At 52.4% G+C, this 121640-nt stretch overlaps 1 protein-coding gene across 2 annotated transcripts; it reads left to right on the plus strand.

The window, feature by feature from the left end:
- Positions 1 to 533: 533 nt before the first annotated feature.
- Positions 534 to 113791, plus strand: PRKCB (protein kinase C beta). Of its 2 annotated transcripts, none has more exons than XM_082772683.1 (17): positions 534 to 849; positions 1168 to 1199; positions 47169 to 47251; positions 60230 to 60341; positions 61209 to 61337; positions 72290 to 72446; positions 72828 to 72962; positions 74615 to 74711; positions 80741 to 80887; positions 86564 to 86737; positions 90316 to 90407; positions 91381 to 91443; positions 93118 to 93256; positions 95380 to 95460; positions 95681 to 95788; positions 100709 to 100849; positions 113607 to 113791. In XM_082772683.1, exons 1-17 carry the CDS (start codon positions 680 to 682, stop codon positions 113757 to 113759), a joined length of 2013 nt encoding a protein of 670 aa, XP_082628809.1. In that variant the 5' UTR covers positions 534 to 679; the 3' UTR covers positions 113760 to 113791. The 2 variants fall into 2 exon arrangements, with proteins under 2 accessions (XP_082628809.1, XP_082628808.1); XM_082772682.1 differs by lacking the exon at positions 113607 to 113791 and adding an exon at positions 108631 to 110052.
- The last annotated feature ends 7849 nt before the right edge of the window (positions 113792 to 121640 follow it).

Raw genomic sequence — 121640 nt, forward strand, 5'->3', positions numbered from 1 at the left:
ACAGGAGCCACCCTGCCCAGGCTGCTGCTCCCCCGGCTCATGCGGTGCAGAAAGTCGGGGCAGCCCGAGGTAATTCTGGCCTTAACACTGCAAAGCAGCGGAGTTTGGGAGAACAGCATCCTTGTCACTGCCGGTCCTGCAGCAGGCACCCTCCAGGCGGTGTCGGTGCCTCCTGCGGCCGGGATTTCCCCGCGGCTGCTCCTGGCTGGGGGCCGCACACCCGCGCCCGGCCCCTGCCCGCGCCCCCCGCCCGCAGCGGTGCCGAGCGGGGCTGGGGGCGCGGCGCACCGGGATGCAGGTGCGGTATGCAAATGAGGCCGTGGGCGGAGCCCCCTCCAGGCCACGCCCCCTGCACCCGCGGCGCGGCGCGATGCAAATCAGCATGCAAAGCAGGGGGGCGGGGCTCCAGCCGCGCGGCGCCCGCGGAGGGCGGCGCCTGTCCCGCAGAGGAGGAGCGCTGTATGCAGATGAGGTGGGCGTGGTCTCGGCGTTATGTAGATGAGGGGGCGGGGCCGCGCCGGGCGTGTGTCGGCGCCTGCCGCCAGCTGCAGCCAGCGGTGCCGAGCGGCGCCAGCCCCGGCCCCAGCTGCAGCGCCCGGGCCGGGCCGGACCCGGCCGAGCCGAGCCGGCCTCCCGCAGCCCCCAGCCCACCGCCCGCAGCCCCCAGCCCGCTCCCAGCATGGCCGAGCCGCCGGCGGCGCCGGGCCCCGAGGGCGAGGAGGGCCCGGTGCGCTTCGCCCGTAAGGGTGCCCTGCGGCAGAAGAACGTGCACGAGGTGAAGAACCACAAGTTCACGGCGCGCTTCTTCAAGCAGCCCACCTTCTGCAGCCACTGCACCGACTTCATCTGGTGAGCGCCCGCACCGCGCCCCCCTCCCCGCCTGCATCCCCCTATCCCCCTCCTGGCACCCTCCGACCGCCCCGGGCCGCTCCCGTCCCCCCCCCCGCTGCGCCCCCTCCTCAGCCGGGACCGGGACGCCCCCTCGCAGCCCCCCGGACCCCGCTCTCTCCCCGTCCCGGTGCCGCTCCCCTCGGCCAGCCCCGGGCACCCCCTGCCGGCGCCGCTCCCCCCCCCGTCCTCCCCGGGGTCCCCTCGGCCCGGCCGCCCGGGGGGTGGTCGCGGTGCGGGGCCGGTGCCGGGGGTGCTCACCCGCCTCTCTCCCCGCAGGGGCTTCGGGAAGCAGGGCTTCCAGTGTCAAGGTGAGTGTCGCGCACCGGCGGGGACGCGGGGCAGGGGCCGGGGCATCGCTGCGGGGGCTGCCGGGGGGGCGCCGGGCAGGGCCGTGCGGGCAGCGCCGTGCCCGGGGCGCGGAAGCAGCTTCGTCATTTTCTTACCCCCCCCGAGCGAGTGCTTGGTGCTCTGGAGCTGCTCGCCGGTCAGGTTTCGTTACCGGAGACGGGTGCCCAAGGCTTCAGAGGAGTCCCCCCCAAAAAAAAAGGCAGAGGGAAGTTTGTTTTTAATGCACTTAACGTGAAAATGTGTTATAGTGGCAAGCGGGCTGTGTGCCGGCTTGGTGGCAGTCTGCTGCTGTAGCTATGCAGTCGGGAAGAACTTGAATGGCTTAGTTGTGTTGCTGGGGAAAAAAATGAGGCTTTATAACGATGTATGTTGCAATGGCTTCTAGGTTACTACAACTGGAGATCTTTGTTCTGATGGTGCTGGTATTCTGGAAGGGCTCTTTAGGGGTTTATGGTGAGCCCTCATGAAATTAATATGAATTAACTCGGTTTTATTGCTTTTGTTGCTTGGTGCTCCTCTAGGTAGCCTGGCTGGGGGGGTCATGCATGCTTGCGGACAGCCTAGTGAATCCTGGCTGTGATGGTGCTGGTCACACCTGTGTGAGGTTAAAGTCAGGGCTTGTGATTCAATCAGGGTCGATGCTTGCAGTTGCTGGCACTGAGATCTTGCTCTAGTGAATATTTACAGCAAAGCTTTATTTTGCCGGGTGGCTGAATCCCAAGATAAGGTATTTTGCATGAGAATATAACCACCGTACAACTCAAGCTGTTGTTGTGGCACTGTCTTGGCATACTTCGCTTGTATCTGGACCAGAAAACAGCCCCCCTGATGATGATGTGGCACAGGATCGAAACTCAAGGTGTGAGGTGCCACAGGGGATCCAAGCCTCAGATGCTAACTCTGTACTGCACCTGGGAGCTGGGGTGGCTGCAGGTGGGAAGGTTTTGTCTTGGGTGCTCTGGGGAGCATCTCTGCAGGTGATCTTACCAGCTCTAGGCCAAGCTTAATGGTGCTGCTGCTTATCCATAGCACCTGCTGCTTACCTTAAAGTACCAGGTGTCTCCCTGCCACCTGCCTCAAGCCCCCTCCAAATGCCTGGGCTGGTGCTGACAAGCAGAGGAAATCAGGTGTGGAGGCTAAAGCATGTCCTGGTGGTGATCTTCATGGTCATGCTTTCCCCTGGTACCTGAGGTTTCATATATGGGCAGCTGTGTTACTCAGAGGAGTTCAGTGTAGCTTGTATCCCTTTATGGGGCTTCTGAGGCTTACCCAGCCATTAATTCTCTGACTCTCCTTGTGGTGCATACAGCATCACGGCAGGCGTATTGGTACAAACACAGCATCTCTGAAATTTGAAGTTCCCTAGAGAAGGCTGGGGGGGTCATCTACCGGTGGGGCAGGAGTTTTTATTTCTTCCTCCGTAATTTCTAGTGCTTTGCTGGGTTTTACCTGTAGTATTCAATATCAGATAATTTGAGCCTTTTCAAGTCTCTCTTCCAGCCACTGAGAACCATTGTCCGAACCTGTAATTGTGCACTTGCTCCAAGGTTTAACCTTAAATGTTTTAACTAATATTAAATCAGTCTCCAGTGTGAGGTCGGTAAATGGGACCCATAACGGTAGTCTCAGATGTGCTAATGCACAGCAATTGCCCAGCAATTGACCCTGCCCCCCAGATATTAAACAGAGCAATCCTCCCTGTGGTTTCTTGAAGCAGGAGGCTTTACAAGCTGCGCTAACACCAGTAGGATTCCCATTAGCGTGCTGTGCTCAATGACATTTCCAAAGGTGTGTGACTGGTCTCTAACATATCTTTCTGTCTTAAGAAACCATTTTCCAGGTTATTCTGGTATTATAGACATGAAAACCACATTTCTCTATTGCAGTAAATTTTGCAGACTGTGGTATGTAAAACAGACCAATTTTTTTATTTCAAACACCTTCAAAAAAAAAAAAAATCAGTGCTCTCTCGACTTCTATCTCTGCCCCTCTGCGGGGTTCTGAGATCCTGTGGCACAAGTGCTGTGATCGGTGCAAGCTGTAGCTCAGCCTGTGGGTGTGATCCTCATTAGAGTGAAAGCATCTTGCAGCTGGTGCCCTGTGATGGAGGCACACGGTGTCCCTGTGTACAGTGCTCACAGGTCAGGAGGGCGAGCTCGAGCCCTGTGCTGCTGCCACGCACCATCTGCATGGGCACTGTGTAGATGGCTGCTCACTGCAGTGGGGTGCCAGGCCCGGCATGGGGTCTCGCTCCATCCCCCGAAGTCACCAGGCTGCTCACCAGGGATCTGTCGTAGCGGCTGCTCGGGCTGTGCGTGACTCCCCCTTCAGTGGGCTGCTGGGGCTGTGCCCCGTCCGTGTCCTGCAGCTGCTGCTGAATTTGGTAAATGAATCAAATCTGCACGGAAGGAAGACCTCAGGACCAGCTTTTACTCAGGGGTTTTCCTCCTTCAGCTGCATGAGGCTTACCGTAAGGTTTTTAGCTCTTATAGAATACAGCTTCGATTCCACTTGGACAACTTCCCCAACTATTTTATCCTATTGCTCAGTGACGATGGTTGGAAATGTAGCTAGAGCACATGGCTGTCTTGTTTCTGAGCTGTTTCCTATTGCCATGCTTGCTTAAGTAGGTTTTCACCTGTGCCCTGATTTCTTTCTAGGGCATTTGCAATAATTAGATTGTTAATTAGCTCATTACTTGTGACTTTTGGCAGGAAGTTTGCAGAAACTGACTCTTTGTAGCTTGAAATACTAATGCCACTGTTAATGCCACTGTTATGTTCCCTATTTACCACAAATGCCACTTAATTGCTTGCTAATCTCCTTATCCTTGTGTGCAATCTCCTTCTTATCCTTGCATACATCTTAAAACTCCTGGGGCTAACGTCTTTCCTCAGTCCAGCAGCAGGTCTGTGTGCCGGCTGCCCGGAGGCGTGGGGCTGCTCCCCGCGGTCAGGGCTTGGTGCCAGGGCACTGGCAGTGCTGGCAGGCACGGGTCTCGGTGCCGTGCTGTGGATGTACCCGGGGCTGCCAGTAACAGCCTCTTGCTAGGGGAAAGCTCGGTGTGCTGGCCTCGTGTCAGCAGGAGATGCAGATGGGGCTTCTAGCGATGCCGTAACGATCTGCCAGAGCTGCAAGGTACGCGGGCTTTCGTGTGACCTCGGAAATGACAAAGAGAAAAGGGTGCGTGTGTTCTCCCCTCCACCTCCTCCTTCCTGGATTTTGAAATCCATCTGTCCGATACCATTACCAGGAAACGTATGAAGAGGGCAGAGAAGCGTCTTATCTGCAGGCTGTCTGGGTGAAAGAACGGCGTGTGGCTAAGTTACGACTGATGGCTTTGCTGTCCCTGTTCCCCTAACTTCAGAAGGGTTTTGAGGATGCCATAGGAAAGGGAACTCATTTGAAAGCTGTAGAAAATGCTGTTCTTGGTCTTGTTCTCAGAATGTGCTGATTTAGTGAACTGCCAGCTTTCTCTTCATCTTTTTTGCTTATGTTCCCTATTTACCATCCTTGGGGTGTATTTCTCTGTTGTCCAAACAGCTCTTGGTCTCTCTGTGGTTCAGGGTGCTGGCTGTGTTGGAGGCACTGTGAGGAGGGCACCTGCCCTGATAACTGCATTTGTTCAACCTGCAGTGACTATCACAGCTGTTGGGCTGTGCTTTCACCTTGGGAACTTGGGAAGAAGTGCTCGTGTAGAGGTGAAGAGCCATGTAATGTGATTCTCACTTACAAGCAAAAAATAACCTGCATCTGTTACTGCTTTCACGTGTACAGAGTAAGTAGAAAAGATCTTGGAAAGAAGAATCTTGATTCCTTAAGAGGAGAAGGGAGGAAAAAAAAAAAAGGCAGCATCATTTGATAATGGATGTTTGGATCTCATGCAGAAACTTTTCTGGGTAAAATGTTTACTTCTTATCCCTAGCTACAGCTCAGTAAGCAAAGATACTCTTCAAATTTGTTCTCTTTCCAAACTTCATGCCAAATATACTTCCACATTTTCTTCTCCCTGTCTTCCGAAGCTAGTGCTCTCGTTTGCCTTACGTTTTCAATTCAACACTTGATGCAAAAACAAAGTAGCTGGAGAATGTCAGCACCTACCTCTTAAACGAGTATTTCTCTCTTGCTATCTGCCTTCAAAACCCACCCTTCCTTCCCCCACCTCTGCGCTGCCCTCCAGACGGAAGTGAAACCCATCAGCTCGAGCCTCTTGAGCTGCAGCTCGTGGTGGTGGTTGTCGCCATTAACTCCATGCAGGCATTCAGCGTGCACTTTTATTGACTGTATTAAGCAAGTGAGAAACAAAAGCAAAACAAACTCCAATCATTCAGAGTTGCCTCAAAACCAGTAATTTCGTGTCAACATATTATGCACAGTGGAGAAATGTTAGTGTTCAAATAGACTAATTAAAAATGTTACTGCAATTACTTTTGCAACACAAATGATGCTAATTATATAATGCTGCAGAAATTGGAAACATAATTTTGGAGGATTTTTGTGTGCCTTGCAGTGGTAATACAATTCTCAGTGCTGTAGCAGTGAAGCCTCTGGGCACAGGGAGCCCCGCTCTTGGGCTGCTGGGGCAGTGCATTGGAGCAGGTAGAAATAGAAAGGGGAAGTCAGTCTGGTCCCCTGCTCGCTGTGCCAGATGGTCTGTGGTTCTGCAGAATTGTGAATAAAAACAGAGGTGACAGGGAAAATGGGAAGATGTGCCCCTGGACATTTTGGCTGAATGGTCAGGTCTCCCTTAAAGATGAGCGTTAAAGCCTGTGGCCTGATCTGGTTTCCCTAATCCTGCTCTTTTCTGAGCTAGGTGCTTGCAATTCTGAAGAGCACCTGAGGAAGGAGATATGTTTTGGAAGGAAATCTGGACTTGCAGAAGCCTCTTGCAGTGCCGGGTCCATGGCTATCAGGTTCAGCAGGGATCACTTGATATGTTAAGCCCTGTCAGTGTCTCTTTACAGCGCAGAAGGTTCGTTTTAGTTTCTCAGTGGAAGTGGTTTCTCTTTGCCCTCCCCCTGTGTAATTAGCATAGTAGATTTTTTTTCTTATCTCCCGAGATAACTGTCATCCTAAAATGATCGTCAAACTTCGATAACGAAGCGGTCTGTTTCCTTCCCAGGGTATCTGCCACTGACCAGTGTCAGAAACAGGCTGGGTGTGGGGGGGTCTCAGCTGGCTCTAGGCTGCTGTGGGTTTGTGGTGAGCTGCTCTGTCACTTGGGGCTCCAGCACAGAGCTTAAGCCGCCCTGGTACACAGGGCTCCATGATGATGATTCTCCAGCTGTTGAGCCTTCCAGGGGAGTTTAATGCCTTGGCGGTCCCTAAGGAGACTTTTCAGCAGATGGTGCAGGCTTTTCCATATATCTGCTAGCTCGTTTGCATGCGGTCCTAACAATCTCCTGGGCTCCTGGGGTGTGTGCAGGGCATCCCCACGCAGCACTGAGGGTGCTCTGCCCTCCCTGGCTCCCTGCTCCGGGCTCTGCTGCTGGCCTGGGACACCCGGTGGGGTGTGCGGTGGGTCTGGCTCCTGCAGACTGACCTGTGGGTGCGAGGCATTGGGGCCACAAACTGGCAAGACTGCCCATGTTTGATTTCTGGTATGGGATGGGTTGGGTTGAATCTCCTTCCAAAGTTTGGTATGGATTCTGTTAATGCAGGGGTTTATCCAGGCACTCATGCTAGAAGAGCTCCACGAGCCCTTCTGCTGTGTTACTGCTCTCCCAGCCAGCCAGCACGGCTCCTCAGCCCTCTGAATGCACTTGAGAAGACCGAAATCTAATAAAACTTGATACACTCATCAATGCTATCCAGTCCCCCCTTTGGATTTATCAGCAAATAAGTCGCATGATCACCGTGACTAAGAAATTAACTTCTAACTGTGCCCGTTATTTAGTTCAGGGCAGAACTGCTTGGAACACGTAATTAAGAAGTGCACAAAAAGAAGGGAAATGTTAAAGTGCTGTCTCCTGTTCTGCCTCGAACGTGTGTGGTAATGAGAAGGGATGCTTGTAATGGTGGGTGGGATGGGATTTTGCCCAAGAGAAATGTTTGGGTGGGTTATTCCTGCAGAAACCAGCTGTGCAAAGGATTGGTGCTGTATATTAACACAAACAGAGCCCTGGACCTGCCAGAGGCCAACTGTGGGTTGCCTTCTTATGCGTGTGGTGCAAGGCTCCAAGATGAAGGACAACACAGAACAGCAGTGGAGGGTGTTTGCAATGTTGTGCGATTAATTCCTCTTAAACGGCTTCATGAATCATTATTCCAGAAGTCCAGAAATTAGAGCCATTTAGAAAAGGTGAGTAACAAGCTCCCTGTAGGAGAGGAGTAACTGTGGGTTTTCTGGGCAGCGTGCTCCTTGTTTTCGTCAAGGCTTGCCACGTAAGGCAGGTTGCTAAGAACAAACTTCCTGGAAAAGGCACAGAAACACAACTGTAAAGGCAGGGCTCCTTGCACACTGATCCTGGGCACAGCCTTGGGTCTGCTGTTTCACAGGCATTGGCATGTCATCGGCAATGGCCAGGCAGAGGAAGGAGGGAGACAAGAGCATGAACAGACCCTCCTAACTCTCCAAGCGAGGCAGGTGACTTGCTCATCCAGGAGCCCCCTGAGGCAAAGCAAACAAGAGGTGAGGTTACTGGTAGAGAGGTAAAATGGATGGGCAAATGCTGTAGTCCTCTGGAAAAAAATCTCCCTGAAGCGTTTCAGTCCCATCAGAGCTTACACTGAGGGCTGCTCCCTGGTACAGGACTGCTGCTGATGCGCCCAGCAAGGAGGAGCGCTGCTCACCAGGAGCGACCTGGCCCTGCTCAGTGCCGGCTGCCCTAGCCTGCCGGGGAAGCCAACTTTTCCACAAAAGCTGCAGGAGAGGTGGGGGAGATGGGAGGAAAGCTCCAGCCGTGCGGCGCTCAGTAGCAGCCAAGCGCTTTGCATTAGGCAGGAGTGGTTCCTGCAAGTCGTAGCTCTGGCTGTGACTTCCCAGCGAGGCAGTGTTCCTGGCTGCCCAGCTGTTTGGTGAGCCTCGCACCGGTGCTGTGCAAGGGCAGAGGCAGCCCAGCACCAGCGCTCCTCCCACGTGTCTGCCTGTGCTCAGGGACTGGGGCTTGCTCCAAAGAGCCGGAGGTATGACCCTGTGCAAGCAGCTCCCCTGGTGAGGGGTCGCTTGTTTGGCTTCTCCATCTGACCCATCCCGGTGGCGGTCACAGTGCTGCATGCAGTGGGACAGCCACGAGCTGCAGCCCCAAAACAGCAGCTGCCGTGTGAGAGATGCTTCTGCAGGTTTACAGCCTGCAGAGCCAAGGAGGAGGAGGGAGAGCAGAAGCCTTCCCTCTCCAGGAGCAGCCGGTGGTGGGCACGCAGCCCGGGGTTTGCAGGGGTCTGCATGGTGTGTGGCTGCTTGGTGTTAGCGCTGCCCTGCCCTCCTCTGATCACCTCGATGCAGGCTGTGGGTGATTTATTGCTCCTGTTCTTAGATCAGCCTGCGTTGGAGAAGTGAAATAAACTCAAACATTCCCTGCGTATCCTTGAAATAAACTCAAACATTCCCATTCCAGGCTACCTGAATCCTGTATAACCAAACAAACCAACAACTTGCAAGCAGCTATACTTTATTTTTTTATTTGTTTTCCTTTGGGGGGTTACTTCAGTGTTTATTGACACAAGAGAAAGCAAGACCAGCACTTACGGGAGCACACTTCATACAGTAGCTCAGCTCTCACCATTGCTTCTGATAGCTGATCCTGTTTCCCTCTGAAGGGAAATGCATTTCATGAAACCGTGACAGATGTATTCCTGCAGGTTCAGCTGCCTGCTGCCAGCGTGCTTCAGCTCTGTATTCGCTGGCAGCGGTGGGCACTGTCTGCTGGCCACGTGCTGATCTGCAGTGCATAAATTGCCTTAGGACTGTTCCCCTGCAGCTGCCTCATCTGCAATGCCATGTTCGTTGTGAACTGCAATAGGACTGGTCCTCTTCTTCCTGGGAAGAGGTTCCTGGAAGCCGGTTAACTCCTCTTCTTGCTTACCAAGTGCCTCTTTTTCTGGAAGCTGCCCAAGGCTGGGCAGATGCAGGGTCAGCAATAGCTACCCTCCTGTTAGGTGCTGATAAATGCTGTTAACAAAGACCTGACTCTTCCCCTTGTTGCTGCTCAGGCACACTTGAGCTGCCCGCGTGGTGCATCTACCTGCTGCCACATGCCAGCTGAGGGAAGGATGCGTGCGGGCTGTGCCTGGCGTGTGCCCTCAGAAGCCCGGTGCTGTCTGGGCAGCGCTTCGTGGCGTGTAGTTAACCTGAGGCAGAGCTGTGCTCTGCTCAGCTGGGTGCTTTTCACGGCTTTGGGCTGACTTCCTCAGCTGGTCATAGCTGTTCCCATAGCTCTTCCCATTGTGTAGGGGGAAAAATAGTTCTAGCATGGTACTTGAGTCAGCAAGTGTTTGGTGAATTGCTGTAGCCTGGTTAGCCTCTTGTGCTCAGAGTTTAACTTTGGTAGCACAGGAGGACGAGTCCCACCGTGGCCAAGTCTTCCTGCCACAGCTGAAGCGTGGTGCCTGATGTACGTCGAGTGCACTTCGGTTGCATCTCCTCCATTAATTCACTTCCATATTTGGCCTTGTTTTTGTGCCAGGCTTATACATCTTGGTTAGACGTGCCAAGCAGAACGTACTCGCAGCTGATCCTAGCTGTGCAGGCAATGCCTGCCAAAAGACCCAGGAGTAGTGGGTTACAGCACCTGCAAGCTCCTGGGCTTGCTCACCTGAGGTGCATTGCAGTACCACTCCTATTACATTGGCTCTTTCATCCAGCTAAATCTGGTCTTCTGGAGAATCAGTCTACTTGCAAACTTTCCTCTTTGTGTAGAAGTGCTATTTCCTCTGAGCAAGAAAATCTTTCTTGTTCCAAGCAGGTGATTCTGGGGGGCTGGTTGGGGAAATAGAGGCAAAATCAGTGGCTCTGCAAGAGTTCTGTTTGAGCAGCTGGGTTTGAGCAGGGCTCGTGGTCGCTGGTGCGAGTTCCCTGGTGATGTGTGCAGAGGGCAGGTGGGTTAGGCAAGCATGTGTGCTCTCCTCAGAGCAATGGAAACTGCCGGCTGCTCGGGATGGCTCTGCCTCACTCTGTTGGGTGGGAATCGCATTTCAGAGCTTCAGTCATCCTTAGCTCTGATCTGGTCTTCCTACATTTGATATTTAGTCAGCAACACTCAAGCTAAAAAAGACCGTAATGCCTCAATCGCAGCCTTCAGGCGCTCCTTGTCTCCTGCTTGGTGACGCCGGCCGGTTCCTCCCGTCACCTGTTGCCACGTGGAGTGCTGCGCCAGTAATAGCTTCACCTTTAGAGGGAACAGCTAAATACCTCCGTTCTGACGGTCTGAACAGCAAGCACATTCAATAGCTGACACTCCTAGTGCATGAACAAATGCATTTTCATGATTTCCAATTATAGCAGAAGAATGAGAAAGTGCGGCTGTAAAGAGGAGGGAAAGTCGTCCTGGCTCTTGTGAATGGCTTAATGCAACTCTGCTCAGTGACATCGCTGTGAAGTCAGGAGTCAGTACGAAGGCTGTTCTATAATATCAGTGAGAAGCTGGAGTGAGGGGGAAGTGGCCCACGAATTTAATTTGCATCACTGAGTGGATTAGCTCCTGACGCAGTGCAAAGTCATTATTTACCACCAGATCTGCCGCCTTTATCAGTGCAATGATTTGGGGAGAGGCTGATTCAGAGATCATTACATCTTGGTGTTGCACTTGGCGGGGACCGTTAACACTTGCCTTGTAAGCAAAATGATGGCGCTTGTCAAGGTTGTTAATATTGTGCCTACCCAAAGAGGCTGAGTAATTTGTTTTTAGGTTTTTCTTTCTTTCCATTTATTACTGTCCATGCTTTGCCTTAGTTCAGGAATACTTGGAGGTACTCCATAGCTCGCCAGTACCCTGGGATAGCCAAGAAGAGAAGGCTGAAGGTTGCCTAGGTGGTAGGAGCAGTGCAGCCCCTGTCTCCACTCCAGTGGGTGCTTCTCCCACCAAACAGCACATGCTGGGGTCGTGGTGGTGCCAGCAAGCTTTGGGAGCACGGCTTGGTCTCAGCTGCTCTCGTCTCCACCACGATGCTGGAGCTGCTTGGGCACCTTCAGGCACAGCCAGCACATTGTCACCTCCCCGTACTGATGGAAGATTCATGCATAGCTTGAAATAACCCTCTGGGCCATTATTTATAGGCTGGTGTCAGGCTCTGGAAGCTGCTTTTGCTGTGGAGCAACCTCTACATTGTCACGTGGAGGTTAGCTCTGCTGGAGGCTTGGTGTTCCATTGCCTGCTTCAGCCTTCGTGTGGGCCTCCTCAGGAGAGCAGCCGTTAAGGGAGGCATTGTCAGCTTCTCCAGGCTCGTTCGGTATCTGGAGAGTTCATGGAATAACTGGCTTTTGGGAGCTGGTTGGAGATCAGGGCCCTCTCGTGTGGCAGCTGGAATTGCAAGTGGAGAGAGCTGCGGAGAGCCCAGCGCTGCCCAGAGGGGATGTCTGTGCACAGGGGGAGTCGGGGCTGGAGCAGGAGACCTCTGCTCCCTATTTCCCTCATCTGCCATGGGAGATTGCTGCTTTTCTGCTTGCTGCCCTAGGAATGGTTGTAAAACCAAACTAATTCACATTTGTTTGATCATGCAGCTAAGGACCATCTCCAATAGCTCAGTCCATTAACTTCCAAATTTATCTTACTCATTCGTCTTTGATGGAGAGGTGCCTCAGGGCCAGCGTCTTCTGGAAATGAGGCTTGTAGGTCTGTAGCAGTAGCAAGTTATTCTCCAGAGTGAAACAAAGTGACCTTCATGGCAGCTGAGAAGCTGATTTCAGAGATTGCTTCTGGGGCTTTCCCTGCCTCAGACATCAGCATCTGCACTCTCACGGCCTGGCAGCTCGTCCTGCAAGCCGTCCCCTTCTGAGCATGGTAGATATTTGTCCCAGAAGCCTTCTACCTTTGTGTCACCTCCTTGATGCCATCTCCTCCCAGTGGGAGGGAGGCAGCCCTGCCCCTCACCACAGCCGTGGCATTCTGCAGGTGGCTGTGTGGTGGAAGCAGAGCTTTGTGCTGAAGCAGAGGAGGTCTTGCTTCACCCTCAAGTTTTCTCTCTCATCCTTGGACCTCTCCAGGCACCTGGAGCTTCTCCGTGCCACCCTGCTTGAGGTGGGCTGAAGGATGCTCCTTGCCCTGGGGAGCGTGCATCTCGAGGGCTGACCCCAGTGGCTGCAGCTGTGGGGCCAGCAGGGGAAGGGGAAGCAGGAAGGGCTCCCGACACGGCTTCCTCTGCCCGTGGAGGAAGGAAGGGGCTCCCCGGCCACACGGCACATGGGCAGCCCGCAGGCATGCAGGGGGGGTGGCTGGGCTGGGCACCAAAGCCCCTGGCTGGGCAGGGAGCAGGGGTTTGGGCAGGGTGGGCTCTGGGGAGCACCGTTCCTGAGGGCACCCTGCAGGGCTCACAGCTGCTGTGCATTCACTGCTGGGACTCGGGGCAAGGTCTGTGCTGGTGGTGTGAGCCCTGCACTGGGATGGGGTGTCCCCTCTGTCCTCAGCCTCCATGGGGGGCTGCGGAAGGTGGGAGGCTGGTGGGAGAGGTGTCCTTGAGCCTGCCCCTGTGCCACGTAGCCAAGGGCAGGGTGAGATGTGCCAGGACATCGGCCCGTGTTACCTCTCGGCGGGCAGGGTGTGGGCAGATGTGCGGATGTGGCAGTGGTCAGAGCAGAGCTGACCTGGTGTCCCCTGGGGCTTCTGAGGTGGAAAAAGTCTCACTTATTGGGTCATTTAGAGACTCTGGATCTGGGCTTTTGGCAGGAGGAAAGGCTTTAATTAGCTGCTGCTCGGTAGGGCTGCTATTAGATCTTCTGAGCAAGATGCTGCTGGACTGGAAAAATGTAACAATAGCTCATTTGCTTAGGAAACCATTACGGTGATTTGCATTTTTGTTGAGTACTAAACCCTTGTAGAGAATCTCTTCTAAAGTAACTTCAAACAGTGCAGCTCAAATTTCTTCCTTCCCCAAAACTCTATGAATATCTATTTTAATGCCAACCAATATAGAGTTTCAACTCCTTTGTTTTGTTGTTCTTACCCAGATGTAAAAGAAGAAAAATACTTGTCTGGGCTGTGGACAAATGCTGTCATCAAAAAACTGCATGAAAAATGGCTTGTTTGTCTCAACCTTGAAGCAGAATTAAATTCTCCCTCATCATATACGTAAAACCATTTTTTCTTTAACAGCAGTCCCTCTATTGACCCGAATACTCAGGAGATGCGTACAGGCATAGGAAGCTTTGCAGCGTGTTTTCTGAATCTCATCTCTGCTGCCGATTGAAAATAAAGTGCTTTGAAATGCTTTCTGTGAACTTTGTGTTTCTGCCTGTGTCGTCAGCTAGCCCAAGGTGACGCTGAGCGTTGCCAGCACAAGAAAACGAGCTCGTGGCCTCGAGCTGGCAGTGAGAGGCTCCAGGCTCCCCGCACCCATCTGGCTGGTGGGCAAGGGCAGACAGCTGCCTGTGGTGGGTCGGGGATCGGGAGGTGATGGCTCCATCCCGAGGGTTTGCAGGGGGCAGAGGTGGCTGTGTCCCAGGAGCAGGAGGCTTGCGGGCTGTCCTGCCTGGGCTGCTGGGCTCTGGAGAGCACGAGGCTGGCTTTCCTCAGGAGCCCCTCCTCAGCTTGCTCAGGAAGCTTTCTGCATGGATCTTTTTAATTGATAACATTGCTTTTTTATCCTTTTTATTTTTCATTTGTTTTGCTGGGGCTTTGCTGCACGTGGTTGCTGTTCCTGTCCCAAATACAAGTTAGAAATCTCCATGCGTTTTGGCCTCCGCAGGGCTCACTTCAGAAGAGAGAAGTCCTTTGCCCTCACTTGGGCTGCAGCTTGGCACAAACAACGAGTGACTGGGCAAGGGGCTTGTTTTGTCGATCTGGTTTAGCCATTTCCTCAGACAGGTGAGAGCTGCTTCCTGCGTGGGCAGGAAAAATGGGATAACAGCGCTGTGCCAACGTGCTGATGCTGCCTCCCTGACACCGGTGGGGATGGCGTCTGGCATGGGGGGGTCCGTGGGATGCTCCCCCTGCCTCCCTGCCTGCAAGAGCCGCACGCAGCATCCCCGGGCAGCACTGCCGACAGCTCAGCGGCGTGGCAGAGCCTCCTGCAGAACCCCCTCCTCTCTTCTAGGCATTGGAAATCTTGAAGAAACTTAATTTCTTTAGTGTTACTATTATCTGAATCCAAGAGGATGAAAATAAATGACTGTTGCGAAGGGTAGACTGACTCACTTTCTAGTTCTCCTGTAAATTTCCATTTAAGTTTCAGTTTAAGCTCAGGTATGAGGGGAGTGAAAGCTAGTAATTTGTGACAAAAACTTCTATTTTAGATCACTGTAGAAGAACTCCCTTTCTAATTGCAGAAATTATAAGGCTGTGATTCTTGTAAAGGAATACTGAATCCAGTAGTTACCTGTGAATTGCCTTTCAGATGCTTCTCTGTAAAGCCAGCAAAACAAGCTTTATGCATGATAACTTGTGCTTTGGTACCTTGGTGCTGCTCATGCTGGGGCTGTGCAGGGCAGCCCTGGTAAGTGGCACAAGCCAGGAGCGCTGCTCACCGCCTGTTTGCTTTGGGATGTGCTGTTGCTGTCTGTCTGATGGCCTCGAGCTCTTGTTCTGGAAACCACTCAGTCCCTGCCCACCTCTCTTGTGCTGCCTGTGATTTGTGGGCTTTGCCTTCCCTCATTTGTCCCTCCTTCAGGTTGCGGAGTTCCAGCCTGCTTCCTAATTCCCCATGTTAGCGATTTGGTAATTCCAATCACTTTTCCCTTTTCCTGGCCCCCAGCCATGGGAGTTTGAAGGGTGTACCCTCTTCCCAGGGGGGGTGGAAGTGCGTCCCTCTATCCCCCCGTGTCCGTGGGTGCAGCCCCACGTGGGGCTGTCTGGCAGCAGCATCCTAGCTGCGGGCACGCCGCTTTATCTTATTCCTGAATCTGCTGCCTCGGCGGCTGTGCGCTTCAGCCTGCAGCTCTGCTGCAAGTTCTTCCCTTATCGCAGGCTGCTTGGCTATAATTTCTCTTCCACCATGTCAGAGCGAAACAAAAATACTTCTTTAAAAAGCAAGAGGAAAATCATGTGAGTACCAAGTGTTATGTCAGCGTTTAGAGAGGGTTCAAAACAACGTGGCTGATCTGGTAACTTCCCACGGGGGGGAGCAGAGGCTGCAGGCACAGGGGTCTCCTGCCTTCCTCCCCGTGTGTGGGGATGCTTGGATGAGTGCTGCGGGGCTCTGACTGTGGCCAGCCCTCGCTCGGAGTAGGACTGCGGGTGTGAGCCTGTGCTGAGTGACCCCAGCACGGCCTCCCCATGGCCGTGAGAGCTGTGGCTGTCCCCACGCCTGCGTGCGCGAATGGGAAAGCTGCTCTGGGCTTTGGGGATGCGGCACGCTTGGAGCTCTTGGCATGCCCAGCGCTGCCGGTCCCTATTCAGCCAGCCTCTGCACCTGCTTCCGCTGTAGACAAGTGCTTGTGTGGTGCCAGTGCCCTTTCTCTTGTGCTTCTCCCTTTTGGCATGGGCGATGCCTGTACCCAGCTGCATCATGCTTCAGACCAAGAAGCGCCTTCTCCTTCTTGTTGCTGAAGGCAGGCTCCCTGCGATGCCCCATGCCATGCTCCTCAGCAGCACAAAGAAGTATTTCCCACCCCTCTTTAAAGCAACTAATTCCCCATATATATTTCTGGGATATATGCCCTTAGGCAGCATTTTTCTTTCCACCCTCCCGCAGCCACTTGCGTGCAGTAGCTGCAGCCCTGCGGAGCCGGCTGGGAAGTGCTCTGTTGTTCGGTGGGGCTGTGGGATGGAAGCACAACCATCCCCTCCGTGTCCTTCTGTGCCCTAAATTAGAGCTGCAAGATGCTGCAGTGGGTCCATATGGAGACTCCTAAAATAATAGCTGTCAGCTCTCTGCTGAGTTGTATGGGGTGCTAAAGCTTTGGGCTTTAGGAATGACAGCAAATGAAAAATGCCGATCGGCTCTAGCCAGACCCGCTGCCCATGTGTCCTTATCCCACAGGACACGTGTGTACTTTGAGGTGGTTGCTCTCGGGATCACAGTCTCCTAGCTGTTATCCCATGATTTCTGAGGAGCTGCTATTACCCATCCATTTATTACAAGGCCCAAGCTGACCTTTCAGGAGAGCTAGGGTCAAATGGTTTCTTTTAACGCTGATTGTTCACAAAACTTCTAGGGCAAGTAAATGGCCCTGCAATGGAGAGTTCATGAGCGTGTGCCTGAGTGCTGGGGCAGTTGCTGCATAATTGCCTGGGTTTTTTAGTTAAGGAGGTGTCTGGAACCTTGCTGCTTGTATTTAAATTCATCTTCTTTGCCTGTTGGGTTTGATGTGCTTTTCCCCTAATAAGCCAGGGCTGATGGATGCCTCATAAAGAACTCATCTTCCCATCGCAGCGGAGACCATTGGGCTCCTAATTGCTCTGCGGTGGCCTTCTAGAGGTTGCTGCCTGTCAGGACAGCTGTTCCCGTTTGATTGAGTTATTGCACATTCAGGTCTTGTCCTGCTTAGGTTTTATTTGCTGTCCAGGCCCTGCTGTACAGGAACTGCCAAGCCATTACATGGAAGTGAGTGGTTTAATTGAGGAGACTCGTGGCTCGGCATTTCTGATGCCGTCGGTGGGAGCAGGAGCTGCAGGTGTCCTCCACAGAGCCAGCGGGGAGCAGCGCTGCTAAACCAGGGAGAGATGCCTGTGCCCAGCCAGGGGCTGTAATGAACTCGTGCTGAAACAGCAGGGGAAGTGATGGTCTGCGAGCACTGCTTTCCCTTTGCCTGGTAATGAAGCCGTTTCCCTTCACTTGGGGTGCAGCTGGTGGCCCCCTCTCCGCAGTGGTGGGGAGAAGCAGCTTGCTGCTGGGGCTGCACGTCATGGGGATGGCTGCGTGCATCAGGCAGCGGCAGTGGGCTGCTAAAATCCGTGTGTTTGCTTTGAATTCAGTTCTGCTGGGGCTTGACTGGAACCTTTGGCTTCTGTGGAGCAGAACCGGGGTTTTGCTGCCACTGCTGCTTGGTGCCATGCACCTGCAGCGCTGCTCCCCTGACACCCTCCTTCCAAGGTGCAGATCTCAGCTGTGCTGACAAATAACATCCCACAACTGCCTTATTGCTGGCTTTGGAGGGAGCAGGAAGGACATGTTAATTACCCTGTTTTGTGTGGAAGAGCTGAGGGAGAAGTACGGGATGCTGCTTGTTTCTCCTGTGACATCTGTGGCTCCTGCGCCGTGATAATACACGCCTGTCCTGGTGCTGCTGTGGGCCCCACTTGTCACCAGTCTTCCTCTGCCTTTGGGTGGGATGGGGGGCTTTCTGTCTTCACCCTGGCAGTTCAGGGTCTTCCCATCACACCAGCTAATGGGGCTGCTCTTCGACATGTCCCCTGGTCGCAGTGGCTGGGGCTTGGCTGTGTTGCTGTTGTACCCCCACAGTATTGCTGTGTTCCGAGTCCGATCCAGAACCTGAGTTTTCACTTTCGCTGTCTGCCCGTTAGGCTGTAGAGCAGACTTCAAAACAAGCCAGAAGCTTAAATGAGGATCTAACCACACACACTGCAGATGTTTGTGTGTAGGGTGTAGTCACAGACTTTTTTTTTTAAACTTGTTGGCATCTATGTGACTGGTGCAGGGGTGCACCCTGGGGGGCCAGCTGGGGAGTGAAGCACCTCTCCTGCCTTTCAAGGGGAGATGCTGCTTGGTCCGGGGGTGTCACTGTACGTGGAGGAAACCTTTCCATGTAGTTCAGCTTGTTTCCTTGGATTATGGCACTGTGCTGCAGGTCTGTGTGTTTGTATCAGCCTGCTCCAAAGCAGCGTGATAGCTTACCTGCTGCATGCAGTGCTCCCTTGGTCCTTCACAACTAGGAGCATACGTGCAGCTTCAGGCTCAGAGCTGACCTTCGTTTCTGTAAAAGCTCCAGGAGCAGTGTCGCTGTGCGTGGCCTCCTGGCTGAAGTAACACAGCACGCAAATTGCAAAACCCGAGGTAACGGCACCCAGCACGTGGGATCACAAAGCTGGTCTGTCTTCTCGACATCCTGATGAGAGCAACGAAACCCGTCCACGTGAAGTACAGCGCTCCTGCTCCTTCAAGACAGCTCAATGCGAGTGGGTGCCCGGCACAGCCCATGTGGGCAGGAGTCCCTGGCTGGGGCTGTGCTGGGCTCTGCTTGCCTGCGTTGGCTGGCTGGAAAAAGTCAATGGAAGGCACCAGCAGCCTGGCTTCAAGGCTTCCAGCTCCTCACTTCTTTGCAGATTCTCCTGAGGGCAGCTGAATTCATCAGCCACCGGTGTTGGTGCGAGTGCTGCCTGCTCCTTCCTGGCTGCCGGCTTCTCAAACAGGGCTGGGGCAAATGCATCTTGTGTGAAGTCTCTGGCTGGCTACAGCCCCATTTGTTTTGCAGCTTTTCCTATCGCTTATGTTGTTACTGCAGTCAATATCCATCTATCTCTGAGCTTCTGGCCTGCTGCGTAGTGATTTCTCTTTCTGTGAAGGCTTCTGAGTGAGCTGGATTGAGGAAGGGGTGGATCCCTTGCAGAATCTGCACTGCTTCAGCTGCAAGAAGAAATATTTTGAGGTTTGACACAACGTTAACAGCTTCTCTGCAGGGAAAGCTGGGGTGATAGAAGCGGTAGCAGGTCAGGTTGTCTATTTTTAGAAGTCCCGTTTAATTGTCTGATGTTATTCTTGCAGCACTTGTAGCTGGATGGTTAGTTATTTACAGCCAAAGTTTATTAGCATGACCCAGCTCCTACTGTATGCTTGTATGTATTAAACAACAGATCTGATAGAGTCCTGGATCTTCATGCTGTATCTTGGCGGGGAGAGGGATGAATGTTGTGAGAAAGCACTCCACATCCGTGAATTTTAATGGCAAAGAAACGTTACAGTTCTTGTAAGTCAGTTGTCTGCACCTCTTCCCAGTTACCGTGTGTGGTGAGTTCAGCAAGCATCTCCGGCCTGGGGGGGCTGTGCTGAAGGCTTCTCGCAGCCCGTGCCTGCTGGTGAGCTCTGCCACCATCCCTGAGCTGCTGCAGCTCCGTTGCACTCGCTGGATTTGGCTTCATGCTCTCATACTTCATCTCAATTGCGTAAAGGAAGCGTTCTCTGCAGTAGAGAGGACTTTAACTAAATGCTTTTTATTCATGTTAGTTAGTGATAAAAAACTGTCGCTTTTGCCTGTTCCCGTACTCCATAACGGGTAGATTTGGTGAGTAAGGAGCCTTGATTTGAGTCACCAGACAGCTGCCTGCGCGGACAGAAGGTGCCATCTGCACGCAGCCTGTGATGTTCGGGGTGTGGGGCTCTCCCAGGGCTTTGGGGTTGTGCCTCTGCGGGGAGAGGGCTTGAGGCAGCCTCGTTCCCATGAACACCTACAGCAATGTGCTCTGCTCCTGCCAGATCCTGAGATCTGATCCTCTGGGCACCACTTTACAAGCAGGTGTCCCAGCATTTAGTTGCACAGCACTTCCCTGCACCCCAGCAGCACTGCGTGGTGGCAGAGGAGCATTCAGGTCCTCCCTGGTCCCCAGGCATTGCTGCTGCTGGGTTTTGGGAATGCTGTAGCTCAGTTCCCCGTTCTGCCGCAATCTGCCTCTGTAACCTTGGGGTCCCTTAGCCTCGGTGAGCAAATTATACTCCAGCCTCTTAAAAAGAGAGTGGGAGGATAAATACAGTAAAGGTAGCAAGGTGTTTGCCTGACCTACTCCACCGTGTTTGTTGTGCACAGGCTGGGGATGGGAGTACAGCTCATTTGTGCTGCTGCTCTGACTCCTGCATCGAAGTCACTGGCTTGTTCAGTCTCGTACAAACACTGCTCTTTGCCCTCCACTCCTTCAGCTGTTGGTAATGGCTTCAAGTGTTCCCACAACTAAAACACGACTTCTGCAGTCACCAAGGCTGAAGTAAAACTCTCAGAAGTCAATGCCTGATGTCTGTTGAGGAGCGCGGTGCCCTGACACCGGAGCCCTGTTGCATTGCCATGTGGCTGGTTCTTGGAAAAAGCTGCTGCAGAAGACAGGAGCCAGCGTAGCGGCGTTACTTGCTGCGTCCCGCTGATGCAATTGGCTTTGTTTAGGGTCTGGAATATTTTGGAGCATGCTGGTTTGAGTGAATAGTTTTAATTAGTTACATTCTTAGGCTGTGGTTTACTGTGCTGACTCACTTCCAGCTCTCTGATAACTTGAACACATGACTTCATATCAAGGCAGAAGAACAGAAAATAAAATGAAGGAAGATGGCAGTGCACAGCCTGGGTGCAGCGTGTTCCTGTAGTCTCTGCGTTCAGCTTTACAGTAACAGCTTTGGGAAGGCCAGAGCCAGGCTGGGCCTGGGGCAGTGGGGAAGTGGGACCAGACTGAAAGCGAAGGGAACTCAAGGACGGCAGGCTTCTGCTCCCAGACTTGCAAAATGGTAGAGAAAAAACTCCGGTGTCCATCTAGTGCAGAACTGCAGTGTCTATTTTCTCTGTTTTCCCACTTTCCTCAGGCAAACACAGCTCGGTGGCTTGGCCACACCAGCACTTTGAGGCTTAGTTCTCCTCTGAACATGTACATGTGCTGCTCGGGCAGCTCAGCTCGATGCCGTCCTCCCGACTCATGGGAGAGCAGGAAGCTGCAGCGCGGTGCCAGCCGTGAAGTCCCCTTGTGCACCCTGAGGTGCAATCTGTGGTATTGCTTCCCCAAAGCTATTTCTGGAGCCTGGAGGTTCTTGCTAACAACTGTGAACTTCAGTCGTGCTTGGTGCCTGGCACAGCGTGAGCATCGATGCTGGGTGTGACTGTGCGCCCTTCTCAGGGTCCTGCTCGTCCCTGTGCCGAGGTTTTGGGGCAGGGGCTGTGATGGGAGCTGCAGGCGAGGTGTTGAGCTGCTGCAGACGGGCAGTGTGTGAGAGCATGGACACCCTGGGCTCCCTGCTGCTGGAAATCCTGCAGTAAAAGGGAAGCCTGGCATATGCTCAGTCTTCGTTGGTTTTGTCTAAGGCTTTGTCCCTAGTTTTTCCCTTGCAAAGCAGCCCGGATTCTTCCCTTGGCAGAGGACCTGGTGCCATGCGCAACCTCTCCTTGCTGCCACGTGGGGATTCTGGCTCTAGTTGCACTTTCAGTGCTGGAACATCGCTATTCTGGGCTCCACCTGGCTGGCACCATGGGTTTGGCTTCCCTTCCATCCTGCACTGGGACATCAGGGCCGAAGCAGGTGTAGCCTGTTGCAATAAAGCTCACTGCAAGAGCAGCTCAGGGTCTGTAAGCTGGCTGCTGCTCAGGCAGCGCGGGGCTCCCTGTGTCCCCTGGGCAGCGTTCCTCTCCTGCCACCTCCTTGCCCGCCACCCAGCATATTGCATGCGCTCTGTGGAAACAAAATGTGGCTTGCAGCGCTGACCCCCCACTTTGCAGCTAGGGCTGGCGAGCTGGCAGCTCTGCATCGTGCCTCCATGGGCAGCATCAGGTTGCCAATCGCGTGTCCCAGCCCACCGGCAGGGCCAGCAGCCCCCAGCCCCCCTAGGGCCTCGTGCAGCCCTGGGCAGGGGCTGCGAGCGGCTGCTGGTGCAGAGGAAGGTGCTCGTGAGTGGGAAGGCTGGAGGGGGAGAAGCTCGCTGCTGTTCCTCCTAATTGCTCTCCCACTTCTGTACCCGTGCTTGCGACGAGCTGTCTTGAGTTGTGTCCCTGGGGACGCTGCCTGCCTGTCAGTACCCGGGATGCTCCCCTAATGGGGCAACTTCAAGCCCATCCTTCGCTCTGCTTTGACTCAGTCCGTCTTCCCTTTGACGTGAGTGATCCATCCTCCTCTTGCCACAGCACAGGGCGCACCCCTGGGCCAGCGTGGGGGAGCTGCGGGGACTGTTCCCCCCAGCATGGACAACAGCAAAGGAGCAGGATGCTGCTCCCCAGGCATCAGGGCCCTTCGCCTGCCCGGGGCTGTTTCTGTAAGCTGTCTGTAGTCCCGAACTTGCTGTCTGTCCCTGCCTCAGCCACGGCCAGGTTTGCTGAGCTGCTCCATGCAAGGCCTCAGTCCTGCTTGTCCTGTTGCTGCTGAGCAAACGCTGCAGATGCAGCCCCGAGGTGCTGAGGAACTGGTGCCCCTGACCACAGCCTGCCCACACAGGGAGGCTGGGGCCCCCATCTGCTGCCCAAGCCAGTTTTGGTCTTTGCTGCCTTCCATTTTCTTCACTTGTGTCCTTTTTCCTCATCTGCCCTGAGTTTGTTGCTGCTCCCCCAAGGCTGCACCATTCAAATGACGATCTGATGCAGCAGTGAAGCCTCGAGTGCTGGGGATGAATTGTAGCTGTCTGCACCTGATGGGAGAAGTTAGATTTCTGGAGCTTCTGTGCATCAGCTGAGCAATGGTTCCTGATGAACCCTTTTTAGGCAAGGAAGGTCGAAACGCTGTCATTGAGGGGAAGTTTCTGCTGCAGCCTGCAGAAAGATGGCAGCTTTCACTCCTGCTTGCTCTTTCGAGTATTTTTTTCTCGCTTAAAGAAATCCTTGCTCCAGACTTGCTACTAGAAACTGGTAATAAAATTTGCAGGTTTTTCTTGTAGATGTGGTGAGGGTGTGCAGGAAGAGCTTCCTTGATCTGCGTGGGTGGTTTTACTTGGTCTGGGGTTGTATAAAGCCTCTTGCTCTGTAGTCCTGCAGGCTTTGAGATGGAAACTCTGATTTCAGCGAGGTGATGGTGTGAGGCTGCCATGTAACACAGCTGAGTAGCAGCACCCAAACCAGGCTGCACTTTGCTCGTGCTGAGGTGTTGGTGGGCCTCAGGCGGGTGTGATGCAGCGAGGCTTTCCATGGGGCACATCTCCTGAAATGCACAAGGGCTCCTGCAGGACAAGCATTTCTGTTGAGGGAGATGAAGGCTCTGCTAATGCTAACGTGCCGCAGTTATATGGAGAAGCTGGGTCAGTCCTTCCAAAATCAGCATTTGCTGACCTGCTTGTAGCCCCTAAACCCATCACAGTCCCTGCGCAGTGTGCTGGGTGCTTGGAGCTCCCTTGCTGGTGTGAACTTGGAGTCCCGATATGCTGAGGCTGGCCCTCCAAGCAGGGTTTTGGTGTTTTTTCAGGCAGCTGCAGCTGGATGGTGAGGGGTTGTCTCCAGAGGTCCTGTCTTCGCTGCAGCTCCACCTGCCCTGGTAGCACCACAGGACCAGGCACTCATCTTTTCACCAACACATGTGCCAAAAACCAGACTTCTGTGGCACAGACTTCTGTTGAGTGTAATGCAGTAAACTTGCTCTAAGCTTGTGCAGAAAAGAAAGCCTCCAGAGAACACGGGTGCTGTGGGAGGCAAAGCTTCCGAGTCCTTTGAGATCAGTTCATCCGTGACGTGCAACTCCTCCCGCGTGGGTGCTGGGTCCCGCGGATTCCCATGGGGTGCGTGGCACATCAGTGTGGGCACCGGCTCGATGCGGCCAAGGGGCAGCGTGGGCCCTGTTGAAAGAGCAAGTGGGACGGAGCATATTTGTTGTTCCCGGGCTTGTTCTGTGCTGGGTCACTCTCAGGGTTGAGCCAGCTGAAAAATACCTAAGTCTACCAGGAGGAGTGAAACCAAAGGGCTGCGTTGCATTATCATGATTACTTTTGGGTAAAAAGGGGCTTTCCTCTCTGTAGTCACCCGGCAGTTCTGACCTGAGGGGTGACTTCAGGCTGATCCTGCAGAAGATTAAGGTTGTGTTTTTCCTGGTCTTTGTATCAGTAGAAATACTGATGCCTGGATGCTGCACCACTGGCTGGTCAGGAATTCACAGGAGGGCTGCTGATGATTCCCAAGGGAAATGTTCACGCACTGGTAACTTTTGCTTCTCGTATGCCCATCTGAAAGCTTTTTCCCTAGAGAAAATTACCAGATCAGTGGTGTTTAAACACTTGCTCTTTGCAGATGGCACTGGTCCCTCTGTTTATTCCCTGCTATCAGAACAAAGCTTCAAAAACCAGCTTGTTTCTGCAGTGGCACCCCTGGAGCTCCTGCCGGATCAGACCGCTTTCTCTTGGAAACTTCCCTTAATTCCTGGCTCCCCTCGCAGCCTGGCTGTGCGCTCCTCCAGCATACACGGCGTGGGGCAGTCTGCCCGTGCTTCCCCTTGCCATATCCTCCAGGTGATGGATATCAGCAGGAATCTGTGTGCGGAATACCTCTACACCCATGGCATCTGAGAGCCATCCGCAAACTCTGCCGTTGCTACGGGAACGGGTTTTCTCCTGTTTGAATGTGGATTTAATTCTTTCTTCCCCTCCCCGCTCCCTACTAGTTAAGACACTCAGATGGATTTTAAGTTGCAAATATAATAGTCTTTCAGATTGTGCAGGGAGTTCAAGAATATCTTTTGCTAATGAAAGAGCTGCCTGAACTCTCAAGGGATTGAATGAGATTTTTTTTTTCTCAATACCTACTATGAAAAGCCAAGTTTACCCATGCTGTGTGCCTTGGGGCTGCTCCCTGTGCCACCTGCATGGATAATTAAGACCTTTCAGGTTGCCATAGAGAGTGGTTTTGCTTCCAATATCGTATCAATTGATATTTGGGATGTTTTTCTTTAAAACCACGGGAGTCGGGAATGTTGTCTTTACAGCACGCACAGGTGGCAGATACAGAAGTGGAGGATTTTCTGAGTGCTGTGCTATCACAAGCCCTGTAATTTGCAGGAGGGCTCACCTTGGCTGTGTGGGCTGGTACACCGGTGGCTGAAGGCCTGGGGGGGCGGTGGCAGCGGTGCCCCCCCTGCAGCCCTGTGATGGGGTGTGTGTGCTGCGGTGCTCCCAGTGCTGGGGGTGTGTCGGGCACGGCAAGCAGTTATTTCAGCATCTCTTGTTATTTCAGCATCTGGGACAGTGCCTTGGTTCTGCGTGACAGCACAGCATCTCCTAAGAAAGTGAAATGATTCACTGTTAGGTCTAAGGCTGAATGAAAGTGGAGATGATGATCAAAACTGTAGCTGTTGCTTTTCATTTAAGGTTTTAACAAAAATTGTCCAGAATGTTCCTTTCCCCCACGAGTGTCTGTCAGCAGCCTGTTCAAGGTGTAATGGGATTTTATGTATGCCAAATCTGGATCTCACAATGGAGCAAGCAGCTTCAGAGGAATTGTTCCTCAGTCATGTCAGCCAAACTGAAAATAATTTGGCTTCTTCTTGAAGTTAGCACACTTGAGTGGGTATTGCAACTTCTGAAGAATAATATTGAAAGAGGAAATCATCTTCAGTGCTGAGAACTTGTCGTTCTGCTCCTGGGAGTTTGTGCTCTCTTGCTTTCTAAAGCGTGCTGTTGGTGGTGGTGGCTTGTTCAGGCGGTGATGAAACCCGTGTGTGTGTTGAAATCAGAGCCCTGGAGCCCTCCACGGAGCCCTGCTTCACTTGACAGCCAGGCCTCTTGCCCTGGCTGGGTTGGGAGCTCAGCAGCACTGGAAAGACAAGCAGCACGAAGCTTTTCTGTTGAGTTATAACTTCAGAGAGAAGAGCTCCTCCTAAGTGTCAGGCCCTGTGTGCTGAGGGTCTGGGGTCTGCATGGGAGCGTCCTGCCTGCAGGAGCTCACTGCAGAGTGTGCTGGGCTCCTGGAGCGCATTTTGGGGAGAAAAAAATCTCGCTCCACTGCTGGGAGTGAGCCAATGCTCGTGGGAATAGAGCACTGCTGGCTCAGTGAGGACGTTGTCTCCAAAGCCTGTGGCCCCTCCTTGCCCACAGCTCATGACAGTGGAGATCCCACAGGGTAAAGCAGGAGGGGGCTCAGGCACCCGAGGTGCCCTTGGTTCCCACCCGCCTGCCCGTGTGCTCCCAGAGCTCTGGAGATGCAGAGGGAGAAATAATCCCATTAGTAATGAATATGCTGTGTTCAGCCTTTGTCATCCAAAATAATGTTGTAATGAAATAGAATTATAATGTAATTATTATTAATGTCGCCGAAGTTGGAATCGGGCTGACGCAGGCAGGGAAGTGTCATGTTGGGCCGCTGCTGAGCAGCACTGCCCCGGTGGTGATGGAAGAGGAGGAAGATCCTGGAACATCTGAAGAGGAATGGTGATGTAACGCAGAAAAATATGCAATGAAGAAGGGGATTTAGCAATCTAAATACTCTCTGCTAGAGAACTGCACTTGTAGTGAATTAGAATCCTGGCAGGGTGTCGAACAGACGCATTTTTTGGGAAACACCTTTTAGTGGGTGTGTGTTTCATGCTCCCGGAGTCTGAAGGGCAGAGAAGTGCTTCCCTGGGGGCGGCTGGCAAATGAATTTGCTGTCCTAGTCTGAACCTGTTTCCTTTTCTGTAGCTTCAGTCTGCATCAGTTCCAAGATAAATAGCCTGTGTGGTGCGCAGCATTTCACTGAGGGACCGCATTTATTCTAGCTTGGAAAGCTGTGTGCGGGGGTCTCCGTTACGAATCGGGCAGGATCTGCAGTGCTGAGAGCTGGGAGCACCCTGGGTGCAGGGAGATGCAGGAGAGGGATGGGTGCAGCCTCAGGGGGGAGGAGAGGCTGTGGTGTCCTGTGTAGAAGGGCGGCCACGATGAGCTCCCCCTCGCCGTGCTGAGCCTGGGCTGCAGAGGTGAAGGGAGCTGAGCTATTGTGCCGTGCTCTGGCCAAACTTTGGGGGCTTCAGAGATGCTTTTTTATAGCTGGCAGACCCAGAGCGAGGAACCAGGAGCCTCCACAGCCTCGGGTGAATGAATGTCACATCTGGCATCCCTGGCAGCCCCTCTGCGTGCGGGGATGTCAGGCACACGGGTGGGGGCTGTGGCTCCTGCCCCTGGCAGGGTTGGGGCAGGCTCCTGGGGAGCTCCGCAGCAAGGAGCTGAGCCTCTGCAATGTGTTGTTGCTGTTTATACAAAAATAACAAATCTTTCCAAATATTTATTACTATATCATGCGCTGAGGAGCGGGTGCTGTGCATTCTGAAATGGAAAGCCGCCCCCAGGCAGCTGCCAATCTCTGCTGAGGCTAAGCCCGAAATGCAGGAGCAGGGCAGGAGCCAGCAGCTGGGAGCAGCCGTGTGCGGGGCTGGGGGTGGCGGGGGGCACGGGGCTCCCCCTGCCCAGCAGGCAGCACGCAGGGCTGAGGACCCTCAGGAAGGCCCAGCACAGCTCGGTGCTCTGAGGGGCAGCTGGGGGGGGGGGTCTGTATGGAGATGGGGTGGCTTTGGGTGCTGTGAGCTCTCGTGGGGTGCTGGCAGGTGTCAGCAAGCACAGCACAGCAGCTTCCCGTGGCTCAGCACAGAAGTTTTTCTTTACCCTGCACACGAAGGGAAAATGGGAAGAGCCCTGTGTGAAAGGGGGAGACCTGCCATGGGTGTAAAAACAAAGCAAAGCTCAGTATTTCTGAAATCTGCCCTATTTCATTTATATGAAGTACCATGTAGCAGCTGGAAGAAATTTTAGGCAAGTTTAAATATTTTTATGGTTCCCTTTAGGTTCTTATGTATGGCTTTTTTTTCCCATCATTGCTTTATTTTAATAAAATAAAGTGAATGTAAAACCGCCTTTGGGCTAGCTGGGGATGGCCCGCATTTCCTGTGCTGAGGATGGTGCAGGTGCTACAGCAGTGCAAACATTTATATAAATCTGCTTCCCTCGGTGACAGCGGCTGCCCCGTAAATCACCTGGGTTAGTAGCAGGCTGGCCGTGGCCGTCTGCGTGGTGCTGCTGCCCCAGTGAGGCTTTGTGCAAGGGTTAGAGGGGCCCTGTGCTGAGGGACAGGCTAAATGGCTTATCCAAATTCTATTAAAAATGCAAATGGATTCTTTCACTGGGACGGAGTTGCATTAAAAAGTAGGCCATATCGTAAACATTAATAAAGTCATATTGGCCAGCAGGGACGTGGATGGGGAAAGTGAGCCAAGAAGGCTCTTTGCAGAGCTCCGTGTAAATAAAATGACTCTTCTCTTTTCTCTTCTCTTCCCCTCCGAATGCTGGCAGCCCAGATAACGCTCTAATTGAACACAGTGCCATGTAATCATACAGGACTGCTGCCCAAGAAGAGCGAATCCAATTCATAGTTTGGTGGTTTTGTTTGTGAAGCAGAAGCTGAACACACTGGTCATTTGGAGCTAAAGCAAAATTCAACTAAACAGTAGTTTAATTTAAAGAAAACAAAGCCCAAAGGTCTGGCTTCCCTCCCCCATCCCACTGTGTTTTGAGACGCGTCCCTTAGCGTGATGCTGCAGGCAAGGTCTGATTCCTGCTGCTACCCTGACCTTGATCAGGTGTTCGTGCCCCTCTGCACCGCCGGCTTTCCCCAGCCCTTGTGTCTAGCAGGGTTCTGCCTGGATTTTACCCAGGGCTGAGTCCCGGAGCTCCCCGTGCAGGAGGGAGCTGCCCCAGCAGCAAGGTGACCCCCCCACCCACCCCGCTCTGTGCACCGCCTGTCTTGCAGCATCAATAAAACCTTGTTCCGAGCGGCTTTCGCTGGAGGGAGAGCAGCGAGCAGACGCAGTAAACCTACATGTTGGAAATGTTATTTTAATATCTTAGTCGTATAGCATCAAAAGGAGTGCCAAGCACACTAGAGATCTTGCCAGCTGCAGCCCTTTGAATGTCTTAAAGGCAGTAATGTTGCTGTATAATAACATATAGTGCTCCAAACTGTCATGAGATAATGGCCTGTTTTCAAGGGAAGAAAAACAACAAAAAAAAAACGTAATCTACATCCTTTCCTGCAGCAATGTTGTTGTGGCGTGTGGGGGCTGGAGTGTGGTAGCACTCGCCTCATGAGGGTCAGCTCTGAGGGATTTTGCTGCCTGCAAGCCTCCCTCCTGCCAAGTGAACATTCACATCCTGGCTGCAGCCAAGCCGGGGGCAGTGGGGTGAGGGCGAGCCGGGCTGCTGGGTGCCTGCCCTGGCCTGGGCGCAGCACTGGGTGCCCCGGCAGGAGCCACAGGGTGAGCACAGGGGCACAAGGAGGGACCAGGAGGAGCGATGGCCTTGGTGGTGTGGATGGGTTGGGCTGAGCATACCCAGGGCGAGAGACATTGCTCCTAGCCACAGCACAGAGCTGCTGTGCTGCCCTGCTCAGTTCACCAAAGCTGCCTTTTTTTCCCTTTTTTTTTTTTTTTATTCCTGCAGAGGAAGTGGCTGGATTTCTTATCAGCACGTCCCCATCTGCAGTGCGCTCAGCAGGAAACCTGCGAGACCTCCCGAAATTCCCCTGTGGAGTTTGGGACTGAGCAGACGTAGAACAAGGCAGAGCAGCTAGAGATGCTCCAGGCATCGCTGCTGGGCGCTGCCGGGCTCCCCTGTGGGCTCTGCTGCGGGTGCTGGGGCAGAGTCGAGGCTTGGCAGGAGCGAGCATGTGCTGGCTGCTGATGCAAAACTGGGATTTTGCAGCGCTGTGCCCGGATTTATGCCAGAGCTGGGCAAGTCATTGTGCTCCGTGGTGGTCTCTGACGTGCCATCGGGTCCTTGTAAGCCTCAGGCTTGCCTGGAGGAGGCTGCCTGGTGCTGGGGGAGCCCAGCCTGTGCCCCCAGGCTACCCGGGGTCCCACTGCTCCCAGTTCAATGTCACCATGTGTGGGGCCTGCCCAGGCTGCCCTTGACCCCCAGCATGGGAGGCCCATGTTTGATAAATGGCTTTTTGCCATGATTGGAAAATTTGCAAATCATTAGGGTTTTTTTTTGCCTGCCCTCCTCACCAGCTTTCCTCTTGCTGCCTGGTGGGAGGAAAGGGTTTAATGTCAGCAGCGTGCTGTGAGAATTTCCAAGGAAATCAGCTGTCCAAGTACAAAACGTGTGGGAGTTTCTTCATTTAACAATGCAAAATTAGGCTAGAACTGTGTGAGGAGAAGGGCAGCAGGCCCCAGGGATGGGGAGAGCCATGCGGAGAGGCTGAGACTTCAGAAGGGTTTGGGATTGTCTCATTCTCATTTTTTATGAGTGAAGTAGCAAAATGTGGTTTGGGCAAGTCAGTGCTTCTGGTGGGATTTGCCATGATGATGGGGGAGTGGGTGAGGGACTGGATGCCCATCTAGCAGAGAGGCCTTGGGGAAGCTGCTCGTGGCTTGGAGCCCTTCCCTTGCTCCTTGGCCCTGGCAGCTTGGTACGTGTGCAGGCACTGCACTGGGATTAACAGATGGGCAACAGGTTTCCAAAGCAGCAAATTGCCTCTGCAAATGGCCTGAATGCAGCTCACTGTGCTTGTTCAGTGTAGGTGTCCCAGTGCTGCCATGGAGCCTGCAGCACCCCACGCCCTGGGTGGCTTTGTGTGAGCATCCAGCTGGTGTTAGGTGAAACTGGAGGTGCTCAAGGGATGAGGTGTGCAGGGCCCTGGGGTGCTGGTATCTGGAGAAGCACAGGCAGCAGCTCCTGGCCCACCAGCCCCAAACCCCCCATGGCAGGCAGGGCTGTTTCTGTGCCCCCCTGCTGGGGCACGAGGGAGGGATTGAAAACTGCCTTGGAGAATTAAGCTCATCACATTAGCAGTGTCTGCTGGGGAACACAAGTGATGTGTGAAGGCAAGCGACAGTGAACTGAAGCTGCAGAGCCTGGCTTTCTCTTCCCGTTGGTGTCCCCTCGCAGCACACTCTGTGGCTTTGCTCCCTGCTGCAGGTGCCCTCAGCAGGGCGAGGGCTGGCCAGGAACTGCAGCCACCCCTGCTGCGCTGTGCTGCTCTGTGCCCTCCTTCACAGCCAGAAACCTTGGTGCTGGCACGTGGCAGAGGCACGCCTCGGCCGGGTTCTGGGTGGCCCTGTGCACTCTTGCAGCAGCCTGGTGCATCCGCAGAGAAATGCTTCGAGCGGGCACCCTGCTGTTAGCACAGGGAGAGCTGCCTTAATGCTGAGCCCCCTCCTGAGAGGTGCAGCTGGGAGTGAGCCCCATGGTGGGCAAACAGCCGGCTGCTGCTGTCCCCACGGAGCAAACGGCTCCTGGAGCTGCTGGCTCTCGAGGATGGGCATTTGTTCTTTGTGGCTGCTTGCCATAGTTGGAGGAATTGCTTCTCAATAATGGTTTTGGAAAGCTGCTTGGTGGGAGCTGCTGGCAGAGCTGCGCCCTGCCACACGGGGATGCCCTGTGCCTGCCTGCAAATTGTTGGGGCATTTGGTGCTGCAGATGCACAGGGAAGTGGTGACCTTTTTAAAGGGAGTTGGTGAGAAACCAGTAACACTTTACTCTTCCCTTTACAAATGCACTTAGTGAACTTTTTGGAAAGTGTGTTGCTGGCTGACGTGGCCTCTGATCCCCATGCAGCCCCCGTGAGCCCACTCCCTGCTTGCCTGGGGGCTCGTGGTGGCGTGGGCAGGTGCTGAGCATGGTGGGGGGACTGTGAAGCGTGGGGGGAAGCATGGGTCAGCAGCAGCCCCTGCAGATGGGAGCTGCTGCCTCCATACCACGGCTGGCAGCTCTGTGGGACTGCCCTGGCCCTGGTGCCCTCCTGGCCACCAGCAGTGGAGGTTTGGGGCCGTGCTCCCTGGTGGGAGAGCACCGTGTTATCGGGGCAGGGGAGTCACAAGCTAGAGGAAGCACCTGCTCTGCTTCAGAGCTGCTGAAGATGAACCTGCTTTCTGCCGGAGCATTGCGGGAGGAAGTGGTTGAAATAACAAGATAAAGTCCAGCGCGCCGCTCCCCCGGGTGGGGAGGGGGCAGCAGCTCGGTCCCGCACCCTCCTGGGGGCTGCAGGAGTGGGCACAGGCAGCATCACCCTGCCATGGGCAGGCTGCAGCCAGTGCCACACACCAGGGTGGTGGTAGAGGCTTTTGCTGTCCCACCTCATGGGAACCTTGTGGGAATGGGCGCGCAGCAGGTGGAGCTTCATCTCCTGCCATCTGGCGGGTCCTGCACTGTCTCCTGGGCTTGGAAGCTCCAAAATGTGCTGGCAACGGGGGTCGCTAGTCTGGCTGAGGTGGTGGGGAGAGCTGCCTGCGGGGTAGGTATGAGTGGAAGTGCTGGGGGCAGCATTCGGGTTCAGCACATGCAGCAATTGTCTTCTGCCCTCCTCATGCCCTGCTCTGACCCCCTCTGGCTGCAGGCACGTGAAGGGTGCCCAGCGGCGTGATGCTGGCCTGCAGGGCTGGGCAGGCACTTGTGGCATGGGTCTGAAGGAGAGAGAGGGCAGAGATTAAATGAAAAGCATCTTGAAATTGTCTTGAACGCTCCGGTTAGCTTCTTGATAGGCTGCGAGCATGGGAGGTATGTTAATGTCGGGAGTCATTTGTGCCTGCCTTTAATGGTGCTGTCAGGGCAAATTAGTGCCTTGGGTTCTTGTCTTCTGAGCCAGGCTGATGCTGGTGAGCGTTGGGTTATTTGGGGAAACGCTTTGCTGGTGGTGAACCAGCAGGGAGCTGAGGTCAGAGCTGAGAAACACTCAGTTTTGTTGTAGGAAGCCTAGGACCGTGGCACAATCACACGACACGATTGCAGCATAAATCCTACGTAGGAAGCTTCGTGTTCAGAGGACCCTGGCTAACTGCTGCGTTCAGTTGTACTTAAATTGAGCTGTTGCCATATCTGGGTGTTCAAGAAACCATTCAAACATCGCTTTGTATGTAGAGAACAAAACCTCCCAAGATGCTGCATGCTCAAAATAAGCCAGAGGCAGCAGCAGGGAAGTCGTTAGTCTTTATATTGGCCGAAAAAATATTTTGCTGTTGTATTCAGGATGTTTTTTTCCCTGCACTTCCTGAAAAGCAAAAGGACTATGCAGCAACCCCGACACTTCAGAGCAAGTCGCAGGGGTCATGCTGGTGCCTCACCAGGTTATCAAAGCTGCTTGGGAAAGCTTAGAAAGCTTCTCTAGGAAGGACTCTCAGGCCTGCAGGAGGTGCAGCGCCTGGAGGACACGGCACAATTGCCTTAAGAGATGCTCAGGGAAAACTTGTCCTGATGGGTCAAGGTTGGGCTTTGCCTGGGGTCTGGCAGTTGAAGCAGGAACTCGCTGGCATGGCAGTACTGCTGCATTGTGATCACAGTATGTTAAGGGCTGTGCAGGTGTAAAACAGAGCCCATCCAGCGTAACTTGCTCTTCAAACGCAGCATGGGACAGCAGGACTGGGGTCCGACCGAGGCACGGCTGCACAGGGGGTGGCTGTGACTGCTGGAGCCAACAGTGCTGTCTGCCGTGTAAACACATGGGGTCTGGGTGCTACCTGGGGCGTGTTGTTAAATAGAGAAAATAATGCTAAAGTGAGGTGAGAAATAAACACACCTGTGCTGTTCTGTTGGTTTAGGTAAGTTTACTTCAGTTTCCACACATTTGGATTAGTCTGAATTATAAAAATATGTGTTTATATGTAGTCTGAGAACAAGATTAGACCTCTCAGTCTTTTGAGCAGTCTGTAAATGCCTTCCAAGTTTTGCTGTACAGTAGCTCTGTGTTTATGATCCAGTCTTGGTTGAATATCCTAAATCCGTTACATTTATTTGTATGGCCAACTTTAAACTCCAGCCCTTGCCCCCCTGCTTGCAAGTTACTGGAGGTAACCCAAGAACTCCTGGAAGGTGACCGGGAGTAAAGCAAGGACGATTCTGGCCAAGGGTGCTTGGGAAACTTCTCGTCCATGTATGAGCTTAGCTCCGTACCCTAAATAGAATATCTAAAGGAAATGACTGCTTTATCTTGCAACATGTGTTCAGCATAAATGCCTCTTGCTTTAGTGTTCAGTAACAAAAAGTAGCTCAGCCTCTCTTGATCTCCAGTGCTATGGAAAATAAATTTTAGTATTGGAACCGTGACGCCTGTTGACCAGCATCTACAGGCATGATGAAATTCTCTCCACTTGGCTTCCATCTATAGGTTTCAAATGTACGCCAGGTTCAGGGAAGATGCAGTCTATATGGAACGTGCCTGCACACCAAGATGCCGTGGTGCTTTGGTGTAGCTAGTGTGATGGGGACATGCTGGGAGAGGAAGGTTACAAGTCAGCTACTTAAATTTCTTCAGTGTAGGCACGTGGCTGACCCCTGATCCCATCATCCTGAGATACATGAAGTATGCACAATCCATAGTTTGTACAGGAAACTGATTTAATGTTGGTCATTTGTAGAACAGGTTCCTTAATCCACTCGCTTTGGTTAGATGTCCTTGTCACAAGCTGGAGTCACCCGCATGGTTGTTCTGTGGGTTCTGGTGCACCACTGAGGCTTACATGACAGCAGCTCCTCTAGGCCGATAAGCCCATAATATTCCTGAAACAGATCTGCACAGATACGTGCACAGATACATCTGTGCCTTCGTGGGACTTTGAGTAGCAGCTGCCCCTGCAGATCCTCCTCGGGTTCATGAAGGGAGCTTGCAGAAACCAGCCCACATCTCCCTCCCGGAGCTGTGGGAGTCTCTTCATCCTCTATTTACAGTCTGACACCCTGTTACTCGTAACAGGCTAATCCTGGGTCTGCAGAGTTTGAAAGACATCTTTTGAGAAACTGTCATTAATTTTAAATCCCATCTGTGAAAGCATCACTGGAGGTTACCCTGGTTATGTCAGGCAAGCCTGACGAATCTGCTGCTGGAGCGAGTGTTTTGAAACGCTGGGAGACAAAATCACGTTGCGGTCAGATGCGGGGATTTTAAAATAGCCACCAAATTAACCTGGAGCAGCCGGATGGTGCAAACACAGTAAAGCCTGCAGCAGGTATGGGGGTTAGCGTGGCTTCTCCTGGTAGCTGCAGGGGCCGGGGCGACACTGGCTGCTGGTGAGATGAGCACTCCCAGGGCCCAGTGCCTGGCAGAGGGGAGTCACGTTGGGGGTGCCTGGCACAGGAGAACCACACGTGGGGATGCCCGGCTGGAAGCTGAGTTGCTCCTGGCCGGGATGGAGCAGGCAGCTGGGGCTGCTCCCAGCCCTGGTCCTTGAACCACCGAGAGGTCCAGAACCAGCCCGGTGCCTCTGAAGCCTCCCTGCCTGCCTGGAGGTGGTGGCAGTGTTATCTGGGTGTTGCTCCTCAATAACAGCCCTGATCTCCAGCTTTGGATGTGAGACAATGTTCAGAGTACCTGATTTTAATGGGGGGGGATGAGAGGAAGAAAAAGGGGAGTGAAGTTCCCCTCTCTGCTTTGGAGATAAGTGACAAAATTCAGCTTTAACTGAGCTACATCGTTAGCACTTTGGGGACTGGGTTTTTATCTTCCTTGAACAGGATTAATATGCTCATATGGAAAAAAAAAAAAAAAACCACACACGTCTTCAAAGCAAGCTAGCAGCCATCTTCCAGGGCTCTGAGATGCAAATACAATAATTGGGATGGTGGTGGGTTATCTGCGTCTGGGTTTGCCCTCTTAATGTCTGACTTGCTCTCTGGGTAGGATTGATCCTGCAGGGATACCTTTCCATATTTCTACCTCCTCTCAAGAGGCTGACCCGGAGTTTCAATTACAATATTAAATTACCAGGTCACCAGAGTTAAAGTAGGCTGCCAAGTTTTTAACGATCTTCTCTCGTCGTGTGCGTTTTTTTCCAAGCCTCCTTTCCATCTATGCACTTTTAATTGAGACCATCTGTAATCTAACACATCGCAGCAGCGAGCCCAAGAAGCGAGCGAGCAGCGAGTTGTGTAACTGGTGCACTTGAGTCAGGATTTTAAGAGGACTTGGTGTTAATTCTCTGGGGACTGCTGCAGCTTTCCACTGCCTTCCAGCGCCTTTGTAAGAAATCCAGAACTAATTTCTAAGACTGTTTAATCTAGTCCCTCAGGGCCTTGATTAATCATACAGTACTTATTTTTCATCTCTCGCTGGTGGAGGTGCTGAAGGTGCAGCTGGGGGCTGGGACAGGTCCTGGAGCTGTGGCGCGGGTGTTTGTGAGCAGAGCTGGCCTCGTGGCCCCTGGAATGCCCAGGGGACCCTGACCTGGTTCCCTGGCAAAGGGACCTGGCTGCAGTGTGTTGCTGGGTGTTTCCTCGATGTTCCCTGTTGCTGAATTAAAGTAAATAGCCTTTGCCTGTCAGTCCCTCATGGAGAAGCCTCTCATCTGCTAAACCCTATCCAGCCCCTGGGTGCTTTTTTGCTGTTGCCTGTGACCCAGACCCCAGGCAGCAGTGGGGCCGTTGCTGTCCCTGATGGCTCTGCAGTCCTGCCCCGTGCTCGTGGGCTGAGGCTGTGCCCGACCCCTGCATGCTGTGCCAGGAGGCTCACGGGCTGGGCTCTTAAGAATCAGGTAGGGAGATGTTAACACCGAAATAAACAAATTCGAGCTTGAAAAATTACCTGTTAGTGTTGCTGCAACATGTCACCTGGCTATAATTAAAGATTAGAGAATAGCATGTTTTCCTCTGGTTCATTCAGGGCATCTGTCAGGGCCCGCGCGTGGGCAGCTCCGCTGCGGGTTCGGTTCCCCTTGTTCCGTGCGTGGGTCTCTGAAACGGCACCTGGCACGGTGAGCGGAGAGGGGGGAGCAGTGCCTGCGAGCCGTGCCAGGAAACGTACGGGCAGCCTCGTCCTCGCTGCTCTGAACTCCTCGGCTGGCTCTGGGATGGGGTAACGTGTCCCCAGCACCCCGTACCCGCGGGCACTGCGCTGTGCGAGGAGCCCACCCCAGCTGGAGCTGGCCCCCAAGCAGCCCCCTGCCCATCCCCGGCAGCCAGAGCCTGGCTCGGGGTGTTTCTGTCGCTAGCGGTGGGAGAAGAAAGATCTCTCCCCGATCTGAGCTCTACTGCAGTCATCGTCCCCTTCCCCGCCCACACCTATTATATTGCCGTGGATGATTGATGCTCCTCATCCCGCCTGGCTTCATTACATTCATTGTCATGCAGAGTGTGTTGTCAATTCATTACTGGTATTTCATATAAAAGCTGCAGACTTTTTTTGAATGTTTTGTTCGTACGTACTCAAATCCTTCTCATAGTGCATGGCTGGGCTCAAAATATTTAACCCCTTTAAAAAAAAAAGATGAATATTAAAGATGCCTCTTTTGGAAAGGAGCAGCGCAATGGCCTTCCTCCGCCTTGCTCTTCAGCACGGCTGCTGTGGGTGCTTGTGCACCCTGAGCCCTACGGGTGCTGGACTCGCTCCGTTTTGCTGATGAGCCGTTACCCCTGGGAGCAAGAAGTGCTCCCTGTAACCACAGCCGCAGCACCTGAAGGCTGCTGCTTGCTGCTGGGCACTGACTTTCACACTGTCCTGTGCTCCCTGAGGGCTCGTTGACTTTTGCTGTGGTTGTTGCAGGAACGTGCATGGCCGGGGGCTTGGAGCTGAGGTCAGGGGCTTTAAGTCCTTCAGGGAAGGGTGTGCTCTGAACACTGCCTCCCCTGTGGCACCTCTCCTCCGGGTGCCCTCCTGAGGACCTTGGGCGGATGCCACCAGTTCAGCTCGTGGCCCAACTTGTGTTGGGAAGTGCTGCTTTCAGCCAGCCCTCGTGTGTCAGAAACACCTGAAGGAACTGCTGGAGCCCAAAGAGCGAGCGGAGTCACAGCCAGCTCCCAAGGGAAGATGAAGCAATGAATGCCTGCAGAGGGGGGGGCTTTGGGCAGCTGCTCCATGGAGCCCAGGGCGAGCCAGGAGCTTGTGGCCAGCCCCTGCGCTGCCAGCGGCTGCTGTGCGTGCCGTGCTGGCCAGGCGCTCGTACGGGCTAAATTATTCAGTCTGCAAGTGAATCTCTGTTACAGCTTGGTACGTGAGAAATGCTGATGAAGTATTTAAATTCTGAGCCATTTTTCTCTGAGCTTGGCAGAGGCTCTCTGATGTAAAATTAATGCCGTTGTGTCTCTGGAAGTGTCTCTCGGCCCTGGCCTTGCGGTGCTGCTGGCCACCTGCGGGAGGTGGGTGCTGGGGCTGGGCTCTTCCTGCAGCTCCTGCATCCTCCCTGGCCCAGGCGAGTGCTGCCCACCTTCCCCTGCCAAGCAGCAAGTGACAGAAATTACATGGGCCCTGCTCCCTGTCTGCTGGAGAGCAAAACGAAGCCGTGCCCATTGCTTTCATAATGGCTGGAAGATTGTGTGGCTTAAAAAAAAAAAAAAAGTATCATATTGCTTTTACTTCAGAAATACCAGGAAATGCAGTTTTATCTTCCTGGCACTGAATGACAGCTTTCACAGCACTAATTTGAAAGGCTGGGCCTCTTCAAATCTGTAGTGAAGGTTTCTTTGTGCCATTAGTGCAGAATTAACTGGTCTGAATAAGAATTGCTTTCTTGGATTGAAAATCGTTGTAGCTGTTCAGGCAATCACAGTCTTCCAGGGAAATAAAGCCGGTGAGACCTCTCAGAAGAGATGCCTGCTGTCTTGCTCTTTTCTTCACCCATTTCTTAAGAAAAAAACAACCCCTTCTTTTCTGTAAGAAACTGAAACCACATAAATGCTTTTTGCCACTCCTAATCTCCTTCACCCCCTTCATCTTTTGCTTGCAGTTGGTGGCATCTCCTCCCCTCTCCCCCTGCCTTCTGCCCACCCATCAGCTCCCCCCTTCGTGCCAAATGGCACAAATGAGCAACAGCCCTCGTGTCTGTCAGGGGACAGGAGTTGTTCATCGTGCCTTGGGACTGCTTTGCCATGGTGAAGGCAGACATAAGCCTAGTGAGTGAGAGCCCCCTGCTCTTTGCACTGAATTCACTGCCCTTAATTCACTGCTCTTCCTTCCAGGGGCAGGGTGGGAGCGTGCCATGGGGAGGGTTTGGCTTGTGAAGTGCCTCCTGCAAACCAGGGGAGTGTTGGAGCAAAGAAACAAAAATGTGCCATGGGTTTAGACACAAAATCAAGTAATTGGAACGTGACAGTAATCGCTCAAAATACAAAATGCTCAGGCACAGCCACCAGCTTGGCAGCCTTGCCCTGCAGTTCGCGCGGATCTCACCGTGGGCACAAGGGGTGGCTGCAAACCAGCTCCGTGTGAGCAAAGGGATGAGCAGCTGGGGCAACCTCCCCCCGGCAGGGCACGGCTCTGACCCCGGGCGGCATCCCCAGCCCCGGGGAGCTGCTCCAGCAGTGCCCACTCTGACCCCTCAGTGCCCAAACCTCCCACCATGGCGCTGCTCCAGTGGGCACCCCAGGGCCCAGCCTTTTGTAGCCGTGTCTTGGCAGCGCTTCGTAGAAAGGAGCCGTAGTCCAAAAACCCCAGGGCACGTCCGTTTTTACTGGGTAAAACGGAAAAACTGCTGAAGTCTGATGAGGAATTAAAGATATTTGTTGCATTGTGAGGACTCCGGGAAGCTTTTAACCAAAGCTGGGGATTAAATCCAAATAGCGCAAATTTTAGCTCAGCTTCTCTTTATGTGCTGTAAGTGATTAAAAGCTGTAAAGCGCTGTCAGAAATTTAGGACTTCCCCTCCTGGAAACCTTCTTTCCCTCTATTTTACAATTATCATGCTTCGCTGACTGTTTGATGTACCAAGTCTTAGTTTTTAACGTGGCAACAGCAAATGGAGGGCTGCTGCTGGCTCCGGTGTGTTTCCATGCATCATGGAGGCAAAGCCGGGCTAATGCGTCTGACCTCGTGGTTCGCCCAGCGTAGGTGGATAAAGGCAAAGCTCCTTTAAAAATATCTTTTTTGTTATTTTGTTTCCTCCAGTTCGGATGATCAGAATTCCAGCCCATTTCCTGGATCTCCTGTTATTTATTTTAATGGAAACATTATCCAAATGAGAGTTTCCATGGGGTTGTAGGGGAGCAGCTACGCACGGAGATGCGCTCAAAATAATCTTTGAGTTTCATGATATTAGAACCATCTGCTAAATTATGGATGTCAGCTCTCTGGGGAGGTTTTTTAACTCCTCACTGAGCTTGATTTTTAGATGAATCTTGGGTGATCCTTATTCTCCCTCTGTTAACTCTCCATCTGTCTGCCTTATTTGACATACTGTATCTGATAGGGTTCTTGATGCCTTCAGAACTTTCCTCTGCCCAACAGAGGATGACAAAGGGCTTCTCTTTGGTGGGAATGCATATTCCTGGGAAAATGTACTCGGAGGGAAGCAAGCATTGGAGGTGACTTCCCTGAATTATGCATTTCATGAAGGGCTTGGGGAAAATTGATTAGCCCCTTCTCCACGACGTCAGAACAAGGAGTTCATACAATGAAATTAGAGCAACAAATGGAGATCAAATAAAAGGCAGCGGTGCTTTATGTGGCATCCAGTTGCTAGGCAGGGTTCATTCTTGCAGGAAGTCATTTGTCACAGTGTCTGGGTTTTTGAGGAGGGCTGGATACCTTCCTGCCAGCTAACTGCATTTCGTATGGGAGATGAGGCTAATCAAATCTCATGTGGCAGGCTCCAAGCTGATAGCGTGCAGGGGTCAGGAAATGATTTATCATCGCGAGCCAGCCGCGCTTGGCGTGCCAGGTGCGCCGCAGGTTTGTGTGCTCTCCTGGCATCCTGCAGCCCTCGGCTGCGGGCTGGTGCCAAGGCCCCTTGCAGACGGCCGGGGGCCCACGGCGGAGCTGCAGCTGCCTGGAGGCAGCTCTGGGGCTCTCCTGGCTTTCCTGAGCCACGTGGAGATGCGGCACGCCACCGCTGCCGCCCCTCCAGCTGCGGTCACCCAGCTCCTGCAGCATGCCCGGGGGTGGTGCAAGGCAGCCTTCCCATGGAGCACACTTCCAGCACCCCAAAAAGCTGATCCAGAGCCAGGCCAGAGAAGGCTGGAGAAACAGGGCCCCAAAGTAGCTCTCCAAAGGTCATAAAGGGGCTGAGGATGGAAGCCTGAAGTCTCTTGGATACGCCAGTACCTTCAGAAACAGAAGCACTTGGCCAGAAACTGAAAAAAGCTCCTCATCGTGGTCCTGGCAGCGTCCCTCCCTAGGGACAGCTCTCGCTGTGACAGCCGTGGTGGCACAGACAGGAGCTTGCAGCGCTTGGACGTGTCCCAGACCTGCTGCCACCTCGGACCCACGGCTGGGCTGGGAGCAGCGCCGTGGTTGGGGACCCAGCTCTGGAGCCTGGGCCTGCTGCTGCCGTGCTGCCCGCCAGGATGGGCTCAGCCAGCTCCAGCGCTGGGAGTTGCAACTAAAACACAAACCCAGAGACTGCTCCAGGCTTTGGTATTCCTGGGAACATGCATCTGGGCTGGCTCCCTCGGTAGCCTGAGTGCCAGTATGAAGAGCTTAGTGCTCTGGTGAAGGGCTTGTCCTGGGCAGAAGGCGTTGGACTGGGAAGGATTTTGTATTCTAAGAGCAAATCTTTCAGCATTGTGTCTTTGGGCAAGCTGCCCAACTGTCTGCTTTCGGAAACTCATGTGAGTGGAGACAGAGCATGTGAGGTGAGGTATCTTGCATATGGTGGGGAAATTCTTTGCATTTGTTTACATTTGGTAAACAGAAGCAAATACTCTGAATGAGAAAGAAGGTGTGCGTGCAGGCGACACAGAGCAAACAAGCTCTCTGTTCTCTGTAAATAAATCTGGCAAGCCAGAGGCGGGGATACCTGCCTCGCTCATTAACGGGGCGGAATTAGCGGTTGCCAGGGCTGCATCCGGTCTGCCCTGGCTGCGGGGCCGCGGTGGTGACAGTGACCATGGGTGGGCTCTGGCCTCGTGTGCTGGGGCTGCTCCCCATGCCGGGGGACCAGGAGGGATCTCAGCAAGGAAATGCTGTGTGGTGGCTGCGTGCCTGGTTCCTCGCTAGCACAGGTGCCTGTGAGCAGCCCCCTCGCATCGAGCAGCCCCCATGGTTGTGATTTCACATGCCGGAGTGCTCCCTGCGTGCCTCCTGTTGGGGCTGGTTGTTCCCAGCAGCTCTCCCACGCGTCGAGGTTACTGTACCTGAACGCAGGACTGTCTGCTCCTGGAGCTGCTGCGAGGCTGTGGAAGCATCCGCTCTCCTCTAATTGCACTTCGTTTAGTGTCGAGGTTTGTCGCCTCTTTTTTAATCATTATTTTTTAATTTTTTACTTTCACTGGAGGTTTCCTTTTTAGCTCTGTCCTGCTGACCCCAGAGGACCACTGCTGTGATCCAGGTGCAGAGGTGAGACCTGGCACCACAGCAAAGGCAGTGCTGAAGTCAGCTCCAAGATTAGCGTTCAGTTTGTAGCTCAGCTTGGTCACCAGCCTTGTGTCTGTGATGCTGAAAGTCCTCAGCAATTAGGGGCTTCCACCCGGCAGCTTGTGGCAGTTTTTCTGCATAGTGCAATCAAATGCTGGGTTTGTCCCTCCCGCCATCGCTGAGGACTTACCAGGGGGCTTCTGTCTGCTGCAATAATTTGCAGCATTGTTGCAAAACACGCAAACCTACAACTGCTCCCAACCGCACGCTGTTGTATAAAGCTTTAATTTGCTGGCCTGTCTCCCTGTGTTCAGCCTCCCGGTTTGGCTGGCTGTCAGCATCCTGGAGCTGATGGATGTTCTGCCTCCTGCTGAGCTGCGCTAGCAGCCCTCTCTTCCCCCAGGAGGTCCCTTCCCATGCTGGAAGTGCAGCTGGACATGTGCTGTGCAATGCTCGTGCTCTTGGAACGCTGCTTAATTCGTTTTTTTCTGGCTCTCAGTTTCTGCAATCAGTTTAGGAAACAGCTTTATAGTTTTCTTGGGGATTTTTGAGCAGTGTATTAGGCAAAGAAGCTTATAAGTATCTTTGTTCTGGTTTTGTCCTTTTTCGTGCCCACCTCCCCTCAACACCGTTAGTATTTTCTCTCTTTCCATCCTTCAAAATAAGGCTCTTTCCAAGGGTCTGGAAATATCCCAATGATTCTGTGAGTTCTTAGCTCTGGAAACCAACCTTCTTGGAAACCTTTCTTCTTCAGCCAAATGCACGGCTCGGCTGCGAGCTGCCTTGTCCTGCAGCTGTTTGCTGGTGCTGCTGAGCCCCGGCACACAGCTCTGGTGGAGCTGCAGCTGGTTTGCTCGGGCTCCGGCAGCCCCTGCCTGAGCAGCGCCGCAGGTTTCTGCTTGCTAGAGCCAGAGCTGCTTCAGGTAGAAATTCTCCTCCCAAACTGTATCCAGGATAACAAGGAAAGGAGAAACTTGATCTTGCTGGGATGCGTTGGTGCAAGTTGCCCCAGATCTGAGAGCTGTGCTGCAGCTGCCGTTAAAAGTGTGCGTTCCAGCAGGTCTGCGGGGAGTATCAGAGCTGCAGGACTCTGCCTCTCGTCGTTTGTAGGGTTTTCAATTCTTCACTTCCCCCATGACAGTGATGTTTCCCCAGACGCCTGTAATAGAGATAGCACTAAAGAAGAATTTAGGGCCAGTAAGCAGTCTTGCATTATGCAACAACAAATGGTAAAGGTTAATGTTTCATTTTGTTGGATATAAATGACTCAGGACGTTTGTAGCTCACCAGTGGGATTTGGTAACTTTATTATCATATAATAAGATTTACAAATTAACTGTCTAATTAGCGACCTGGGAAAGCTGCTGCTTGTACTGTAGTTTCTACGCTGACAAAGATGCAAAAACTCTGATGTGATGAAACCAAGCACGGCGTGGGAGTGCCCGCCCCAGCGGTGCTCCGTGGGGCTGCCGGTCCTGCTGCCGCGCTCGCAGGGGGGAAGCGCCTGCTCTCTTTACACTATCATGCACGAGTCACGGGAGGAAAGATCTGTCACATCTTGTGTCTGCCGGGTGAGATGCACGCCCATGAGTCGAGGCAGGATTACCTGCATAAGCTCCTGTACCTGATTAATTCTCTTGGATGGTTTTCTGCAGAGACTTAAATTCACCTAAGCATGCATGAACTGTTTGCATGGATTTTTTCAAGGCTTGCAGAGCTTCGTTTGAAGCGTTGGGTGCAAAGCCCACACCACTGCAGTCAGCAGAGAGCCACTTGCTTTGGATGCGTAGGCAAGCATTGCACTTCATCATCCTCAAATGGATTTTCCTTGCAATCTGTATTAATATTGATTGCTGAAGAACCTGCTACTCTTGCTAAATATTCGGTCGCCACAAAGGTGGCCTGCAGTGACTTTGAATATCATTTACTTAATTGAACTGTAGTATGGAATGTTTTCAGGACGCTGCAATCATTTTTCCACTTGGAGAGAAAATACTGCATTTCTAATACATTCTTTAGGTCCCTGCTCAAAGGGCAGGAGGTGTTAACTGGGTGTGTATATTTAATGCCTTCTTTAATAATTAAAACTCCTCAATAAAACCTTGAAAAAATAAGGGGAGGTTGTAATGAGAATCTGGCATGCTTCTGAGCTTCTCAGGCATTGGCTTCCTAGTCTCTTACCGCTAGAAATGGGTATTTCACCTCTTCTGCTCATGCACGTGGAAAGGTGAAATGAATGTGTTCTGTTTTCACGGTTTCTGTCGAGGCAGGAGCGAATAGGTAGAGCAGGGCTTGTGTGTGCTTCACTCTTGCTTCAGCCATCCTCCCGGCTGTCTGTAAGGATCAGTCACTCAGTGTTCTCCTTTCCCTTACTTCTTTGGTATTCCCTCCTTGTTTCCCCTTATCACCTAACTTCTGCCTGACAAACGAAACGTGTCATGAGCAGAGCGTGAGAAGCCACTGCAGATCCTCCATGCACAGCAGTACTTAAGGCTTGAATTTTTTAATGCTTTGTTTTTAAACCAACTGCAATCAAACCCCACAGTTCCACCGACGTGCTGAACCTCCTGGCTGTGCGATGCAGGCTCCAGGGCCCGATGCATCTCTGTTACGGTGCTGGCGCAGCGGGGCCCTGGTCTCGTCTGCCTGACGCAGGGGCTCCGGGAGCGTTGCTTCGAAACCAAAGCACCACGGGTTTCTGCCAGAGCAAAAATAGAAAGGTCAGATTTCTGACTTTCCATGAACTGAAGTCAAAGCCACAGCCTGCCCTCTCCCTGTTCAGGGGAGGTGTGTGTGAAAAGTAAAACAGAGAATACACAGAAATAGCTGATTTGGAGAAGTTCTCCTCTAGCCTGCCCTTGCAAGGGGCAGAAGCCAACCTTGCTTTAGTCTCCGTGTACCTCGGGTGCTCGGGGCTGCTGGTGGCAGCGTCAGGGGAGCGCACTTGCTTCAGCATGGTACTGAATTGCAGGAAATTTGTCACTGCGTGCAGTGCTGGGTTAGGTGGGGTGAGCTTTGTGCTCGGGGTGGTGCTCCTGTTACTCAGGAGGGCTTTCCACAGAGCTGCCCTGGGGTTAGCTCAGCAAACTGACCGTACACCGCGTTACGTGGGGCAGTTGAGAAAAGGAAGGAGTGGTTAGCCGGTGGAAGGAGTGTGGCAAGAAAACCTGTTGCAATGCCCAGCAGCTTGCCGTGGTGGAAGAGGTGCAAGGTTGCTTCTCCCTGGGGCAGAGCGGGGCTGGCAGGGTGCACAGCAGTGTTGCTGAGAGCCCTGAAGGTAGGGCGAGCACACACACAACTGCTTTTTTTCTCCTCCAGCCACAGCCACCCCCGAAGGCAGGAAGGTTATTTTCCCTAGGCAGGAGCAAATGTCGCTGTCCCCAAAGTGCAAAAGCTGCTTAGGGGCTGGGGAAGGTGGAGCTCTGAAGGGCTTGCTTTTCTTTTTTTTACCTACTCGTCAGGGTCAGGTTTGCATTCACCAGCCTATTTTATATGGCACAGAGGAAAGGCATTTGGCAGGCCAGCCTGGTAAGCTTGCTTCTTCAGCCCAACCAAACCACCCCATCTCTGCTGGGAACCTCCTGCAGCATCAGTGTGCAACTCCCGACAGTGCCCGCGCTCCAGCGTATCAGGGAGGCTTATTGAGTTTATACGCACACTTCAGGACAAATCTTTGCTAATAGAGTTCTAATTTCTTCCTTCCTGCTTCCCAGATGCTTCTGTCTGCGTATACAAATGACAGAAATGGTGAACAATGTTTTCAAGAAATGTTTATTTGCTCAGAAAAGCAAGCGAGAGGTCCTGTGAGGAAAGAGATCCTGGCAGCTGCTCTGCCTCTCCAACCTTCTGTGTTTGTTCTTTTCATAATGAAAAATGTGAAAAGGAAAATGAATTTAAAACTCTGTGTAGCAGGACACGTTAAGGGGATTGTGGGTTTAATGGGAAACGTCACTTGGTTTCTCCTTGTTCCTTAAGAACAATCCTGTGTGGATGCAGTTGAGACCTGTTTCGTTGAGGTGTGCCTCAATTTGCTTTTCGTGCTCAATTTCTCAGAACCCCCTCAGCCAGCGCAGCTCGTCTGTTGTTGCTCTTGATTTTGGCACAACTACAGCCCTTGAAAAGGATGTAGCAGCAAGAGAGCCCTGAGACACAGCTGAGCTCGGTGCCCAGGCTTTTCTCACACAAAGCACAGCCCGGCATGGCTCGGCTCTGCTAGGAAAACCAGCAGTCCTCGGGGCAGGGACCGACTCCTGTGAGCGGTGCTGCCCGTGGCAGTGGCTGGTGCGGGTGGCCCCTGGGTGCCTGTTGCTGCAAATGAGGTGTGCACGTGGCTTGGGGGGAAAATTAGCCTTTAAGTACAGAGCGTTGGCTGCACAGACTGCAAAACAGTGCTGGCAGCTTCAGATTAGCGTGCGCTGTCAGGGTTTGCTGGTTTAAGGGATGTGGATTTAGCTCCGGATACTCATGCTTGAAAGTCTGGGTGATGGCACGTTGGGATTAATTTACTGTGCTGCTCCCAGAAGATTGACTTTGTCATCTACGTGCGTGTGTGAAGAGGGAGAAGTACGTGTCTTCTGGTCTGGCAAATGGAGGCTGTGGAGTTACTAAAGAAAAGCAGAGCTGTGGGAGGAAAATTGCCCACCTGTTCTCGTCGGTACAGGCTTCCATTTTTGGACACATGAACTTTTCAGCTCAGATATCCACGTATGCCAGTTACTCCCTCTTCTCATACATGGGGGTGACCTCAGAGCGTTTTCAGCAAGTGACAAGGAGCTCAAAGTGAATGTAAGGGTCCCCAGCCCTTCTCTGATGTTGGTTCAACATTTTGCTTCTGCTTAGTTTTACTGAAATGCCTGATCCATTTTGACAGTAGTCGATAAGGAAATCTGTAGCAGAATTTTAAATCTTAAAAAACAAACAAAAACAAAAAAAACCACTGCCTAGAGTCCTAGATGTCTCTTCTCATAAATCTACCTAATTGCTTTTTATTTTTTCAGTTCTGGATTCATGTGGTGCAAAATCTCAACGTGCCACTGATGCTGTCCCTGTCTTCTCTCTACAGTTTGCTGCTTCGTCGTGCACAAGCGGTGCCATGAGTTCGTCACCTTCTCGTGCCCTGGCGCTGATAAAGGCCCTGCCTCCGATGTAAGTAACGGCCCAGTGCCACGAGTGGTGTTTGGGTCGTTTTGTTTCACAGCACTTTGGAGAAGGCATTCCTCCGGCTTTCTGGGCTGACGACACTTCAGTGACGCTATTTCACGTGCGCCTCTAATTCACTGTTATCATACCTGTGTGGGCTCCCGGATATTTTGAAACACTCAAAATATTTTCAAATCCCCCAGTAACTTGCTCTCAGCAGCTCAGGGAGAATGTGCAGGAATCCAGAGACGTTTCAGTCTGGGACAACAGCCGACAGCCTTACCCCATCTCCCCTGAGTCACAGCCTCAGCTTTCCCATCGAGGGGCTGCCAGGAGAAGTGATGTTTTATGTTTCGGGTTAATTAACAAGCACAAAGCACTGACCACTAAAAAGATGTATTTATCTTCCCGTGGATGACTTTAGCCAATGTGCCCGGAGCTGAAGAATGCTCTCTCTTCTGGCAAGGCTTGGCTCAATGTGTTGATCAATTCCTTTTGTCATAAGTGGTATACCTGGAAGAATTGGCTGTCATTTAAAAGGTGCTTACTGTGCTGGAGTTAAAAGATGCTTACTAGACTGGAGTCAGCCTCAGGAAATATGCCTGTCCTTGTTCCTCCTCAGCTCATTACTTTTTTTGAAGGCATCACTGCCCCGCATTGTTGTTTAGGTGTTGGTTCTTTGCTGCCCTGTGTTTGTTCAGCGTTAGCGTTCCCCGTGGCTGCAGCTCTCAGCTGCTCGTGTGCAGGTTCCCCGGTGCCAACCTGGGGCCCTTATCAGGAAGAGCAGGCGTCGCTTTTTCAAGACTGTTCCGTATCATCTTGCAGGTTTAATTAAGCCGATACATATGTTTGTTGGTCTTCTCAGGAAAAAACCTGAAGACACATGTCGTGCTTGCTTGTGATTTGCATGGTGGGTGTTGCCTCCCAGGCTCTGACTCCCTCAGACAGAAAACACAAAACTCACAAGGCAGCATCATCAAGGACAAAAAAAAAAAATACTGGAAAATACCAGTTTAGATGTGACTTTCAGAAAGCAATAGTGGTGTTCCTTTAAACCAAATACATAAAGCAAACACAACCAAAAATGCAGAACGCCCCCCCTCCCCTCGCCCCCTCCCAAGCCAGCTGACTTTAAGTCCCCATCCTTATTTTCACAAGGGTGTAATTTTCTGGTGGATCCCAGTGCTTTCGGGGGCGAGTGACAGAGCTGGAGTAGCAAAGCAGAGCTCACTCAAACCTCTCTGCATGGCTCTGCCAGCGCGTTTCAGGTCTGTCTGGCAGTTTGTGTGTTTTACCGTGGAAACTGGCTAATTTGGGGAACTGCTAGGAGAAAAGAGATTGAATTGGGGAAACTACAGTGCACCAGAACTCTCACCCTTAAAAATAGAACCAGTGGGAGCAGGAAGTGCAGCACACAGCTGAAGGTGGGGGCTACACACACGTTGTCAGTCGCCTTGCCCGGAATGGGGCTGGTGCTGGGATCTGGGGAAGTGCCACTCGCCCGGCTGGCAGAGAGGGGCAGACCGGGGCAGGGCGCAGGACAAGTGCTGTGGGTCTGAGGGTGTTTGAAGCTGGGACATGTCCTGCCCGGCCCTGGACTTGAGGCTCTTCCCTGGTCCACAGGAGATGTCTGCAGGGGAGACAGAGTCTGTTCGTGCTGGTGGGACAGAGTCTGGGGGGGCACGGAGAAGGCTGAGTGTCAGTCAAGGTGTTCTGGGATGCTTTGCCAGAGCTGCCTTGCTTTTCTGCCAAACCAGAATCCAGGCTTGCTGTCTCCCCCTTCTGCCTGACTTCTCCTTCTGTATGAGTCTTCTGGGTTTGGAGCAATCCTGGCTGGGCTTTGGTCCCAAAGAACCAGCAGGGCAGCTCCATCACAGAGCCGGCATCAGGGACCCTGGCAAGCAGTGATGGGTGGGCTGCTGCCTGACACCCCCCGACCCCAAAACTGCTCTGGAGGCTGCTCACTGTGCCTCCAGCAGAGCAGTGACTTTGTCCCAGTGCCCAGCCTGCTCTACGTGTACAGTCTTTCAGGTCAGACTGCATTTCTGCATCAGCACATGGGGGTCAGGAGCTGGACTGGAAGCAGACCTCTGAGTGCTTCACAAGGGCTCACCTGTACGGGCAGCTGGCTCCGTGGCAGCAAGGAGCACACAGCTGGGTGACAGTAAGGGAGTCCGTGCTTTCTTGCAGTGCATCTCGCTTTAATATCTCTTGAGGCTCATAGTCAAGTCCCAGCTTGAATTTCACAGATTTCTTGGGGCGTGTTTGCTCGCAGCTCCTCAGCCTCAGGCTGCACAGCACAGTGCCCTCCAGTGTGCTGAAGTCTTCCTGACAGCGCACCTCGCTTCCAGGGAGGATGCTCGGCAGAGCAGTGTCAGTGTGCTGTCGGTGAAGGAAGAGGCAAATGCAGCTCCTGGGTGTTCCCAGGGCTGAGGGCAGAGAAGCTGCCCTGCTTGGTGCCCCCCAGTTCTCTGGGCTGGGAGCTGGGTGCTGGGAGCACTGCTCTGAGGCTTCTTGGTTAAGGGTGGTCAGGAGCATGCTTTGAAGCATGCAGGGCATTAAGCCCGTGAGTAGCAAGCCCTTCTTTTACAACATCTCTTGCAGTGGCTGTTAGCTCGGCTCTCCTCATGCAGAAACTCTGCCAGAGGCTGCGCTGCCCTGCTGGGACGTGGTGCTCGTTGCTCTCCTGGGCTGCACGGTGGGACTCGTGTGAGCTTTGATAAGCCCACTTTTATTTCCACTTCCCAACAGACAATTAGTAAAGGTACTCAGTGTTGTTTTTTTAAATCCCCCCCAGCACTTTGCATACGGCTATTGCTTTTCTCACGGAAGGCTCTCAGCTCCCCAGGGACTGCTGCTAATTGCAGCCTATTGGTAGCTAGTGAACCTTACAAATCAGTTAGTGGAGGGGAAAAGGAGATGCGGTAGAGATGCTAACCTAAGGGAGACTGGTGAGTCCCCAAATGCTCTGGTCCTGAGGACTGCTGCTCCGTGGCACTTCTGTATGAGGAGGAGGGTCTGGAGGGGCTGTCGTGCCCATCTGACCGCGCTGGCCTCGGGGCAGCCCGCAGCATTATTCCCAGCCCCAGTGGCAGACGTGCCCCCGGCCCGAGCCCTGGCAGTGCTGTGACAGGCTTTGCAGCGTGCAATTTCTCTGCAGCACGCTGCAATTAAGCCCGTGGTGACGAAGAGGGGGCGAGGTCTTCCTCCCTTGCACGGGGAGGTCTCTGCTCACCCACTGGGCTTCCTGTGCCGCTGGGAGGATGCCGAGGAGGCTGGGGGGGGCTGGGGGTGTGTGAGTGCAGGAGGCCCCGGGGGCTCTGAGTCACCCCCGGAGGCACCCGCTGCCTCTGGAGCCTGGGCTCTGATGCTTGTCGTTGAAATAGCACTGAATTTATGTGGCTAAAAAACAGTGCAAATGGTTCCCCTCTGCTTCGCCTGCCCGAAGGTCTTGGTGTCAGGGCCAAGGGGCACTGGGAAGCTTCTCTGCCTGCTCTGACAGTGTCGGGTGGCCCAGCCCAGGGGTCCCCCAGGGGAACCTGCCTGTCCTGGCGCTCTGTGCTTGGGTAGGGGAGCAGGAACATCCCCCGGCTGCTGGGAGAAGCATAGCCCAGCCTTCTGCCCTTGACACCCAGCTCATTTTTACATTGTGGTCTTTATCTTCTTAAAAGTCTGTTAATAAATGAGGGAAAACCTTTTCATCCCAGCACAGGAATGTGCTCTTCTGTATGCGCTCTCCTGTGCCAGAATTCAGCAGGCAGGTAAAGCAGCAGAGCTGCTGCCACCAGCGGTCCCCCTGCTGCCACCCTGTGCTTGCCCAGGGCCACTTGTGAGCAGCCAGCACAGTGGAGGCTTTGCAGGGCCCTTTGCTGCTCAGTAGTGTCACGCCGTGAGATTCCTTCCAGCTGTCGGCTGAGCTCCAACGCGGGCACTTTCTCTCCTCTGTTCTGTCATCTACAACTCATAAAGAAAATGGCAGCAAGACCCACTTGTACCCTGCAGACCCAGCTCAGGCTACGAGATGTATGTCATATATCTAAAAATATATACGTTTAGGTATATATTTAGATATTTGTGTGTGCAGAGATGAAATCTATGAGGCTGCTGTAGCTGGAGGAGGAGATGCTGCTTGAGCAGAGCCTGGAGGCTCCCGTCCCGTCTGCCTGCAGCAGCAGGTGCTGGCTGCTCTGGCTGCAGTAGCTGAGGCTGGGCGCTGAACACGACATGGAGTTGGCCAGGGGTCAGGGCAGGACCCCAGCACTTTGTTCCCCCTGGCCTGGACATGCCCGGAGCACTGATGCAGAGCATGGTCCTGTGTTCTGGCTGGTGCCAGAGGGGGTCTGCTTGCTTTTCTCCAGCTAAGCATAAAGCTAAAGCCCATCTGGCTCTGGGTGCTGACTTGAGGTCTGTTTGCTTGAGGTCTGGGGGCTGCAAATAAGTGCCAGGCGGCACGAACGAGTGGCTAAGGCCGCTGGGAGCCACAAACTGTCCCCCAGGTGCTGGCCTCTTGCCCCTGCTGCAGCCCCGACCCCGGGGCACTGTGTGGGGCTCACAGGTGGCAGAGCTGAAAACTGCCCGACGTGGTGCCAAAGTGGCAGAAAGGTGCCAGCAAATGCAACTGCAGCCGAGGGAGATGGAACGAAGGATCCTGAAATGCTGAAACCACTTAACCTTGTTCAAGGAAAATGGGCTTTGGCAGTGGGAGAGCTGCGAGCCAGATGCCACCTCCTGAGCCGCGCGCGGGAGCTGGGCAGCCTGCCCACGCAGGCACCGCTTCCTCGTCCTCGCTCATCATCTGGACAGCAGCTCGCAGCAGGCAGCAAAGGCAGCAGGAGCCAGGGAGATGTTTTGCCCATTTCTGTGCGGTTTTGGCTGGGGGTCGATGTCCTGCTTTCTCCCCACCAGCCCTGCCCAAGCTGGCGGGAGCAAGGGGAAACGAGGAGCATCTGCCAGCCTGGTCCCGGCCCCAGCGTGCAGCCCCCTTGGCCGGTTGATTACCAGCAGTTTGCCTCCACGTCCGACTGTGGGTTAACTATGGGCAGCCTCTGCCTGGAAAGGGAAGGGTGTAACTTAAATCTGAACTGTCACATTTTTAGAGGTGCCACTTGGCACCAGGACATGCCTAAAGGCCCCGGATCACATTATCTGTTGCTTGCTGTTATTGCTCAGTAAGTGTTGCCACTGTGGCTCCTCAAACAGACATGTAAAGGCTGCCCAGCTGGTGTTTGTTCATTTTAATCCATTATTTCCAAAAATGGAGAGAGGAATGCAGATGCTTGAGACTTAAAATAAGGAGCAAAACTGGCCCTTTTGTACCTGGATGTTATTCTGTGAATCTCTGGGCGATCCTCTGTTTTGTACTCCTGGATGGCTGTCAGGCAGGATTTAACAGGGAGATGCATGCAGGGCAAACTTTATTCCTTCTGCACTGGCAATCAAGCTTCTTGCAGCAATCTAATCCCTAAGAAGCTTTGAATCAGGAGACAGAAAACTGCTTTGGCAAACAACAATGCCCTGTCTACATTGGGAATCATCTGGGGACAGGGCTTCCTTCTGAACTAATGCAAAGCTTGAGTTTTCCTCTGCTGTGTTGTTGCTAATAACCATGGCATGAGTCTAGAGCGACCTGTAATTATGTTAAACACTGATAGAATCTAGGTTGTAACAATTTTAGCTATGTTTTTTTTTTTTTTTTTTTTTTTTTGTCTGTGGAGCAATCTGGTAACTGTCATTCCTTTCACAAATACTAATATCCAATTAAATCTTGCAGAAAGAATGAGTTTAATTTATCACATTTGTTTAAACCTTACAGTATGTTCTTCATTACAGTGGGACACGTGATTTTGCTGAGCTGGCGAGGGAAGAGCTCCTTTCCCCGAGATGGCATCCCCATGCTCAGCATCCGCAGGGGTGGCACGGAGCAGCAGCTGACAGGGGCTGTGCTGTCGGGGGCTGCAGACACGGAGTGCAGCAGTTTCAGCCAGGTCCTGGGTTGGTCTGGGACTTGTAAGCCCAGCTGGCTGCTGGTTCTCATCCCCAGAGCTGCTGTATGCTGGTATGCTGGCCACAGAGCCCATGGAAAAATATATTTTAAAACATCCTGACTTTTCTCTGTATCTTTTAGTACTTCGTAGTTACTTCAGGATCAATGAAAAAAAACATTTTGCATCCTGTGAAGTGCTTGTGGTACATGTGGATGCTTAGTTCTAAGCAGCTGGGTGATATTAGTTACTTAAAACTATTGTCTGTTCAAAGCCAAGTATGTGCTGAAGTGTTTTATGGGACGGTGGCTTGTGCATGTCTCAGGCATATGGCCCTGGGAGGAGGCTGACATTTTCCACTTTTCAGAGCGTAACAAAACTGGAGAGCAGTGAAATGTCAAAGTCTTTCTGTTATCATTGACTAGTTCTGCTTTGGAGCAGTTTTCTGTTTGATCTGGTTGTGTTTGAACCTCCTGGAGGAACGTGCATGTGTTTAACCTTGCAAAGCCTACAGAGTATGAGTCTTCCACCCAGGAGAGGAGGACTAATTATACAGAGATGATAGCGCTTTTAAGTAAAAAAAAAAAAAAAAAAAAAAAAGGCTTCTCACAATGGAGCCTGAAGCTCTGGATACAAATGCTGGTACTGAAGCTGCTGGGGCTGCTTTCATGCTAGGTTGGTCCTAAGTCACGGCAGGATTTTTTTGCTTTTGATGTCTGGAGATGTTCCAGTGGGTCTGTGTTTTGACCATCAACATTGCTGAGGACAGTACGTTTGTTATGCAGCTGAGTAGCTGAAGACAGTGGCGTTTTTGCCATTTACTTCTGTAATTCAGCCCAACTGTGCCCCGTGTTGGGCTTTGGGGTACTGATGCTTACAGCCACACGTTGTGCCCGTGCTGCACTGTGCTCAAACTGCTGCCTGCTTGCGTTCCTGCTGAAGGTTTTAGCTTTGCCATAGTTTTCATGTTAATGTAGTTGAAACCCTTATTAACGCAAACGAATTAAGCTGCGCTGTTCTTTATTACAAGCTCTGACACTCCTGTGTTCTCCTGTTTGCAGGAGGCAGAGTTAGCATGCCCATTCAAGCTGAAGTTTTCTGAAATATGGCAAGGTCTTCAGGAGCTGAAATCAGGCATGTATAATGTAATGCAGTTGGCAAACCTAATTATAGTCAGAGCTATTAGTAGAATGCATAATTATTTAAATTGTAGACAAAATAATCATGAAAATGACCTTCTTTGCATTATCCTGTTAAAGGTCATCTAATCAAGATGCATTAATAAATATCCAAGTTGCTCCAGGAAGATAACAGGCCACTGTAGCTTCGTTTTGATTTTGCTTTTAATTTTTCCAGCACTTGCAGCTTTAGGATAGGATAGGATATCTGCAGTGCTGCCGGTGCAGCACCCATGGCCTGTCCACACTCTCTGCTTGCTGGAGGCAGAACCATTTCATCTTTGCCTTGGACTCCTTTTGTGAAAAGACCCAAAATTGGGTGTGCGTACTGAAAAATGTGTTGTCATTTACTTTTAGAAGAAGATAGAAGCCTCATAGGGAATGCTAGAGCTGTGGCCCTCCTGGTGCTTCCAGCGTCAGTGTCAGTGGGTGCTCCTTGTCCTGCATATGCCTGTTGCTTTGTGCTTTCTATCAGCAGCTGCCACGCCAGCACTTGTAGCAGGGGCAGGGGATGTTCCTCCACTTGCCAAAGCTTGCATTATTCTTTGGAGCATCTGGGTAAACGTGTGATGGCAACAATTAGCAGTGAGCAATCAGCGGCAGCAGAAGCAGACGCCGCCTGTGCTGCCCGAGAACCAGCAGCTCCTTCAGGTTTCTGCTCTCCGGGCTGCGTCCAGGCAGTGGGGGCTGCAGCCAGCCCCTCCGTGCAGGACGACAGAGCCTCGCCACAACTTGCTGCTCGCTTTCATTGTGCTAATTAACTTCTCCAGCTCTCGGCGGGTGCCATCTGCCCCTCGTGCGAGGGCACATGCTGGCTCCTCCTGCAGGCGCTGCGGGCGCAGACGGCCGGTGACAGTTCCTGTGGGATGAAGATGTATCGGCGCTGCTCCCTCCCAGCACCTTCTGCTGCTTCCCTGGCTCCGCCAGAGCCGAGTTCGTTCGCCTGCCAGTTTGCACTTGTCTTCAGCCCTGCAGTTTGAAAAGCTCTTCTCTCGTTTCCTCGGGGAGCTGTGTGTGTGTCTCATTATGTCTGTTAAGATTGCAGCCTCCTGTTAAATGACTGGGTGGGAGACTGAGGTTGGGTCTGCGCCCTGCCTGCAGCCCCAGAGACCTCCTGGCTTGGTTTGTGCAGAGAAAAACAATCTGGGGGGCAGAAGGGGATGGTGGCATATGTGCCCACCTGAGCAGCATTGGTGAGGGGCATCCAGAAGCCCCGTGTCCAGCAGGCTGGGGTGGTTCGGAGGCCTCCCAGTGCCATCGGGCAGCCTCCAAGCTGCAGCCTGTGCAGACAGGGCTGGGGGAGCCTGCTCCGTGCAGCTAGCTTAAATAGGAACAGTGGCTCTCACACCATGCGAACGATAATAAACATTTTTAAATAATGCTGAGATGCTCGTGCTGCTTGGGGAAAAAAACAGAGCTTGTCTTTTTGCTGCTCGGTAAGCGGAGTGTATTTTATTCAGTGTTGGCAGCAGCAAGAGAAGAATAACTGTCATCTGCGTCCCTTTGTGGTTGTCTGACTAGCAGATGAGATCTTTTGTCAATAAAAATGTATTAAGTTGCTGCAAGCTGCCAAGGAAAGCTGCCAAGGGCAGGTTCTACCTGCGGCCGTGTGTTTGATGCCGAAGCAGCACCAGCTGCGATGCTCGCGGCCGTGCCTGCTCAGCCAAGCCGCCGGCCCTCCAGTGCCAAGGCCTGGTCTGGCTGCAGTGCTGCGAAGGACAGAAGAGCAAGAGAGCTGGAGGCTGGGGATGAGCAGCTCAGGGCTGGGATGGAGCCTGGGTGCAGGCAGGCGCGGAGCTGCACCGTGCACAGCCCGTCCTCAGCAGAAGCGCCAGTCCCCACTGGGGTGGTCGCAGTTGTCTTCAGTCTGTTGCCCCCCGGCTGCATCTGGGTTTCTCCAGCAAGATCGTGTGCAGGAGGAGGATGCTCCTGGAGCTTTCTCGTTAGTGTTCCCGATGCCTCACACACAGTTATCCTCCCTGGAGGGAGCGCAGGCTTTGCTTTCCAGTGTCACCTTCAGAGTCGCTGCTAGGTCGCTCCTGTGCCTCTGCTGTGAGCTGCTCGTTATGTACCACGGGGGACTTTCCCCGGGGGAAATGCGGGACCAAAATGCAAGGTTTTTGATTTCATGTCCGCGGGTTGGGATTCATTAGGTGCAGACAGCAAGCTGTCACCGTGTTGTACGCGCTCTGCTATTAAGCTGCCTAAATTGCTATGAAATTCACTTGAAAATAGTCTCTTCACATGAGCTGCGTTAATTCTTCTTCAGCAGCGATAATTTATGGCTTTCTCTGCAATGAGATATGGAAAGCAGGGGCACATAATTTTGGAGCAAACCTGAGTGGCTGTTCTGTAGAGTCCAGCAGATTTTGTCAGTACAAAGGATTAAAATAGCATCACCATCCTCAGCCTGGATGCCTGCATCCCCGAGGAGAGGAGATGGCTGCGCGCTGCTGAAGGACAAACGGTGCCGTGGTGTGGGAGAAAGCCACGCGAGCTGGGCCTGGGATTTTTATTATTTTATTTTTTTTATCGTCATGAGGAAAACAAAGAAACCTAAGTGCCCTTCATGTGTGACTTATTTTAAAGATGAACCCAAGTGAGCTGGATATGTTTTTAAAGTATTTTATGGCTCAGGCTTCTGGGCCCAAGAAAGGCTTTGGTCCCCCCCAACCTCTCACCTTCTCCCTGTTGAAGCCAAAGGCATTTCCTGATCTATGTCTCCTCTTAGCCAGGCAAAGCTGAATTTACTGCAGAAGTAAATAAAAGCCCCAACAGCATCCAGTGCAGTGTTTGCAGTTCTGGGTGCGACAAAAGTGCTCTGCTCACACCCTGTTCGTGCCCTGGTGCTGTGGTGCTGGGTCTCTGCTGCGGTGCTGTCCTGGCAGAGCCCCCGGTACCTGCCAGGAGCTGCGGGTGAGTTGTCAGAAGTTGTCAGATGGTCACACTCCCAGCTGCCAGCCGCACGCCCGTGGAGAGCAGCGGCTCCTGCAGCAGCCCCCATGGGAAGGCACGTCCCGCAGCGAGGCAGTCATCCAGCGGGCTCGGTGATGGGTACAACCCTGACGAGAGGCAGAGGTGACGACTGAGATCTCTGCAAGTCGGAGATGCAGTTCTGCAGTAGCTCATCGCACACCAGAAGCCTGCTGTCAAGCCGAGAAGCAGGAGCCTCTCTGATGGGTAGGGACCTGCCGGTACCGCTCAGAGCCAGCAGCTGCTCCTCTTGTTCCCTGGCGCACGTGCTGACCTGCTCGTTTCAGCTCCCATCCTCGGGACATGCAGGCATCTCTCCGCGTGGAGGATGACAGATCTGTGGCAGTGCTGATGAGAAAGGTCAGAGCTTCTCAGTGCAGTAAAACACTCTTAATGGCATTTTCTAATTCTGCTCCAAAGAAAGCTTTTTCTGTCCTGTTCTTTGGGGACCGTGCTGCTCTGGTAGGAGTGAAGGAGGAGCAGATTTTCTTTTCTTGGCAAACTTCGTTTTAACTGTTCTTGTTTTAAGTCTCTCAGCATCTGCATACGCAATGATCTCGTCATCTCTGTCTCTGCGGTACAAAAATAGGCTCTTTGTGTAAAGACTTCAGCCTTGATGGAAAATGATACCCAGAATTTCCAGGTTCTGGCACGTTCCACCACACCAGTGAGGGTGAGGCAGGTCCCTCCCGCTCCCTTGTGCTCAGGGAGCAGCCGTACATTCCCCGAGCCCGTTCCTCCGTCACCCTCGTGCCCTGCTGGGCTCCAGCCCTTGGCTGCCTCCAGCTGCCAGGTCTCTGCAAACCAGCCCCTCGGGTGTGGGCAGCAGTGGGTGAAGCCCCAAATGCCCCAGTGATGGATCTGTCATCCTCTAAGCAGAGGATCCCTGCCCCGCAGCCTCGGGATGCTGGGGGCTGTTTGGAGATGCTGTGGCTGTTCCACGGCAGCACGTCTTGCCGCTGAAGCGCTGCTCGCTGCGTGCCTGGATTGCCTCTCTCTGACTTCTTTGAAACTCCCAGTTCCAGGGGGAATTTAAAATCGTTTGCATGAGGTGGAAACTGCCTCACTTTGCATTAAGCTTGTGTTTTTTATGAATGACTAAAGCTTTCATTTGCCTAAACAGGAATATCTCTATCTAGAAGGGAACGCAGCAATTGGAGTGCTTGGGGGCGATTCCTCCCCGTGCCACGCGCTGCGGTTTGGCAGGCCTGTGGCTCGTGCTCGAGGTGCCCAGGTGCTGCTGGCATCGCCCCGGTGCCATGAGGGCAGGGATGGGCGGCCAATGCCCCCCAGCTGGGGCTGCTCGGACCCAGGGGTAGCCCTAACATCAAGGCTTAGGTTTTCTGTGCTCACTTGCGTCTCCGGGGAATGTAAAAGGCTCTTGAAGGTACACTGTTACTTACCAAACTGTCTTTTTGGTAGCTGGAGGTTGTCAGGAGATGGGTGAATTGTGAACCCTCTTCTCAGGCCTCCTGTCACACAGCTGACAGGTGAGCTGCTGGGAAGAGGCATCCTGCATTCGGTATCAACAAGAGGTTTGCTTTGGGTAAAACGTGAGAGATTTCCAGCTTCAAGTGCCATAAATTTGCTGCAGCTTGTACCTAATCCCTTGCACTTAGCAGGTTGAATTAAATGAAGTTCAATTGCTTGTCCGTCTTTCTGGTATCGCTCAAGTTATCTGTGACGTTGAGAAATAATAGAGAATATTAGTGATTAATGCAGCTGAAAGCTTCGGTGCAAGAGTGGTAGGAAAATTAATTTAAGGGGAAGGTACTGTACTGGCAGCTATGTCATGCTAGGCTCTGACTCTGCTCTTTATTTATTTACTTAGCCTATAGTGTCCCGAAGAGGTGACTTTCCTAATGCCTGGGCACCTTTCCAGGCCATTAGAAAGCCAGTCAGCTCAAATGACTGAGCCAGGAGCTGTGCCTCATCCCTAACCTCTAAACAATTAACCTGAGATGAAATTAAGCCAGCCGGCACTTGCCGTGGTCTCGCCCTTGCTTCAGCTCTGCTCCCAGAGTCTGAGGAGAGAGGTTTTTAAATGTGACCCCCCTCAGGTTGGGGGCGTTTTGCTGAGAGCCTCTTGGCTGCCAGGGACCCTTTTTGGCAGGGCAGCGGGAGGCAGGGGGGGCCTTGGGGCCGGACCCCCACTGTGGCACCAGGGTCACCGTGGGAGCTGGTGCTGGCAGGGCGAGGACGTGCTGCTCGCAGAGCCCAGGAAAGGCAGGGGCTGGGGCGTCCTGGTGCTCAGGGCTCCCTGAAAGCAGGGTCCTGCTTGCGAGGCTGCACAAAACTGTAAAGGGGCTGCAGTAAACCATTGGCTTGGCATGCAGTGCTGCAGGAGCATCAGCAGTTGGCTTTAAGGAAACTCCAGATATTGGAGGTGCTCCTTACGCTGCTCAACTCCCCCAAAACGTGCTGGGGAGGGCGGGGTACCAGGGCACAAAGAAGTTTACTGGGTAGTCTTAGTACAGATGGACATCACGGGTGCTTTTTCTTGCTTTACCCACTGGGTTGACGTGCATTTTGGGCGGTGTCCAGGCCTCCTCTTGGTTCTCTACATACCAATTTCACCTGGTGTTTGCTGTGCTGAGACCAAGTTATTCAAAAACAATAAATCCCTAAACAAGCCAATGCCTTGCTTTTTCATTGTTATAGCAACACAGAGAGAGAGTAATAACGCTGGATCTTGGTGGCTGCTGGAAAAGGTCCACATCAGTCGGTGGCTGCTGACTGAAGTCCATTAACGGCACCTCTGAAGCCAGCTGGCATGCAGAACGCAGAGAACAGAGGTTCCCTGCCAGTATTTGATGCGAGTTTATAATCTTTTTCTTCTGTTTTCCTCCTAGGATCCCCGGAGCAAACACAAGTTTAAAATCCACACGTATTCCAGCCCCACCTTCTGTGACCACTGCGGGTCGTTGCTGTACGGGCTCATTCACCAGGGGATGAAATGTGACAGTAAGTGCTGGAACCGGCGGCTGCAGTTGCAGCAGAGGAGGCAGAGCAAGGGGTGGGGGGGCCTCACCTGGCGGCAGGGTCTGGGGGTGCCACTGGTACCCAGAGAGCAGGGGTGGAGGTACCCAGTCCGCTCCAGCACTTGGGTCTGCAGAAGCCCTACCTCAGGCACGGGAGCAGCTGGGGAGTTACACGGAGAGAAGATGGGGGATGGAGGAAGAGGGGGGGATAGGGAGAGAGATGAGTTATTTTCCAAGTCAATCTTGTACATTCCTATTTAAAATGACTGTGACTATGCAGCGTCTGCTTACATGCTTACGCCGTCTGCGGGGAACAGCATACTCTGGTGCTCACCATGTGCTGGTTTTCTCATAAATATAGAAGCTTGCTGACTGTTATGGGAACAGTGTATTCATTATCACCTTAAAATGTTACCAAGTAGAACTGAGTTAGTTGAACATATACATATATATATATTATATATATATACAGGTAAAGGCATGGGGTATTTGATGCCCTTTATCAAGTCCTGGTGAACCCAGCTGAATCCCCAGCATTTAACCATGGGTGGGATGGAAGAGAAGTCTGATAAATCTGTAAAATTATTGAGTAATTAGAGCGAGGGCTACAAGCCCTGCAGTCGAGATCCAGGGATGCTGGTGGGGCCCCGTCTCTGTGCAGCGCTCTGCTGCAGCCCCAGGTCTCTGGCTGGGTTTGGAGGTCCGTTTGCTGCGTGTTTGTCCCCAGGTCCCTCGCAAACATCCCCACTTAAAGGGAGAGGGGTTCTTCCACCCAGCCCACCTCAAACTCCCCTTTGAGCTGTGGCAGGATGGCAGGAGGTGCTGAGCAACCCTTTCCTTCTCTCCGCAGCCTGCATGATGAACGTGCACAAGCGCTGCGTGATGAACGTCCCGAGCTTGTGTGGGACGGACCACACCGAGCGCCGGGGCCGGATATACATCAGGGCCGACATCGAGAAGGATGTTCTAACTGTCGTAGGTGGGTGTGTGGCACGGGGGCGAGCCCTGGCCACGGGCTTTTCAGGTCCCAGGAGGGAGGGCTGGGAGCTTCTCCATTCAGCTCTGCCCCGTGGAGAAGCGCGGTGTTTGTTTTGTGCTGTCCGTGCGAGAGCCAACGTCCATTTCCCATTATCTGTCCATGTCTTTAACAGTGTCTGGGCCTCTCGGTGGGGATTTGGGATGGTGTTTTTGCCTGGCTAAAGCTCTGCAGCCTGCACCCAGGGCTCTGGAAGCCGCAGCGTGCGCCCCATGCCCAAGGTGTTTGCTGTCCTCCTGGCTGCTGCTGAGCCACCTGCCCCGCACCGTCCTCCTGGGGGGCACAGCGGCCACCACCCCGCTGGTACCTGCTGCCATCACCCTGGCTGTGCCCGGCGAGCAGTGCCAAGTGTTGCTGCTCTATCGCAGGCTTTGCCCTCAGAAGTGTGGGGCTGGAGCCACAGGCAGGTGGCTGGGGACCACAGGCAGGAGTGGGGTGCGCAGCAGTTCCCTCGGAGGTGCCTGAGAATGACTAGGGAGGGGCACAAGCAACCTCAGCCTTGCATATGAAAATTATTTTTTCCCTTAAAGGAGAGTTTCACTGGAACACAAGACTTTATTTCGCGGCAATACTGCTCTCTCAGCACCTTGCTCCAGGAGACAGGCAGGACTTGTACCCAGCCTCTCGTGGCATCCCGGAGTGGATGGGCACACAGAGCTCCCAGTCCCACGAGCACAGAAGGCTCCCAGACACCGAGGTGGTGTTCCCGTGGCTCAGGAGGCAGGGCAGAAACTCCCTCAGCCCTTTCTGTGCAGCTGGAATTTCTTTTCTTCAGCTGGGTTTGAAAGACTGTTTTATTTCTGGCCCTTTATGGAGGTGTTGGTGAAAACATGTCATCTGTTGGCTTTTCCAGAAAGGCAAGGAAAATGTACTGTGCTCCCCAGCTCTGCTGCATAGCTAATGAAGGAGTGGGAGCACTTCGAGAGTGGAGAGACTTTGTGCACTCACTGCTGAGTTTCCTCCTACCTGACCAGGCAGGTGAGGGCCTTGGGCTTTCATTGCAGAATTCGGAAGGAGGTGGAAATGTCCCCCCAGACCCAAGCAGACGTGGCCCTGGCATTTGGGAGCCACGCGTGTGCAGCCCGCAGCTGGGCACCACAGCCTGTGCTGCCGGCGTCTGCTTTGGCTCACATCCAGTAGGGCGACAGATTTCCGTTCCCTCGGTGGCTGCTTGCTTCAAAAAGGCAGAGCCTGCAATAATTACCGGGTTTGTGGCAGTGTTTTTTTGGCAAGGAGAGGCCAGAACCTGTAAAACTGGGGCACGGTTGCGGCACAGCTCCTCCAGTGATGCAGCCTGGCACGGGGCGCTGGGGAGATGGGGCTGAGCCAGCCGGGGGCTTTCTGTTGGGGCTGATTCCTGGTGGGTGATGCCCTTTACATGTTTCCTGCAGAAATCCTGGTTCGGGGCAGGCAGGGAGCGACAGCACAGCATCACCAGCTGCAGTCCCATGGCAGTGGCTGCTGGGGATGAAGCCTCATCCCCAGGGCACCTGCGTCCCCCTTGGTCCCGCACGGGCGCATCCGCAGCTCACCGGCACCCGGCTGGCGGAGCCCAGAGGGCTGAACCCCGACCCAGACAAGCAGCAGCCTCTTTGAAGCCAGTGCTTTCCTGAAACAATAAAACTAAAGCCCCCCCTGCTGCCAGCCTCACAAATTTGTCTGCATTTCCAAGCCCTGCACACGGTCTCTCTGCTGCCAGCTCCTCTTATCCCGGCCAATTTCCTTCTGCTGCTTCACGAGGCAGTGCTGGACGCCGTAACGTGCTGAGCTGCTGGGGGGGTGCAGGGCCAGGGTCTGTTTTTGGGGGGCTTTCAGTGATGCCTAAGCACCAGTGTACCTGGCTGCATGGCAAAATGCAGATTTGGTGCTGGGGCAAGATCTTTTCTCCATCCTGTCGGGTGTGCAGGGCCCTTGTCCGAAAATCTATTAAGCTTTCCCATGGCCCAGAGCATCGCAACTGGAGCATGAGGTGTGAAAGGTGCCTCGGTGCTTGGCAGCAGCGAGCAGGCAGCGTGAGCCGGGCAGGAGCAAGTGCCTGCAGGTGGCAGCATGGGCATGGCGTTGGAGCTGAGGAAGTAAAGGCTTTTATTTTTTCCTTGATTTGAATTTGACAGGGATTTGCGAAACGCTTTTTGGTAGCGTGCTTTTCTTTTCTCCCTCTTTCTCTGATTCTTTTTCTTCTAATGATAACCTTTTCCTCTCGATGGAAAATGCAGCTCTTTGGTTAAACAAAATGTGGTGTTTGATCTGAAATGACTTGTTTGGTCAGCCAGCAATATGCAGAACTGCATCTGCTCGTACCCCCTTTTTGAAGACCATGGTTTGCCCCAGGCAGTGTTTCTCCCTCCCTCTGAGACCTCCTCTGCACGCTGGCAGCAGACAGGACGCTGCTGCTCTTATCAGCACAGTGGGTGCTCGTGATCCTAATCTCACAAAATGAAAATCAATAAGAAAGGAAACATGTTGAAACATGACACAAACACGCGCTGTGAAACTCGCTGCCGCAAGGTGCAATTTTAACCACAAACCTCAACACGACATGGGAAAGGAGTGGATGTTTTGCAGGGACTCAAGTTCCAGGCTCGTACGTAGGCTGTGGTTTCCTTGAGCTGTGCTCACGTTTTGCTGCTGTACAGCACTCGACATGGTACAGTCCTGTCTACAGCATGGTCTGTAGATACTAAAATTGTAAATAAATATGGTAATACAAGAAAAATCCAAGTTACAATATTCTTAGCTCTAAAGAACTGGGATGAACCTCAAAGCTATGGGGTGGACAACTGAAGAGAGCGGCTTTGTTGGTTCCCGTGAGGCTTGGGTGGTGGCTGTTGTGCGAGGCAGGAGATCAGAACACAGCAGCTGAAACCACAGATTTCTCCAGGTCCACGAAATGTGCACAGAATGGTCCTGGCTGGCTCTCAATGGAGTTGACTTGTGCCAGCTGCAGTGATGTGATCGGGAGCAGCGCTGGCCCTGGCTGATGCTAGCTCTGAGGGCATGGGTGAGAGGCTGGTGGCAAGGACCCAGCCTCGTACTCCTAGGGGACAGGCACTGGGCTGGGGCTGCTGTGCTGGGCCCGGAGCTGCCCCTCCTTGGAGCTCCAGGTTGTGTGAATCACTCCTTGGTGTTGGGGGAGCCCCCTTACAGCTCTGGTCACGCTGTGCACTGAGTGCAGTTGTATAATGGTGCACCCAAGAGTGCAGCTTTGCTCACTGCAATCAAAGCCCTGTGAGTGCAATTGTCTGTGGCTGCAAGGGTGTTTCTGAAGCACTGGGATTCATTGGTGTTCCCAGTGTCTAAAAATGCATGGCGTTGTCTAATAATAAGGTACCTGGACAAATAAATGTCACCTTCCTAAGGCCGTGGCTCTGCACCATTGCCACAGGCTTGGTGTGTGTCTGCCCAGCCGGTGCTGGGACAGGTGTCTGGGGGCATTATTATTAGGACTCAAACCAGCCGGCATCCCATCCAGCTACACAGTTCTGTAATGTTCTTAGAAAGTGCTGTCTTCTCTCCTGAAGCACCAGGGGTTGTGGGAGCACCATCCATGCCCACAGGCGGTGACTGCAAGCCCAGGGGCACACGTGGGGCCAAGAAGGAGCAGAGAGGGCCGGTGCCAAGCTGGCTGGGTCACGCTGAGCATTGCTTTGGGCTGTGCACGGCACAGGGGGTGCCAGGCCCAGCTGGCTCCCCACGCTCAGCTCGCTCGTTTGGCATGCTTGGTGCTCGGCACAGAGCAGCATCAGTTGTGCGAGGCATCCTACGTGGTGCCTTAGCAGGAGGCAGGCTTTGGCTCCAGGCCTAATTAGACAAGACGGATTTGAGCAGAAGGAGAAACGTGTTTGGACGTCCAGCACTCCTGTGCAGTTAGACGGGCTGGAGCTGAAACTTACCTTCAGCACTGGCAGATTGGGACGCAGCGAGTGGATGCGTGAGGCTGGGACACCACAAGCAAGTGGCTAGGAATGGCTAATTGTGCTAGCAGCTCTGCTTGCCAGCTGCGTGACTTTAAGTGGGGACAAAGCCTCCTTGCAGCCGGTGCTGGCCACGCTGCCGCAGGAGCATGCCCTGCTGAGCTGAGCACCCCCCTGAAGCACCCAACCTGTGCCAGCCACCACGTGCCCAGCCCTGTGCAGAGCTGTAGTGGTGAGCTGCTGGAGATAAACCTCAGCACCTTGGCTTCCTGACATCAGCTCCGCTAACTTGGCAATAGTCTTTGGAGGCTCTCGCCCTTTCAGAAGGGCAGTCACACGTTGGGTGGGATTTTCCAGCTGGAGGCTTGGGAGTCTGCAGGAGCTGAGTGGTGGCTGCTGAGGAGCAGAGGGGGCCAGGAGGTGGCGGGGATGACAGCAGCTGCTCTGCTGCACAGCCCCAGGAGGGCTCTGTTCGGTTGCTTCTCCTTTAATGGCAAAAAGATCTCTGTTTGTCTCACCCACCACGTAAACCACAGCAAACTCACACTTATGGCTTTGTCATACTAAGTAGGTAGTGTGGGCCGGGTTATTTAGCTTGAGCTGCCTGATGAAATAAAAGTGATTTTTTGGGCCTGGTAAACAAAGTGTTTGGGTACCTAAAAGTCCTTCAAGACTTGTGAGACTGCCAAAACAAATTAAGTCCCTTCAAAAGCCACCTAAAGATGCTTCACTGACTTGGGCAGATTTTACCCCAGCCACTTCAGGACCCTGGTCTGTTATGCTCAGCAAGCCTACAGACACTTGCCAGCATTATTCCCTGCTCTCAGGGGTTGCCGGCACTCGTTGTTTCACCTGAAATGCAAAGAGGATCCCCTGGGGCCGGTCACTGCTGCTCTGTGCCCACAGGTGGGGGCTGGCCAGCTCGGAGGGCAGCAGCGCAGCCAGGTTACACAGTTCTCTGCCCCCACGTGTGGTGTGAACCAGCAGCCAGGTCTGCAGGCGATGAGACCCGCGAGCGCGGCGCTGATCCCAGCGCACCGGCTGCCGTGCGCACCCGCGGGCATGCGCGAGCTGCAGCGATGCAGCGGCAGGACGCTGGCGGGTAGGAGCGATGTGCTGCGTGTCTGCGGCGTGCCTAATGTGGAAGGCAGAGTGATGGAGTGTGACAGGGCATAATTTGGCTAATGTTGGACAAGAGCAAATGTATATTCGCCGTCTGTGTTCTGTTCTGGGCTTTGATCAAGTATCTTATTAGCAGGAAAAGACTGCTGGAGAAAGTGGGAAATTGTAGCAAATTAAAATGTCATCAAGGCGTTGCACATTTTTGCTTCCATAATAGAAAAGCTTCCCAATGCAGATTATTTTGAGACTGTCGTATTAAGAAACATGAATATTTGAGTTTGGGAAACAGAGAAGCAAGAGCATACGAAGCTAAGTCATTGCGTGGCTCAGAGTCCATTAAATCTGGCGCTTCGCAGCTCAGGCTTCTCAGAGGCGGCAAGGCAGTGAGGTGCACAGAGCTTTGTCATGGAAATTGTTTGATATTAGCGGCAGGAAGGACTCTGCTTGTACATCGCTGCTGCCTTGCCTGTCTCCAGTGGGAGATGGGGATTGTTCAGTGCTCTGTGACTGCGGCCTGGGTGCGTGCTAAGGCAGAGCACCGTCCTAGTGCAAGGGCTGGTGGTCGTGTGCCCTGCATGTGGGGCTGGGAGCACCACATCCACTTGCTATGGTCAATGGACCCTGCCCCAGGGAAGGGAACTTCTTTTCCTGCCCATGCTGGGGCTCCCAAGCTGCCCTAAGCCCTGCCAGCGCCCGCAGGGTTGGCACGGGCTGCTCGGACTGAGCCTTGCTATTTACTGAGCTGATGAAGTAAAACATTGACCAAAACTGAAACCAATTATGCTACGATTAGATAAAAGAGCTGGAAGTGCATTAATTAATAATCACCAGCCCAGGAAGATGCGGCCGTAATGAGTCCTGTGCCTTTTCTATTGTATAAGCATGTGCAAATATATTCTTCTGCAGAGCATTAATTAAATGTTCTAATGCACGAGGGTGCTAATCTGAGCGCCAGGTGTGCGCTGTGGTGTGGCTGCTCCCAGACGAGGATGGTGCCTGCTGCTGGAGGGAGGAAGGTGCAGTGCTGCAGGAAGGCTGCCCGAGAGCCTTCCCCTGCCCGAAATCCTGCTCAAAGGGTGTGAGAGGGGGGCACCGCTGGCAGTTCTCTGCACATTGCTGGCCAAGGCCACGGTGAGGTGTTGGGGCGGCCAAACTCGGGCCTCTCCTTGCACCGAGAGGGCTTTCAGAAGTTTTTTTCCATGGTGTGCAGTGGGAAGCAGAATGATCTGCACTAAAATTGTTCCAATGGCCCTGCTTACTCAGAGATGAAGGTAAAGGATTTGGCAGCCAGTAGAAGTTGTCTTTAAGAGCTGGGTAGGAGTGGGTTTTGTTGTAGGCTTTTTTTTTTTTCTCCTTTTCACATAGAAGTGAACCCCCATATGGCACTGCATATTTAGCAAAGAACTTTCTGGTCTTTCTTTACCCAGCATATTAATTTTGCCTTCCCATGGAAACCTGGGTGCTATCGGTGGGCAGGCAGGCGGCAGGGCCAGCAGCAGCCCTTTGCTGCCAGCAGCTGGGGTGCCCCCACCCTGCGGTGCGAGCCTGGAGCCACCCTCCTGTGCCTGCCACCGATCCGGCTGGCAGCAGAACCCAGCACGAGGCAATGCAGGGATCTCTCATCCCAGGGCAGCCGAGTGCTCCTCTGCCAGGACTTCCCCGTGCTGCAGTGCCCACTGGGCAGGAGAGGCCACTCTCAGAGCAGCCTCGTGTGATGTGCCTGGGGAATCGGTGAAAAATCAGTCTTGTCTACCTGTGCCATTGGAGGCACAGCGATGTGACACTGCGGGGCGAGCAGCGTGCGCACAGCATCAGCAGGGCTGCAGCCCAGGCACACCCCCACCATCCCCGTGTGCCTGCACAGATGTGTGCGGAGGTGGCCGTGGGCACCGCTGACGCTGCTGGTCCCCCTGCCGTGGGCAGCTGGGGGCACCATGGGCTGCCCCTGCACACCCCATCCCTTCCGCAGCCCACGGTGCTTTCCCCAGGCAGCCGGTGCCTGCGCCCACATCGCCCCCAGTGCTGGTGAGGCCCTGCCATGCACCTCCCGTGATGTTTGCCCAAGGCCGCAGCAGCTTTTTCTCAGCAGGTTTGGTACCCAGAGTGGTTTAAGATCACTTACTTGAAATGAGACCATAATTTTCTTCTCCTCGCTGTTAATAATGATGTTACTACTTTGCAGTGATGCACAAAACTGTCAGCACATAAGAGATGTCAAACTATTTTACATCAAATTTAACTGTCAGAGAAATGCCATAAACTGAGAGAATCATGTTTACTTTAACACAAGGTATCACTACAAGGCTTTTAAAACTATCTTGCACTTCATTGTTGTTTTCTGCTTGGAAAACAAACAAACAAATAAAAAAAAACAGAAAGTTACTTAAGGTCAAGCAGAAGCATTATTTGTTTTAATGAATAGATATTATTATTCCCATTAATGAAATTTCTAGGTCTGCACGCTGAGATAATAACATGAGGTAATCAAATCTCATGCTTCAGGGCATAAACTGATTGACTCTGAGGGTCAGGAATTATTTTTCCTGTTCTATAAAGAACTGAACAATGGCCTGATAAATTACACAGACCTATTCATTTGTCTCTAGAGTATGTTACCCTGGCCGTTTGGACGGTGAAAAATGAGGTGAAGTCAGAGCCTTTGCATGACTCAGTGTGGCACGGTGACACGTCCCCGCGGCCGGGCGCTGGGTCCCGCGGGCAGCCGAGGTCCCAGCCGCTCCCCCAGGCACCAAGGGCAGGGCACCGAGTGCTGCAGGCTGCAGGAGCTGCTCCTCTGCTTGGGTACCAACGCTCAGGGGCTGCTTCCTATATGGCCTTGCTGCTACTCGGGTAGTGGTTTTGCAGGACCCGCTGTGGGACTTCTCTCCAATACATTTTCATGTTTTATAATTCAAAAATGGGTTGCAAAGATTGTTTGTTTGTTTGTTTGTTTCCTATCTAAAAGACACAAAAGCCTGTAAATGTGATGAGAAACTGTGTTCTGCTTCTCCAGTAAGGGGTGAGGGAGAGGAAAGTACTCTGGCTGGATCAGTGCAGAGCCCTGGCAGGGTCCTTGGAAATTAAACTCATTACTTAGAGATTTCACACAGCAGATTGTGAGCCTTTCTGCTTGGACGGTACAAAGCTTTCCACAGAAGATTTTGACTGAGAGTCCAAATTAAGCTGCAGAATAACTACTGTGTATCCTCTGAAGTGCAGAGCTGGTATTTATGTCCAAACTTTATAAAAAATGATTCATTTGTCAAATGGCACATGAAAATAATTGTCAAGACATTACAGAAACGAAGTCATGCTGCTTGTGTCACAGCAAGGAGCTATAAATGGGGGGAGGCACGACTGCTCAGGCTGCTCTCACAAGCCCTGGCTGTGCGCGTCTGTTGTGCGGGTGAGGCTGGGCAGAGCTGTTCCGCCCGCGGTCACCAGCCCGGCACTGCTGCGGGTTCCCATCTGTGCAGGGGCAGCCCGGGGCTTCTGCAAAACTGCCTATTGCCTGGGCTCTGCAGAGCACGGCAGCAGTAACTGGAGAGCCCCAGAGTGGTGGAGGTGGGAAGGAGCCTCCGGAGATCCCCCAGGGCAGCCCCTGCCCAGCAGGGTCACCCAGAGCACGGAGCGCAGGGTGGTGTCCAGGGGGTCCTGACCATCTCCGGAGAAGGAGATCCCGCAGCCTCCCTGGCAGCCTGTGCCAGAGCTGTCAGCCTCACAGTAAAGAATCGTTTTCTCACATTTGGCTGGAACTTCGTGTGCTTCACTTTGTGCCCACTGCCTTCTGGCCTGTCTCTGGGCACCACTGAAGCTTAAAAAAGCTCGAGAAGCTTGAAAGCCGTGCGGCCCTATGCTCTGCTGCCCCAGGGATGCCCCGTGTCTGCGACTTGGTGCTCTCTGGGGCAGGAAGGGTGCATCCTCCTCTCTGGGCATCTCCAAACAGGCACTTTGAGGATGTCCTGGTGTCCTCAGTTCCTCAGGAAGACCCCTCAGCATCCTCCCTGTGGGTGACTTCTGATTTCAGAGCAAAGCCGAGTGCAGGTCGGTGGATGCTGGCAGCACCGTGGGCGTTGGGTCCTCCTGGGGAAGCCATGGCTAGGTAGGGGAGCCGAGCTGGTGCCCCCATCCCCGACCTGACTGACCACTGGTGAGCCTTAACCTCACAGCGAGGGCATGGGGCCTGTCCTGGGCACGACAGCATCCACTGCGAGGTCTCTGGGCGTTTTGTTTCAGGGTTTCCAAGGCTGCCAGTAAGGCAGTCGTTCCCTCCCCTTCTGTTACAGGTGCTGGGGAGGTGCTGGCTCCCGCACTGGTCACTGTGGGAGAAATACGTGGGGCTGGAGAATCGATAGGGCTGCCCAGGCACCTTAATTGGGCTGCCTAGGCACCTTAATTGGGCAGCAGGCGATTCCCGGCAGGCTTGCCTCTCTCTGTCTTGCGAGCTGCTGTCAGGCTGTCGTGTTTGATAAATGAGCTAGTTTATACATGCAGATTTGATTTTTGGCTACAAGTTTTATTCCATGGAGCTGGAAATTGGGCAATGCTTCAGGAGGACAGCAGGAGATTGCAGATTTTGGAGCATTAATTCCTTTTTTAAAACTATCTGGCTCCCAACCTTGCATCAGAAACTCCTTGCTGGTGATTTGGGAGCGGAACAATTGTTTCTACTCTCACTGACTCTCTGAAAGCATCTTTTAGTTCCTGCAGCACTTCACAACAAGCTGAGTCCTCTCCTCTGGAATAGGGCATGGGGCAAAATCCATGACCCGGTGGGACTTGCTGCATTGCTGCTGGGGGCAGCTGGGCCTGCCTGCAAGCCCCCAAAGGAGCCGTGTCCCCCCTGCAGCACAGGGGCAGGGAACCTCTGCTTCAGTTATTTCCAAGCAGCCTTTCCCCTGCTTAGGGCTGTGCTCTACCCTGTCCCACGGGGCGTTTCATCTGTGGTATCGGGTGGTATCTCTGCTCAGGCTGAGGGGGAGATAAGCTCCTTCTCCCAGAAGACAGGCCCTTTTTGACTTAGTCCACGGCAAGAGACTTAGATCATCCCTGTCGTATTTTACTTGTCAGGGCCACAATCCAATTACAAGCCACCTCAATAGCCCGCAGGTTTGCCTTTGCCCTCTTGTGCTCGCTGCCCTTTGATCCCTCCTCATCGAGAGGCTGCTTTCTGCTCGCCTCCAAACGTGGGCACCCCTTGCTGCAGCCTCACTGCCTCTGCTCTTAGGATGTCAGGGGAGAGCAGAGCCCACGTTCAGCCCAGCCTCTCCCCGAGCTCTTGTCCTCAGCTGGAACTGGGGAGCACAGGAGGAGCTGTCCCGCTGCCCGGCCCTTCACCCACACCCCCAGCCCCTCACACTGGCCTTGGAGAAAGGCAGGTGATGCAGGATGCTGGAGCGCAAGGAGGTGCCTGAGATGAGGACCTGCTCTGTGCACCAAGCCCTGCAAAGCCCCTGAGGGTTCTGGCCAGGATTTGGGAGGGGGCTTTTGGGAGAGGCTGAGCCCTGGGGCGAGCTGGAGCTGCGTGCTGCCACTCCTGGGAGCGCTGCTCTGCTAGAGGGAAAGCAGCAGCTTTAAACTGCTGCAGGGAAAAGAAAGCAAACAACAAATCATCCTGTCAGAAGATGAAAACAGCCTGTTGAGTCGATCCTTCAGCCTCCGTTGTCCGCTCGAGCTCGATGCTTGGTGTTGCTAACTCTGCTGCTTCTTATGTAATGCCCCTGTCTGCTCACATCCAGCTTCCATTCTGTTTTTAATCGCTATTTTCATACTCCTCCTTGGCACACGGGGATGTTGTCTAGGTTTTTGGATATTTTTTGCAGTTTGAATATTGAATTTAATCCTTTTTCTCCTCCTCAGTAAGAGATGCTAAAAACCTAGTTCCTATGGATCCTAATGGCTTGTCAGATCCCTACGTGAAGCTTAAATTAATCCCTGACCCCAAAAATGAAAGCAAACAGAAGACCAAAACTATAAAGTGCTCCCTGAATCCTGAGTGGAATGAGACATTTAAATTGTAAGTACAAGAAAAATGTTTGAACTTGTAAACTAATTTTTCTCACCCCCTAGGAATTAATGTCATTGTATTTCCTCTGATTTAATTATTCGGAGAGATTAAGCTGATTCAGCTGAGAAATGATTCTTTTCAGTCCTGTCAACGTGGCTCAGAAATGCTCAAATTTCTACTCTGTCCCCTGACCAAAGCCGAGTGTTTTGGGAAGGAGCTTCACGTTCTCCATTTGAAGCGACTGCTGTCAAGAAATTAATGTTAAAGGGCTGCCTTGTTACTGGAGGCCATCCCTTCGTTTTGCACCCACGTGCTAATGGCATTTGAAGGGTGTGGTGGCGTAGCAGTGGCTTCCAAAACCAAACATCCCTTTTCTTTCCTCCCTTCCAGCCAACTGAAGGAGGCAGACAAAGACAGAAGGTTGTCTGTGGAGATTTGGGACTGGGATCTGACCAGCAGAAATGACTTCATGGGCTCCTTGTCCTTCGGGATTTCCGAGCTGCAGAAGTCTGGAGTTGATGGATGGTAAGAATGCAATTGGTTTAAAAGTGCAGAGCTGTGGGCAAAACGGTCTTTTTGTACCCGATGGGAGAAGACACGGCAGCCCCTTGTTCTCTTGGCAGCCTCCTTCCCTTCAGGGACCTTCTTTCGTGGCTTCTTGTTGCCACAGGCACACTGGGACCGCTTCAGGGACGTGGCCCATCAGCCTGATGTTCGTGGCCACAAGGGCCAGTGCTCCCTCCGGGGTCTCGGTACAGAGGCTTCAGAAGGAGAATGTGTCAGCTGCCAGGAGAACAAGCATTTTCCTGCAGCTTTGGGTTGAATTCCTTTAACTTCTGTCCTGGGCTGGCAGCGTGGCCTCACCAGCCTGAGCGGAGCAGCAGGAGCGATGAGGGGGGGGCTTCAATAAAAGGAGGAGCACTGCCCGAAGTGTGTAATTACTGTTACTTGTTACCATATGAAAGATGAACACAGTGGGTCTGCAAAATCACCCTGAATGGGTCTGTTCATTTCCATTTTATCTTCCCCAGCAGGATACATGCCTTGTTCCCTTGCTTTTTTTTTTCCCCAGCCACTGATGCCTGAGAGCTGTGTTACTTTTCCATGCTTGCCATGTGAAGTGTAGTAATTGAAAATAGATATTGTGTGTCTTTTGGAAACCAAAATCGGCGTGGCATTAACTTGTGTTAGGTGAGGCGAGCAGACCCCCCGGAGGGAGCGTGGGGCTGGGCGCTGCTCAGGGGGCACAGCACACCTCAGACCCTCATGCCCCACTTAGTGTAGAACAGACCGTGATTGAGGCACAAATTCTGTTCTGGGCGAAAAAAATTGTCACTTCCTCCTAAATTTGCAATCGTCTGTGAAGCTGTGTGTGTCTCAGCTGGGGTTGGTGCACCGCCTGTTTCTAATGCGGTGCAAAGTGTGATGGTTTTCCCAGCCTTTTAAAAATCATGTAAGTGGAGATCTAAGTAATTTTCCTTGTCACAGTATTTGGCTGGAATAAACTCTAGAAGGAGCTCTGATGTATATTTCATATCTAAACTACTGCAGTTAATGGAGGAAACGAGCTCAGAGGAAGAGTCTGTCCCTATATTATGCAAATAGCGCTTTGTTCATTCAGTGCAGACGCAGGCTCTATAGATAACACCCGGCTGATAACTGCTCCTCTCTGGCTGCCGGGAGAGGATGCACTGATGGAGCCAAAGCTTTGCCTGCGGCTGTGTAAAACGCCTCAGATCTGAATGGCATTTCCATGATTTCTGATAATTGCTGGCTAAACTCTTCCCCTTCCTGTGAGAGCCCCGGCTGTGTGCTCAGGGCTGTCAGTGCCCGCCTGGCTCCCAGCGGGGTGCGCGCTGTCCCCAGGGAGCTGGAGCCAGGATCTGCCCTGGCCAGGGCAGTGTCAGGGGGAAGGAACCCATGCCCTGCCTTGTCTGTGGGTTTGGGGCAGGCTGGGGTGTTGGAGGAGGCAGCAGTGCTCTGGTGTGCTGGCCAGCCCCAAGCCCGCCGGGGGTCCCAGCAACAGCCCCGTGCCCGGGTGCATGTCTGGAAGCGTGGTGGAGGTCTGGGGGTGCAAAGTTTGGGGTGGTCCTCACCTTGGGGAAGAGTCACCTGGACACGGGCACAGCTGGGGAGAGCCAGTGCCCTGCCCTGACCGTCTCACTGTCTCCCTCCAGGTTTAAGCTGCTGAGCCAGGAGGAGGGAGAGTACTTCAACGTGCCCGTGCCTCCCGAGGGAGAAGAAGGAAACGAGGAACTGAGGCAGAAATTTGAGGTGAATTGGCTTTTCTTGGGAACTTGTTGGGGCCACAGGGCAGGGTAGGGCTCAGCACCCCCTCCTGCTTTGTGCTGGTGCCCGCAGCCAGTGCAGCACAGCCGTCTGCTCCGCACCAGGCCTGGGTGCTGTCCCCAGAAGGCACGCTGTTGGCTACGTTAGCTAAAAAAGTCACTGAAGAGCTGAAGCTTTCCAGCAAAGGCTGGGCTCCATGAGGTAACAAACAGGGACCTCGCTGCTCCATTTGGGAATGGCAAAGCCCCGGTGCAGCCGCAGTGCCTTCTGCCCTGCTGCAGCGCTGGGGGACGTGAGCACTGCAGGTGATCGGCTTGTCCTTCACTGCGGTCTGTTTGTATTCCAGAAGGACAGCAGCTAGGTCAGTTTTCCTGTCCTTACACTGCTGTTTCCTTAGGAGAAATCATCGCGTTTTGCCTTTTGAACAGGTCCCAGTCTCAGCTCACAGCTCCCAGTGTTGAGGTGGGTGAGACCTAAGTGGCTGACCGCCAGCAGGACGCGTTAGCGGGTCAGGAGCTGTGCTCTGGGCATGTGTGCCCCATGGGCACTGAGCCCTGGCGAGTGCTTAGCTCTGCAGCATTCAAGCGTGTGGTGGCCAAGCATGTTTATATTTCTTTCCATATCCACAGAGATGCCTGCAGCTGGTTTGGATCTCAACGAGGGGTGAGCAACACTTGATGTAGTGGTCACGCTTTAATTCAGGTCTGAAGGCAGCCACCTGAAGACAGGGTGAGGGCAAGCTGGGAGAGATGAGCCAAAGGTGGTCATTTCTTAAACATTGTTGAACAGCATGTTAAAACACAAGGGTTCAGATGAACCAGGGGATGCAATGAAGGGTTCATTCACATACAATTTTCTGCTGGGATTGACAGGATGTTTTCTAATTGTTGCACGCTGCTCAAGCCATCCTTCAGGAGTACTTCGTTCCAATTTGAACATGGAGTGACCTCCCTGTGCATGTCTCTGGCTTTGCATGCGGTGGCAGCAGACAGTGGCTTAGCTGGGAAAGGGAACAGTTGTTTCTGGTGGATGAGAGGAGAGATGAAAATAATTCTTTGGCACTTATGTCAGGCTGAAAATACAACAGAGAATATTGCACAATGCACAGTTTTGTGTAATGTTTGCTTTGTGCCTTGTGCACTGCTAAGACTGCTTGATCCCATGTCTGCTATGTGCAGGTAGGAGTCTCAAATCCCATAATTTTTAAGAAGTCATTTCTTCGTACTGCGAGGAAAGCAGCACAACAAACATCACCCTTTCATTTGCATTGTTTCAGACGATTACTCTCTATTAGGATTACATAACTCACTGCTTGTGTTTGCCAGAGTGAGTACAGCAGCTCGAAGAGGAGACACTTCGGTTAATGTACTGCCAACACTATTTTCCAATTAAAGAGGGATGAAGACCCTGCGTGTGCCGGGGTGGCCTGATGTCACTGTGCTCCCGGTGTCAGCATGTGCAAACGTTGATACAGCAGCTGTGCCCTGGCTCTGAGGTGCAATAAAATAGCATTTTTTGGTCTGTGTTTTTTTTTTTTTTTCTGTCATGCTGCTGGTTATGAATTATTACCCCTAAGATAAGTTAAGATACTGATATAATTGGATTTGCAGGTAATCTCAGAAAGAAACCCTTTCTTGCCCTGCTGTATGTTCTGGCGTGGCAGCCTCTGTGCCCTGCCTGGTGTGCCGGGGCTGCTCTGGGTTTCTGAGAGCCGATGGCTATGTCGGCTGGACACGGCAGCCGTGATCCCAAACAGGCTCTTTGCACCAAGCTGCTACCTGCCAGGAGTGCTGATGGGGTTAGTGGAGGTGTAAGCCAGGAGCAAGAAGGCAAGACACACAAGCCAGTGATTTAGTTTTTGATAACGCAGGTAACCATCCTTCCCCTGGCGTGTAGCACTGCTCTCACAGTCCAAATAACTCCCCAAAAATGCTTCAGGGAGAAATGTCTGTTCACTACTCAGTAAGCCATAGAAGATTTTGCTGCAGTGATTGATCCAGACAGCACTGAATTAATAGATCTTTGCCATTTTTTCAGTACAGCTAAAATCTTCCCAGAACCCTGAGGATGAATGTAGTACATCTGGAGACTTACCTGAAATGAGCCATACACAAAATAAAATATTTGCCCTTACGGATGTCGGTGTGAACTCCCTAACTGTAGCATGGGACTGGCGAATTGGTTTCTTTCTCTCGATGCCCTTTCTTTTTTTAAATCTCGCTTACATATCTCATTTATATATAACTTGCCTGAATATCCAAGAAAATAAGACAGTTCTAATGCAACAGTTGACATACAACCATATGCCATGGTTGTCAGCTCGGCAGAGAATTAGCTACCCGCTTTTCTTACATTTCTTGATGTTCCAGTGGTGTTAAAACGGTATGTATGGTGGAAGTCACAGATGGCGAGCTGCCTGCGTATCAGAAAACATACCGTCCAGAAGTGTCCCTTCGTGCTGCCAGGCTCTGTCTGTATCCCCACCCTACTGCGTCTTCCCCTGCTCGCACCCTCCCTTGTGACCAAGTCATCAATGGAGAGAAAGAAATCCCTGAGCAGCTTGGCCATGGCTCGTGCCAGCTGCCCCAGAGGTGAGAAGAATGCAGTGGGGCCTGCCCGCAGAGCAGCAGCCAGGGGCCATTCCAGAGGATAAGGGCTAAAAGGAATCCTTCAATCGACCTGTGTTAGCGCTGCTTGATCCTGCCTGTTCCTGGGCAGCACAATCAATAGGAGCAAGCTGAGGTGTGCATGAGGTTTATATTCTGAGTGGAGTCGGCATTGCAGAAGCACCGGCTGAAAGGACAGAGGTGTCAGCCTGCACGGTGCCGCGCTGCCTGCCTGCGAGCTGCCTCTGCAGGAGCACTGCCCCGCTCTGGCAGCCTGCAGCGTGCTTCCTGGCTGCAGTCCTGCCCGTGCGCTTCCTGCAGCCCTGTGTCTGCAGCGGGCACGTCCTGGGCTCCAGCAGAAAGCCTCCTGAGGCAGCAGCTCCGCGAGAAGCCTGGCAGCACACCCGCTGCCAATTCTGCTCGGTCTTTATCAGCCGGTTGTTGGGACAGCTTGATAGATGTGAACATCAGCTGCTATTGCATAAATTCAGATGTAGGGAATTAACTCTGACAAATGGAGTTGGATAACGAAGGTCAAGTGCTTTCTTAATTATTTTTTTTGGTGAGCAGTATTTGACATGCTTCAGTTGTAAACTTTAAAGAGGTCTCAAAATTGTGTCAACATTAGGAGTGCATTAAAGAACAGGTTAAAGGACTTTTTTTACTCACTTAGAAGTAGGCATTAAAGGCACTCCATAGCAAAAACAAGACACCTCCGCAGGGTGCTGATCTTGACCTCTCCCTGACTGTTATCTCGAGCTCTGTACTCAAAAGACCTTTTTCACTCCTGGCCTAGCTGCATGCTGAGCCTGTTTGTTCAAGGGAGCCGTGTTGTGTCTGTATCCTCGCCTCCTATGAACACACTACGATGCTGCAATTCAGGTCAAGCACAGGACTGAGTCCAACTGCAGCAGCAGCTCTTCAGCCACGGACTTGGTGGCAGCAGAGACCTGGAGTCACTTCCACGCTCGGGTGCTCACCTGGGCACCTACCGGTGCTGCTGGCAGTGCTGGGGCTGCAGCTGGCGAATTTGCTGGAGTGAAGCAAATTAAAATCTTCCTCCTTCCCCTCTCTTCATGCTCACCTTTCCCACTTTGCTCAGGAGCAACAGCATCGTCCTCCCTGGGTCCAGCTTCACTCAGATTCCCGTGACCAGTGCCGGTGCTGGGGCTGCAGGCGTGCAGGAGATAGGTGTTTGTCTGAAATGCAGAGGTGTGCTTTTGGGTGTAATTTAATGGAAACACGATGATTGCCCTTGAATCTTGTTAAAGCTTGTTTTCGCAGAGGTTAATTTAGTGTCAAATTTGATCTGACAAGATTGTTTTTTAACTGTGATAGAGTAGTTAGGGAAGCTTTCACAGAACATGACTGTTTTGCCTGCTGATAAGTACACGTTTCTTTTACAGATAGCTTTGGAATACAATAGGGTAAGGATTGCTGAAGGCAAAGTCACACAACACGGGGCTGGCTCTGTGACGACGCAAAGGCTGGGCTTGTTTAGTTGCACACATCTGAATCCATCTTCAGCCAAATTAAATGAGCAGCTTTCAGCCAGTGCCACGGCTGCACACTTAGAGGTTTTTCCTTCAAAAGTGGAGATGGATAAGGTGGGGAGTGTCCGAGGCTTTGTGCTCTTCGATCATAACTGTGATTGCTGTTTTACTTGGGCAAGATTTCAGAGATCACTGTGCCACACCACAGGTACAGCAGTTTCTCACTTGGTGTGGCACATGCCAGGAGCTCCGGGTGCTGGGGTGGGCAGCAGGACCCCCAGGGCAGTGCCATGGGGCACACGAACTGACCTTGACTAAAATGCTCTGGCAGATAGCCCCTTGTGCTGGGGAGGTTGCAACAGCGTAAAAATTGCAGCTAGGGAGAAACTTTGGACTTTCAGTGGGTGGCATCCCTGCCCATGGCAGGGGGGTTGGGACTAGATGATCCTTAAGGTCCCTTCCAACCCCAGAAGTCCTATGATACTTTCAGAGAGGTGACTTTGTTTCCTTTTCTATGCACAAACTCTTTATTTTTGTTGTTGTTGTCATTGTTGTTTTCCATCTGAAAGCAAGCATCCTGTGCACGTTGCTCCATTTGCAGCAGTAGCAGGTCTCAGGCTGTTGAATGATTTCAGCCTCTTCCCTGGGGCACTTGTTCAGAGCTGTATTAGCAATTATGATGTTTGCAAATCCTTGAAACTGTACCTTTATTTTTCAGTGCAGCAGTCTTTCAGATGTTTGTAGGTGCTGCAGGTGACCTTGAATGGGGAATTTTACAGCAAGGAGAACCTTGCAATAACCAATTAGCAGCTGCAAAGGCTTGGAGATTACTTGTGAGGCTCCTATCTGGAGGAGCTGCAAGCAGCAGTCAAATTGAACTGCTGGAATCGGGTTAATGGAATTTCATGCTAGACTGAGCTCAATGCAAGCCCTACAGTGTGGCATATTTCTAAAAATTAAAACCGAATAAATTGTGAGATAGTTTTTACAAATTGTGGTTCAGCAAATTAGATAGCCCCTGGACCAATGAGAAGGTGCCAAGCAACTGATGAGATTTTGTGTTTAAAAAATGTGGGGGTTTTGTGAGGGCTTCTTAATAAGCAATTGTGATTGAACCAGCTCGTGTGATTGCTTGGGGATGCAGAAGTGCTTTCTATTCTGCTTTTTTTTCAAAATGAATTTGTAGCTTCCTACGTTCAGCCTGAACTGGCACAGGAGTGCAATTCTCTTTGATATCAGATAGTAACAAAGTTGGAGCTTGATAACAATTCCCGTATTTCACAACAATATATTTATATTCACCTGTCATTTTCTCATAAGGTGAGAGACAGAAGTCAGCTTTGTGAAGGCAAAGCTCATTTAAGGCTCTGTTTTATACTTGGATGGCCTCGAGCACATTATGGGTTGGCATTTCTGAGGCAGGGCTCAAGGTTTAAAACATTGAACACTCCTGGCCACAGTGCGGTTTTCCCATCTGATGTTGGTGGTCTGTAAGGATGATCTCCAGAGCTGCCACTTGCCAGCACTGCAGGAGGTCGATGCTACCTGCAGCTCGGGTGTGCTTCTGGGACCCCAGCTCTAGCTCTGTGCCTGCCCAGGGGTGTTGTGGAGGTCCCGTGGGTGGCCGTTCAACATGGGAGAAGCCCCCCTGGCTGTGAGCGGAGGATGGATGGATGCATCCTGTAAGCTGCAGGAGGAGCTGGCGGCTGGAGCGCCTGGGGATGAGCTGGGCAGAGCCATGTGCTGTGTCTGACCCGCACCCAGGGCACATGGGAGGCTTCCATAGCTTGGTGTAGCTTTCAGATAGCAAAGAGCTGATTAACATGGGATTCAGGAGCATTCTCTGTTTTCATCATGACATTTCTGCATGTTGTTTTCAGTAATTTTTCTCTTTTCTCCATCTCTGTCCCTGCAGAGAGCCAAGATTGGCACAGGGTCCAAGGCTGCGGATGAGAAGACAACAAATGCCATTTCTAAGTTCGATAACAACGGGAGCAGAGATCGGATGAAACTTTCAGATTTCAATTTCCTGATGGTGCTGGGAAAAGGAAGCTTTGGAAAGGTGTGGTAGGACATATGCATTTGCACGCTCTGAATTAAAAATGTTTCTAACAATGCTGAGCAGTGGCTGCGTGGCTGCTCCAGCCCAGGAGTCCAAAGCCCTGCTCTGCCCTTGCTCTGCTTTGTGTCTGGTAATTGGGGTCCGGTCGTTGGCTGCCTTTGGGGCTCTGGTCCTGCTGCATCACAGTGACGAAGACTTGAGGTGTCAGGTTAAACCAGCACCAAAAGAGACGCTCTCTTTGGGAAGCAGGGTGTGTACTGTGTCTTTAAAGCTCTTTTATTTGGGCTTTTTTTTTTTTCCTTTAATAATTACAAATATACATGAACATTTTAATTAACTTTCCAGGCTGGTTATGAGTGGTAACAGAATTTCATTCTTCTAGTAATTATGTGACTCGGAGCCTTCATTTTTCTTGGGGAGTTGCCAACTTTGTCATGATTTCCATTAGAAATTCCAGTCCCCGGACTGCTGCTGTGACTTCAAAGCCCAGGCCAGGAGAAAGGTGGCTGGCTGCATGCACCAGCGCTGCGTTCACGGCTGTGACAGATGGCCTGACGCTGCTCTGATTAGCGAACTGCCTTAATTGCAGGGAACATTGCTCTGCCTCCAGGCAGATCTCTGGGGCGGAGGCAGGACAGAAACAGGAGGGGAGTGCTGCCGACACACACGCAGCGTGCACAGGGGTGAGCCTGCCTGTCCCGGCTGGCACCAGTCCCTCTCAGCCTCCTGCTGCTGGCACCTGAGCTCTGGGAGCTCCCAGCCTCTGCCCGGTGCTTGCTGCCTCCCTGGAGGGGCCCGTGGAGAGCTCAGAGAGGCACTGGCACAGCTTTAGCAGAAGACAGGGGCAGCTCATGGTGGTGCCCAGCATTCAGAGCACCCCCGTCGCCCCTGAGGGCGATGCTGCTGTTGCTCTGTTTTACACGTCTGCTGCAGGCTGGCAGACAACCTGGGCGAGCAAGCAAGCGCTGCGCTAGCACCCCTGCTGCTGCAGCCTTGTTCAGCTGTGCAGGTGATGGTGCTGGACCAGCTCAGCTGCTAGCAGGTCACAGCAGGGGCAGCGCACAGCTCAGCTCTCCTCCCGCAGCTGCTGGGTGCCGGAGGCAGCCGCGGAGGTACACGGAGTGTGGGGGTGCCTGCCTCATCCCAGCAGAGCCGAAACCCCGGCTCTGAACACCACTAACTGCTTTTACCCTCCCTCCCTCCCTCCCTCCCTCCCTCCCTCCCAACAAATAATCTCTTTTAAAGTCTGCTGCTTGGCATCTGGAAGCTGTAGTTGTTTTTTCCCCCCCCCTCTTCCTTCTTTTAATTTGAGAAACATTAGCAAACCCTTCAGTCGGCTTCATGGCTTATATAAGGGAATGTGTGACAGAAACTGTTCCCTGGAACAGAATGTTATAAATATGCTAATTAGCGCTTATTAAAACAGCACGTTGGTTCGTACGGGGAGATGCAGCCTCACCCTCACGTGTGCCTGCGCCTCGCCAGGAGCCTTGCCCCGCGTTTCCGCTCCCGCGGCCAGAGCGGGCACTGCAGCGTGCGCGGTGCTCTGCTGCGAGCTGCTGCCACCCAGCCTCTGCTGCGTGGGTCCCCGCAGCCCCTGAGAGCTCCCCGAGTGCAACCAGCGGGGTGTCAGTGAGCCCGCCGCAGGCGCCAGCTCGTTAACCTGGTGGCACTGTCAGCTCGGATTTACTGCCGCGCGTTTTCCTTCCTCCTCTGCTGCGGCTGTGCAGGACGAGGAGCACCCACGTGTTGGCCTTGCTTTCTCTGCGTCCAGCATCAGAGTATCTCCAGTTGTTAAGCTGGAGCATTCCCAAACAAATACTGTATATTGCAGGAATAAATCAAGTTAAATATTAGCTTTTTGTGCACAAAAAAAAAAAAAAGCAGTTTACTTTCCAGAGAGTGAGCTGGCAGATGAAAGTCCCCACTGAGCCAAGCAGCGAGGTTTAGGGGGGTGGAGGTTCAGCTCTGGTTTTGCACTCTGGAAGACCAGAAAACCACGGGATCGTACACCTCGTACAGGCGTGCATGGCTGCTGTAGGGGTGCTGAGCAGCGGGATGCGGGGCAGCCCTCGGTGTCCCTGCCCTGGCTGCTCTGGGGCTGCCCCCAGCTGCCCCCTGCCCAGGCTGGGCTCACTCTGCGGGTGGCCCCGGAGCTGCAGGCGGGGGCAGTCCTGTCCCCCCCCCGGCTTGGCAAGGGGACGGGAGATGTTCCCGACGGAGGAACACAGCGCTTGGCACAGCCCGCCCCGGGTTTGCTTTGCTGTAATATAAATAGAGAGAAGTTAAATTCTGGGGCTTGCTCATATTTTTGTAGCTAATCAATCTGTTATGCTATCGAGCTGTCAGTCGTTTTGGGGGGTTTTAAGGTGTTTTTTTGGAGTAGTGCTGATACTTTTGCCTCTGTTGTTATGGATTAGAGTGCAATGGGAGACAATTTGACAATTTTCATGTCCCATGAAAATCTTCACACTGCGAAGCGCTCTCCTGCCCCATCCTGGTGTGAAATGTGCCAGAGGACTGGTAGCAGGCACACATGGGCAGAGCAGTGGCCAGGGCCCAGGCTTGGACTCACAGAGAGGTGCTCCAGCCCCGGGCACCTGCTGCACGGTGCTTGCACACCACCTCCTCGCAAACACGCGTGTCCTGCGCAGCGTGGTGCGAGGCGTTAGCAAACTGCTCTGGGCGAATTCACTTGTCCTAATCTTATTGTGTTTACAAAGCAAAGGGTACAAATCTTCCTCGCTGTCATTAGCAGGCGTTGCCGAAGCCGGCTCATCACTGGCTGTCCTTCCCCTGAGACTTCGGCTGTATCCATGCTGCAGTCACCATAGGAACCGCGATGCCAGCGAGCTGGAGCCAGCCCCGCCGGTGCACTGAGAGCGCGGAGCTCAGCACCGGGACAGGCTGTGGGTGCCAAACCTGCACCGTGCTGGCACCGCGCTGCCAAGCAGCCACAGGCAGAGCCAGGGGTGCTTGCCCCAGCCCCGCAGGCTGCGAGCTGCCCTGCCTGCTGCTCGGGGAGCAGGCTGAGTCTGCTAATGCTCACAGACTTCATGCTTGTCGGGCAGGGTGCAGGAGGTATTTTTGTGAGTGCTGTAAAGCAGAGCCTGCAATCCCATCTGCATATGCAAATTCAGAGTGATTACAACATCCTGAACAGCATTAGTCTCGATTTACACTTCTGTAGCTGCTCGCTCTGCCAGCCCAGACGTGAAAGAGCAATGCAGTAACACAGTTTTCTGCATCCCCCTTGCACACACACAGACGTGCACTTGCCCTTGTCCACCGAATGCCTCCCCGTGATGTGTGCAGTACCGCTCATCTGTAGGCAGCTGCAGAGAAGCCCTTTTGCATTTTACATGTCAGTAATGCAGGGCTGGTTGGCTCAGCTGTGGCTCAGGACTGCTATGTCATTGGAAAGCTACCGCATGAAACATTTACAGTCCATGTAAGCCCTGGAGCAGTTTTTTGCATTAATTCAGTGCACCAGCAAACCTCTGCCACTGACCCTGCTGCAGAGACCGAGCGCTCTGGGTGCTGGGAGCTGTTCCCTGCTCGGTGGGGATGACTCGGTGTCACCCCCCCACTCTGCCTGGGATTTTCTCCCTTACAGGCCTCCAGTCGGCAGAGTTCAGTCCCCACTGCGCTATTTACTGCTACCGAACCCCATTCTTCAGCAGCCGATTTTATCTTTACATTTTGATCTTTTCGTACCTCCAGGGAAATTTCCTGGTGTGTTCATCTCCAAACACACTCTGTTACCAACAACAACGCTCTCTCCCCTGAGAGTCTCCAAGCAAAATATCTTGAAAAGCACCAGGATGCTTTCCAAGCTCTGCTCCGCGCTGCGATTTCTCTGCTTCCCAAGTGGACTCCTCCTGCTGTTCCCCCCGGAGCAGTCCATCCCTGGCAGTAACAGATGCTAGGTTCAGAGATTCTCTCTTTTACTTGCTTTTTCTCTGAAAGTGTTATGGGTAGCAAGGTACGTCCACACACTGGTGACTCTGCATGTGAGCCACTGACTTCCACAGAAGTCTTCATTTTCTCTCAGCCTGTCCTTGGAGTGGCTGCTTCTCTTTTCCACCAACTTGGAACTGCTAGAGCCCACCTGCCTTTAAAAAATCAGCCCCGTATTTTAGCACCTGTGCACAGCAGCATTGCTCGAGTGCTCGTGCCCCATGCTGCAGAATCTCAACTTCCTTTAAACATCAGCAAGTAAATAAATCCATTACTGAAGTCGCTGCTCTGCTGTCAGTCTGCTTTTTAACACTGCCAATGGATGAGGACGGCGTGTGTTCGCTGCAATCCTGTGCCCCGCTGATGAAAATGTAAATGTCAGTGGCTTTTCCAAAGCACTTGGCGCTCGGAAGCCCTGACGCCTTCCTCGGCTAATCCTGACAAGCAGAGTGTCAAGGACAGCCAGCCTGTCACCAAGCCAGAGCCAAGCGCATGAAATGAGCCAAAGAGCCACATGCTTTTAAAAAGTACTCCCTGAATGTGACTGTTATTTTTGCTCTAACAAGTGGGCGGGCAGCAGAGACCTCAGCCTGGCGGCTCGTTGCTGCGGCCCCTGCCTTGCTGCCTGGCGGTGGCAGCCGCCGTCCTGTCCCCACGCCTGCTCTGCCCCAACAGGACGGGGAGGGCTGGGGGTGGCCGCTGGCCCTGCCACCAGGCAGCTCCGTGCCCAGCTCCTGCTGCCCTGTGGGGGCAGCTGGGGGCTGTGGTGGGGGCAGCACGGTGTGGGTCAGCTCTCCATAGCCCCACATGGGACCCGCCAGCACTCTCGCTGCAAACCCGCTCTAGAGAGAAACGCCTTGCAGTTCCTTGCAGTTCCACCCTTTTGATGTCGAGTTCTCGTAATTTATTTTCAAAACATCCTGACTGCTGCTCCTGATGTGACTGGAGGATCTCAACAGACTCTTCCAAATGTAGAGCAATTCATTTCCACTGAGCTCTCGAATCTAACATGATGCGAGGCTGAGGGAGAGGAGCTGGGATGCAGCTCCCCAGCCCCCTTTGCTTTGCTGGCAGCAGGAGGAGCAGCTCATGCTGATGGAGCGTGGTGGAACGGCTGGGGGGATCCTGGCTGGGGGGATCCTCGCTGGGGCGCGTGATTAATGAGAGAAATGTGCACCAGCAGAAGCAGTGCATCCCATCTATTGCAGTAAATAAATCTGCAAATGGGTGAAAACGGTTTAAAAAGTGAGGTTGAACGGATTCTTCTGCATGAGGGGGGATTTGGCTGGGCGATGGGCTGGCATGTAATGAGGTTTTGGGCTGGCACATAATAGGTTTTGGTTACTGTGCGCTTTGTGGAGGGTGTGTGCGAGGCACAGAAAATCTTGCTGCTTTCGTGTACTATTAGCTTTGTACTAACTTTTCCATTGCAAGTTTTCACCATTAAAAAATGGTAAAATGTGAATGGTTTGGAACTGTGGCACGGGCAAAGCGCCTCGGGCTGGGTTCACCAAGGGGACTGGGCCATAAGGACGTAAATGTGTTACCTGTTACAGTAAGAGCTTCCAAATACTTTTGGAAACATCCCCGTTAGCTTTCTGTACCATTTGGCACTCTTCTGAAGGTTGTAACGAGAACTGCACAATACTAAGCAGGCTATAGATGTGGCAGATGTGTGTTTACCAACATCCTGCACGTGTTCTCTCCCTGGCGCAGGTCATGCTGGCGGAGAGGAAGGGCACCGACGAGCTCTATGCTGTTAAGATCCTGAAGAAGGATGTTGTTATCCAGGACGATGACGTAGAGTGCACCATGGTTGAGAAAAGGGTGCTGGCTCTCTCCGGGAAGCCTCCGTTCCTGACACAGCTTCACTCCTGCTTCCAGACGATGGTGAGTGCCAGGCACCTGCACGCCCTGCGTGCCCTGGGCAGGTGGGGAACCCCTGCACCGGACACATTGTGAGCCTGGTGCTTTGCAAATCAGGTGCTATTCTCTTGGCTTCGCTCATGAGCCAGTGGGCAGAAACCCTCTTTGAGACTCCTGGCACTGCCAGCATCCCAGGGCTGATGCTTTCCTGGGCTACTGCTTGTTTATGCATTTTAGCTTTTCTAAAACGTGCCATTGCTTTTATTCCTGTTCCTTTTCCTGGATATACATCATCGTACTTCCAGAAGTGGCTGTGTAATTTCCCCCTCAACAAACTTATAGCTTGCCCGATTTGTTTGCAGAAATGCCTCCATGAACAAAGTGTTTGTGCTTGCATGTTAGGCTGGAGACTGTAATGGAGAAGATCTGCACCCTCGAGATTTTTTCATTAGGCAACTTCTGATTGCGTTGATGTGATTTCGCAGCCCTTCAGAAGGCCCCCTGCCTGTGATTGGAGTTATGATTCAATAGCAAAGTGCTGTGCTTTATCTCTGAATTCATTCTTGTGATCAAAAATCAGAGTAGGCAGTGAAAACTAATACAAAGCGCAGGAAATTCAGTTTGAAATGGGTGTGCTATTGAGTTTGTACAAATCAGAAACGGGGATAGGGAATGGGGAAGGGGAAGGGGGACTTTTAAAGCAATCTCTGGGCTGCCGTTGGGCAACCTGTAAATGAAAATGTCCAGGTACGTGTCAGCAGGAGCGGGGAGAGGTAATCAGTGCAGCCCTTTGGAACGACGACAATGCTATCCAGGAGGATTACATTTTAATATTATCCCAGAAATTTCATTTACCAAACACATTCAGTGTATTTAAAGAGTGTGGACGGGCTTTGCGGCACAGTAATCAAAATGTGGCAGGAGAACCTATTTCACACAGCATCTCTGTGGCATCTGAAGTGAGTCAGTGCGGGATTATTCCTGGCAGACCTATAGTAGCTTAATAGTAATCGTATTTGTAATGTAATCAAAATGTATAGCAGGGTGTATTATCAAATGCTGGCACAAAGCACTTTGATTTCTGGGAGCACAGTCCAGAGCTTCCTTCTCAGCCTGGGCTGTTAGCTCAGCTGACAGCTGGGGGAGAGAAAAGCCTGAAATCTGCGTTTTAGAGAAGTGAAGATAAGCGAGGAGAGAGCTGCGTGGGCCTGGAAGGAGAGGGAAACTGTAGGGCCATGGGGACTGACTGCGGGGGCCCTGGGGCTGTGCCCGAAAAGGTGCAGGGTCTGCATGTGGGCTGTGGGGAGGTGCTGGTGTAGCTGGGTGTACCCAGCCCTCCCCTTCCCTTTCCCCTTTCCCTGGGGCTTAGCCCCAGCAGTGGCACTGGGAATGATAAATTCCATCTGGAAGGGGGCTTGGTGGTTGTCCCGGCACCGACTCCTATTCACAGTACGGAGTCAGGCAGGAGGTGGACAAACCAAATGGTTGATCAGAAGAAGGATTTGGCAGGAGCCCCAGGAGTCGTGTGCTGGCTGCTCCGGAAAGGGGCCCCGTGCCGCCAGCTCCACGCGGGCGCTGCCGCAGTATCTGCACCTTGCTGCTGCTCCGCGAGCTCGAGAGCTCCAGACTTGGAGAGACCCTGTCCTTCCTCCCACGGCAGGAGCAGGACAGATCCGTCTGCGTCCCCTTGTTCCAGCCTGTGGGCTGGCCAGCCATCTGGCTGCTTTATTCGTGATTTTTATTTTTTTTTTCCCTGAGGCAGCATCATTCTCTCCTCCACCCAAATGAGGAAAGCTCGAATCCTGCTTTTAGAGCTCAGCTGGCTGTTTCAAGAGACCGTCTTTTTAATATTCTTCCTCCTTGAAGTTGATCGATATATTTAGGAAGCAGCTGCAAACAAGCACCGTGTGGCTTGGCCTTCCCGTTCCCATCAGCAGACAGTGCTGTGGCAGTGGCAGCTGAAGGTGACCTTTCCCCCATGCATGGCTGCTGCGCCGCGAGGCTTGGCAGAGGCAGGCAGGTGCAGGGGGCTACGTGCGGCATTCCTGGTCTGCTGGTGAGCTGAAACCCCTCTTCTACCCCATCAGTGCCACATTTTATGTAGCCTGACTGCCCCTCGGGTGCTGTCCTTCACTATCATTAAGGCTGCAGTGGTCACGGTGCCCGTGCAGGGCCAAGGTGCTGCGCCTGGCCGAGGAGCTGATTACCCCAATTACCCAAGTGACTCCATAGCCGTGATTATAGGAGTGCTCCCATTTGCATTTCTTCTGGGCTCCTTGTCCTCAGTGTCCTAAAAGCTTGGCTTTTTTAAGGAGGAAATTAAGTGAAAAATGAGGATTATTATGTAACACCACGAACCTGGAGCTCTCCCAGCGCTTCAGCCTCTGTGTCCCTGCTTTGGGGTGTCTGCAAGGAGAGCATGGGGCTGGGGCTGGGGCTAAGGTGAGCCTCGAGCCTCGCTGTCCAGGGCTGTCTGCGGGGTCCTGCACACTGGGGCCCCGTGGGCAGGTGTGTGAAGGCTGTAGGGAGCTGGTTGTTGTAGGAAGGGTGACTCAGGCCTGATGTGACAGCGCTTCGCTGTTCCCATCCGCAGCTGACGTGCGCCCATGCTGGAGCACAGATGCCTGCTGGTAGCAGGGAAGATGCATTTGGGCGCCCGTCTGTGCCCCACTTCTGCAGGCACTCAGGCGGTCCGAAGACGTCGCTTTTCCCTCCCCCAGAAAAGCTCTGTGCTTGTGGCAGGGGGAAGCTGACATGTTTAGGTTGGTGGTTTTGGCAGTCCTGCATGATTTTCTTCGGAGACATTTCCCATTTGAAAAAAAGAGCTGTGAAACATCAGAGGGAAGTGGCGTTTCAAGGGCATGGCTCCTCCAGGGTAGAGGTGTCCCTGGCGTTGAGTTCCCATCTGCCCAAGGCTCCCCTGCCTCCCAGGACTGGCAGGGCTCATGCCAGAGCTCTGCTGGGGATGCTGCATGGCAGAACACAGCTGCTTCTGGTTTATTAACCCACGGTTCTGGGCTTTGTGGAAACACTCAGGTCTTGTTTCTCACCTTGCTGATCTTCTGGGGCTTGGGGCAGGGCACAGTGCGAGCCCAGGGTGCCCCAGCACCGCAGGCTTGGCTTCCACTGGCACAGCAGGCTGCAGAGGAAACCACGGCTTTTAAGAGCTTACCTGGAAATTTCTCAGGTCTGTGGCTGTGTGGCTGCCTCAGTGTGGAAGCAGGGGAATGCTTTAATACCAGCTAGGTGCTGGCTCATCAAACGCCCTGCAAAATGGGTTCAGTGAAGAATGAAAACTAATTCGTTAATGGGAATGAAAAACCTCTGTTGTGGGAATTCTTCCACTTGCTATCAAATCTATCTGCAGAACTGCATGAGGTTCAAGTCCAGAGCACAGGAAAGGAATTACCACATCTGTCTCACGGGCTCCGTATGAACACAAACTCCACCTGCACCCCTTGGGGAGGGCAGTAATGGTAACTGTATTGCCGTGAAAAATACAGACCGGAGCTGTCAATTGCTTTGGCTGTTATTTGTGACCTCTGCAAATTCCCTGCTCTAATAACTCTGCTGCTAATTGTTTGCTTTTTTTGTTTTTTTAGGATCGCTTGTATTTTGTGATGGAATACGTGAATGGTGGGGACTTAATGTACCAGATCCAGCAGGTTGGGAGGTTTAAAGAGCCACATGCTGTGTAAGTTCAACAGACCTAGTTTGATACCTTCAGGGTAGGTATTTGATGTATTTGTGTCAGTCTCTGGAAAAATAATCCAAGGCACGGGCTTTTGTGGTGCAAGTCCTGAGCGAAAAGAGAGGGGAAAGGAAGGACAGCAGCAGTGGGAAGACGCGAGACAATTCTTTGGTGCTGTGGATGCTGGTGCCTCCGGCTCCTCCTTGGGGCACATTGCACTTGTCAGTGGGCAGATACCTGACCTCCATGCATGTACCAGACAGGGAGGTCAGGGGGAGGCGCAGATGTAGGAGGCAGCTGAGGGCTCCTGCCCACGGCACTGCCCCCACACCTGGGTTCTGCCCCCGCACGCCCCTGGGATGTACGAGGGATGTTTGGGCTTTTGCTGCCCTGCGGGGGTTGCCAACCAGGGTGCTCACTGGTGGCTCTTGGCTCCTGCTCCCTGTGGTCTGGACAGAGCAGAATGTGTTTGTGAAAGCCTTCATATGCTTAATTAAATAACTGAAACAGTGAACGGGGCCCGGATGGGTTTGAACCAGCATCAGGCACACAGGGCACTCTGTAGCTCTGGCACAGCCCTCCGAGACCCAGAATATTCATCAAAGAAAGCAGTGGCAGTGCGTGCTATCCCCTCCGCCTCCCCAAGATGACAGATAAGTTTTCAAGCTGCATTGCCGGCACACAGTAACAAACAGCTATAGATCCCAGCTCTCTCTTAATGAGAATTTGTGTAACGAGAAGTGACAGCCCCCTTCTAGCCCACAGCAACCTGATCACATCTGTGCCCGATCCGGAGCGGAGGGTGGGTTGTGTCCTTCTCGTGTGATGCTTGTCTGGTATTTTTATGTTGTGGCTGTCTTTATCCTTTGGTCATGTATGCCCAGCGTGTTTCTTCTAGTGCAATTGGATCTGAAAGGTTTTCATTTTGATTTATCTCCTTTAATTATCAGTCCTCCTTTTAAATCTTTCATTTCAGATTCTACGCTGCAGAAATAGCCATTGGCCTCTTCTTCCTGCAAAGCAAAGGCATCATTTATCGGTAGGTGAGCAAGTTCCTCCACCCTCTGTTCCCCAGAGAACTGCAGGCAGAGCAGGTTACAAGGACAGCGGTGCCACGGGCTGCCCTGGCTGCCCCAGGGCCCTCTTCTGTGCCAGTGCCACAGGCGGAGGTTGGCAGCCGTGCACCGGGTGTGCGTGCCCAAAACAGGGCTGGGAGCCTTGTGGTGACACTGCTTTTTCAGAGGGTGCTTGTTTTTGTCCTTGTTTTATAGGAAAGAGAGCTCATAAAAGCAGCTTTGATTCTTCTTTTGCCTCTGCTCCATGCGTTTCTCTCCATTCAGCGCATGCCACTGGTAGCAGGGATTGTCTGAGCCACGTGTTTTGCTGCAGGGCACTGTTTTCTTATCATTAAATTAGAGTAAGTGCTTATGGAGGGGTTATTCGGAGAGCTCAGTGCAAGTCTGTCACTTAGAGTCAGATACTAAAACTTCTTTTCCATTTGCAATATGATTTACAGCATCCGAGGTTAGCTGGATGAGTGCTGAGCGCGGGGCCATGCTCTGAGGCTGCTGGTTAAGCACTGAAACTCGTGAGCTGCTGCCCTTCCCTGCTCGGGAGTATTCCCAGCGCCCAGGGTAGAGCAGAGCATCCTAATGAGTGTCAGACAGCATTAAGCGCTTGCAAAAAGGAAACGCCAGCTGCACTACTGAGTTGCGAGTTGCTGGAGACTGTTCTGAAGATGAAAGGAGCGGAGCAAGCCTGATGTGAGGGATGATTTTTGCCATCAGCTGCCGCAGAGAGAGATTCTGGGTCTGCAGTCCCCAGTGCTCCTTTCTTCCTCCAAGTCTGATCAGGGCTGTAAGCACTGGCTAGAAAAAAACTATATTAGAAAACAGCAAGAAGTCGTAAATTTTGCTGTTCCTTCTATTATGCTCTTACCTAACCAAAGTTGAAACCTGCCAAGCAGAAGTATCTAAAGTGTATTTTTGCCTGTCAAACATTCTTGACTCCAAGAGCAGCCCAGTATACTTTGTGCACGTTGTGATAGTGACACTGTTCTGTTGTAGCCTTGGTCCCAGCCCTTCATGTGCTTTGGTGCATGTTCACATACTATGCCCCAAATGCCGAGTGTTTGCCACAAAGCTGTCCTTCAGCTCACGGTACCCATCCTGGTGAGGGCAGGCAGCTCTGGCAACTGGTCAGGGATCGTCTCGGCTGGAGGCACCTCTGGGTTGTGCTGGGGAGCAAAGCTCTGGTGGGAACGGCCACAGCCACCACAAACGTGCTGTGGGCGAGGATCAGAGAGAAACACTCTGGTTTGTATTCTCATGGGGGAGCAAAGCACAGGTGATACAGGGACTTTTGCTGAGTAGGTACCTACTTTTTTGTTGCTGGTGAGCTTTAAACACACTTTGATTTTCATAGGTGCAAAAGAAAGAGCCATTAAACCTGTCTCCCTGCCACACTGAGAGTATTTTCTGTCATACACTTAAAAGCGATTTGCCCAGCGTGGTGTTCCTGTGGGTTAAAAGTAAAATAAACATTTCATCCTGACATCGCTGACTTGTTTGTACGCATTTCCCCACAAACTATCCTACAAAGAGCCCGTGTGTGAGACGAGGCCGCAGCTCGCTCCCAGGGGTCAGGAGGTTTGTTATTGCTGCGTGGCCTCACTCGTGGTCATCTGTGTAATTGCTTTACTGCGACATTGTAGGGACCTGAAGCTGGACAACGTGATGCTGGACAGCGAAGGGCACATCAAGATCGCCGACTTTGGCATGTGCAAAGAGAACATCTGGGACGGGGTCACTACCAAGACCTTCTGCGGCACCCCTGACTACATCGCGCCTGAGGTAGGAGACCTGCAAGGCAGGAGGTGTTTGGGGATGGCACTTCCAGGGGGGAGAACCTCCTCCAAGAGAGAACCCACTCAGCAGGAGCCACCGTGCTCCCGAGGGGTCTGAGCCAGAGCCATGGGGAAGGTGCCGTGCCGGGGAGCCCGCACCCCTGCCAGCCCCGGGCTGGGAGAAAGGAATTACCCGTGGGTAACGTTTCCCTGGGAAGTGGAGATTTTTGGATCCCTTCAGCTTGCTGCCCGCAGGAAGGGCTGTGTGCCTGGGGAGGAAAGGCGCCCTGCCCTGCCCATGGCTCGAGATTGCTCCAGTTGCTGTGCGTTTGGTTATCGCTGGCAAGATGAAGTCGCACACAGCATTTACGTGAAGTGCTCCATGTGTGCAATTTAATGTCAGATTTGTGAAATTCAGGTAGGTAATTATTTGCAGACGTCTGTTCCCTTGAAATAAAAATATCCCTCTGAAATCTCACTTTGCTGAATTTTCAATGATGAGATTAATATTTATTCATTTAAATATTTTAGAGAGATTCTCTTTGCTAGGACAGACTTAGGTGCACTTGTATGCTAAGCTATGCTGGGTTTTGCTGCAGCCAGAGAGGCTTTTAATTACTAGTTCAAATGTGTATTGCGTATTCTTGTCCCACCAAGATTAATATTGGTGTCCTATTGCTACGCAGCTCTCTTGCTCTGTGTGATTAATACTCTTTCAAAGCAGGACAAATGACCGGTTCTCTTGGTATTTGGCTGAGCATTATCATTTACACTCTTATTTTCTTCTGCTTGCTCTTTTTTTTTTTTTTTCCAAAAGAAAAACAGGAAATGGGAAATTAGGATAAAAATCACTGGAGTATCCAGGAATCCCATTAAATCCTGCTACCAGTGGGTCTCAGAAGAGGAAAGATACACGTCCCCTGCTTTACAACACAAAGTGGGGCACTGAGTTCCACCGTGGCCTGCTGCAGGGTGGCCAAGGCAGTGGCATGGCCCGGCCCCACGTCCTCCCCATGGGACCCCCGTTTTGAGGGCAGCACGCGATCGGCATTCGTGCCTGAGCGCGTGAGTCTTTGCAGAATAGAGTTCAGTAATTGAGAGGAATAAATTGGGTAATTGTTTTGCATTAAGTAGCAGATGGCGAAGCCCAAGGCCTGTCCAACCCCGAGCGCTGAAATGCCGCCCGTCAGCTGCACCCAGCAAACGAGCCAGAGCCTGGGATGGAGCCCCTGGGCTCCCCACGCACCCCGGGCTGAGCACACCCTGCTTGGGGGCAGATCCCGTGCCCTCCTGCAGGGCTGTTCCGCTATGGAAGTCACAGCATTTCAGATTTTACAAAGTAAATCACGGAAAATGTAGGAATATTTGTGCTTTGGTGCCTGATCCAACATAAATTTTGATATTAGATTTTAAAAAAAAAAAAAAAAGAAAAAGAAGTTACATCAGCATTGACTTTAACTGCAAAACAACCGCATTGCTCAGCTAAGGGTGGTGCTGTTAGGTTCTGTTAGTTTTTGCTGTTTGTTTGTTTGTGTGTGTGAGGGAGGGAGGTTCTGTAATAAATAAGAGAAAGCAAACTGGCAACCTGGAAGGCAGAGTTTTGACTATACCCACATTCTGCAAGCCTGTTTTGAAGGGCCTCAACCTGTACACAGAGGGCCAAACTCTGGGTTATTTCAAACAAATGCACTGAAATCAACAGCAAAAAAACCCATATTGCATCAAGGTAACCACAAAGAGTTCCTGCTCCTGCTCCTGTTGAAGCAACGTGCCTTGCTGTGAGTGCTCTGAAAGGGCACAGTAAATGTGCTGGGGTTTTGCCTGAATCAGAAGGAATTTGCCCAAAATCACAGTGAATATTCTGGTGTGTTGTTTTTTGTTGTTGTTTTTTTTTTTTTTTTTTTTTTTTCCAATATTTAGTGCACATCTGTAGAATGATTTCTTTTAAACTTACTGGATCCTTGGCCTATTGTGTGTTCTGTTTATAATTGCAATTTCACACTATTTCGGAGAATCAAGTCTCAGTAAATAACCTTGTCCTTTTGACCCGGACTACAGCTTGAAATTAGTTTGCGTTGTGCCAACAGGTGAGAAATGGATGTGTAATCCTGCTGTTTGTGTTGTTTCCAGATAATTGCTTATCAGCCCTATGGGAAGTCGGTGGACTGGTGGGCATTTGGAGTCCTGCTCTATGAAATGTTAGCTGGCCAGGTAATTGAATTTTAATTGATTCCTATGGGTTGGTGCTAAATTCCGTTGTGAGCACATGCTGACGTGCAATTTGCTCTGGTGCTGGTGACTGGGGGGGGCCTCAGCTCCGTGCAGGAGATGGAGCTGGGACCGGAGCCGTGGCGCGGGGGCGAGGGGCTGAGCTGCTGCCCCCAGGGGCAGACACAGAGATGCCGCTGATCCTCGGCTTGCTTTGCTCCAGGCTCCCTTTGAGGGAGAAGATGAAGACGAACTCTTCCAGTCCATCATGGAGCACAACGTGGCCTACCCCAAGTCCATGTCCAAGGAGGCGGTGGCGATCTGCAAAGGGGTAAGGGCTGGCTGCTGGTGGCTGCGAGCAGCGGGCGCGCTCCCACAGGGCTGCAGGCTCCCGGAGCAGGTTCCTTTGGGTTGTGGTGGATAAAGGCTGGCTACGTCCTGATGTTGTGCTCGTGGTTGTTGCTTGGGGCTGAGCCTCATCTCAGCCAGACAGTGCTAAGCAGGGCTATAAATATGGTTTTGTGTAGGAATTTTAAAATGTTAGCTTTTAATAGTTAATATTTAAAACTTCTGAATGTTCTATATCTCAAAATAGTGTTTCTATCTACAAATGACACATCTTGCATTTAATGCTCCCACTGCTGTCCCTTGCCAGTTTTGGATTCAGAGTTGGTGTTACAAACAGGATGTTTGCTTCTCTGATGGGGCAATGCTGCTGAAGGTGCTCCACGCTCAGACTGGTCCCAGGGAAGCAAGGCTTCCCCAGCCACCTGGCAAATCACCTTCAGCAGAACACAGTAAAATTGACACCTCGATTTAGAAACCACACTACTGACTAAAGGGGGAATTTCCACAAAATTTCCGCACCTTCCTTCATTCTCTCGTTGGTGTTTTAATTGGGGCGTAAGGGGAAAGCCTGCTGGTTTTGTGGCTGTGCAGGAAGATGGCAAGATGCTGTGTAATGCTGAACGCCCTTATCCTTGCCGTGCCTGAGGGAATGATGCTTCTGAGCGAGCAGAGGCTGGAGCAGGGATAGGTCTTTATGCCTGCTTTGTTTTCTGTTGCATCAGTCAAAATCTGAATGCTGTAAATAGATAAGAAGAGACCGTGATTGAAACGTCTGCTGGGTGTAGCTGTAATGGCTTTTCTCACTTCTGGAAATGTGAGGCTGAATAGGAAGAAATTTAGCCATGCGTAGAAAAGCTTGGTTCTTTATAAATACTTGTCCTTTGGCAATGCAGTGGTTCCCTCTGCACAAGTGCTGTTGCAGGGAAGTGTGCAAAAAAACTCGTGATATTCTTTGCCATCACCACGCTGCTACACCAGAATTTTTTCTCAAAAATATGTGCAGTATTTAGGAACCATCAATAAGCTGGAAAAAGAGTTTTTACGTTTTCCCCTCAAATACAGGGAAGTACATTTGGGTTCACCACAGAGCCATCGAGGCCATGCTTTTTGGGTCGCTATGTGGCAGGTCTTCTGGGAGGGCACAAAACCAGCCTTGTGTTGGTCTGGAGGAAAGCAGCAGAGAAGCCCCCACGTTTGAATGTGAGGGACTTGGTACTTTACTGCCATGCTCTCCCAAAAGGATTGCAGAGGAATTTTGTTGCTCCTACACAGTTTCACTCTGGCATGTGGGTGCCAGTCATCACTTGCTGTGGATTCGGATATTGCGTTGTACAGCTCGGAGATGAAAAGCATTTGACGCTGAAAGCCTTGCATCGGCATGAGCCAAGTAACAAGTGTTCATCAGAGCGAGTTGGCTGGGAAGCAGGATGGAGAGTTAACCAGAACACAGCTCCTTGACACTACAGTCAGTGCCAATTAGTAGATCAAATGGAGCATTTTCCTTCTCCGCTGTCAGCTCGGATTTTGTTCTGAAGGCTGGTGCAGGCGCTGTTGTTTCTGTGGTGCAGGTACTTAGCTTTGCTGTCTTGAACCCTGGCTTGGCTACCAGGACCCAGCTCCCCCATCACCCAGGCTCCTGTTTTGAGCTCGTGGAGCAACGAACTTGTGCGTACACAAGAGCGTTGGCACAAATAACCAGCCCTTTTCCTTCCCATATGGAGGGCTTTGACTGTGCCTGAGCAAAGCAGCCCTTTCCAGGTGAACAGATTGCCTGTGAGCATAAGCTCCCTCTTTAATCTCTGCCTAGTAGCAAAGGCATAAAGTGGCATGTTTGCCTCCCCAAAGTTTACAGGTATTTAGAGCGGTATTTCCGCGGGCGGTGCTGCCCCAGAAAGGCAGATAGTACCTGCTGAGCGCCCTGCTTCAACCCAGTGCCCTGCGGGTACAAAGAAGGAGGCTGAGAGGCTGCGGGTGCTGTGGGGCAGCCGCTGTGCGTGCTGCTTTGGGACCAGCTGGGATGCCAGGAGCTGCTGGGGTGCATCGCCTGGCAGCGGTCTGGCAGCAGCAGGGCTGTGACACCCGCCTTACTCTGCCCCTTGGTGCAAGGTGTGTGCTGCTGAGTGAAGCCCATGAACATGTAGCATCTGCTGGCCTTCGAGAGACAAAAAACAAAGCTGCAGTTAGGGAAAGTGCTGGAGTCCACACTTGGACCTCCCTGTATTTTAAGCCACCAACATCAGATATCAGATATAACATCACATTGCAGGTGATGTGCACCTTTCAGCACCCTTCCTCATTTACAGAAGTTTGAAGGGTTTCGGTGCATTAGTGTGGGGATTAAATCAACTTGTTCCTGTTTAATACAAACAAAGCTAAATGCTTATCCTATGTAAGCCAGGAGAATCAATCTGCATGTTTATGGGGTCCTATATATCAATAACAGATGGTGTCTTCATGCTTACATGAATAAAGGCACAATAGAAAAACAAGAAAATTTAATTTTTGGACGCATATATTGAAAATACTGAATACGTGTGTTGTAGTACAGCTCTGTTCAGCTTTACAGGCAGGTACATGAAGTAGAAAATCCTTTATGATTCATTAATCAGGCTGAGCTGTTCTGACTGTGGTGTGCATTGGTGTTGCAATGAGGAAGCCAGGTTTAACACCAACACTTCAATTTGAGCGTGGGGAGTGTGCGTGCAAAACAACTCCCAGCACGAAGCAGCAGGTAAGAAACAAAACTCTGGCTGGGAGAAGCTAATTAGTAAATGAGCAGAGGCTGAATTTACTGGTGCGTGCGGGCAGTGTCTGTAGAACAGAGCGGTGCTGAGAGGCACAGACGTGTTCCCTGGTGCAGGCAGGGGCCCGCTCTCCCCATGGGGCACATCGGTCCAGCAGCAGAGCCAGGCAGGTTTGGGTCCCCCCGGGGATGGGAGCAGGTAGCAGGGAAGGGGCTGGTGCCCCCCAGCCCCAGGAGCATTCGCAGCATCCCTGCGGTGCGTGCTGTGCAGATAGGTGACCGGCACCTCGCCCTGGGTGAGGCTTTCACTGCTGGATTTTACGTGTGGGCATCTGCGAGCTTTAATGTCTGCCGAGACACAGATCCTGCAGACACAGACCTGCTTTCCCTCATTGCCTCAGATGATCTCCAGCACTAGAAGTTAAAGAGGTGAGTGCGTGTGTTCAGGAGCAGCATGTAATAAGCAAGACCCAAGAACAGATTTCTTTCCATGTTTGCTGAATGCAAACTAAGCAATTTGCAGCGACAGCCAAATCACTAAATCAGTTTATTAGCACATTTCAGGCTCTTGAACTGTTGTCAGAGACTTGCTTTAGAAAAACCTTATTGAGACACAGGATGCTTTTTATTTTCCTGCTCTAGTACAGCTAAGTGGGACCTGATTGAATTGTCAGGATGCTGTCCAGAGCCTGGTGAGGGGATGAAAAGATCCTCTTGTTTCACTGAGCCTGTATCAGCCTGAAGTGGGTGCAGCGGGAGGCAGCACTCCTGCCCTGCCTGGTCTCCTGCCCCATGCCCTGTTCCCCTCTCCTGGCAGCAGTGACCTGACCCACCAGTCCGTGCTGCTCCTTCAGCAGCTTCTTCCACCTCGCCAGGCATCTTAGGCTCAGGCATACTTAATATACTTAATAATAAGGTCTTAATAATACTTAATAATGAGGTCTCTGGCTGCAGCACCAGAGACCTCATTATTTCCCCCAAAAAATAAAACACAAGTTTCACAAGCATCTTGACGCTGTTTCCACTGTGCCCTGCAGCCCCCAGCCCCTCCACCTGCCCCCCTGTGCCCCCAGACCCCTCCCTGCAGACTCGTGTTGAGGTGCACGCAGCTCCCTGTGGCCACGGGCACACAGGGCACAGGCTGCTCGCTGTGGGGCCAGCTCCATGCCCTGCCCGGCCCCACAGCAACTGCAGCCCTCGCTGCTTGGGCTGCTGTGCTGGTTGCTGTCAGGGGACACCTGGGTATAAAAACCTTTCCTGCTACCCGTCTGCGGGGTGCGGTGCGGGGCCAGCCTGGCTTCAGCCTCTGCAGAGCTGGGGGTCAGTGCGGGCAGCCCCACGTTTAATAAAGCAGTCCTTGTGTCGCAGGTGCACGGCTCATGTTCTCCGTGCTCATCAACTGTTCTAAATCTCTGGAATCTCCTTCTTATCTCCAAACACGGCTCAAACAATGCCCCCCGGATATTAATGTTTGTACAGCCGCCCTTGATTCCCGTGGCCCATTTCACTTCTCTTATTGAGTCAGTGAAGAGGAGAAGTTCAGATGATAAACAGCATTAATGGGTTGTGTGTGCTTTTTTCTCCGAGTTGACTCCTTCACTAGAAATACATCTCTTGTCTGTGTGGCTGCAGATTCAGAGAAGTGGGGGTTCTGCTTCTAGGGCTAATGAAGCCTTTTGAGGACAGATTGTCAATTTTAAATGGGCAGTGGCCTTTAAAATTAATTATGCAGCTGCTGAGAAGTTTGCCACCAAGCCAGCTGAGCACTAAGCAGCTCGTTCGCACCCCGCTGGCCCTGTTGGAGCTGCCTGGCAAGGCTGCAGCGGTGCTGGCAGGACTGCTGGCAGCCGGGCACTTCTGGTGAGCAGCTTCCTTCCACGAGGAATAGGGGCTGTGCTGCTCCCACCCTGCTCCCGTACCTGCGCTGCTGTGGCCTGCTGCATTCAGTAGCTGCCAGCCAGCCCCGTCCCTGGAGCTGCTCCTGCTTCTCCCTCCCTCCTCTGCCTCCAGCACCAAGCCCACAGAGTGCCTCAGGGAGGGCTTTGCGCCATCACAGGCTGCCCTGGGGACAGTGCCCTCTCCTGCTCCGGGCCCTGGGGATGTTTTGTGGAGCCGCGTGGCACTCCATGAATGACTTCTGCTGCTTTTTCTCTCCCGCAGCTGATGACCAAGCACCCTGCCAAGCGGCTGGGCTGTGGCCCAGAAGGGGAGCGGGACATCAAGGAGCACGCCTTCTTCCGCTACATCGACTGGGACAAGCTGGAGCGCAAAGAGATTCAGCCTCCCTTCAAGCCAAAGGCTGTAAGTGTGACTGTGTTAAGTGTGCTCCTCCTCTCCCCCTCTCCCGCACGCTCTTTCTCTCCTGCACAGTCTCCCACTCACGCTGGTGGGTGCACACGCACACGAGCATATGTGCAGGCGCTGCTCATCTTACCCGCAGCGTGGAGGTATCACATTCACCCGTTCAGAAGATCACATATCTGTAGATTTGGCACATGGCAAACAACTGTTGTGAAAGAATCACTTGCTGTACCGCCTGGATGCTTTGTCTGGCTCTGACTTTCAGGGACAGCAACACCACACGTTCCGCTCGCAGATTTAATCACGTTGCAATACTGTCACTGTTATCTCAGGGGCCAGTCTTTCTGTCTTCTTTTCTCCCTTTTTCTTAAGCTGAACAGGTTTCGCTCTGTCTTTTAAATCTAAACTTTATTTTAACATCTAGCTCAGCAGCATCGTCTGCCCCTGTTGGTAACGAAGCTGTGTTTCGCTCAACACTTTCTCTCCAAGGTAAACTCGTGGAAGGCTGGAGCCTGACTTGGGTGTGAGCGCTAATGCGGAAATGCAGAGGAGCTCTGCAAGGAGAACGTGGCTGCTCCGTGCCGTGTCTGCCTCTCTCTAAGACGGGTTTCACTAGCGAGGGACGTGCTATACGCGCTAGGGACTCGGGAGCTCTGGCTCTCTCAAGCCCTGCAGCGGCGTGGCACCACGTATTTAAATGTCAGACTGATATTTTTGCAAACGTAACTCCTGCACAGTGATGCCTTCGCACAAAACTGGGGGTCTGCTTTCCTCAGAGGCTTTCCCTGCAGTGCCCACAGCATTAGCAGAGAAGCACGCTCCTTCCTGCGTCAGAAACACGGGGATCCAGGCTGCAGGGCAGCTCGTGCTGGGTGCGGGCAGGGGTCTGAACTGCAGCCAGTTTTGCTTTCCAACAGGAGCGGCATCTTTGAGCCCCTAGCCTGTGTAGGACAGGCATTACTGGGAAAGCATTGACTGATATCAAAGTGTAGTAGCACAGAAGTCTTCGGGGGCCGTCTGCACACACCCTGGTTTGTTCACTTTGGGATCCAGCCCTTGTGCTAACAGTGCTCAGAGACCACAGCAGAGTGGGTCTGAGCGCAGGAGGGGCAGTGGCACACTCAAGGGTGCCAGATCCCAGGCTCCCGAGGCTTTTCCTTACCCTGTAAGACTCTGTTTCTCCTCAAGTCTGTGGCTGCTGCTGTTTCTCACCTCTCTGCTCGTTTGCTGATGGAACCGGTGCTGTGTCCCTCCCCTGCTGGCTGCCCTTTCCTCCTGCGCAGCGCACTGTTGCGCTGTTTGCCGTGTGTTGTGACATGCTGTTACCTCTCGTTTGTCTTGTTGCAGCTCAAAACAATTGAATTCTGTCACAAATGCTTTCTCACTGTTCTCGTGTTTTAAAATATGCAAATTTTATCTTGTTTTAAAAGTCTCATTTCTTTAAAAATCCTTTTGGTCACGGACTGTGGAACAGGGACTGGTAAGCTGTTGCCTGTCGCCTCTCACCTAACGGCTGCTGTTGGGGAAAATTCCGTGTTTGATAGGGCAGGAAGATTAGTAGAAAGGTAGGCACAGTTGATTTAGGATTTAGGTAGGATTAAGACAACTCAGGTACCTGCTGATAGCTGATATTTCAACAGCAATGCATCTGTGCAGAAAAAGCTGCTGCTTCCATGCCATCTGTGAGCATAGATCAGAGCAGCACAGCAATGAAAATCTGGGTTTGGGCAACTTCAGAATGTATTAAGGTGGGAAAGGCGCCGCTTGCTGCTTCTGACCTTTAGCTATTTGTGCAGGGGCCTGAGCACCTGCTAGAGCGGGCGCTTTGTGCTTTTTACCTCAGCCTGAGTCCCTTCCCTTTTAAAATCGGTCTTTATAAAGATAAGGTTACAGAGATTGCTGGCAAACCCAAGTTGGAAGATGCTGAATGACACACAAATGCTGTGGGCTCGGTACCTGCCCACGAGCTGCAGGAAGCCCCCCTGAGTGGCTCACTGCGTGGACACCAACCTGGCTTCGCAGAGCTCACACAGAGCTGTGCCAAGCACCATGCCAACTAATTTTGCTTAGCGAAAGGTATCCCAGGTTGGTGCTTGCTCACCGCTCAAGTAATAAAAGCCCCCCTTGCACACACAGCTCCATGCTGCCCCTGCATCGCTCCCCAGGGGACAGCCCCAGCTGCAGGCAGCTCGCCGCACAGCCCTCCCTGCTCGGCAGTGCTTTGGCAGCACCCGCATCTTCTTTTTTGCCACATTTCTCTGGTTTTGCAGCAGCTCTGCGGGCAGTGAGCGGGGGTGCAGGTGAGGGCTTGCCTCACCTCCCCAGTGCCCAGCCACCAGGGAGGGTTTCACCGCCCCTCTCGCAAAGCTGCAGCCAAGAGAAAAGCGGCTCAGCCCTCCGCCTGACTCGGGCATTGCGTACCCTGAGCTGGAAATAAATTCCCAAGAGCTCGCGCGTTGCTTTGTGCTTTGTGCTTGATTAACCTTTATCACAGAGACGGTAACGAGACAGATCAGGGTCTGGGTTGTCTTTGGCGTGCAGAAAGTCAGCGGTTTTGACATGGGGCTGTGCTTGGCTGCTCCTGGGTTTGGTTTGTGCATAACAATTCCTTTCATGGATCCGCATTTACCCTGGGAAGTGTATTTACACTTGCCTGCTCTCTCCATCTCTCATTGAGATAATTATTGTTTTTGGTATCTAATTACTCCTTTACTTTACATAAAGCCTAGTGATTTGAAAAGTCTCCTCATTTTGAAAGCATTGAAATCAAATGGCAGAGCACAGGATTGCTCACAACAGGACAGTGGTTTAAAAATTTCCTTTTAATCTAATAATTTTTAATAGCATAAATGAATATTCCTCTAATTACTTTGAATTAAATGATAGTGAAATGCCATTTATAAACCAGGATTTGAAAACACTCCGGTTCTCCTGCCTGTGCATCTTGGTGGCCACAGTTTCAGTCCCTGGAGAGGAGACTCAGGGATGTGGGCAGACGTGTGCTCGCCGGGTCATCTCCCCAGGGGCTGTGGCTACAACCATGGTCTGGGCCAAAAAACTGGGAAAACGAGGGCGTGTTCAGCCCGCTGGGAATGCAGACTTCATCACAGCCCCAAAACAGCCATCCTTGGCTTTCTGTGATCTTTGATCGCATCTCAGGGATCAATGGAAAATATTTTATGATGCCTTTTGTCTCTATTTGAAATCAAGCTAGAAGCTGATAAAATAAAAAGGCTATCTTCTAAACTGACAGTTTTATTTCTGCTGCTAGAAAAAAAAGTCATTTTCTGGTGGCTATAAATATTAGGCAGGACACATTGGGGATTTATGTAAGATAAATTCCCACCCTCCCCCTTTCTCCATTCAGGATGGAGTGATGCCTGCACATTAATAAAGTACTAAAAGCAATTTTTCACAGCGTGGCTTTAGATAAATGTAAAAATTCATACGACATGTCTCCCGTCCTTTAAAGAGGAACTTAATTTTAGAAGCTGTAAGGGATGGAGCTCCTGCAGGTGTCGGCCACGTGCAGCCCGGAGCAGTGGGACCCTTCTCCCTGCCCCTGCGAGTGGGCAGCCCTCACCTCCGTACCGGGGGGCTGGCAGGATGCTGCCACAGAGCCACTGGGGTCGGGCAGGGTTTGTGCTCCACCAGGAACCTGGTGGCCTCAGTATGCATGTACTGAGCAGCACCTCTGCAAGGTTGCAAGGTAGTTTGAGTCACTGTCACCATAATAGGATAGCACAGGTGCATGGTAACAGCCTTTAAAAGCTGTGTTTGGGGTTGGATGCAGCTTCTGTAAAGCCAAAGATAATTTCCAGCCTTGAAGTATTTATTTTATCCATGAGAAAGCACGCCCTCCTCTTTGGGAGCTATTTGTGTTGTTGACCAGGCGGTGTTATACATCAGAACAGGTCTGCAGGAATAAAGCCAAACTTCACAAAGCTGGACACAAAACATTATGGATAGGTGCAAGTTCTAAAATTTTCCATCCACATATTCTTGCCTTATTGCATTATGGTGAGAATAATCATTTGCCAATATGCATATTCAAAGTATATTTGTACCTTCTATCCCAATAACTGGCAGCACTTCACAAGGATTAGTTTTTAAATCTTTCTGATGGAGTTGCTTTTGTTGATTTTTTTAAGACAGCACATTTCTCCGTAGCGAAAAGGAGGCTAGTGCTGTCAGACATTTCACATGAGCTGCCTCGCATGTCTCCACCAAGATCTCGTGAAGCTAATAGGCAATGACAGCTATATTTTCAAAGCACTGTAAAGCTTTCAGTGTATATTGGATGTTGATAGAATCTGCAGGTGAGCTGCTTATTACCAGGTAAACCCTGCTATGTCGCGTGTTACCGCACTGATAACCTTAAGCACTGCAGACTTTCTCAGTAATCTTGCCCATAGTGTGTTTTATCTCAGTGCTGAGGGGGAAGTCTGGTGACAATGTGGCCTCGCAAAGCCCGTGTCTCTTTGTTTCATGATGTTAGCTTCCAGCCTTTGTGGAGCAAGCAACTTCAATTTTGGGAATTTATTTTCTATTTTGATGTTAATGTGATGGCTTTCAGGAAGGCGTCAGGCTGATGCTGACTTGTCAAACACCTAAAACATGAATTTTGCAAGAATCTAAAGCTGTGCTTGATTGCGTGGTCTGCAGTCTACCAGCTCTTCCCTAAGAAACTGGAGCTGTGATGGGCATTGTTCCAGTTCCTTATGGTGGGAATTGCCAGCTTCTCAGGAGCCCACCTTGCAATAGTTTCTGGGTATCTGTGAACTTTGCTCCTGCCCTGCATTAGAGAGGGGTTGCTTTTGGCATTTGAACCACCCAGAAATGAGGTGCACTGCCTCAGCAATGCCTCGGAGAGCTTCTGCAGGCGAGGCTCTCAGGGCTGTCAGTGCAGCCACACGCGTGCCTCATGGGGAGCTGTGACTGTCCCCAGCCTCGGCAGGGACAGGGGCTGGGACTGGACACGAGCTGCAGGTGGGGACACTGGTATGGCTGGGAGGATAACCAGAGGTCAGTGCTGCTGCTTCACGGGCACATCCCCGCTAGTTTGTGTCCACCTGTTCCTCCTGGGGATGAAATTCAGAGAGAAGATGGGGAGAATTGCCAGGGGAAGGGTCTGTGTGCCTAGCAGGGCTCAGTAAGGTGGGACAAGAGCAGTTAACCAGCCGGGCCTGCCAGTCCGCTTGCTTCACTTGTGCTTTGTGTCTTCATTATCCATCCCCTTCCTGGCTTTCTGCTGTTGCTTTTTGTCCCAGGCTCTGTGTTTTCTGGTACATGGACTCTTACCCTGTCTTTAGAGAGGTCGTTTTCCACTTGGGTCTCTGTGCTTTAAGTCAGGGGCTTGCAAAAGGTGGCTCCTGGAGGGCACCATGTGGGCAGCATTGTGCCAGGCATGGGCCAGCTGTGTCAGGGTGTCCCACATAACCGCAGCACTGATGAAAGGCTTCTTCAGAGGCTGCATGAAAAGGCTGCTCAGGCTCCTTTGGGAAGCCCTCATTTTACTACAGATCCAGTAAACTGGCTTGCACTGTGTCTGCCTGTTCAGTTATGAGTGTTTTGTTCAGATTTTTTGGGTTTCTTTTTGCCTAACACTTCCCCTGGGCAGCACCAATTCATTTTTGTATCAAAATCCTGGAAAAAGAAGCTGTGTTTACCCCAAGTGTTGCAGTTACATGGCCACAACAGCACGGTAGAGGGGTAGGAGAGGAAAGGTGCTTCCAAGGTCTCTGAGTGCTGAGTTAGAAACCGTGTCCAGCTCAGGGCCATGGCAGGAGATGCGCTGGGGAGCAGCAGCTTGACAAAGGCAGGCCAGAAATGTGCTGTGGACATGGACATGTGAATTAGGAGGATACGGTACTGGGGAGGGGTGGGCTCAGGGGCTGGACATGCAGGTATTCAGCAGGGCTGTAGCTGGAGTTAAATGGACTCAAACATTACCTGTTGAACTTTTTTCGGAGACGAGGGAATAATAAGTGTTGCACTTGTTGCTGTAAGAATGTGGTAAGAGCTGCCAAAAGAGCAGAGCAGTGGCGGCTGATGGATGTTCCTCTTGTCTTCCCTGAAACGTCCTCTCTGGCAGAGTAAGGCACTGGGAAATGTTGGAGTTTACATGTATTTGCTTTAATATTTTATTACATTTAGTCTGATGTTTATTAAAAATGTAAATCTGCTTCCTCAGCAAATGAAAGTTAAATACCAGGAGGAATTGTCCCAGCACTTTAGGCATGTGTTCTCCGCAGGGAAGTGGACGGGGAGAAGTGACGGGCTGAGCGCTGCTGGCTTCTGCATCCCTCCTGCAGGAGAGAGGCAGGGCCAGGAGAGCACCGTTTGTGTGACGGCTCCAAAAGGGGGGGAGTTCACCAGCCCTTAGAGCGGAGTCATTAGCTGCAGTTTGAACGGGATGTGACATGCATGTGATAGGTGGTAATTGAGCGCAATCTGTGGCTGCTGCAGTAACCCAGCATCCACCTGTTTTTAGCTATTGCTATTATTATTATATTAAATGATCACTTGCAGCGCAGGAAGTTACAGGACCCTTGTTTTGATTGCTAAGAAAATTAAATAAAGCGTCTGGCACGTCGCCCTGCTCCTGACCTCCCTGGTCCGCTGCAGATGGAGGCGCAGCCGCCAGGTCCTCGGCTGCTGCCTGGGCACCAGCTCCGAGGCAGCCGAGGGTGATGCTGCCTGGCTCCAGGGGCTCTGGCTTTCTGAGGTGTTTTTTTCTGAGCCAGCCGGGCTGTGCCACCCAGGCTCCGGTGTTTTGGGGCTCTTCTGTCACCCGGTGATGCTGGGAGGGAGCTCGCCAGCCCTCCTGGCCTCCTACCCTGCCTCAAGCAGTGTTAATAGCTGCCTTCAAGGGCAGGAGAGAAATGGCTGCAAGAAGGGTGTTTAAAGACAGGCAGCCTTGTGCAGGTGCTGTGGAGAGCTCTCGGGATGCTCTGTACGGAGAGCTGCACGGCTGCCACGTGCACAAAGCTGCCGGCCTGAGCATCCCAGTGCCCCAGCTCCTGCTGCAGCAACCAGGCTCTGCCTGCCCCTGCCCCGGTCCCTGCCTGGCCCTGGCCAGCACTGTCCAGCCCTCCGTGCCCGGCAGCAGCCTGGGAGCAGAGGGGATGGGGCTGTGGTCATGGATGAGTGTCCAGCAGGCACATTGGGGAGGGACAGAGCAGGCCTGGAAATTTCCAGCAGCACAGCTGCCTGCATCGAGCCTCCAGCCTGCAGTGGTTTACCCAGAAAGAGCTCTGCAGAAGGTGAGAGGCCCTCTCCTTGAGCAGGAGCAGGGAGAGTCCTCTAAGCAGCCCGGGCATGATGAAAACTTGCAGTTCCCAGGACAGGAGGAGTGATCTTGCAGTTCCCAGGACAGGAGTGATCAAGCGCAGGCACGTGTCTGGCTACAACCTAAAACTGCAGGGCACTTTCAGAAGAGAAACTGCGTGTGCATGGCAGTGTGGGACAAGGTAGGGGACTGCATGCAGACAGGAGAAAGGCAGCAAGTAATTGCACTCCCATCTCATTCCTCCCTTGCAATTACTTACCATGGCACACCCAGCAGATTTGTGTCGGTCTCTGGCTACTCCATGAGATACCATCACCTGACGACTAACAAAACCCATGAGTGTTTTGCACCTTTTTCTTTTCTGCCATTTGCTGCGTTGAAATAACCCACTCTGTGAGGTGTGACTGGGAGGGGTTGCTGCACACCGCATCCCGTTTGTGTTTGCTTTGTTTCTCCACCCACCATACGTTCTTTTCTTCCCCTCTCATAGTGTGGACGCAATGCTGAAAACTTCGACCGGTTTTTCACTCGCCATCCACCCGTGTTAACACCTCCTGACCAGGAAGTCATCAGGAACATTGACCAGTCAGAATTCGAAGGATTTTCCTTTGTTAACTCTGAGTTTTTTAAACCTGAAGCCAAGAGCTAAGTAGCTGTGCAGATCTCATTCCTGCATCTTTATCATCCGGTCCCAACTGCTGTTGTGGTGACATATTCCATTGCAAAAGCTGCATTCATGGTTTTTCTTTAGTAATACTACTAGAGTGACCATATTTCAAAGCCAGAAGTGTCTTCACATGATTTGGGGCATGCCAGAAGGGTAGGTGATGTGCAGTAAGTAAAAACAATGTTTTTATGAAATTTTGTTTGTAAAAAATGAAAATAGTGTATTGGCTAACAGGTAAAATGGACAGGTGTCGGCCATGACAATGAGGAGGAATCTCTTAACCATGTGCTTTGATTCCCTCTCTTCCCCTTTTTAACTCTTTTAATATAATCATGAAATTTTAATCTGTCGCTTTCTTAGCCTTAGGGGCAAGTAAGTGGTTTTTTACCAAGCCTTTCCCCAGGTGCAGGCACGCATCCTGCAGTGCAGGTGCTGCCAGCTAAGCCTGTAAGCTCCTCGTAAGAGTGGAGGGTTGGTCGGGAGAGCTGAGATGCTGCAGATCCTTGGTTCTCTGGTAGCTCCACCACGTGTTGGCTTAACCCACCACGGAACCTCCTGCCCCCCAGCACGTGTGTGGGCAGGCACCGCTCTCCTCGTTGGGTCTTCAGTAGCAGCGATAAATTACTAGGGAAGCCAGGTCTGCTGTTTACACAGATTTCTCCTGATCATGCAGTTTCTAAGTAGCATTTTTATCATCAAAAGAAACATATCCAGTTGTAAACAGGAAACATGAAAGAGCTGCTGTAGATGCTTTCAAATCCATGGTCACCCTAGTAAATATCACACAACATTGGTTCTCATACCAAAACATTTTCTTTTTTTTTTTTTCTTTCAAATGCCAAAGCAATTGATTGAGTTTGTTACCTGCGCTTTAAATGTGTCAAAAATGGTATTAACAAAATGAGATGCTATTTAACATTGAACAGTATTGTGAATTCTGATATGAAGCTTGTAAAGAAATTTGTTTCAACTAATACTCCTACTTTAAAAAAAATGCCGCTAGATATTTAAATTGCCTAAGTTTTGTTTCTGGCATCAGAGAAGAGTTTCAGGAAGGATGCATTTCTCTAGGAACAGTACCAAGCGTACAGCTTCCTTTTATACTGTTCTGCAGATGTTCGTGGGCTCTCACTTTGTATCGGTCTGCTTTCAGTTGTAACGTGCCAATTTATTTTTTTTTCCCAGTACTGATGATAAAATAAAAAAAATGCGAAATAATGTGAAAGAAACCTGCATTTGTTTGGAAGTAATGAAATTCTACAGGCCTGGGCGCAGGGATGCCGGGAGCGCCACGCTGTGGGCTGCCAGCTGCTGAGCTGGGACCATGCTGGCTCCACGGTGTCCGGTGAGCAGAGCAGGCAGGAGCACCCGGCACAACGCTGCCCTGCACCTCCCTGCTCCATCTGCCCCCCAGCACAACGTCCTGGGAGCATCTTCCAAGCAGAGAGGCCGCGCATCGTCAGCAGCAGCCAGCATCAGCCAGCGGTGAGCCTGCTGAGCAGCCGCACGTGCACAGGGAGAGGCTTTTCTTCTCTCCACTGTCCCTCGGAGGAAGGACGACTCGGACATCGGACGGCCCTCCTGTGGGTGCTGCCGTTTGGGTATCTCTTTAAATGCCTTGAATGGAGACAATCGCAGCGTGCACTTAGGATTTCTGGAAGCTGCAGTCGCAACTATCTCGGTGAGGCAGCATGCCGTGTGTCGGTGACTCATCGCCCTGCCTGCTCGCTCTCAAAGGAGCAGTTGTTAAAAGCAATTGGCAGTTTCAGCTAAAGAGGGATTACAGGTTCCTGCTAGCTTCCCTTCTCCTGAACACATGCAGAATTTCCTTTCTGTCTTTGGAAACCCACTTGTGCTGAATTACCGCAGTTGTGAGCTCTGCAGGATTTTTCTGAGCAGCACCGGATGGCAGCAGCGCTCGCAGCAGCAGGAGCTGGTCCTGGCTGTGCCTGGCCTGTGGGAAGGGGCTCCGAGGCCGCAGGGGTCGAGGCTCAGGATGGGGACAGGCACTGCCCCACCAGCCCCAGCCAGGTCGCAGGTGTGCCCTGCAGGAGCCCTGGTGCTGCTGCCACACGGTGCCCCTGCACTGCTGTGCCCTGCTCCGCTCTGTCCTGCCCCACACCTCCTGGAGCCCCTGAGTCCTTCACCGGAGGTGTTTTCAGCCTTGAATTTCCCCATCCTTCTCCTCTCTCTGTTTACCAGATCTGTGTAGCCATTCCCTACCTGCTTACAAGCTATTCGTCATCTTTGACAGAGGCCAAATTGCCAGCAATTTCAGACGAAACTCAAGGTAAGAAATCAGCAGAACCTGCTTTGCTGCACTCACAGCTGAGCTCTCCTGTTTATGCGTTTTCCTGCCAAGGCCCTGGAGGAGCGAGAGGCAGAAGCTGCAGGAGGAGGCTGTGCAGGGGCAGCTGGCAGCCCTGAGCCCCTTCCCAGCACAGCGCCGACAGTTCTGGGGCTCTCTGCATCCAACAAGCCACAGGTTTCGCTCACCCCGAGGGCTCCCAGGCTGAGCAGAGAAGCAGCCCCTGGCACCACCAGCACAGACTGCTCCGAAGGGCTGGGGACCGCCGTGGCAAGATGCACAGGTGCCAGATGTGCCCATTTTGTTCCCTTCACAGTGTTCCTGCTGGGGGAAGCTCCTGGCTCGGTAGGACAGCATCGTCTGGGTGCTTGTTTGTTCGAGTTGACGTGGCCCTCAGGAACCGTTTGACAGCTCAGCATCCTGAGAACACGGCAGGAGCCCGGTGCCAGCACCACCTCCTTCCTTCTGCACGTGCTGGGGTCTGCCCTACACTTACATTTCTGCTGCTTCCTGCTTTGTCTGGCAGAGCTCTGCATCTGAAGCCTCCCCTTCCCCACTCCTGTTCTGTGTCCCCAGATCCTCCCCTTCTTCCTTCTTGGTGTCTGGGAGGTGAGTGCAGGGCTGTGCCAGCCCCGAGCTGTCTTGTCTGCAAAGCTGCAGCCCCAGCCCCCATGGGGTGAGCAGGCTGGGACTGCCGGAGCCAGCAGGGCAGGCAGGGTTCAAGGCTTTGCTCATTTGGCTGTGCATCCACCTCCTGGCTTTTCTCCAGCTCCTTCCTTGCTCCTTGAGCTCTGTCCCTGTTTTTCTTCCGGCTTTGTCTCCTCTTGGCCATCCTTGGCTCTGTCTGCCCTCTTGTCTTCTTCACAAGGCTGGAGCTGCCTCAAAGCAATAATTCCCATGGGGAGCAGCACCCCATGAGGATGTGGTGGTCCTGAGCCTCCACTCAAGTTGGGGCTCATCTCCAGAGGGTCGGTGCAGCTGTGGTGAAGAACACATTTGTGATGCGGTGCTCCTGTGCAGCGCCGTCAGGAGCCGGGGCAGGGTGGAGGGCAGGGGGCCGGGCTGTTTGCTGCATTCTGGCCGTGCTCCTGCTCGGGGCTCAGAGGTGTTGGCATCTCTGCCCCACCACCAGCAGGCATCTGCAGCCCATGGCATGGTTCAGGACAAGAGGAGCTGCAGCTGAGGGGCAGCATATTGCCTGCTGGGTGTTTCATCAAAAAAAAAACGTTCTGCAGGTTCCTACAAGACACCGAATTTGTAACCTGCAGGGCCACTTGTCCAGCCCAGCAGCTGCTGGAGCAGGGGGCGCTGACTGTGGGGCTCCCAAAGCATCCCAGCCCTGGGGCTCCACGCGGGGCTCCTGCTCCTCTCTGCATCAGCCCAGCCTTTGCTGTAGCCCAGCCTTCAGCCAAAAGGGAGCCACAATCGTGGTGCAGGCATGCCCTTGGGGCCAGCACAGGTGCCTGGGAGAGGCTGAGCACTGCAGCAAGTAATTAGAAGCACAGGGGAGGTTTCCTCCCCATTCAAGCTGCTATGTAGAGGCACTGCTGGAAAGCCCTTTGTCCCTGCTTGCTCTAACAGCAGCTCGGAGCAGCAGTGGTTTCACAGCCCCGCATTACGCTGCTGGCTGCTGCTGCTCTGCAAGGAGCATCCTCCCTCCCTGTGCTGCCCTTATGGATGAAGGATCCTGGGTGCTTATGTGGGATCTTCAGCGTTTTGGTTTCCCCTTCAGCCCAGGCTCGGAAACATCCTGCAGCCAGAACACACCTTCACTAGGCAGAGGGACTGACCGATGTGCTAATAGTAGGTTATCGGTGCTAATTGAGACAATGACTTGTTTTTTCCTTTTTTTTTTTTTTTTTTTTTCAGCTTGGTTGTAGTTGCAAAGTTGTTCCTTTTATGAAATTAAAATGATAGAAGGTTGCATTTGTGGAATTTTCATTCTTTGAGGTTTTGAACTGCTGTGTATTTTATATCTACAACCCTGGAGCAAATCACATCCTCACCTTAAATTAAATCAGTAAAACACTGCGTCGATCAATACCATATCGTGACGTAATCTTAAAAAAAAATATATATATATCAAACTTAAAGTGAAAGGAGCTCTTACAGCTGATCATTTTGTGCAAATTTTGAAATTGTACTGAACATTCATTTCCATCTCGAGGCGTGTTGCTTCCTCCAGGCTCCTCCTTGCGCGTGTGAGTGCAGTGCTGGGTGTGCATGCCGGGAGCTGCTGCTGTTCTCTCTCAGAGCCTCAGGTGCTCCCTCCTGCCCTCCACCCTCTGGTTGTGTGTCAGGGGCGGGCTGGACAGCCACTATGCTGCCCTTGCCCATGGTGCCGGTTGTTTTGTTGCACAGGGGCTGCGGCCACGTGCAGGGGACCTCAGTCTCTGCTCCCATCTGCTCCCAGTCGTGCAGCGGAGCCCAGCACTGCCCCGTTCCTGCACCCCATGTTTCCCAGTTTAACTCTGTGCTTTCCGTTTGACAGAAAGACAAACGAGACACTTCCAACTTCGACAAAGAGTTCACCAGGCAGCCTGTGGAGCTGACGCCCACCGACAAACTCTTCATCATGAACTTGGACCAGAACGAGTTTGCTGGATTCTCCTACACTAACCCGGAATTTGTCATTAACGTGTAGTCGCGGTGCAGACGCTGCCCTCCCTGCTCCCGCAGCCCGAAACTTCAGCTCGCCTTGTAAATACCGACACTAGTCTTCCGGGATCAGCAGTGCATACATACATACCCTCATCAAAACACGACGACCGCTTGTTTTAGGAGGCCTCTGTATGTGTGTGACACTTGCTAGCTTGGGTTCCCTAGCAGGAAATGTGCGGGGTTTTGAGTTAACAAGCAGTAATACTTCTAGGAACTGTAGTTGGTGGTGACTAATAGAGTTTTTAAACAGAAATATACCAAATTGCTACAGTCTTTGTAATTTTTGAAATCAGATGCTGAAATTCTGGTGAACCTAGGTATTCACAAATTGTTTCCATTGAATGCTAAGCATGGTTGATATTTTAAACCGTTGTGCTGAAGCTTGCAATGACTGTGAACGTGTCTTAGAAGAGCCTTTTGTTCGAGACATGGATACATTTGATCAGTGTGGAAAAGTCTGCTTGTAGACATACTTATATTTTTAAATGCCTTGTACATACAGTCACACCGGCTCCCCGAAGCTGTCTTCCTCCTTAGCCTGCTGTAAGCGTGTGCGTTTCACCACATCCCTTCCTATTACTCAGGCATTAAGACTACAAAATGAATTTCATTCCGGTTCTTGTAAATCAGAGCAAATCTTTTTCTAAGTGAAAGGTGGGATTTTTTTTTTTTAACATCTGGAACAGTTTGCAGTTTTGATATACTATGTCAGCACTCCCATAAATCTTTCTCCTGTTTTTTCACAGACACTGTCGAAATTTAACAGCTCTGTAAAGGATATTAATATTCTACCAAAACAAAACACATTTATATTCTCGGTTTACAATTTACCAACTGAAAATACGCCCGCTACAGAAGGGCTGTACTGAGGGCTATTTATAAAGGTAGCTTTTATACTTTATACCCTCTGCTATTATCTTAAAGGCTCAAAATCATGAATTTTACAGGCATCTTGGTTTTCCTGATTTCAGCCAAAATTCCTGGGGATTTTATTCAGTAATCCAGGACCTTCTGCATCGTTTCAGAACCCCTGACTCCCAAGGGGAAGCCGCAGCCGATGCTTTGGCAGCGGAGCTCGCCGTGCGCGGGGCCGCGGGGCTGGGTGGTGGCTGCTGCCCGCAGCAGGGCGAGGGCTGAGCGTGTGCTCCCGTGACACTGCTGCCATTCCTCCCCTGGCACACACGAGTTCGGTGGGTTTGCAAAGAAAGCACGTACGTTTTTTGAAATACGACCAATTCTAATGTAAATACACATCACTTCATGAGTACGGGGAAAAAAATGAGGGTGGAATTTTCTGAATCATGAGGAATCCTACCAAGGAAATTCTGGTTTGTAGATCTTTTATAAACATCAGGCTCTACCTTTTGAAATTCTGTTTTCAATGCCTCATTAAGTGAAAGGACTGCTGGAAGCTAGCGCTGGTGCCGCAGCTGCTGGCTCGGTGCCGCGAGCAGGGCTCCTCGTCCCGTGACCAAACCAAAGGCCGGCCCTGCCTTGTGCGTGTCGGGGTACGTGAGCAGTAGCCATGGTCTCGGGTACTGAGCTGGGCTTGAGGAAACAAAACAAAACAAAGAAAAACTGCAAATTGTGCCAGATGGACAAGGGGGCTTGTGGGCAACTTTGCATCGGACTAAGACCGGGCAAGTCGGAGTTAGTTCCTGATGAGAGTTCCCATAACCCCAGCACACGTCTCAGAAGACGTCTCGCCATCTTCTGCAGACCACAGTTGATGTTCAGAGCATGTATGTTACTGTAACTTTCAAATCTGTTGCTGCAGAATTAGTATTACTTAAATGGTGAATGTTTTTAATTTCTGTATCTTCAGACCCGAAGACGCTCCCGCGGTCCGGCCGCCCGTGGGTTACGGTGGTACCGCGATGCTCCTGGGGCCAGGAGGGCACCCGCGGCTGTACGGGGTCGATCCACGGGCACTGCTGTGGGGGGAGTTGCGTCTTTTTTGTCTGGGACTCGTGTGTGTGTTGGAGTGACACTTCCACATGGAGCAGGCTTTGCTTGGCTGCGGGGCTGTGCCCACGGGTGGCTCAGCGGCGGCACGTGTTGGGTCTGTGTGCATCTTCGGGATCCTCACAGAACAGCCTGTGCTCCGGGGAGAGCTTAGCAAAGGCAAGGTACAAAGCCCAGGGAAGTCTGCAGGATGTGAGCATTTCTGATATTTCCCATTCTGCTAGTTTCAAAGCTCTTGCTTTGAGGTTTATTTCCAGATTACCTGTTTCTTCTGTGCAGAAATGTGAAATGGAATGTGCCTGGCCCTGCACAGATGCTGGGATTTGTACTGACTCCTCCAAGGAAGGGCAGAGTGACAGTGGTTGACTCACTGTTTGCCGTAATTTGATGATTTAATCTTTACTGTTGGATGAGGAAAGCAGTGCTTCAGGAAGATGCTCAGATCTGAGCGGCTCAGGAGGCTCTGTTAGTCACTGGGGGCTCTGACGCGTGGCTGAAGCCCAGTAAGATGATGCTGGGCAGTGCTGGCAGGCAGCTGCAGTGCACCCCAGCTGTGTGACAGCGCTGCAGCAGCAGGGGGACAAGGGGACAGAGTGCCTGTGCCACTGGTGGGCCAGGAGAAGGGTGCTCATGGGGACAGAGGAGGCATCTCAGCCTGCAGCTACAGGCAAGAGAGAAAGCCCGGGGCTTGTGGTACCCCGTGGCCCTTGTGGTACCCCCACAGGGCTGCAGTGGGGCTGGTGGGGGTCTGGTGGTGGGATCCTGAGCTCCGCACCTCCTGGCCCCAGGTGCAGGAGGAAGAAACCAGAGGAGGCATGAGGTGCTCATGGCCACCCCGTGCCAGCCGGGGACAAGGACAGCAGGTCCCAGCCTCCGTCAGGGCTGGTCGCGCCTGGACACTGCAGGTAAGTGGGGAGCAGGCGCCTCGGGAGGTCTCAGCATGGTGCAGGGATGAATCCATCCCCAGGAGGCTGCTGGGTGCTTGCGTGGCCCTGGGGGACAGTGGGAGTGACAGGAGCAGAGCAGGGCAGTGGGGATGGGGGAAAAGTGGGGCTGGGGCTTGGCCAGAAACCGCCTGGTGCTGGTGGTCTCTGCAGCAGGCTCTGGGGGGCTGGGTGAACGCAGGCAGACCGGGGTCGGCTGCAAAGCCTGATCTGCTCTGAGGGCTGCTGGGCAGCTGCACAGGGCTGGAGGCGATGCCAGCCGTCCCGAGGCAGGCACTGCACAGCCTGTGTGAGCTCAGTGCGTGTCTGGGCCAGGGCTGGCAGCGCAGCAGCTCCCCAGCCACCCACTGCTTGGTGGCTGCACCGCTGGGATGCCATTTCCATGGGGCACGGAGGCCCTGCTGCCACTGCTGCAGTCCCCTCTGGCCAGACATCAGAGCAGTCATCTCTAGATAGAGAGCCATCACCAAAGGAGTTACTGACCCTTTCAATCTGTGTAACAAATAAACACAAGTTTGCGTGGTGGCAGACCCCCATGGGTGGTCTTGGAGATGGGATGGTGAGAGCAGGTTCTGGGCAGCTCTGGTCATTTAGTCCCAGGAACTAGAAATGGTGACTTCTAGCACGGAGCACAAGGATGTAGCTGTTCAACTGGTAGGGCTTACATCTGGAGCGTGCAGCTCACCCACACGAACAAGTGCTGCAGCTTCTCTGCTTTCGCAGTCACAGGTGAGCCACTGAGCCTGCAACAGCAAAAGAAGCAACAAGCATCTTGCTCCATGCATGGAAGTGTCATCCAAGCTGTTTTTTTCTGATCACGTTCAAACTGGCAATTAAAACAAGGAAAAAAGAAAAAAGAAAAAAAAAATGTTTATTGTTGAACAGTTTGTGTTTGTGAATTTGATTTCACCTGCAAGTATTTGATGACTTTTCTACATCCTAGACTACCTGCTGTGTGTTTGTCAAAGGATTCTCATAAAGACCTCCTTTTAGATGGGCATATACTCTTAATTCTATTTGCTGCATGTATGAAAAAAAATAAAATAAAATATATAATTTTAAAGAAACTGTGAGAGCTTGGCTTCCTCTGCCTGCAGGACTCTGGTGGGTGTGGGGAGGGCCAGCAGGGACACCACAGGACCCCACGGATGGGCAGCTGCCTCTGGGGCAGCCACCCAAGGGGCCCCACTGAGCAAATGCTGAAATGTTCAGCTTTTTGGCAAAGAAGGTGCCATGGACGCTTGTTCCCAGTCACCACACAGTGGGCTCGGGGAGGTGGGCAGGATGTGCCCTGACCCTCTGCAGGCACTTTGCACTTGGCTGCAGGCACAGGACTGCACCTGAGGTCTGAGCTGCAGAGGGGCTGGGGAGGGAGCGTACCTAAACAGGGGCACGATGGAGCTGATAGGGAAGCCAGCAGGTCCCCCCTGTTCCTGATAACCAGAAGTCTTGCTGGCACATGGGGCCAGCAGAGCCCTCCCAAATGGCCCCTGTTTTGCTGGGGTTGTATCGGGAGCTGGTGCGCACAGAGGTGTCAGCATCCCACTGCTCTGTGCTGGCCCCAGGCTGCCCTCGTGCCCCCAGACCCATCTCCCCTTGGACCTGTGAGCCCCTCTCTGCTGCTCCTGCTCCCGGCTCCACCGTCACCCTGTCCCCTGGCTGCGGGGCTGGCGCAGTGGCCAGGCAGGGCAGTGAGTGGGGCTGCGATGGTCTCCAGCAGCCCCAGGGGTCTCGGTGGGTCCAGTCGAGCCCCCCTCCGGTTCGGTGGTCAGCATTGACGTGCCCATTCCCAGCATTTCGGAAACGCTTCTGAGCTTCAGTTGTTCTGGCTTCTGTAAGTGAAACATTTGGTTTTGTGACACTTTCCTTAATTATGGGAGCTAATGACAAAACCATTGTGACAAATGACTCAGCTTTTGATAGTGAAGTTAATTAATTTGGAAGTTAGAGTCTCCACCAGAGTATCTGGAGAAACCCGATTAAGAAGTCTGCTTACCCGCTGTAACATGGGCAGCAAAAACCTCAGTCCCTACAACTTGCCAGGTAAAATTCTCCCCACCACGGCAAGGGGGTGATCTGCTTGGAGCAGGGATAATAATGGCTAGACATTAGCACAGCAAATGCCTCCTGAGCCATCTCTCCATCCATCAAAGGCTTCGGGAGGAACACAGCCTCATTAATGTTTGAATGAGTGACCAGAAGCAGCTTTGCGTTAGACTCTGACCTTCAAGAGCTGTCTCCCTGAAGCCATCTTTCATCTCTTTCATTTGCATTACAATCCTGTTTGCCTCATTATTCGTTATCCTCTTCTTCTTCAAAGAATTTAAATCAAATCAATTAAATTGTGGTGGGTTGGAGCAGCAGCAAACCTTTTATGGGGTCTCAGCATTGTCCAGCTGGACTCACAACTACAAAATATCTCTTAATCTACTGCTATTTGTTCTTTTATTACTTCTGTCATACAGTTGCCTTACAGAATCCCTTTGATAATCTTCCTCCTTCCCACCCATCCCGTTGCATTCACGCTTTGTGCAGAGGCTGGTCTTCCTGTGACCTTGGCAATGGGATTCCCTCGGCTTCCCTCCCGCGGGATGGGATCGGGCTGTCCCTGGCAGGGCTGCTGCGATGGGAAGATGTGGAACTGCACACAGCACTTGTACGCTCGGAGCCAGCACGGAGCAGCTGGGGAACCCCAGGGTCCTGGCACGGTGTTTGCTGTCCCGTGTCATCCCCTCCCCTGTCCTGGATTTGTTTTGTGTACCCAGGGTATCAGAACGGGAGGAAAAAGCAGCTGCAGTTGTGGTGTATGCTGGTGTGCACAGGCAGTGCATGCAAAAGCAGAAGTGTGGGCAAAGTACCATGGGCTTTAGCATGCAGCAGCTGCCAGCACATCCACCCAGCTCTCCCGAGAGCCTGGATGCTGTTTGTTTCCCCATGCATGGCCACTCCTGCGTAGCCTTTGCATGTTCCCATGATAAGGAGGCTTAACAAGAGTGGATTTCTGTTTCTCTTCCCTGCTATTTTTATTGCTACTAAACCGTAGGAAGCCCAGCAGGGAGCTGCAGAGCTGGTAGGCAGCCGCATAGGCTCGCACTGACTGAGCCCGCTCGGGTGCGGGCAGCGGGCTGGGGCTTGCCGTGGGTGCCTGTGCAGCGGGTGGCAGCCCCCTGAACCCTGCCTCTGATTCAGGGGGTGAGATGTGGGTGCTGTGCGGCCACCCGCCTGCAGCACCTCGGCTCTGTGCAGGGAGCTGCCGCCTGCTGCAGCACCGCGGACACCCAGGGCAGGCCGGGCACAGGGCACTGCTCACTGGGGTCACAGCCAGGAGAAATGCCCCGAACACAGCTGCACGTCATGTAAGGACACGCCAGCCTCACCGCTGGATTCCTGCTAGAGCAAGTAGATAGCAACCAGCATTTCCAAAGCACGTGCGGATATAAATAATCCACTTGTAGGAGTGGGGAAGGATGAACTCATGTGCCAAAGGCTCCGGAGTCCTTACCCCCTTGCAGCTCCCAGGAGCAGGGAAATGAAGTGAGGACCAGATGAGGCTGGAGCTCAGCATCTTGCTGCATTGCTAATGACCTAAACTCGCCTTGTATCAGCATCTCTCTTCCTCCAAGGAAAAAAAAAACTAATCCAGCTAGGGATTATTTCTGACTACCTACTTTCTGTCACTTTGCCAATGTAAAAGCACCAGAGCTTTCATCACTGGATTTGGAAGGACAGAGCCTAACAGATCTTGGTTTAAGACATTTCTGTCTGCAAGGACAGCTTGGGTTTTTGTTGTTGTTGCTTTTTGTTTTGTTTTCTTGTGTTTTGTTGTTGTCGCTTTTGCACAAGTTGTCAAGTCTTTGCAGCAGGGTCTGGTTTCTGTTATTTGTTTCTACTTTGCCCAGCTCGGAAGGGTGCAGGTCCATGAGCAGGTGCCTGGTGATGGACACGTCATTGACCAGCAAGGGGTGACAGGAGCTGTGGCTGGAGCCACCGGGACGTGCTGCTGGAGCACACAGAGCTGGAGCTGCAGGTTGGGGTGGCAAGGTCCCCAAATTCTTGTTGAGTTCACATCTCAGCTTGTCCCCTAGTCCCAACATGTAGCTGCTCTGGGCAAAGCTCCAGGCTCACTCCTGGGGCTGTCTCTCCATGCAGTGAGTGGTAGGAGGGGTGCAGGGGTGTCCCTGCCACCAACCCGTCCAGGGGCCACCAAGATCCGAGGTGTGGACTTTGGTTCTGTTTGAGCTTGCTTTGTTAAAAGCCTAGGAAACGGTACATGTGCACTCTGCACACACCTACACACACGATGTTAAAATAACACAATTAAGGCTGCAAAATCCCCCACTCAGAACGCAATTTGCAGCCCCTTCGCTGTAGGTGTGAGATATCTTTGCTGCCTCCTCCCCGGGACGCCTGCCTCTGCGCAGGACGGGGGCCCGGGGGCTGCTGCTGCCAGGCTCTGCCCCACGCACTTCAGGGCTGGGGGTGGGCGATGGAGCAAGGGGGGGCCGGAGAAGTGATGTGTGGCTGGGGCAGCATCCTGGAGCTGCACCCTCTGTCCCTGCACCTTGCCCCAAGCCACCTGCATGGCATTCTCAGAGCCCTCAAAACAAGCCTCGATGTGCCGTCACGCTCATCTTGGCGTCACCAAGGTGTGGCCTGTGACCATCACGTGCTGCTGCCAGTGCCAGTCGCAGATCTGGGCAACTATAACCCCTCCTCAAAAATAAATAAATAAATAAATAAGCACCACAGAAGAAATTCCGTGATTCAGCTCGGGTGGATGCTTCTGGCCATGATCCCTAAGTGCCTGTCCTCCTCCTCCTCCTCCTCTGCAGAGATCGATGTCCATCCTCCCATCCTGCTGAGGACTGCTGCTCTCCAGACGGAAATGCTGGGAGAGCACTAGCTGGAGCCATGGCCTTCAGAGTCAGCACAGGCAGCGAGCAGGGCAGAGGGCT

The sequence above is a fragment of the Aythya marila genome (genome assembly GCF_965140915.1).
Source record: "Aythya marila genome assembly, chromosome: 15".
NCBI lineage: Eukaryota > Metazoa > Chordata > Aves > Anseriformes > Anatidae > Aythya > Aythya marila.

Coding starts and splice junctions, on each gene's coding strand:
- PRKCB (XM_082772682.1), top strand. CDS start 680: ATGGCCGAGCCGCCGGCGGCGCCGGGCCCCGAGGGCGAGGAGGGCCCG. Junction 61,338..72,289: donor GGATGTTCTAACTGTCGTAG/GTGGGTGTGTGG, acceptor TCTCCTCCTCAG/TAAGAGATGCTAAAAACCTA. Junction 93,257..95,379: donor CTGACTACATCGCGCCTGAG/GTAGGAGACCTG, acceptor TGTTGTTTCCAG/ATAATTGCTTATCAGCCCTA.